A 140788-nucleotide genomic window follows, 5' to 3' on the forward strand; every position below is an offset into this window, starting at 1 on the left:
CCTTTGCATTTTTCTCCCAAACGAAGGACACTAGAATGAAAATTTTAAAGCCTCCTGTTAGTGCTTCATCTACACGGTATAGCCCTGAATTTTCCAATGCCTAGCTCTTTGCAAAAGAAAGATATCGGCAAGGAAAAGCTGTATTGTACCTTTGTATTTTTCTCCCAAACGAAGGACACTAGAATAAAAATTGTAAAGCCTCCTGTTAGTGCTTCATCTACACGTTATAGCCCTGAATTTTCCAATGCCTATCTCTTTGCAAAAGAGAGATATAGGCAAGGAAAAGCTGTATTGTACCTTTGCATTTTTCTCCCAAACGAAGGACACTAGAATAAAAATTTTAAAGCCTCCTGTTAGTGCTTCATCTACACGTTATAGCCCTGAATTTTCCAATGCCTATCTCTTTGCAAAAGAGAGATATCGGCAAGGAAAAGCTATATTGTACCTTTGCATTTTTCTCCCAAACGAAGGACACTAGAATGAAAATTTTAAAGCCTCCTGTTAGTGCTTCATCTACACGGTATAGCCCTGAATTTTCCAATGCCTAGCTCTTTGCAAAAGAGAGATATTAACAAGGAAAAGCTGTATTGTACCTTTGCATTTTTCTCCCAAACGAAGGACACTAGAATGAAAATTTTAAAGCCTCCTGTTAGTGCTTCATCTACACGTTATAGCCCTGAATTTTCCAATGCCTATCTCTTTGCAAAAGAGAGATATCGGCAAGGAAAAGCTGTATTGTACCTTTGCATTTTTCTCCCAAACGAAAGACACTAGAATGAAAATTTTAAAGTCTCCTGTTAGTGCTTCATCTACACGTTATAGCCCTGAATTTTCCAATGCCTATCTCTTTGCAAAAGAGAGATATCGGCAAGGAAAAGCTGTCTTGTACCTTTGCATTTTTCTCCCAAACGAAGGACACTAGAATGAAAATTTTAAAGCCTCCTGTTAGTGCTTCATCTACACGTTATAGCCCTGAATTTTCCAATGCCTATCTCTTTGCAAAAGAGAGATATCGGCAAGGAAAAGCTATATTGTACCTTTGCATTTTTCTTCCAAACGAAGGACACTAGAATGAAAATTTTAAAGCCTCCTGTTAGTGCTTCATCTACACGTTATAGCCCTGAATTTTCCAATGCCTATCTCTTTGCAAAAGAGAGATATCGGCAAGGAAAAGCTGTATTGTACCTTTGCATTTTTCTCCCAAACGAAGGACACATGAATGAAAATTTTAAAGCCTCCTGTTAGTGCTTCATCTACACGTTATAGCCCTGAATTTTCCAATGCCTATCTCTTTGCAAAAGAGAGATATCGGCAAGGAAAAGCTGCATTGTACCTTTGCATTTTTCTCCCAAACGAAGGACACTAGAATGAAAATTTTAAAGCCTCCTGTTAGTGCTTCATCTACACGTTATAGCCCTGAATTTTCCAATGCCTATCTCTTTGCAAAAGAGAGATATCGGCAAGGAAAAGCTGCATTGTACCTTTGCATTTTTCTCCCAAACGAAGGACACTAGAATGAAAATTTTAAAGCCTCCTGTTAGTGCTTCATCTACACGTTATAGCCCTGAATTTTCCAATGCCTATCTCTTTGCAAAAGAGAGATATCGGCAAGGAAAAGCTATATTGTACCTTTGCATTTTTCTTCCAAACGAAGGACACTAGAATGAAAATTTTAAAGCCTCCTGTTAGTGCTTCATCTACACGTTATAGCCCTGAATTTCCCAATGCCTATCTCTTTGCAAAAGAGAGATATCGGCAAGGAAAAGCTGTATTGTACCTTTGCATTTTTCTCCCAAACGAAAGACACTAGAATGAAAATTTTAAAGTCTCCTGTTAGTGCTTCATCTACACGTTATAGCCCTGAATTTTCCAATGCCCATCTCTTTGCAAAACAGAGATATCGGCAAGGAAAAGCTGCATTGTACCTTTGCATTTTTCTCCCAAACGAAGGACACTAGAATAAAAATTTTAAAGCCTCCTGTTAGTGCTTCATCTACACGTTATAGCCCTGAATTTTCCAATGCCTATCTCTTTGCAAAAGAGAGATATCGGCAAGGAAAAGCTATATTGTACCTTTGCATTTTTCTTCCAAACGAAGGACACTAGAATGAAAATTTTAAAGCCTCCTGTTAGTGCTTCATCTACACGTTATAGCCCTGAATTTTCCAATGCCTATCTCTTTGCAAAAGAGAGATATCGGCAAGGAAAAGCTGTATTGTACCTTTGCATTTTTCTCCCAAACGAAAGACACTAGAATGAAAATTTTAAAGCCTCCTGTTAGTGCGTCATCTACACGTTATAGCCCTGAATTTTCCAATGCCTATCTCTTTGCAAAAGAGAGATATCGGCAAGGAAAAGCTGTATTGTACCTTTGCATTTTTCTCCGAAACGAAGGACACTAGAATGAAAATTTTAAAGCCTCCTGTTAGTGCTTCATCTACACGTTATAGCCCTGAATTTTCCAATGCCTATCTCTTTGAAAAAAAGAGATATCGGCAAGGAAAAGCTATATTGTACCTTTGCATTTTTCTTCAAACGAAGGACACTAGAATGAAAATTTTAAAGCCTCCTGTTAGTGCTTCATCTACACGTTATAGCCCTGAATTTTCCAATGCCTATCTCTTTGCAAAAGAGAGATATCGGCAAGGAAAAGCTGTATTGTACCTTTGCATTTTTCTCCCAAACGAAAGACACTAGAATGAAAATTTTAAAGCCTCCTGTTAGTGCGTCATCTACACGTTATAGCCCTGAATTTTCCAATGCCTATCTCTTTGCAAAAGAGAGATATCGGCAAGGAAAAGCTGTATTGTACCTTTGCATTTTTCTACCAAACGAAGGACACTAGAATGAAAATTTTAAAGCCTCCTGATAGTGCTTCATCTACACGTTATAGCCCTGAATTTTCCAATGCCTATCTCTTTGCAAAAGAGAGATATCGGCAAGGAAAAGCTGTATTGTACCTTTGCATTTTTCTACCAAACGAAGGACACTAGAATGAAAATTTTAAAGCCTCCTGTTAGTGCTTCATCTACACGTTATAGCCCTGAATTTTCCAATGCCTATCTCTTTGCAAAAGAGAGATATCGGCAAGGAAAAGCTGTATTGTACCTTTGCATTTTTCTCCCAAACGAAGGACACTAGAATAAAAATTTTAAAGCCTCCTATTAGTGCTTCATCTACACGTTATAGCCCTGAATTTTCCAATGCCTATCTCTTTGCAAAAGAGAGATATCGGCAAGGAAAAGCTGTATTGTACCTTTGCATTTTTCTCCGAAACAAAGGACACTAGAATGAAAATTTTAAAGCCTCCTGTTAGTGCTTCATCTACACGTTATAGCCCTGAATTTTCCAATGCCTATCTCTTTGCAAAAGAGAGATATTAACAAGGAAAAGCTATATTGTACCTTTGCATTTTTCTTCCAAACGAAGGACACTAGAATGAAAATTTTAAAGCCTCCTGTTAGTGCTTCATCTACACGTTATAGCCCTGAATTTCCCAATGCCTATCTCTTTGCAAAAGAGAGATATCGGCAAGGAAAAGCTGTATTGTACCTTTGCATTTTTCTCCCAAACGAAGGACACTAGAATGAAAATTTTAAAGCCTCCTGTTAGTGCTTCATCTACACGGTATAGCCCTGAATTTTCCAATGCCTAGCTCTTTGCAAAAGAGAGATATCGGCAAGGAAAAGCTGTATTGTACCTTTGTATTTTTCTCCCAAACGAAGGACACTAGAATAAAAATTGTAAAGCCTCCTGTTAGTGCTTCATCTACACGTTATAGCCCTGAATTTTCCAATGCCTATCTCTTTGCAAAAGAGAGATATAGGCAAGGAAAAGCTGTATTGTACCTTTGCATTTTTCTCCCAAACGAAGGACACTAGAATAAAAATTTTAAAGCCTCCTGTTAGTGCTTCATCTACACGTTATAGCCCTGAATTTTCCAATGCCTATCTCTTTGCAAAAGAGAGATATCGGCAAGGAAAAGCTATATTGTACCTTTGCATTTTTCTCCCAAACGAAGGACACTAGAATGAAAATTTTAAAGCCTCCTGTTAGTGCTTCATCTACACGGTATAGCCCTGAATTTTCCAATGCCTAGCTCTTTGCAAAAGAGAGATATTAACAAGGAAAAGCTGTATTGTACCTTTGCATTTTTCTCCCAAACGAAGGACACTAGAATGAAAATTTTAAAGCCTCCTGTTAGTGCTTCATCTACACGTTATAGCCCTGAATTTTCCAATGCCTATCTCTTTGCAAAAGAGAGATATCGGCAAGGAAAAGCTGTATTGTACCTTTGCATTTTTCTCCCAAACGAAAGACACTAGAATGAAAATTTTAAAGTCTCCTGTTAGTGCTTCATCTACACGTTATAGCCCTGAATTTTCCAATGCCTATCTCTTTGCAAAAGAGAGATATCGGCAAGGAAAAGCTGTCTTGTACCTTTGCATTTTTCTCCCAAACGAAGGACACTAGAATGAAAATTTTAAAGCCTCCTGTTAGTGCTTCATCTACACGTTATAGCCCAGAATTTTCCAATGCCTATCTCTTTGCAAAAGAGAGATATCGGCAAGGAAAAGCTATATTGTACCTTTGCATTTTTCTTCCAAACGAAGGACACTAGAATGAAAATTTTAAAGCCTCCTGTTAGTGCTTCATCTACACGTTATAGCCCTGAATTTTCCAATGCCTATCTCTTTGCAAAAGAGAGATATCGGCAAGGAAAAGCTGTATTGTACCTTTGCATTTTTCTCCCAAACGAAGGACACATGAATGAAAATTTTAAAGCCTCCTGTTAGTGCTTCATCTACACGTTATAGCCCTGAATTTTCCAATGCCTATCTCTTTGCAAAAGAGAGATATCGGCAAGGAAAAGCTGCATTGTACCTTTGCATTTTTCTCCCAAACGAAGGACACTAGAATGAAAATTTTAAAGCCTCCTGTTAGTGCTTCATCTACACGTTATAGCCCTGAATTTTCCAATGCCTATCTCTTTGCAAAAGAGAGATATCGGCAAGGAAAAGCTGCATTGTACCTTTGCATTTTTCTCCCAAACGAAGGACACTAGAATGAAAATTTTAAAGCCTCCTGTTAGTGCTTCATCTACACGTTATAGCCCTGAATTTTCCAATGCCTATCTCTTTGCAAAAGAGAGATATCGGCAAGGAAAAGCTATATTGTACCTTTGCATTTTTCTTCCAAACGAAGGACACTAGAATGAAAATTTTAAAGCCTCCTGTTAGTGCTTCATCTACACGTTATAGCCCTGAATTTCCCAATGCCTATCTCTTTGCAAAAGAGAGATATCGGCAAGGAAAAGCTGTATTGTACCTTTGCATTTTTCTCCCAAACGAAAGACACTAGAATGAAAATTTTAAAGTCTCCTGTTAGTGCTTCATCTACACGTTATAGCCCTGAATTTTCCAATGCCCATCTCTTTGCAAAACAGAGATATCGGCAAGGAAAAGCTGCATTGTACCTTTGCATTTTTCTCCCAAACGAAGGACACTAGAATAAAAATTTTAAAGCCTCCTGTTAGTGCTTCATCTACACGTTATAGCCCTGAATTTTCCAATGCCTATCTCTTTGCAAAAGAGAGATATCGGCAAGGAAAAGCTGCATTGTACCTTTGCATTTTTCTCCCAAACGAAGGACACTAGAATGAAAATTTTAAAGCCTCCTGTTAGTGCTTCATCTACACGTTATAGCCCTGAATTTTCCAATGCCTATCTCTTTGCAAAAGAGAGATATCGGCAAGGAAAAGCTATATTGTACCTTTGCATTTTTCTTCCAAACGAAGGACACTAGAATGAAAATTTTAAAGCCTCCTGTTAGTGCTTCATCTACACGTTATAGCCCTGAATTTTCCAATGCCTATCTCTTTGCAAAAGAGAGATATCGGCAAGGAAAAGCTATATTGTACCTTTGCATTTTTCTTCCAAACGAAGGACATTAGAATGAAAATTTTAAAGCCTCCTGTTAGTGCTTCATCTACACGTTATAGCCCTGAATTTCCCAATGCCTATCTCTTTGCAAAAGAGAGATATCGGCAAGGAAAAGCTGTATTGTACCTTTGCATTTTTCTCCCAAACGAAAGACACTAGAATGAAAATTTTAAAGTCTCCTGTTAGTGCTTCATCTACACGTTATTGCCCTGAATTTTCCAATGCCCATCTCTTTGCAAAAGAGAGATATCGGCAAGGAAAAGCTGCATTGTACCTTTGCATTTTTCTCCCAAACGAAGGACACTAGAATGAAAATTTTAAAGCCTCCTGTTAGTGCTTCATCTACACGTTATAGCCCTGAATTTTCCAATGCCTATCTCTTTGCAAAAGAGAGATATCGGCAAGGAAAAGCTATATTGTACCTTTGCATTTTTCTTCCAAACGAAGGACACTAGAATGAAAATTTTAAAGCCTCCTGTTAGTGCTTCATCTACACGTTATAGCCCTGAATTTCCCAATGCCTATCTCTTTGCAAAAGAGAGATATCGGCAAGGAAAAGCTGTATTGTACCTTTGCATTTTTCTCCCAAACGAAAGACACTAGAATGAAAATTTTAAAGTCTCCTGTTAGTGCTTCATCTACACGTTATAGCCCTGAATTTTCCAATGCCCATCTCTTTGCAAAACAGAGATATCGGCAAGGAAAAGCTGCATTGTACCTTTGCATTTTTCTCCCAAACGAAGGACACTAGAATAAAAATTTTAAAGCCTCCTGTTAGTGCTTCATCTACACGTTATAGCCCTGAATTTTCCAATGCCTATCTCTTTGCAAAAGAGAGATATCGGCAAGGAAAAGCTGCATTGTACCTTTGCATTTTTCTCCCAAACGAAGGACACTAGAATGAAAATTTTAAAGCCTCCTGTTAGTGCTTCATCTACACGTTATAGCCCTGAATTTTCCAATGCCTATCTCTTTGCAAAAGAGAGATATCGGCAAGGAAAAGCTATATTGTACCTTTGCATTTTTCTTCCAAACGAAGGACACTAGAATGAAAATTTTAAAGCCTCCTGTTAGTGCTTCATCTACACGTTATAGCCCTGAATTTTCCAATGCCTATCTCTTTGCAAAAGAGAGATATCGGCAAGGAAAAGCTATATTGTACCTTTGCATTTTTCTTCCAAACGAAGGACATTAGAATGAAAATTTTAAAGCCTCCTGTTAGTGCTTCATCTACACGTTATAGCCCTGAATTTCCCAATGCCTATCTCTTTGCAAAAGAGAGATATCGGCAAGGAAAAGCTGTATTGTACCTTTGCATTTTTCTCCCAAACGAAAGACACTAGAATGAAAATTTTAAAGTCTCCTGTTAGTGCTTCATCTACACGTTATTGCCCTGAATTTTCCAATGCCCATCTCTTTGCAAAAGAGAGATATCGGCAAGGAAAAGCTGCATTGTACCTTTGCATTTTTCTCCCAAACGAAGGACACTAGAATGAAAATTTTAAAGCCTCCTGTTAGTGCTTCATCTACACGTTATAGCCCTGAATTTTCCAATGCCTATCTCTTTTCAAAAGAGAGATATCGGCAACGAAAAGCTGTCTTGTACCTTTGCATTTTTCTCCCAAACGAAGGACACTAGAATGAAAATTTTAAAGCCTCCTGTTAGTGCTTCATCTACACGTTATAGCCCTGAATATTCCAATGCCTATCTCTTTGCAAAAGAGAGATATCGGCAAGGAAAAGCTATATTGTACCTTTGCATTTTTCTTCCAAACGAAGGACACTAGAATGAAAATTTTAAAGCCTCCTGTTAGTGCTTCATCTACACGTTATAGCCCTGAATTTTCCAATGCCTATCTCTTTGCAAAAGAGAGATATCGGCAAGGAAAAGCTGTATTGTACCTTTGCATTTTTCTCCCAAACGAAGGACACATGAATGAAAATTTTAAAGCCTCCTGTTAGTGCTTCATCTACACGGTATAGCCCTGAATTTTCCAATGCCTAGCTCTTTGCAAAAGAAAGATATCGGCAAGGAAAAGCTGTATTGAACCTTTGTGTTTTTCTCCCAAACGAAGGACACTAGAATAAAATTTTTAAAGCCTCCTGTTAGTGCTTCATCTACACGTTATAGCCCTGAATTTTCCAATGCCTATCTCTTTGCAAAAGAGAGATATCGGCAAGGAAAAGCTGTATTGTACCTTTGCATTTTTCTCCCAAACGAAAGACACTAGAATGAAAATTTTAAAGCCTCCTGTTAGTGGTTCATCTACACGTTATAGCCCTGAATTTTCCAATGCCTATCTCTTTGCAAAAGAGAGATATCGGCAAGGAAAAGCTGTATTGTACCTTTGCATTTTTCTCCGAAACGAAGGACACTAGAATGAAAATTTTAAAGCCTCCTGTTAGTGCTTCATCTACACGTTATAGCCCTGAATTTTCCAATGCCTATCTCTTTGCAAAAGAGAGATATTAACAAGGAAAAGCTATATTGTACCTTTGCATTTTTCTTCCAAACGAAGGACACTAGAATGAAAATTTTAAAGCCTCCTGTTAGTGCTTCATCTACACGTTATAGCCCTTAATTTCCCAATGCCTATCTCTTTGCAAAAGAGAGATATCGGCAAGGAAAAGCTGTATTGTACCTTTGCATTTTTCTCCCAAACGAAGGACACTAGAATGAAAATTTTAAAGCCTCCTGTTAGTGCTTCATCTACACGGTATAGCCCTGAATTTTCCAATGCCTAGCTCTTTGCAAAAGAGAGATATCGGCAAGGAAAAGCTGTATTGTACCTTTGTATTTTTCTCCCAAACGAAGGACACTAGAATAAAAATTGTAAAGCCTCCTGTTAGTGCTTCATCTACACGTTATAGCCCTGAATTTTCCAATGCCTATCTCTTTGCAAAAGAGAGATATCGGCAAGGAAAAGCTGTATTGTACCTTTGCATTTTTCTCCGAAACGAAGGACACTAGAATGAAAATTTTAAAGCCTCCTGTTAGTGCTTCATCTACACGGTATAGCCCTGAATTTTCCAATGCCTAGCTCTTTGCAAAAGAGAGATATTAACAAGGAAAAGCTGTATTGTACCTTTGCATTTTTCTCCCAAACGAAGGACACTAGAATGAAAATTTTAAAGCCTCCTGTTAGTGCTTCATCTACACGTTATAGCCCTGAATTTTCCAATGCCTATCTCTTTGCAAAAGAGAGATATCGGCAAGGAAAAGCTGTATTGTACCTTTGCATTTTTCTCCCAAACGAAAGACACTAGAATGAAAATTTTAAAGTCTCCTGTTAGTGCTTCATCTACACGTTATAGCCCTGAATTTTCCAATGCCTATCTCTTTGCAAAAGAGAGATATCGGCAAGGAAAAGCTGTCTTGTACCTTTGCATTTTTCTCCCAAACGAAGGACACTAGAATAAAAATTTTAAAGCCTCCTGTTAGTGCTTCATCTACACGTTATAGCCCTGAATTTTCCAATGCCTATCTCTTTGCAAAAGAGAGATATCGGCAAGGAAAAGCTATATTGTACCTTTGCATTTTTCTTCCAAACGAAGGACACTAGAATGAAAATTTTAAAGCCTCCTGTTAGTGCTTCATCTACACGTTATAGCCCTGAATTTTCCAATGCCTATCTCTTTGCAAAAGAGAGATATTAACAAGGAAAAGCTATATTGTACCTTTGCATTTTTCTTCCAAACGAAGGACACTAGAATGAAAATTTTAAAGCCTCCTGTTAGTGCTTCATCTACACGTTATAGCCCTGAATTTCCCAATGCCTATCTCTTTGCAAAAGAGAGATATCGGCAAGGAAAAGCTGTATTGTACCTTTGCATTTTTCTCCCAAACGAAGGACACTAGAATGAAAATTTTAAAGCCTCCTGTTAGTGCTTCGTCTACACGGTATAGCCCTGAATTTTCCAATGCCTATCTCTTTGCAAAAGAGAGATATCGGCAAGGAAAAGCTATATTGTACCTTTGCATTTTTCTTCCAAACGAAGGACACTAGAATGAAAATTTTAAAGCCTCCTGTTAGTGCTTCATCTACACGTTATAGCCCTGAATTTCCCAATGCCTATCTCTTTGCAAAAGAGAGATATCGGCAAGGAAAAGCTGTATTGTACCTTTGCATTTTTCTCCCAAACGAAAGACACTAGAATGAAAATTTTAAAGTCTCCTGTTAGTGCTTCATCTACACGTTATAGCCCTGAATTTTCCAATGCCCATCTCTTTGCAAAACAGAGATATCGGCAAGGAAAAGCTGCATTGTACCTTTGCATTTTTCTCCCAAACGAAGGACACTAGAATAAAAATTTTAAAGCCTCCTGTTAGTGCTTCATCTACACGTTATAGCCCTGAATTTTCCAATGCCTATCTCTTTGCAAAAGAGAGATATCGGCAAGGAAAAGCTGCATTGTACCTTTGCATTTTTCTCCCAAACGAAGGACACTAGAATGAAAATTTTAAAGCCTCCTGTTAGTGCTTCATCTACACGTTATAGCCCTGAATTTTCCAATGCCTATCTCTTTGCAAAAGAGAGATATCGGCAAGGAAAAGCTATATTGTACCTTTGCATTTTTCTTCCAAACGAAGGACACTAGAATGAAAATTTTAAAGCCTCCTGTTAGTGCTTCATCTACACGTTATAGCCCTGAATTTTCCAATGCCTATCTCTTTGCAAAAGAGAGATATCGGCAAGGAAAAGCTATATTGTACCTTTGCATTTTTCTTCCAAACGAAGGACATTAGAATGAAAATTTTAAAGCCTCCTGTTAGTGCTTCATCTACACGTTATAGCCCTGAATTTCCCAATGCCTATCTCTTTGCAAAAGAGAGATATCGGCAAGGAAAAGCTGTATTGTACCTTTGCATTTTTCTCCCAAACGAAAGACACTAGAATGAAAATTTTAAAGTCTCCTGTTAGTGCTTCATCTACACGTTATTGCCCTGAATTTTCCAATGCCCATCTCTTTGCAAAAGAGAGATATCGGCAAGGAAAAGCTGCATTGTACCTTTGCATTTTTCTCCCAAACGAAGGACACTAGAATGAAAATTTTAAAGCCTCCTGTTAGTGCTTCATCTACACGTTATAGCCCTGAATTTTCCAATGCCTATCTCTTTGCAAAAGAGAGATATCGGCAAGGAAAAGCTGTCTTGTACCTTTGCATTTTTCTCCCAAACGAAGGACACTAGAATGAAAATTTTAAAGCCTCCTGTTAGTGCTTCATCTACACGTTATAGCCCTGAATTTTCCAATGCCTATCTCTTTGCAAAAGAGAGATATCGGCAAGGAAAAGCTATATTGTACCTTTGCATTTTTCTTCCAAACGAAGGACACTAGAATGAAAATTTTAAAGCCTCCTGTTAGTGCTTCATCTACACGTTATAGCCCTGAATTTTCCAATGCCTATCTCTTTGCAAAAGAGAGATATCGGCAAGGAAAAGCTGTATTGTACCTTTGCATTTTTCTCCCAAACGAAGGACACATGAATGAAAATTTTAAAGCCTCCTGTTAGTGCTTCATCTACACGGTATAGCCCTGAATTTTCCAATGCCTAGCTCTTTGCAAAAGAAAGATATCGGCAAGGAAAAGCTGTATTGAACCTTTGTGTTTTTCTCCCAAACGAAGGACACTAGAATAAAATTTTTAAAGCCTCCTGTTAGTGCTTCATCTACACGTTATAGCCCTGAATTTTCCAATGCCTATCTCTTTGCAAAAGAGAGATATCGGCAAGGAAAAGCTGTATTGTACCTTTGCATTTTTCTCCCAAACGAAAGACACTAGAATGAAAATTTTAAAGCCTCCTGTTAGTGGTTCATCTACACGTTATAGCCCTGAATTTTCCAATGCCTATCTCTTTGCAAAAGAGAGATATTGGCAAGGAAAAGCTGCATTGTACCTTAGCATTTTTCTCCCAAACGAAGGACACTAGAATAAAAATTTTAAAGCCTCCTGTTAGTGCTTCATCTACACGTTATAGCCCTGAATTTTCCAATGCCTATCTCTTTGCAAAAGAGAGATATCGGCAAGGAAAAGCTGTATTGTACCTTTGCATTTTTCTCCGAAACGAAGGACACTAGAATTAAAATTTTAAAGCCTCCTGTTAGTGCTTCATCTACACGTTATAGCCCTGAATTTTCCAATGCCTATCTCTTTGAAAAAAAGAGATATCGGCAAGGAAAAGCTATATTGTACCTTTGCATTTTTCTTCAAACGAAGGACACTAGAATGAAAATTTTAAAGCCTCCTGTTAGTGCTTCATCTACACGTTATAGCCCTGAATTTTCCAATGCCTATCTCTTTGCAAAAGAGAGATATCGGCAAGGAAAAGCTGTATTGTACCTTTGCATTTTTCTCCCAAACGAAAGACACTAGAATGAAAATTTTAAAGCCTCCTGTTAGTGCGTCATCTACACGTTATAGCCCTGAATTTTCCAATGCCTATCTCTTTGCAAAAGAGAGATATCGGCAAGGAAAAGCTGTATTGTACCTTTGCATTTTTCTCCGAAACGAAGGACACTAGAATGAAAATTTTAAAGCCTCCTGTTAGTGCTTCATCTACACGTTATAGCCCTGAATTTTCCAATGCCTATCTCTTTGAAAAAAAGAGATATCGGCAAGGAAAAGCTATATTGTACCTTTGCATTTTTCTTCAAACGAAGGACACTAGAATGAAAATTTTAAAGCCTCCTGTTAGTGCTTCATCTACACGTTATAGCCCTGAATTTTCCAATGCCTATCTCTTTGCAAAAGAGAGATATCGGCAAGGAAAAGCTGTATTGTACCTTTGCATTTTTCTCCCAAACGAAAGACACTAGAATGAAAATTTTAAAGCCTCCTGTTAGTGCGTCATCTACACGTTATAGCCCTGAATTTTCCAATGCCTATCTCTTTGCAAAAGAGAGATATCGGCAAGGAAAAGCTGTATTGTACCTTTGCATTTTTCTACCAAACGAAGGACACTAGAATGAAAATTTTAAAGCCTCCTGTTAGTGCTTCATCTACACGTTATAGCCCTGAATTTTCCAATGCCTATCTCTTTGCAAAAGAGAGATATCGGCAAGGAAAAGCTGTATTGTACCTTTGCATTTTTCTCCCAAACGAAGGACACTAGAATAAAATTTTTAAAGCCTCCTGTTAGTGCTTCATCTACACGTTATAGCCCTGAATTTTCCAATGCCTATCTCTTTGCAAAAGAGAGATATCGGCAAGGAAAAGCTGTATTGTACCTTTGCATTTGTCTCCCAAACGAAAGACACTAGAATGAAAATTTTAAAGCCTCCTGTTAGTGGTTCATCTACACGTTATAGCCCTGAATTTTCCAATGCCTATCTCTTTGCAAAAGAGAGATATCGGCAAGGAAAAGCTGCATTGTACCTTTGCATTTTTCTCCCAAACGAAGGACACTAGAATAAAAATTTTAAAGCCTCCTGTTAGTGCTTCATCTACACGTTATAGCCCTGAATTTTCCAATGCCTATCTCTTTGCAAAAGAGAGATATCGGCAAGGAAAAGCTGTATTGTACCTTTGCATTTTTCTCCAAAACGAAGGACACTAGAATGAAAATTTTAAAGCCTCCTGTTAGTGCTTCATCTACAAGTTATAGCCCTGAATTTTCCAATGCCTATCTCTTTGCAAAAGAGAGATATTGGCAAGGAAAAGCTGCATTGTACCTTAGCATTTTTCTCCCAAACGAAGGACACTAGAATAAAAATTTTAAAGCCTCCTGTTAGTGCTTCATCTACACGTTATAGCCCTGAATTTTCCAATGCCTATCTCTTTGCAAAAGAGAGATATCGGCAAGGAAAAGCTGTATTGTACCTTTGCATTTTTCTCCGAAACGAAGGACACTAGAATTAAAATTTTAAAGCCTCCTGTTAGTGCTTCATCTACACGTTATAGCCCTGAATTTTCCAATGCCTATCTCTTTGAAAAAAAGAGATATCGGCAAGGAAAAGCTATATTGTACCTTTGCATTTTTCTTCAAACGAAGGACACTAGAATGAAAATTTTAAAGCCTCCTGTTAGTGCTTCATCTACACGTTATAGCCCTGAATTTTCCAATGCCTATCTCTTTGCAAAAGAGAGATATCGGCAAGGAAAAGCTGTATTGTACCTTTGCATTTTTCTCCCAAACGAAAGACACTAGAATGAAAATTTTAAAGCCTCCTGTTAGTGCGTCATCTACACGTTATAGCCCTGAATTTTCCAATGCCTATCTCTTTGCAAAAGAGAGATATTGGCAAGGAAAAGCTGTATTGTACCTTTGCATTTTTCTCCGAAACGAAGGACACTAGAATGAAAATTTTAAAGCCTCCTGTTAGTGCTTCATCTACACGTTATAGCCCTGAATTTTCCAATGCCTATCTCTTTGAAAAAAAGAGATATCGGCAAGGAAAAGCTATATTGTACCTTTGCATTTTTCTTCAAACGAAGGACACTAGAATGAAAATTTTAAAGCCTCCTGTTAGTGCTTCATCTACACGTTATAGCCCTGAATTTTCCAATGCCTATCTCTTTGCAAAAGAGAGATATCGGCAAGGAAAAGCTGTATTGTACCTTTGCATTTTTCTCCCAAACGAAAGACACTAGAATGAAAATTTTAAAGCCTCCTGTTAGTGCGTCATCTACACGTTATAGCCCTGAATTTTCCAATGCCTATCTCTTTGCAAAAGAGAGATATCGGCAAGGAAAAGCTGTATTGTACCTTTGCATTTTTCTACCAAACGAAGGACACTAGAATGAAAATTTTAAAGCCTCCTGTTAGTGCTTCATCTACACGTTATAGCCCTGAATTTTCCAATGCCTATCTCTTTGCAAAAGAGAGATATCGGCAAGGAAAAGCTGTATTGTACCTTTGCATTTTTCTCCCAAACGAAGGACACTAGAATAAAATTTTTAAAGCCTCCTGTTAGTGCTTCATCTACACGTTATAGCCCTGAATTTTCCAATGCCTATCTCTTTGCAAAAGAGAGATATCGGCAAGGAAAAGCTGTATTGTACCTTTGCATTTGTCTCCCAAACGAAAGACACTAGAATGAAAATTTTAAAGCCTCCTGTTAGTGGTTCATCTACACGTTATAGCCCTGAATTTTCCAATGCCTATCTCTTTGCAAAAGAGAGATATCGGCAAGGAAAAGCTGCATTGTACCTTTGCATTTTTCTCCCAAACGAAGGACACTAGAATAAAAATTTTAAAGCCTCCTGTTAGTGCTTCATCTACACGTTATAGCCCTGAATTTTCCAATGCCTATCTCTTTGCAAAAGAGAGATATCGGCAAGGAAAAGCTGTATTGTACCTTTGCATTTTTCTCCAAAACGAAGGACACTAGAATGAAAATTTTAAAGCCTCCTGTTAGTGCTTCATCTACAAGTTATAGCCCTGAATTTTCCAATGCCTATCTCTTTGAAAAAAAGAGATATCGGCAAGGAAAAGCTATATTGTACCTTTGCATTTTTCTTCAAACGAAGGACACTAGAATGAAAATTTTAAAGCCTCCTGTTAGTGCTTCATCTACACGTTATAGCCCTGAATTTTCCAATGCCTATCTCTTTGCAAAAGAGAGATATCGGCAAGGAAAAGCTGTATTGTACCTTTGCATTTTTCTCCCAAACGAAAGACACTAGAATGAAAATTTTAAAGCCTCCTGTTAGTGCGTCATCTACACGTTATAGCCCTGAATTTTCCAATGCCTATCTCTTTGCAAAAGAGAGATATCGGCAAGGAAAAGCTGTATTGTACCTTTGCATTTTTCTACCAAACGAAGGACACTAGAATGAAAATTTTAAAGCCTCCTGTTAGTGCTTCATCTACACGTTATAGCCCTGAATTTTCCAATGCCTATCTCTTTGCAAAAGAGAGATATCGGCAAGGAAAAGCTGTATTGTACCTTTGCATTTTTCTCCCAAACGAAGGACACTAGAATAAAATTTTTAAAGCCTCCTGTTAGTGCTTCATCTACACGTTATAGCCCTGAATTTTCCAATGCCTATCTCTTTGCAAAAGAGAGATATCGGCAAGGAAAAGCTGCATTGTACCTTTGCATTTTTCTCCCAAACGAAGGACACATGAATGAAAATTTTAAAGCCTCCTGTTAGTGCTTCATCTACACGGTATTGCCCTGAATTTTCCAATGCCTAGCTCTTTGCAAAAGAGAGATATCAGCAAGGAAAAGCTGTATTGAACCTTTGTGTTTTTCTCCCAAACGAAGGACACTAGAATAACATTTTTAAAGCCTCCTGTTAGTGCTTCATCTACACGTTATAGCCCTGAATTTTCCAATGCCTATCTCTTTGCAAAAGAGAGATATCGGCAAGGAAAAGCTGTATTGTACCTTTGCATTTTTCTCCCAAACGAAAGACACTAGAATGAAAATTTTAAAGCCTCCTGTTAGTGCTTCATCTACACGTTATAGCCCTGAATTTTCCAATGCCTATCGCTTTGCAAAAGAGAGATATCGGCAAGGAAAAGCTGCATTGTAACTTTGCATTTTTCTCCCAAACGAAGGACACTAGAATGAAAATTTTAAAGCCTCCTGTTAGTGCTTCATCTACACGTTATAGCCCTGAATTTTCCAATGCCTATCTCTTTGCAAAAGAGAGATATCGGCAAGGAAAAGCTGTATTGTACTTTTGCATTTTTCTCCCAAACGAAGGACACTAGAATAAAAATTTTAAAGCCTCCTGTTAGTGCTTCATCTACACGTTATAGCCCTGAATTTTCCAATGCCTATCTCTTTGCAAAAGAGAGATATCGGCAAGGAAAAGCTGTATTGTACCTTTGCATTTTTCTCCGAAACGAAGGACACTAGAATGAAAATTTTAAAGCCTCCTGTTAGTGCTTCATCTACACGTTATAGCCCTGAATTTTCCAATGCCTATCTCTTTGCAAAAGAGAGATATAGGCAAGGAAAAGCTGTATTGTACCTTTGCATTTTTCTCCCAAACGAAGGACACTAGAATGAAAATTTTTAAGCCTCCTGTTAGTGCTTCATCTACACGTTATAGCCCTGAATTTTCCAATGCCTATCTCTTTGCAAAAGAGAGATATCAGCAAGGAAAAGCTGTATTGTACCTTTGCATTTTTCTCCCAAACGAAGGACACTAGAATGAAAATTTTAAAGCCTCCTGTTAGTGCTTCATCTACACGTTATAGCCCTGAATTTTCCAATGCCTATCTCTTTGCAAAAGAGAGATATCGGCAATGAAAAGCTGTATTGAACCTTTGCATTTTTCTCCCAAACGAAGGACACTAGAATGAAAATTTTAAAGCCTCCTGTTAGTGCTTCATCTACACGTTATAGCCCTAAATTTTCCAATGCCTATCTCTTTGCAAAAGAGAGATATCGGCAAGGAAAAGCTGTATTGTACCTTTGCATTTTTCTCCCAAATGAAGGAAACTAGAATGAAAATTTTAAAGCCTCCTGTTAGTGCTTCATCTACACGTTATAGCCCTGAATTTTCCTATGCCTATCTCTTTGCAAAAGAGAGATATCGGCAAGGAAAAGCTGTATTGTACCTTTGCATTTTTCTCCCAAACGAAGGACACTAGAATGAAAATTTTAAAGCCTCCTGTTAGTGCTTCATCTACACGTTATAGCCCTGAATTTTCCAATGCCTATCTCTTTGCAAAAGAGAGATATCGGCAAGGAAAAGCTGTATTGTACCTTTGCATTTTTCTCCCAAACGAAGGACACTAGAATTAAAATTTTAAAGCCTCCTGTTAGTGCTTCATCTCCCCTGCTTATACCACGGTAGAAAGAGGGTCTTAAAGAAGAGGGGGGCACATAATTAGGCGCATATATATGTGGAAATACAGCGCTACTGGGTAAACATAAAATTATTGTGCTTTTTTCCTGGGTCATATAGCGCTGGGGTGTGTGCTGGCATACTCTCTATCTCTGTCTCTCCTAAGGGCCTTGTTGGGGAACTGTCCTCAGATAAGAGGATTCCCTGAGTGTATGGTGTGTCGGTACACGTGTGTCGACATGTCTGAGGTAGAAGGCTCTCCTAGAGAGGAGCAGGAGCAAATTAATGTGGTGTCTCCATCGACAACGCTGACACCTGACTGGATGGATATGTGGAATGTTTTAAGTGCTAATGTAAACTTATTACACAAGAGATTAGACAAAGCTGAAGCTAGGGAACAGTCAGGGAGTCAACCCATGCCTGTCCCTATGTCGCAGGGACCTTCGGGGTCTCAAAAGCGCCCACTATCCCAAATAGTTGACACAGATACCGACACGGATTCTGACTCCAGTGTCGACTACGATGATGCAAAGTTACAGCCAAAATTGGCTAAATGTATTCGATATATGATTATTGCAATAAAAGATGTTTTGCACATCACAGAGTCCCCTGTCCCTGACACGAGGTACATGTATAAGGGAAAGAAACCTGAGATAACCTTTCCCCCCTCACATGAGTTGAACGAATTATGTGAAAAAGCTTGGGAATCTCCAGACAAAAAGCTGCAGATTCCCAAAAGGATTCTTATGGCGTATCCTTTCCCGCCAATGGACAGGATACGGTGGGAATCCTCCCCTAGGGTGGATAAAGCATTGACACGCTTATCCAAAAAGGTAGCGCTGCCATCCCAGGATACGGCTACCATCAGGGACCCTGCTGACCGCAAGCAGGAGGTTACCCTAAAGTCCATTTACACACATTCTGGTACCTTACTCAGACCGGCAATTGCGTCGGCCGGGGTTGTAGCGCGGTGGCAGCATGGACAGATACCTTATCAGCAGAGATTGAGACCCTAGATAAGGATGCTATGTTATTGACCATAGGGCATATAAAAGATGCTGTCCTATATATGAGAGATGCTCAAAGTGACATTAGTCTACTGGGTTCTAGAATAAACGCTATGTCGATTTCTGCTAGACGAGTCCTATGGACCCGGCAATAGACAGGTGATGCCGACTCAAAAAGGCATATGGAGGTTTTACCTTACAGGGGTGAGGAATTGTTTGGGGAAGGTCTCTCGGACCTAGTCTCCACAGCTACAGCTGGTAAATCAAATTTTTTGCCTTATATTCCCTCACAGCCTAAGAAAGCACCACATTATCAAATGCAGTCCTTTCGATCACAGAGAAACAAGAAAGTACGAGGTGCGTCCTTTCTTGCCAGAGGTAAGGGCAGAGGGAAGAAGCTGAACAACACAGCTAGTTCCCAGGAACAGAAGTCCTCCCCGGCCTCTACAAAATCCACCGCATGACGCTGGGGCTCCGCTAAAGGAGTCCGCCCAGTTGGGGGCACGTCTTCGAGTTTTCAGCCACATCTGGGTTCATTCGCAGGTGGATCCCTAGGCAATAGAAATTGTTTCTCAGGGTTACAAGCTGAAATTCGAAGAGGTGCCTCCTCGCCGGTTTTTCAAATCGGCCCTACCATCTTCTCCCCAGGAAAGGGAGATAGTGTTAAATGCAATTCACAAATTGTATCTTCAACAGGTGGTGGTCAAGGTTCCGCTGCTTCAACAAGGAAAGGGAAATTATTCGACCCTGTTTGTAGTCCCAAAACCGGACGGTTTGGTCAGACCCATATTAAATTTAAAATCCCTGAACCTATACTTGAAAAGGTTCAAGTTCAAGATGGAATCGCTAAGAGCGGTCATCGCCAGCCTAGAAGGGGGGGATTTTATGATATCTCTGGACATAAAGGATGCATACCTTCATGTACTCATTTATCCACCTCATCAGGCGTACCTAAGATTTGCGGTACAGTATTGTCATTACCAATTTCAGACGTTGCCGTTTGGTCTCTCCAGAATTTTCTCCGAGAATTTTCACCAAGGTAATGACGGAAATTATGGTGCTCCTGCGAAAGCAAGGTGTCACAATTATCCCGTACTTGAACGATCTCCTCATAAAAGCGAGATCAAGAGAGCAGTTGCTGAACAGCGTATAACTTTCACTGAAGGTGTTACAGCAACACGGCTGGATTCTCAATATCCCGGTGTCGCAGTTGGTTCCTACGACTCGTCTGACTTTGCTTGGGCATTATTCTGGATACGGACAAGAAAAGGGTTTATCTTCCGATAGAAAAGGCCCAGGAACTCATGACTCTGGTCAGGAACCTATTGAAACCAAAACAGGTGTCAGTGCATCACTGCACTCGAGTCCTGGGAATGATGGTGGCATCATACGAGGCCATTCCCTTCGGCAGGTTCTATGCGAGGATCTTGCAATGGGACCTACTGGACAAGTGGTCCGGGTCACATCTACAGATTCATCAGTTGATCACCCTGTCCCCCAGGGCCAGGGTATCTCTCCTGTGGTGGCTGCAGAGTGCTCACCTTCTAGAGGGCCGCAGGTTCGGCATTCAGGACTGGATCCTGGTGATCACGAACGCGAGCCTCCGAGGTTGGGGAGCAGCCACACAGGGAAGAAATTTCCAAGGTCTTTGGTCAAGTCAGGAGACTTGTCTTCACATCAACATCCTGGAGCTAAGGGCCATATACAACGCCCTATTTCAAGCAGAGACCTTACTTCGCGACCAACCAGTTCTGATCCAGTCAGACAACGTCACCGCAGTAGTTCATGTAAACCGCCAAGGCGGCACAAGGAGCAGAGTGGCGATGGCGGAAGCCACCAGAATTCTTCGTTGGGCGGAGAATCATGTAAGTGCACTGTCAGCAGTGTTCATTCCGGGAGTGGACAACTGGGAAGCAGACTTCCTCAGCAGACACGACCTACATCCAGGAGAGTGGGGACTCCATCAGGAAGTCTTCGCACAGATTGCAAGTCGGTGGGGACTGTTCCAGATAGACATGATGGCGTCCCGCCTCAACAAAAAGCTACAGAGGTATTGCACCAGGTCAAGAGACCCTCAGGCAGTAGCTGTAGACGCCCTAGTGACACCGTGGGTGTTCCGGTCGGTCTATGTATTTCCTCCTCTACCTCTCATACCCAAGGTGTTGATAATAGTAAGAAAAAGAGGAGTAAGAACAATTCTCATTGTTCCAGATTGGCCGCGAAGGACCTGGTATCCAGATCTGCAGGAAATGCTCACAGAAGATCCGTGGCCACTTCCTCTAAGACAGGACCTGTTGCAACAGGGGCCCTGTCTGTTCCAAGACTTACCGCGGCTGCGTTTGACGGCATGGCGGTTGAACGCCGGATCCTAGCGGAAAAGGGTATTCCAGATGAGGTCATTCCTACGCTAATAAAAGCTAGGAAGGACGTGACATCTAAACATTATCACTGTATATGGCGAAAATATGTTTCTTGGTGTGAGGCCAGGAATGCTCCTACGGAAGAATTCCACCTGGGCCACTTCCTTCACTTCCTACAAACTGGAGTGAATTTGGGCCTAAAATTAGGCTCTATTAAGGTTCAGATTTTGGCCTTATCCATTTTCTTTCAAAAGGAATTGGCCTCTCTTCCTGAAGTAAGTACAAACTTTTGTGAAGGGAGTACTGCATATTCAGCCTCCTTTTGTACCTCCGGTGGTCCCTTGGGACCTTAACGTGGTGTTAAGGTTATGGTTTGAACCACTTAAAATGGTGGAGTTTAAATATCTCACTTGGAAGGTGGTCATGTTATTAGCCTTGGCTTCCGCTAGGCGAGTGTCGGAATTAGCAGCTTTATCACATAAAATCCCCTATCTGGTTTTCCATATGGATAGAGCGGAATTGCAGACCCGTCCTCAATTCCTGCTAAAAGTGGACTCATCCTTTCATATGAACCAACCTATTGTGGTGCCTGTGGCTACGCGTGACTTGGAGGATTCCGAGTCCCTTGATGTGGTCAGGGCTTTGAAAATTTACGTGGCCAGAACGGCTAGAGTCAGAAAAACAGAAGCACTGTTTGTCCTGTATGCAGCCAACAAGATTGGCACCCCTGCTTCAAAGCAGACTATTGCTCTCTGGATCTGTAACACGATTCAGCAGGCGCTTTCTATGGCGGGATTGCCGTTCCCTAATTCAGTCAAGGCCCATTCCACTAGGAAGGTGGGCTCTTCTTGGGCAGCTGCCCGAGGGGTCTCGGCACTACAGCTGTGCCGAGCTGCTACTTGGTCGGGTTCAAACACCTTTGCAAAGTTCTATAAGTTTGATACCCTGGCTGAGGAGGACCTCCTGTTTGCTCAATCGGTGCTGCAGAGTCATCCGCACTCTCCTGCCCGTTTGGGAGCTTTTTTATAATCCCCATGGTCCTTACGGAGTCCCCAGCATCCTCTAGGACGTAAGAGAAAATAAGATTTTAAACCTACCGGTAAATCTTTTTCTCGTTGTCCGTAGAGGATGCTGGGTGCCCGTCCCAAGTGCGGACTACTTCTGCAAGACTTGTATATAGTTATTGCTTATATAAGGGTTATATGTTAGTTTTCATCGGTCTTGGACTGATGCTATGTTGTTTTCATACTGTTAACTGGGTAGTATATCACAAGTTATACGGTGTGATTGGTGTGGCTGGTATGAATCTTGACCTTGGATTAACAAAAATCCTTTCCTCGTACTGTCCGTCTCCTCTGGGCACAGTTTCTCTAACTGAGGTATGGAGGAGGGGCATAGAGGGAGGAGCCAGTGCACACCCAGATCTAAAGTCTTTCTTAAAGTGCCCATGTCTGCTGCGGAGCCCGTCTATCCCCCATGGTCCTTACGGAGTCCCCATCATCCTCTACGGACTACGAGAAAAAAAACTTACCGGTAGGTTTAAAATGTTATTTTTTTCTCTGCAACCCACTGCTAAATTGTGCTTCCTAGCTGTTTTTTATAAAATCACTTAACTAAATCTAACCCTGTATTACGTCAGAGAAGGCCAGGTACCCTACACCATAAGAGGGGGTTTAAAATTTTGACTTGTCTACTTAAAGATCACCAAAATCTGATCACAAGGTCAATTACATCCCTGGGTGGGATTGAACCACCAACCTTTTGGTTAATAGCCCATGTAAGTGAAAGAGATCCTGAAGCACTCGCTCATCATGGGAAAGTACCAATGTGTTTCTTACAAAAACTCTCCAGATTATTGACTTTTTAAAGTTTTTCTAGGAAACGTTTTAGATGAATGCTTATTAGCCTTTGTCAGTATGTACTTTTACGAGGTGTCTCTGTGGTGCAATCGGTTAGCATGTTTGGCTATTAACCAAAAGGTTGGTGGTTCAATCCCACCCATGGATGTAATTGACCTTGTGATTAGATGTTGGTGATCTTTAAGTAGACAAGTCAAAGTTTAAAACCCCCTCTTATGGTGTAGGGTACCTGGCCTTCTCTGATGTAATCAGAGTTAGATTTGATTAAGTGGTTTTATAAAAAACAGCTAGGAAGCACAATTTAGCAGTGTGTTGCAGAGAAAAAAAATTATGCTGGCAGAAAAGTCCAATTGAGTGATTAAACAGCTCTTCATTTTCTGATTTTATGTTTATGCTAACAAATTTGCTCTCTGAAAAGTGTCCACAAAGTCAAGTCTCTGATTAACACCTTTGTAGGAATGGTTTTTCACCTATTACTGAATTAAACTTGCTTCATTGGAAAGGCAGCAAGATGCATCCTCATTTCAATGTCTACTGAAATAATACAGGTTGACACCAGGAAACATAAACGTCACTGCATCCTTGCTTCTTCCTCATGGGGAAGTCTGTTTAATGTGAAAACAAGGTGATATCTAATCAGCACACAGGTAAGGAATTAAGAAAATCTTTCTTTATGGGTGAAGATGTTTCTCACAAAATTGTTGCACCAAAGCATCATTGAAATTCAAGCTGGAAAGATGATTTTAATATATCACTTGTACATTTTGTACTGCTCTTCTGGTGACAATGTAGTTTGTTTTTGTCAATTACCATTTTAATAATAGGGTAAAGAAAATTAAGTGGATTTTTGAAAGAAAACAATACTGTCAATATACTATTAAAACAAATTAAAATGGTAAAAGTTATTGTACTTTAAGTAAAAATAAAAGAGCCAAAATATCAATCCCAGTTTTGGATTACTTTAATTAACAAAAAACAATGCATATAGCAGAGGATAGTTTCAATCTGCCTACCTCTGGGTTATGGGCCCAGCATGCTTCCGTTGCAGTACTCTGCTGCTCATGTAAGTGCAAGAGATCCTGAAGCACTCACTCATCATGGGAAAGTAGCAATGTGTTTCTTACAAAAACTCTCCAGATTATTGACTTTTTAAAGTTTTTCTAGGAAACGTTCTAGATGAATGCTTATTAGCCTTTGTCAGAATGAATTTTACGAGGTGTCTCTGTGGTGCAATCGGTTAGCATGTTTGGCTATTAACCAAAAGGTTGGTGGTTCAATCCCACCCAGGGATGTAATTGACCTTGTGATCAGATTTTGGTGATCTTTAAGTAGACAAGTCAAAATTTCAAACCCCCTCTTATGGTGTAGGGTACCTGGCCTTCTCTGATGTAATCAGAGTTAGATTTGATTAAGTGATTTTATAAAAAACAGCTAGGAAGCACAATTTAGCAGTGGGTTGCTGAGAAAAAAAATTATGCTGTCAGAAAAGTCCAATTGAGTGATTAAACAGCTCTTCATTTTCTGTCTTTATTTTTATGCTAACAAATTTGCTCTCTGAAAAGTGTCCACAAAGCCAAGTCTCTGATTAACACCTTTGTAGGAATGTTTTTTCACCTATTACTGAATTAAACTTGCTACATTGGAAAGGCAGCAAGATGCATCCTCATTTCAATGTCTACTGAAATAATACAGGTTGACACCAGGAAACATAAACGTTACTGCATCCTTGCTGCTTTCTCATGTGGAAGTCTGTTTAATGTGAAAACAAGGTAATATCTAATCAGCACACAGGTAAGGAATTAAGAAAATCTTTCTTTATGGGTGAAGATGTTTCTCACAAAATTGTTGTCCCAATGCATCATTGAAATTCAAGATGGAAGATGATTTTAATATATCACTTGTACATTTTGCATTGCTCTTCTGGTGACAATGTAGTTTGTTTTTGTCAATTACCATTTCAGTAATAGGGTAAAGAAAATTAAGTGGATTTTTTAAAGAAAACAATGCTGTCAATATACTATTAAAACAAATTAAAATTATAAAAGTTATTGTACTTTAAGTAAAAATAAAAGAGCCAAAATATCAATCCCAGTTTTTGATTACTTTAATTATAAAAAAAAAAAATGCACATAGCAGAGGATAGTTTCGATCAATCGACCTCTGGGTTATGGGCCCAGCATTCTTCCATTGCACTACTCTGCTGCTCATGGAAGTCCGAGAGATCCTGAAGACTAAATTGATTAAAGGCCTAAAAGTACTGGACTATAAGGAAAGACTTACTAGGCTGAATATGTATACACTAGAAAAGAGGTGCCTAAGAGGAGATATTATTAATATCTTCAAATATGTAAAGATACATAACAAAGAGTTATCAGAGGAATTATTTATTAAAAGAACACGTGGTCACTCGCTGCGACTGGAGGAAAGTTCAGAACGCAATGGAGGAAAGGGTTCTTCACTGTTAGGGCAATCAGGATGTGGACTTCCCTGCCAGGGAAGGTGGTAATGGCGGACTCTGTAATTGGATTTAAAAAAGGAATGGATACATTTCTGAATGAAAAAGCTATCCAAGGTTATAATACTTAAAATATCAACATGGTTAATCCGGGGGTAACATGAGTTATAGTAGCTTACTAGTCATAAAACATTATTCAGCAAGTATGTAGAATCATCACAACTTAAAACAGGTTGAACACGATGGGCAATTTGCCTCTATTCAACCTCAAAAACTATGTTACTATATGTTACTATATTACTATGTTACTGTAGTATACAGAACACCACAATGCAATGAGCAGTGATAGTGAGCACTGATGAGGATTCTAGAACTGACACTGAGCAGCAAGATGCAGCACTGGACTATTAGTAATGTACTGTAGTATGCTGAGCACCACAATGCAGCACAAGACAATGAGCAGTGATACTGAGCACTGATGAGGATACTACTGAGAACTGACACTGAGCAGGAGAGACACACTACTAGTATTACTGAGCAGCAATAAGTAACCACTGATACTGAGCACTGATATTGAGATTTCCACTGAGAGAACATAGCCACGTCCTCTCCGCTCTCTCTTCAATGCACGAGTAAAAATGGCGGCAACGCGCAGCTCTTTATATGGAATCCGAATCTCGCGAGAATCCGACAGCGGGATGATGACATTTTCCCTTGTTCAGGTTTTCAGAGTCAGGCGGGAACAACCGAGCCTGCCTCAGACCAGTGTAAACCACGTGGAGTTCGTGGGGAATTCGGTTCTCGGAGAACTGAACCCGCTCCTCTCTACCTTATACCCATCAATTTTTTTATTTTAAATCTAAGCCCCTGCAGTTTTCTGTAAGCATCTGCTTCGCTATGATGATCAACAAGTCACAAGGGCAAACACTCAGGGCTTGAGGCATAGATCTCAGGACCAGCTGCTACAAGCATGGCAGAGGTGTCACTATCACTGGTGACACCCAGAGAGGTGGCGAGGGAGATTGTAATGCAGTGCGTGCAAATAAGCAGCGCAATGGTACAAAGGAGTCATGATTTCATAGGTAGGGGCGTGGCCTGGTGGCCTGAATCTACATTTTGTTGCTCCGGGTGTCCCGGGGGTTGGGGGCTGCACCCGGGGACTAGTGTGTAAGCGGTGCTGGCTCCTGCACAGTGACAGGGCATGGCCACCCAGTATGACACCTCCCTTCTTGACCATGCTGTAATTGCAGTCGCACTGCAGTTCAGCGTGATCATAAACAATGGTGTAGCCTCCTGCTGGTGCAGACTGTATGTGCGCGCAGGAAGCCGCCACCATTTTTGTGATCACAGCGGCTGAATGTGATGTCATACAGCCGCTGTGACCACGCCCCCTGTGTCTCCTCCATTGCAGACCCCATTTTGAAGCCTTGCCCCTGCACTGCTCCATCCCTGACTTGGAAAAGGAGTGTTGCAGACCCCACTCTCCCCCCCTGCCCCGATTGACAGGCAGAGGCGATCGCATGCAGGCACATGCGTATGCTCTTAGCAATTTTTGCAGTTGGATCGCTTATTGTGATTGCAATCCAACCTGAATCAGGCCCTATTACCTATCACAATGCGCTGCGGGCAGTACAAAATTGGGTTAATATAGGAGAAAAACCCCCAGACCTGTGCTCCTTAACTGTACCTGGTGGCTAGTGGAGCGGCTGCCCAGTAATCAGTGTCCACCCCAGTGCGCACACGGCCCACCCCCTACGGCCACGCTCCCCTTAATCAGCGGCCTCGTGATCCGGAAGGGCGGTGTGTGTGTGACTGACCTTAGGAAGAAACCGGAGCCTCCGCTGCAGTGACCCAGCAACCAGGGCACGGGAGTATAAAGCGCCGCTGGGAGTGATGAAGCTGCAGTAAAGATGTCTATTAGACCTAGCCTGCTGCAGCCCTTGTAGATTCTCGTAAAACAAGTTCTTCTTTTCTTGTCAAAATTAATAGCTAAGAATAGGCTGCCTGAGGCAGGCCCCTGTTAAGTGGCCTGCTACTGAAGGCACCAACTACAAACTGAGCTCCCTGTTCATGGAAGCGGGGTTATAGAGGAGGATGCGCTGAGCATCTTGGGAATAGTCAAAAGCTTTGAGCCAGTTGGTGCCTCAGATCAAGATCCTACTCTACACCCCAATGTGAATCCTTGTGGAGTCCAGTGTACCCCACAGAAGAAATTAATGTGTCACACCCATTGGCAGCAACCTTAGAATAGCTGCTGACGGGCACAATTGAGAAAGGAAGGGGGGGGGGCATTTGAATCCAGCACATAGATGCAATTCAAATATGTAATTTGTACCTTCCTATTTTAAAATATAATGGATGAACCTCACCCTGTTAGAACAATCTTCATGATCAAGAGATCTAATATGTAAAATAAGTATGAGTTGGGATAGGGCTGGGGAGGGTGGCAGCTCGGGCAGCCCCTCCCCCGTCAAGTTAAGGAGATTCAACTGAGGAAGCACAAGGGAACTCTCGTCTGGGGACAACAACTGCAGGGAGACCACATCTTTTCAGATGAACATGGGAGGGCGGAAGGCTGCCTAATACTGAAGCACCATCAAATATCAAACCATATCCAACAACTAGTGCAAGCATTCCTGGGGGAAGGTCTGCAGCAGACGGATTTGCATACGGTGATGTCATCCAAGCAGTGGGCCAAAGTTGTCTGGAACCCTCATCTGCATATAAAAAGAGAAAAGGGGCATGCAGGGCATGGCGGCCTTTTGCAGTGCTTGGATGACCCCTAGTTCGCATTAAACACCCCCACCCTCCTTTGGTGTAGGGCTCATGTTGGCCATGCCCCATCCCCTGAAGCATTCATGCTGATTTCTTGCAGCAGCTGGGCACTGTAACAGCTCCAGAGCTGTTCTGTAAGGCAAGTAAAAGGGTGTGGGCCCTGCAGCACCACCTGTAGTTCGCATTGTGCGTTGGAAGGCACAAAGTAAGCAGACGGGAGGAGAAATCAGGATAGTACACAAGGGCATCCTTTTCTCTTAGTCCGTAGAGGATGCTGGGGTCACATTAAGAACCATGGGGTATAGACGGGATCCGCAAGAGACATGGGCACTTTAAGACTTTCAAAGGGTGTGAACTGGCTCCTCCCTCTATGCCCCTCCTCCAGACTCCAGTTATAGGAACTGTGCCCAGGGAGACGGACATTTCGAGGAAAGGATTTATTGTTAAACTAAGGTGAGCATCTTACCAGCTCACACCTTAAGCATGCCGCAGAACGTGGCATTCAACAGAACACAAGCCAACGGCATGAACAATTGCAGCAAAAAGCTGACCAGAACCGTAACACAACATGTGTATAACCACAAGTAATAACTGCAGACACAGTATGGACTGGGACGGGTGCCCAGCATCCTCTACGGACTAAGAGAAAAGGATTTACCAGTAGGTATTAAAATCCTATTTTCTCATACGACCTAGAGGATGCTGGGGTCACATTAAGAACCATGGGGTTATACCAAAGCTCTTGAACGGGTGGGAGAGTGCGTACGACTCTGCAGCACCGAATGACCCAACTTGAGGTTATCATCAGCCAAGGTATCAAACTTGTAAAACTTAGCAAAAGTGTTTACTAAATAGCTGCTCGGCAAAGTTGCAATGCCGAGACTCCCCGACCAGCTGCCCAGGATGAACCCTCCTTTCTAGTAGAATGGGTCTTCACCTAATTCAGTAACGGCAATCCTGCCGTGGAATGAGCATGCTGAATCTTACCACAGATCCAGCGCATAATGGTCTGCATGGAAGCAGGATACCCAATCCTGTTGGGAGCATACAGGACAAACAGAGCCTCTGTTTTCCTAATCTGAACCGTTCTGGTGACATAAATTTTCAAAGTTCTGACCACAGCCAGAGACTTTGACTCAACGAAGGTGTCAGTGGCCAAAGGCACCATGTGGAAAGATGACCCACCTTTGGCAGAAATTGTTGACGTGTCCTCAATTCTGCTCTATCTTCATGAAAGATCAAATAAAGGCTCTTGTGATACTGCATGGTTTGTACTGTTTTCCATGTGCTCCCAGATCTTTCAAGCAATTAGCATGGTCAAGAAAGTTCTGTTTGAAAAGAAACAAACATTTACTGTCATTGTTATGCAAATAAACTTACATTAAAGCTAACAAGAAAGCACACTCGTTCTGTCTTTAAACTGATAAAAGAAACCCCAATAATATGGGGCATGCAAAAATTGAGATAAAACTCAGTTTTGCTCCTCTCCACGGAAATCTTTAATAAAAGGCGAAATATTTGTTAGTTCTGAAGAGAAACCAGAGCATGACCAAGATTCCACCTGTCGCCTGAGTGCCATGCCAGCAGTTCTCATTCAGCTCAAAGTGAGCACCCAATTTGAATGAAAGAAAGCAGATTTCTCACCAGGCTTCCCCTTGCTATAAACATGGTTTGTACTCTTTTTCCATGTGCTCCCAGATCTTTCAAACAATTAGTGTGGTCAAGAAAGTTCTGTTTGAAAAGAAACAAACATTTACTGTCAGTTCTATGCAAATGAGCTTACATTAAAGCACACTCGTTCTATCTTTAAACCGATAAAATAAAACCCCAATAAGATGGGGCATGCAAAAATTGAGATAAAACTCAGTTTTGCTCCTCTCCACGGAAATCTTTAGTAAAAGGCGAAAGATTTGTTAGTTCTGAAGAGAAACCAGAGCATGACCAAGATTCCACCTGTCGCCTGAGTGCCATGCCAGCAGTCCTCATTCAGCTCAAAGTGAGCACCCAATTTGAAAGAAAGAAAGCAGATTTCTCACCAGGCTTCCCCTTGCTATAAGCATGGTTTGTACTCTTTTCCATGTGCTCCCAGATCTTTCAAGCAATTAGTATGGTCAAGAAAGTTCTGCTTGAAAAGAAACAGACATTTATTGTCATTGTTATGCAAATAAACTTACATTAAAGCTAACAAGAAAGCACACTCGTTCTGTCTTTAAACTGATAAAAGAAACCCCAATAATATGGGGCATGCAAACATTGAGATAAAACTCAGTTTTGCTCCTCTCCGCGGAAATCTTTAATAAAAGGCAAAAGATTTGTTCATTCTGAAGAGAAACCAGAGCATGACCAAGATTCCACCTCTCGCCTGAGTGCCATGCCAGCAGTCCTCATTCAGCTCAAAGTGAGCACCCAATTTGAAAGAAATAAAGCAGATTTCTCACCAGGCTTCCCCTTGCTATAAACATGGGGGGTAATTCCAAGTTGATCGCAGCAGGAAATTTTTTAGCAGTTGGGCAAAACCATGTGCACTGCAGGGGGGGCAGATATAACATGTGCAGAGAGAGTTAGATTTGGGTGGGTTATTTTGTTTCTGTGCAGGGTTAATACTGGCTGCTTTATTTTTACACTGCAATTTAGATTGCAGATTGAACACACCCCACCCAAATCTAACTCTCTCTGCACATGTTATATCTGCCCCCCTGCAGTGCACATGGTTTTGGCCAACTGCTAAAAAAATTCCTGCTGCGATCAACTTGGAATTACCCCCATGGTTTGTACTCTTTTCCATGTGCTCCCAGATCTTTCAAGCAATTAGTGTGGTCAAGAAAGTTCTGTTTGAAAAGAAACAAACATTTACTGTCATTTCTATGCAAATGAGCTTACATTAAAGCACACTCGTTCTGTCTTTAATCTGATAAAAGAAACCCCAATAAGATGGGGCATGCAAAAATTGAGATAAAACTCAGTTTTGCTCCTCTCCACGGAAATCTTTAGTAAAAGGCGAAAGATTTGTTCGTTCTGAAGAGAAACCAGAGCATGACCAAGATTCCACCTGTCGCCTGAGTGCCGTGCCAGCAGTCCTCATTCAGATCAAAGTGGGCGCCCAATTTGAAAGAAAGCAGATTTCTCACCTGTCTTCTCCTTGCTATAAGCATGGTTTGTACTGTATTCCATGTGCTCCCAGATCTTTCAAGCAAGTAGCATGGTCAAGAAAGTTCTGTTTGAAAAGAAACAAACATTTACTGTCATTTCTATGCAAATGAGCTTACATTAAAGCACACTCATTCTATCTTTAAACCGATAAAAGAAACCCCAAAAAGAAGGGGCATGCAAAAATTGAGATAAAACTCAGTTTTGCTCCTCTCCACGGAAATCTTTAGTAAAAGGCGAAAGATTTGCTCGTTCTGAAGAGAAACCAGAGCATGACCAAGATTTTTATCTGAAAATATGTGTTCTCCCTGCAGTTGTTGTCCCCAGATGAGAGTTCCCATGTGCTGCCTCAGTTGAATCTCCTTTACTTGACAGGGGGGTGCTCGAGCAGCGACCCTCCCCAGCTCTAGCCCAACTCCTACTTACCTGCCAGGTGAGAAACTATGATCAGGAAGGTGCTTCTCCCAGGGCAAGGCTCACCCATTGCACTCTGGGTGTGCTGCTTCTGCGATTTCCCCAAATGTGGGAAACTTGACTGCATAATTTGTGTTTCCCCTGGTCGGCTCTCGTATAATTCAGATCTCTTTGTCTCAGGTCTCTCTCCAGCCTAGTTTGCTGTCTGTTTCCACTTCTCTTTTCTTGAGCCGCTCCCTTCTATGCCCTTGCGCACTATCCTGACTTCTCCCGTCTGCTTACTTCGTGCCTTCCAACGCACAATGCACACTACAGGTAGTGCTGCAGGGCCCACACCCTTTTACTTGCCTTACAGAGCATCTCTGGAGCAGTTACAGTGCCCAGCTGCTGCAAGAAATCAGCTTGAATGCTTCAGGGGCTGGGGCATAGCCAACATGAGCCCCACACCGAAGGAGGGTGGAGGTGTGTAATGCGAACTAGGGGTCATCCAAGCGCCGCAAAAGGCCGCCATGCCCTGCACGCCCCTTGTCTCTTTTCATATGCAGACGAGGGTTGAAGCCAACTTTGACCCACTGCTTGGATGACATCACCATATGCAAATCCATCTGCTGCAGGCCTTCCCCCAGGAATGCTTGCACTAGTTGTTGCATTTGGTTTGTTGTTTGGGGGTGCTTCAGTATTAGGCAGCCTTCTGCCCTCCCATGTTCATCTGAAAATATGTGTTCTCCCTGCAGTTGTTGTCCCCAGATGAGAGTTCCCTTGTGCTGCCTCAGTTGAATCTCCTTTACTTGACAGAGATGTGCCTGAGCAGCGGTCCTCCCCAGCCCTATCCCAAATCATACTTATTTTGCATAGGCGATACCATGGTCATGAAGATTGTTCTCCCAGGGTGAGGTTCATTCATTGCATTCTGGGTATGCTGACCCCTGTGATTTCCCCAAATGTGGGAAACTCGACTGCATTATTTGTGGTAGTGGGGGACTGTGTTTGTGCTTTCCTCTGGTCAGCTCTGGTAAAAGTCAGATTTCTTTATCTCAGATCTTCCTCTAGCCTTGTTCTTCTTTCGAGAGTTCACTTGTGCTGCCTCAGTTGGATCTTTTTCACTTGACAGGGGGGTGCCCGAGCAGTGACCCTCCCCAGCTCTAGCCCAACTCCTACTTACCTGCCAGGTGAGATACTATGATCATGAAGGTGCTTCTCCCAGGGCAAGGCTCACCCATTGCACTCTGGTTGTGCTGCCCCTGCGATTTCCCCAAATGTGGGAAACTTGACTGCATAATTTGTGTTTCCCTTGGTCGGCTCTCGTATAATTCAGATCTCTTTGTCTCAGGTCTCTCTCCAGCCTAGTTTGCTGTCTGTTTCCACTTCTCTTTTCTTAAGCCGCTCCATTCTATGGCCTTGCGCACTATCCTTCCTTCTCCCGTCTGCTTACTTTGTGCCTTCCAATGAACAATGCAAACTACAGGTAGTGCTGCAGGGCCCACACCCTTTTACTTGCCGTACAGAGCAGCTCTGGAGCTGTTACACTGCCCAGCTACTGCAAGAAATCTGCTTGAATGCTTCAGGGGCTGGGGCATAGCCAACCAGAGCCCCACACCGAAGGAGGGTGGAGGTGTTTAATGCGAACTAGGGGTCATCCAAGCGCCGCAAAAGGCCGCCATGCCCTGCACGCCCCTTTTCTCTTTTCATATGCAGACGAGGGTTGAAGCCAACTTTGACTCACTGCTTGGATGACATCACCATATGCAAATCCATCTGCTGCAGGCCTTCCCCCAGGAATGCTTGCACTAGTTGTTGCATTTGGTTTGTTGTTTGGGGGTGCTTCAGTATTAGGCAGCCTTCTGCCCTCCCATGTTCATCTGAAAATATGTGTTCTCCCTGCAGTTGTTGTCCCCAGATGAGAGTTCCCTTATGCTGCCTCAGTTGAATCTCCTTTACTTGACAGAGATGTGCCTGAGCAGCGGCCCTCCACAGCCCTATCCCAAATCATACTTATTTTGCATAGGAGATACCATGGTCATGAAGATTATTCTCCCAGTGTGAGGTTCATTCATTGCATTCTGGGTATGCTGACCCCTGTGATTTCCCCAAATGTGGGAAACTCGACAGCATTATTTGTGGTAGTGGGGGACTGTGTTTGTGTTTTCCTCTGGTCAGCTCTGGTAAAAGTCAGATTTCTTTGTCTCAGATCTTCCTCTAGCCTTGTTCTTCTTTCGAGAATTCCCTTGTGCTGCCTCAGTTGGATCTCATTCACTTGACAGGGGGTACCCGAGCAGCGACCCTCCCCAGCTCTAGCCCAACTCCTACTTACCTGCCAGGTGAGATACTATGATCATGTAGGTGCTTCTCCCAGGGCAAGGCTCACCCATTGCACTCTGGGTGTGCTGCTCCTGCGATTTCCCCAAATGTGGGAAACTTGACTGCATAATTTGTGTTTCCCCTGGTCGGCTCTCGTATAATTCAGATCTCTTTGTCTCAGGTCTCTCTCCAGCCTAGTTTGCTGTCTGTTTCCACTTCTCTTTTCTTAAGTGCCTTCCAATGCACAATGCAAACTACAGGTAGTGCTGCAGGGCCCACACCCTTTTACTTGCCATACAGAGCAGCTCTGGAGCTGTTACAGTGCCCAGCTGCTGCAAGAAATCAGCTTGAATGCTTCAGGGGCTGGGGCATAGCCAACATGAGCCCCACACCGATGGAGGGTGGGGGTGTTTAATGCGAACTAAGGGTCATCCAAGCGCCGCAAAAGGCCGCCATGCCCTGCATACCCCTTTTCTCTTTTCATATGCAGATGAGGGTTCCAGCCAACTTTGGCCCACTGCTTGGATGACATCACCGTATGCAAATCCGTCTTCTGCAGAACTTCCCCCAGGAATGCTTGTACTAGTTGTTGCATTTGGTTTGTTGTTTGGGGGTGCTTCAGTATTAGGCAGCCTTCTGCCCTCCCATGTAGATCTGAAAATATGTGTTCTCCCTGCAGTTGTTGTCCCGAGATGGGAGTTCCCTTGTGCTGCCTCAGTTGAATCTCCTTTACTTGACAGAGATGTGCCTGAGCAGCGGCCCTCCCCTGCCCTATCCCAAATCATACTTATTTTGCATAGGAGATACCATGGTCATGAAGATTGTTCTCCGAGGGTGAGGTTCATTCATTGCATTTTGGGTATGCTGACCCCTGTGATTTTCCCAAATGTGGGAAACTCGACTGCATTATTTGTGGTAGTGGGGGACTGTGTTTGTGCTTTCCTCTGGTCAGCTCTGGTAAAAGTCAGATTTCTTTGTCTCAGATCTTCCTCTAGCCTTGTTCTTCTTTCAAGAGTTCCCTTGTGCTGCCTCAGTTTGATCTCCTTCACTTGACAGGGGGGTACCCGAGCAGCGACCCTCCCCAGCTCTAGCCCAACTCCTACTTACCTGCCAGGTGAGATACTATGATCATGTAGGTGCTTCTCCCAGGGCAAGGCTCACCCATTGCACTCTGGGTGTGCTGCCCCTGCGATTTCCCCAAATGTGGGAAACTTGACTGCATAATTTGTGTTTCCCCTGGACGGCTCTCGTATAATTCAGATCTCTTTGTCTCAGGTCTCTCTCCAGCCTAGTTTGCTGTCTGTTTCCACTTCTCTTTTCTTGAGCCGCTCCCTTCTATGCCCTTGCGCACTATCCTGACTTCTCCCGTCTGCTTACTTTGTGCCTTCCAACACACAATGCGAACTACAGGTAGTGCTGCAGGGCCCACACCCTTTTACTTGCCTTACAGAGCAGCTCTGGAGCTGTTACAGTGCCCAGCTGCTGCAAGAAATCAGCTTGAATGCTTCAGGGGCTGGGGCATAGCCCACATCAGCCCCACAACGAAGGAGGGTGGAGGTATTTAATGCGAACTAGGGGTCATCCAAGCGCCGCAAAAGGCCGCCATGCACTGCATAACCCTTTTCTCTTTTCATATGCAGATGAGGGTTCCAGCCAACTTTGGCCCACTGCTTGGATGACATCACCGTATGCAAATCCGTCTTCTGCAGACCTTCTCCCAGGAATGCTTTTACTAGTTGTTACATTTGGTTTGTTGTTTGGGGGTGCTTCAGTATTAGGCAGCCTTCTGCCCTCCCATGTTCATCTGAAAATATGTGTTCTCCCTGCAGTTGTTGTCCCCAGATGAGAGTTCCCTTGTGCTGCCTTAGTTGAATCTCCTTTACTTGACAGAGATGTGCCTGAGCAGCGGCCCTCCCCAGCCCTATCCCAAATCATACTTATTTTGCATAGGAGATACCATGGTCATAAAGATTGTTCTCCCAGGGTGAGGTTCATTCATTGCATTCTGGGTATGCTGACCCCTGTGATTTCCCCAAATGTGGGAAACTCGACTGCATTATTTGTGGTAGTGGGGGACTGTGTTTGTGCTTTCCTATGGTCAGCTCTGGTAAAAGTCAGATTTCTTTGTCTCAGATCTTCCTCTAGCCTTGTTCTTTTTTCGAGAGTTTCCTTGTGCTGCCTCAGTTGGATCTCCTTCACTTGACAGGGGGGTGCCCGAGCAGCGACCGTCCCCAGCTAGCCCAACTCCTACTTACCTGCCAGGTGAGATACTATGATCGAGAAGGTGCTTCTCCCAGGGCAAGGCTCACCCATTGCACTCTGGGTGTGCTGCTCCTACGATTTCCCCAAATGTGGGACACTTGACTGCATAATTTGTGTTTCCCCTGGTCGGCTCTCATATAATTCAGATCTCTTTGTCTCAGGTCTCTCTCCAGCCTAGTTTGCTGTCTGTTTCCACTTTTCTTTTCTTGAGCCCCTGCCTTCTATGCCCTTGTGCACTCTCCTGACTTCTCCTGTCTGCTTACTTTGTGCCTTCCAACGCACAATGCAAACTACAGGTAGTGCTGCAGGGCCCACACCCTTTTACTTGCCTTACAGAGCAGCTCTGGAGCTGTTACAGTGCCCAGCTGCTGCAAGAAATCAGCTTGAATGCTTCAGGGGCTGGGGCATAGCCAACATGAGCCCCACACCGACGGAGGGTGGAGGTGTTTAATGCGAACTAAGGGTCATCCAAGCGCCGCAAAAGGCCGCCATGCCCTGCATACCCCTTTTCTCTTTTCATATGCAGATGAGGGTTCCAGCCAACTTTGGCCCACTGCTTGGATGACATCACCGTATGCAAATCCGTCTTCTGCAGACCTTTTCCCAGGAATGCTTGTACTAGTTGTTGCATTTGGTTTGTTGTTTGGGGGTGCTTCAGTATTAGGCAGCCTTCTGCTCTCCCATGTTCATCTGAAAATATGTGTTCTCCCTGCAGTTGTTGTCCCCAGATGAGAGGTCCCTTGTGCTGCCTCAGTTGAATCTCCTTTACTTGACAGAGATGTGCCTGAGCAGTGGCCCTCCCCAGCCCTATCCCAAATCATACTTATTTTGCATAGGAGATACCATGGTCATGAAGATTGTTCTCACAGGGTGAGGTTCATTCATTGCATTCTGGGTATGCTGACCCCTGTGATTTCCCCAAATGTGGGAAACTCGACTGCATTATTTGTGGTAGTGGGGGACTGTGTTTGTGCTTTCCTCTGGTCAGCTCTGGTAAAAGTCAGATTTCTTTGTCTCAGATCTTCCTCTAGCCTTGTTCTTTTTTTGAGAGTTTCCTTGTGCTGCCTCAGTTGGATCTCCTTCACTTGACAGGGGGGTGCCTGAGCAGCGACCCTCCCCAGCTCAAGCCCAACTCCTACTTACCTGCCAGGTGAGATACTATGATCAGGAAGGTGCTTCTCCAAGGGCAAGGCTCACCCATTGCACTCTGGGTGTGCTGCTCCTACGATTTCCCCAAATGTGGGACACTTGACTGCATAATTTGTGTTTCCTCTGGTCGGCTACCCGTATAATTCAGATCTCATAGGTCTCAGGTCTCTCTCCAGCCTAGTTTGCTGTCTGTTTCCACTTCTCTTTTCTTGAGCCGCTCCCTTCTATGCCCTTGTGCACTATCCTGACCTCCCCGTCTGCTTACTTTGTGCCTTCCAATGCACAATGCAAACTACAGGTAGTGCTGCAGGGCCCACACCCTTTTACTTGCTTTACAGAGCAGCTCTGGAGCTGTTACAGTGCCCAGCTGCTGCAAGAAATCAGCTTGAATGCTTCAGGGGCTGGGGCATAGCCAACATGAGCCCCACACCGAAGGAGGGTGGGGGTGTTTATTGCGAACTAGGGGTCATCCAAGCGCCGCAAAAGGCCGCCATGCCCTGCATACCCCTTTTCTCTTTTCATATGCAGATGAGGGTTCCAGCCAACTTTAGCCCACTGCTTGGATGACATCACCGTATGCAAATCCGTCTTCTGCAGACCTTCCCCCAGGAATGCTTGTACTAGTTGTTGCATTTGGTTTGTTGTTTGGGGGTGCTTCAGTATTAGGCAGCCTTCTGCCCTCCCATGTTCATCTGAAAATATGTGTTCTCCCTGCAGTTGTTGTCCCCAGATGAGAGTTCCCTTGTGCTGCCTCAGTTGAATCTCCTTTACTTGACAGAGATATGCCTGAGCAGCGGACCTCCCCAGCCCTATCCCAAATCATACTTATTTTGCATAGGAGATACCATGGTCATGAAGATTGTTCTCCCATGGTGAGGTTCATTCATTGCATTCTGGGTATGCTGAGCCCTGTGATTTCCCCAAATGTGGGAAACTCGACTGCATTATTTGTGGTAGTGGGGGACTGTGTTTGTGCTTTCCTCTGGTCAGCTCTGGTAAAAGTCAGATTTCTTTGTCTCAGATCTTCCTCTAGCCTTGTTCTTCTTTCGAGAGTTCCCTTGTGCTGCCTCAGTTGGATCTCCTTTACTTGACAGGGGGGTGTCCGAGCAGCGACCGTCCCCAGCGTAAGCCCAACTCCTACTTACCTGCCAGGTGAGATACTATGATCAGGAAGGTGCTTCTCCCAGGGCAAGGCTCACCCATTGCACTCTGGGTGTGCTGCTCCTGTGATTTCCCCAAATGTGGGACACTTGACTGCATAATTTGTGTTTCCTCTGGTCGGCTCTCGTATAATTCAGATCTCTTTGTCTCAGGTCTCTCTCCAGCCTAGTGTGCTGTCTGTTTCCACTTCTCTTTCCTTGAGCCGCTCCCTTCTATGCCCTTGCGCACTATCCTGACTTCTCCCGTCTGCTCACTTTGTGCCTTCCAACGCACAATGCGAACTACAGGTAGTGCTGCAGGGCCCACACCCTTTTACTTGCCTTACAGAGTAGCTCTGGAGCTGTTACAGTGCCCAGCTGCTGCAAGAAATCAGCTTGAATGCTTCAGGGGCTGGGGCATAGCCAACATTAGCCCCACAACGAAGGAGGGTGGAGGTGTTTAATGCGAACTAGGGGTCATCCAAGCGCCGCAAAAGGCCGCCATGCCCTGCACGCCCCTTTTCTCTTTTCATATGCAGACGAGGGTTGAAGCCAACTTTGACCCACTGCTTGGATGACATCACCATATGCAAATCCATCTGCTGCAGACCTTCCCCCAGAAATGCTTGCACTAGTTGTTGCATTTGGTTTGTTGTTTGGGGTTGCTTCAGTATTAGGTAGCCTTCTGCCCTCCCATGTTCATCTGAAAATATGTGTTCTCCCTGCAGTTGTTGTCACCAGATGAGAGTTCCCTTGTGCTGCCTCAGTTGAATCTCCTTTACTTGAGAGAGATGTGCCTGAGCAGCGGCCCTCCCCAGCCCTATCCCAAATCATACTTATTTTGCATAGGAGATACCATGGTCATGAAGATTGTTCTCCCAGGGTGAGGTTCATTCATTGCATTCTGGGTATGCTGACCCCTGTGATTTCCCCAAATGTGGGAAACTCGACTGCATTATTTGTGGTAGTGGGGGACTGTGTTTGTGCTTTCCTCTGGTCAGCTCTGGTAAAAGTCAGATTTCTTTGTCTCAGATCTTCCTCTGGCCTTGTTCTTCTTTCGAGAGTTCCCTTGTGCTGCCTCAGTTGGATCTCCTTCACTTGACAGGGGGGTGCCCGAGCAGCGACCCTCCCCAGCTCTAGCCCAACTCCTACTTACCTGCCAGGTGAGATACTATGATCATGAAGGTGCTTCTCCCAGGGCAAGGCTCACCCATTGCACTTTGGGTGTGCTGCTCCTGCGATTTCCCCAAATGTGGGAAACTTGACTGCATAATTTGTGTTTCCCCTGGTCGGCTCTCGTATAATTCAGATCTCTTTGTCTCAGGTCTCTCTCCAGCCTAGTTTGCTGTCTGTTTCCACTTCTCTTTTCTTGAGCCGCTCACTTCTATGCCCTTGCGCACTATCCTGACTTCTCCCGTCTGCTTACTTTGTGCCTTCCAACCCACAATGCAAACTACAGGTAGTGCTGCAGGGCCCACACCCTTTTACTTGCCTTACAGAGCAGCTCTGGAGCTGTTACAGTGCCCAGCTGCTGCAAGAAATCAGCTTGAATGCTTCAGGGGCTGGGGCATAGCCAACATTAGCCCCACACCGAAGGAGGGTGGAGGTGTTTAATGCGAACTAGGGGTCATCCAAGCGCCGCAAAAGGCCGCCATGCCCTGCACGCCCCTTTTCTCTTTTCATATGCAGACGAGGGTTGAAGCCAACTTTGACCCACTGCTTGGATGACATCACCATATGCAAATCCATCTGCTGCAGACCTTCCCCCAGGAATGCTTGCACTAGTTGTTGCATTTGGTTTGTTGTTTGGGGTTGCTTCAGTATTAGGTAGCCTTCTGCCCTCCCATGTTCATCTGAAAATATGTGTTCTCCCTGCAGTTGTTGTCACCAGATGAGAGTTCCCTTGTGCTGCCTCAGTTGAATCTCCTTTACTTGAGAGAGATGTGCCTGAGCAGCGGCCCTCCCCAGCCCTATCCCAAATCATACTTATTTTGCATAGGAGATACCATGGTCATGAAGATTGTTCTCCCAGGGTGAGGTTCATTCATTGCATTCTGGGTATGCTGACCCCTGTGATTTCCCCAAATGTGGGAAACTCGACTGCATTATTTGTGGTAGTGGGGGACTGTGTTTGTGCTTTCCTCTGGTCAGCTCTGGTAAAAGTCAGATTTCTTTGTCTCAGATCTTCCTCTGGCTTTGTTCTTCTTTCGAGAGTTCCCTTGTGCTGCCTCAGTTGGATCTCCTTCACTTGACAGGGGGGTGCCCGAGCAGCGACCCTCCCCAGCTCTAGCCCAACTCCTACTTACCTGCCAGGTGAGATACTATGATCATGAAGGTGCTTCTCCCAGGGCAAGGCTCACCCATTGCACTCTGGGTGTGCTGCTCCTGCGATTTCCCCAAATGTGGGAAACTTGACTGCATAATTTGTGTTTCCCCTGGTCGGCTCTCGTATAATTCAGATCTCTTTGTCTCAGGTCTCTCTCCAGCCTAGTTTGCTGTCTGTTTCCACTTCTCTTTTCTTGAGCCGCTCACTTCTATGCCCTTGCGCACTATCCTGACTTCTCCCGTCTGCTTACTTTGTGCCTTCCAACGCACAATGCAAACTACAGGTAGTGCTGCAGGGCCCACACCCTTTTACTTGCCTTACAGAGCAGCTCTGGAGCTGTTACAGTGCCCAGCTGCTGCAAGAAATCAGCTTGAATGCTTCAGGGGCTGGGGCATAGCCAACATTAGCCCCACACCGAAGGAGGGTGGAGGTGTTTAATGCGAACTAGGGGTCATCCAAGCGCCGCAAAAGGCCGCCATGCCCTGCACGCCCCTTTTCTCTTTTCATATGCAGACGAGGGTTGAAGCCAACTTTGACCCACTGCTTGGATGACATCACCATATGCAAATCCATCTGCTGCAGACCTTCCCCCAGGAATGCTTGCACTAGTTGTTGCATTTGGTTTGTTGTTTGGGGTTGCTTCAGTATTAGGTAGCCTTCTGCCCTCCCATGTTCATCTGAAAATATGTGTTCTCCCTGCAGTTGTTGTCCACAGATGAGAGTTCCCTTGTGCTGCCTCAGTTGAATCTCCTTTAATTGACAGAGATGTGCCTGAGCAGCGGCCCTCCCCAGCCCTATCCCAAATCATACTTATTTTGCATAGGAGATACCATGGTCATGAAGATTGTTCTTCCAGGGTGAGGTTCATTCATTGCATTCTGGGTATGCTGACCTCTGTGATTTCCCCAAATGTGGGAAACTCAACTGCATTATTTGTGGTAGTGGGGGACTGTGTTTGTGCTTTCCTCTGGTCAGCTCTGGTAAAAGTCAGATTTCTTTGTCTCAGATCTTCCTCTAGCTTTGTTCTTCTTTCGAGAGTTCCTTTACGCTGCCTCAGTTGAATCTCCTTAACTTGACGGGGGTGTGCCTGAGCAGCCGTCCTCCCCAGCTCCAACTCATACTTATCTTGCATATGAGATCTCTTGGTCATGAAGATAGTTCTCAAAGGGTGAGGTTCATCCATTACATTTTAAAATAGGAAGGTACAAATTACATATTCGAATTGCATCTATGTGCTGGATTCAAATGACCCCCCCCCCCTCTTCCTTTCTTAATTGTGCCTGTCAGCATCTATTCTAATGTTGCTGCCAATGGGTGTGACACATTAATTTCTTCTGTGGGGTACATTGGACTCCACAAGGATTCACATTGGGGTGTAGAGTAGGATCTTGATCTGAGGCACCAACAGGCTCAAAGCTTTTGACTGTTCCCAAGATGCTCAGCGCCCCTCCTCTATAACCCCGCTTCCATGAACAGGGAGCTCAGTTTGTAGTTGGTGCCTTCAGTAGCAGGCCTCAGGCAGGCCTCAGTTGGTGCCTTCAGTAGCAGGCCTCAGGCAGGCCTCAGGCAGCCTATTCTTAGCTATTAATTTTGACAAGAAAAGAAGAACTTTTTTTAATAAGAATCTACAAGGGCTGCAGCAGGCTAGGTCTAATAGACATCTTTACTTGACAGAGATGTGCCTGAGCAGCGGCCCTCCCCAGCCCTATCCCAAATCATACTTATTTTGCATAGGAGATACCATGGTCATGAAGATTGTTCTCCCAGGGTGAGGTTCATTCATTGCATTCTGGGTATGCTGACCCCTGTGATTTCCCAAATGTGGGAAACTCGACTGCATTATTTGTGGTAGTGGGGGACTGTGTTTGTGCTTTCCTCTGGTCAGCTCAGGTAAAAGTCAGATTTCTTTGTCTCAGATCTTCCTCTAGCCTTGTTCTTCTTTCGAGAGTTCCCTTGTGCTGCCTCAGTTGGATCTCCTTCACTTGACAGGGGGGTGCCCGAGCAGCGACCCTCCCCAGCTCTAGCTCAACTCCTACTTACCTGCCAGGTGAGATACTATGATCATGAAGGTGCTTCTCCCAGGGCAAGGCTCACCCATTGCACTCTGGGTTTGCTGCTTCTGCGATTTCCCCAAATGTGGGAAACTTGACTGCATAATTTGTGTTTCCCCTGGTCGGCTCTCGTATAATTCAGATCTCTTTGTCTCAGGTCTCTCTCCAGCCTAGTTTGCTGTCTGTTTCCACTTCTCTTTTCTTGAGCCGCTCCCTTCTATGCCCTTGCGCACTATCCTGACTTCTCCCGTCTGCTTACTTTGTGCCTTCCAATGCACAATGCGAACTACAGTTAGTGCTGCAGGGCCCACACCCTTTTACTTGCCTTACAGAGCAGCTCTGGAGTTGTTACAGTGCCCAGCTGCTGTAAGAAATCAGCTTGAATGCTTCAGGGGCTGGGACAGGGACTATAGTGCCCTGAGGAAGCTCAATAGCAGTGAAATGCGTATAGGCTCATGCTATGTGTTCCCTAATTATTATGGATAATTTAATGTTTTAATGTTGCACTGCACACTCTGAAATGTATACTATCACTGGGAGCTATTGTACTTAATTATAAAGAGAAAGTGTGCACGGCTGCCTGTTATACCCAGCAGAACGCCATCTCAGTGCTGTGGATTACGCTGTCATTCAGACACAACACGAGGGAGAGCAGGGGATTTATTTAATTTACAGTGTAGTTCATATATATATATGGACTCACTGTACTTGATCACATATTAGGTTACTGCCCCAATGGATTAATTACTGTGTATTAATATAATACAGAATATATATATTCTTGTATATTTACTTAGTATCTGCTTGTACTAAGAAGGATGCACCATCAGCATGAATAGCAGATATAAAGTATTATTGTGATTCCAATTTAATACAGTGCAGCAAGACAGCCTGTTATTAACCAATAATAGTATATAGGGGATATTAATTTATTCTCTTTATATACTTGTTGAATACCTTACTGCAGCATGTCATAAATGTGATCACTGTGCTGTAAATACCATCGTGAATCACGGAATAGACATAACACAGTATAAAAAGGAAATCTAATACTGCTAATTACCTTATCAATGGAAGATTAATTTATACATTTGTACACAATTTTATATACGGTACTACTTTAAGATATATCCCCAAATAGCTCTCTCTATGTGTGGATGGTAAGATATCACACTGCAAGGCTTCTGTACCGTGCAATATCTCAGGACTCAGCGTATGAGTCACATACTTGAGCAACAGTGTTTCATCTACTCTAACTTGCTACATTGAGAATTATCTCACCACACTTCTGGTATACATTAGGAGACCAGAGTCTCATTGTTGCAATATCTGAAACAAGTCTGTGACTCAATAGTAGGGAAATATATCTCCCTCTATAGTATATGATACAAGCTCCATGAAATATGGATATTATACATTTTGAATAAATTATGCACTGATATAGGCCCTCATTCCGAGTTGTTCGCTTGTTCTTTTTCATCGCATCGCAGTGAAAATCCGCTTAGTACGCATGCGCAATGTTCGCACTGCGACTGCGCCAAGTAACTTTACTATGAAGAAAGTATTTTTACTCACGGCTTTTTCTTCGCTCCGGCGATCGTAATGTGATTGACAGGAAATGGGTGTTACTGGGCGGAAACACGGCGTTTCAGGGGCGTGTGGCTGAAAACGCTACCGTTTCCGGAAAAAACGCAGGAGTGGCCGGAGAAACGGTGGGAGTGCCTGGGCGAACGCTGGGTGTGTTTGTGACGTCAACCAGGAACGACAAGCACTGAAATGATCGCACAGGCAGAGTAAGTCTGGAGCTACTCTGAAACTGCTAAGTAGTTAGTAATCGCATTATTGCGAATACATCGGTCGCAATTTTAAGAAGCTAAGATTCACTCCCAGTAGGCGGCGGCTTAGCGTGTGTAACTCTGCTAAATTCGCCTTGCGACCGATCAACTCGGAATGAGGGCCATAGTGCTGTACAAATATAATGGTCATGCACATTTGAAACAAATATAAGAAAGTACACACAGGGAAAAACACATCAGCTTTGTTTTTAAATCTTTATTCACATTTTTCTTTTTCTATCACACAAATAATTTTTCCTTTTCTTTGATTTTAATATTTCGCTCTATTAATAAAGGACAATTATAGTCCCATTAGAAAAATAATTTCAGGCAACCATTTTGGTTATGGATATTTAAACCAATACTTACTAATACTACTGAGGATATACATTTCTGGAAAATCTTATTTAAAAAATTTGTCAGTTGGGTAGTGTGCACCACAAAGTATACCTGGTTTCTTTTGTCTTTCCCCTCTCTTGGGGATCTGTATTTCCTATCCCAAATCATACTTATTTTGAATAGGAGATACCATGGTCATGAAGATTGTTCTCCCAGGGAGAGGTTCATTCATTGCATTCTGGGTATGCTGACCCCTGTGATTTCCCCAAATGTGGGAAACTCAACTGCATTATTTGTGGTAGTGGGGGACTGTGTTTGTGCTTTCCTCTGGTCAGCTCTGGTAAAAGTCAGATTTCTTTGTCTCAGATTTTGCTCTAGCCTTGTTCTTCTTTCGAGAGTTTCCTTGTGCTGCCTCAGTTGGATCTCCTTCACTTGACAGGGGGGTGCCCGAGCAGTGACCCTCCCCAGCTCTAGCCCAACTCCTACTTACCTGCCAGGTGAGACACTATGATCATGAAGTTGCTTCTCCCAGGGCAAGGCTCACCCATTGCACTCTGGGTGTGCTGCCCCTGCGATTTCCCCAAATGTGGGAAACTTGACTGCATAATTTGTGTTTCCCCTGGTCGGCTCTCATATAATTCAGATCTCTTTGTCTCAGGTCTCTCTCCAGCCTAGTTTGCTGTCTGTTTCCACTTCTTTTTTCTTGAGCCCCTCCCTTCTATACCCTTGTGCACTATCCTGACTTCTCCTCCCGTCTGCTTACTTTGTGCCTTCCAATGCACAATGCAAACTACAGGTAGTGCTGCAGGGCCCACACCCTTTTACTTGCCTTACAGAGCAGCTCTGTAGCTGTTACAGTGCCCAGCTGCTGCAAGAAATCAGATTGAATGCTTCAGGGGCTGGGGCATGGCCAACATGAGCCCAACACCGAAGGAGTGTGGGGGTGTTTAATGCGAACTAGGGGTCATCCTAGCGCCGCAAAAGGCCGCCATGCCCTGCATACCCCTTTTCTCTTTTCATATGCAGATGAGGGTTCCAGCCAACTTTGGCCCACTGCTTGGATGACATCACCGTATGCAAATCCGTCTTCTGCAGACCTTCCCCCAGGAATGCTTGCACTAGTTGTGGCATTTGGTTTGTTGTTTGGGGGTGCTTCAGTATTAGGCAGCCTTCTGCCCTCCCCTGTTCATCTGAAAATATGTGTTCTCCCTGCAGTTGTTGTCCCCAGATGAGAGTTCCCTTGTGCTGCCTCAGTTGAATCTTCTTTACTTGACAGAGATGTGCCTGAGCAGCGGCCCTCCCCAGCCCTATCCCAAATCATACTTATTTTGCATAGGAGATACCATGGTCATGAAGATGGTTCTCCCAGGGTGAGGTTCATTCATTGCATTCTGGGTATGCTGACCCCTGTTATTTTCCCAAATGTGGGAAACTCGACTGCATTATTTGTGGAAGATTCAACTGAGACAGCACAAGGGAACTCTCATCTGGGGACAACAACTGCAGGGAGAACACATATTTTCAGATGAACAGGGGAGGGCAGAAGGCTGCCTAATACTGAAGCACCCCCAAACAACAAACCAAATGCAACAACTAGTGCAAGCATTCCTGGGGGAAGGTCTGCAGAAGACGGATTTGCATACGGTGATGTCATCCAAGCAGTGGGCCAAAGTTGGCTGGAACCCTCATCTGCATATGAAAAGAGAAAAGGGGTATGCAGGGCATGGCGGCCTTTTGCGGCGCTTGGATGACCCCTAGTTCGCATAAAACACCTCCACCCTCCTTTGGTGTGGCGCTCATGTTGGCCATGCCCCAGACCCTGAAGCATTCAAGCTGATTTCTTGCAGCAGCTGGGCACTGTAACAGCTCCAGAGCTGCTCTGTAAGGCAAGTAAAAGGGTGTGGCCCATGCAGCACTACCTGTAGTTTGCATTGTGCATTGTAAGGCACAAAGTAAGCAGACGGGAGGAGAAGTCAGGATTGTGCACAAGGATATAGAAGGGAGGGGCTCAATAAAAAAGAAGTGGAAACAGACAGCAAACTAGGCTGGAGAGAGACCTGAGACAAAGAGATCTGAATTATATGAGAGCCGACCAGGGGAAACACAAATTATGCAGTCAAGTTTCCCACATTTGGGGAAATCGCAGGAGCAGCACACCCAGAGTGCAATGGGTGAGCCTTGCCCTGGGAGAAGCACCTTCATGATCATAGTATCTCAACTGGCAGGTAAGTAGGAGTTGGGCTAGAGCTGGGGAGGGTCACTGCTCGGGCACCCCCCTGTCAAGTGAAGGAGATCCAACTGAGGCAGCACAAGGAAACTCTCGAAAGAAGAACAAGGCTAGAGGAAGATCTGAGACAAAGAAATCTGACTTTTAATAGAGATGACCAGAGGAAAGAACAAACACAGTCCCCCACTACCACAAATAATGCAGTCGAGTTTCCCACATTTGGGGAAATCATAGGGGTCAGCATACCCAGAATGCAATGAATGAACCTCACCCTGGGAGAACAATCTTCATGACCATGGTATCTCCTATGCAAAATTAGTATGATTTGGGATAGGACTGGGGAGGGCCGATGCTCAGGCACATCTCTGTCAAGTAAGGAGATTCAACTGAGGCAGCACAAGGGAACTCTCATCTGGGGACAACAACTGCAGGGAGAACACATATTTTCAGATGAACATGGGAGGGCAGAAGGCTGCCTAATACTGAAGCACCCCCAAACAACAAACCAAATGCAACAACTAGTGCAAGCATTCCTGGGGGAAGGCCTGCAGCAGATGGATTTGCATATGGTGATGTCATCCAACCAGTGAGTCGAAGTTGGCTTCAACCCTCGTCTGCATATGTAAAGAGAAAAGGGGCGTGCAGGGCATGGCGGCCTTTTGCGGCGCTTGGATGACCCCTAGTTCGCATTAAACACCTCCACCCTCCTTCGGTGTGGGGCTATTTCCCTTCCCCTGAAGCATTCAAGCTGATTTCTTGCAGCAGCTGGGCACTGTAACAGCTCCAGAGCTGCTCTGTAAGGCAAGTAAAAGGGTGTGACCCATGCAGCACTACCTGTAGTTTGCATTGTGCATTGTAAGGCACAAAGTAAGCAGACGGGAGGAGAAGTCAGGATTGTGCACAAGAATATAGAAGGGAGGGGCTCAATAAAAAAGAAGTGGAAACAGACAGCAAACTAGGCTGGAGAGAGACCTGAGACAAAGAGATCTGAATTATATGAGAGCCGACCAGGGGAAACACAAATTATGCAGTCAAGTTTCCCACATTTGGGGAAATCGCAGGAGCAGCACACCCAGAGTGCAATGGGTGAGCCTTGCCCTGGGAGAAGCACCTTCATGATCATAGTATCTCAACTGGCAGGTAAGTAGGAGTTGGGCTAGAGCTGGGGAGGGTCACTGCTCGGGCACCCCCCTGTCAAGTGAAGGAGATCCAACTGAGGCAGCACAAGGAAACTCTCGAAAGAAGAACAAGGCTAGAGGAAGATCTGAGACAAAGAAATCTGACTTTTACCAGAGCTGACCAGAGGAAAGAACAAACACAGTCCCCCACTACCACAAATAATGCAGTCGAGTTTCCCACATTTGGGAAAATCATAGGGGTCAGCATACCCAGAATGCAATGAATGAACCTCACGCTGGGAGAACAATCTTCATGGCCATGGTATCTCCTATGCAAAATTAGTATGATTTGGGATAGGACTGGGGAGGGCCGATGCTCAGGTACATCTCTGTCAAGTAAGGAGATTCAACTGAGGCAGCACAAGGGAACTCTCATCTGGGGACAACAACTGCAGGGAGAACACATATTTTCAGATGAACATGGGAGGGCAGAAGGCTGCCTAATACTGAAGCACCCCCAAACAACAAACCAAATGCAACAACTAGTGCAAGCATTCCTGGGGGAAGGCCTGCAGCAGATGGATTTGCATATGGTGATGTCATCCAAGCAGTGAGTCGAAGTTGGCTTCAACCCTCATCTGCATATGTAAAGAGAAAAGGGGCGTGCAGGGCATGGCGGCCTTTTGCGGCGCTTGGATGACCCCTAGTTCGCATTAAACACCTCCACCCTCCTTCGGTGTGGGGCTATTTCCCATCCCCTGAAGCATTCAAGCTGATTTCTTGCAGCAGCTGGGCACTGTAACAGCTCCAGAGCTGCTCTGTAAGGCAAGTAAAAGGGTGTGGCCCATGCAGCACTACCTGTAGTTTGCATTGTGCATTGTAAGGCACAAAGTAAGCAGACGGGAGGAGAAGTCAGGATTGTGCACAAGGATATAGAAGGGAGGGGCTCAATAAAAAAGAAGTGGAAACAGACAGCAAACTAGGCTGGAGAGAGACCTGAGACAAAGAGATCTGAATTATATGAGAGCCGACCAGGGGAAACACAAATTATGCAGTCAAGTTTCCCACATTTGGGGAAATCGCAGGAGCAGCACACCCAGAGTGCAATGGGTGAGCCTTGCCCTGGGAGAAGCACCTTCATGATCATAGTATCTCAACTGGCAGGTAAGTAGGAGTTGGGCTAGAGCTGGGGAGGGTCACTGCTCGGGCACCCCCCTGTCAAGTGAAGGAGATCCAACTGAGGCAGCACAAGGAAACTCTCGAAAGAAGAACAAGGCTAGAGGAAGATCTGAGACAAAGAAATCTGACTTTTACCAGAGCTGACCAGAGGAAAGAACAAACACAGTCCCCCACTACCACAAATAATGCAGTCGAGTTTCCCACATTTGGGAAAATCATAGGGGTCAGCATACCCAGAATGCAATGAATGAACCTCACGCTGGGAGAACAATCTTCATGGCCATGGTATCTCCTATGCAAAATTAGTATGATTTGGGATAGGACTGGGGAGGGCTGATGCTCAGGCACATCTCTATCAAGTAAGGAGATACAACTGAGGCAGCACAAGGGAACTCTCATCTGGGGACAACAACTGCAGGGAGAACACATATTTTCAGATGAACATGGGAGGGCAGAAGGCTGCCTAATACTGAAGCACCCCCAAACAACAAACCAAATGCAACAACTAGTGCAAGCATTCCTGGGGGAAGGCCTGCAGCAGATGGATTTGCATATGGTGATGTCATCCAAGCAGTGAGTCGAAGTTGGCTTCAACCCTCGTTTGCATATGTAAAGAGAAAAGGGGCGTGCAGGGCATGGCGGCCTTTTGCGGCGCTTGGATGACCCCTAGTTCGCATTAAACACCTCCACCCTCCTTCGGTGTGGGGCTATTTCCCATCCCCTGAAGCATTCAAGCTGATTTCTTGCAGCAGCTGGGCACTGTAACAGCTCCAGAGCTGCTCTGTAAGGCAAGTAAAAGGGTGTGGCCCATGCAGCACTACCTGTAGTTTGCATTGTGCATTGTAAGGCACAAAGTAAGCAGACGGGAGGAGAAGTCAGGATAGTGCACAAGGATATAGAAGGGAGGGGCTCAATAAAAAAGAAGTGGAAACAGACAGCAAACTAGGCTGGAGAGAGACCTGAGACAAAGAGATCTGAATTATATGAGAGCCGACCAGGGGAAACACAAATTATGCAGTCAAGTGTCCCACATTTGGGGAAATCGCAGGAGCAGCACACCCAGAGTGCAATGGGTGAGCCTTGCCCTGGGAGAAGCACCTTCATGATCATAGTATCTCAACTGGCAGGTAAGTAGGAGTTGGGCTAGAGCTGGGGAGGGTCACTGCTCGGGCACCCCCCTGTCAAGTGAAGGAGATCCAACTGAGGCAGCACAAGGAAACTCTCGAAAGAAGAACAAGGCTAGAGGAAGATCTGAGACAAAGAAATCTGACTTTTACCAGAGCTGACCAGAGGAAAGAACAAACACAGTCCCCCACTACCACAAATAATGCAGTCGAGTTTCCCACATTTGGGGAAATCATAGGGGTCAGCATACCCAGAATGCAATGAATGAACCTCACCCTGGGAGAACAATCTTCATGACCATGGTATCTCCTATGCAAAATTAGTATGATTTGGGATAGGGCTGGGGAGGGCCGCAGCTCAGGCACATCTCTGTCAAGTAAGGAGATTCAACTGAGGCAGCACAAGGGAACTCTCATCTGGGGACAACAACTGCAGGGAGAACACATATTTTCAGATGAACATGGGAGGGCAGAAGGCTGCCTAATACTGAAGCACCCCCAAACAACAAACCAAATGCAACAACTAGTGCAAGCATTCCTGGGGGAAGGCCTGCAGCAGATGGATTTGCATATGGTGATGTCATCCAAGCAGTGAGTCGAAGTTGGCTTCAACCCTCGTCTACATATGTAAAGAGAAAAGGGGCGTGCAGGGCATGGCGGCCTTTTGCGGCGCTTGGATGACCCCTAGTTCGCATTAAACACCTCCACCCTCCTTCGGTGTGGGGCTATTTCCCATTCCCTGAAGCATTCAAGCTGATTTCTTGCAGCAGCTGGGCACTAAAACAGCTCCAGAGCTGCTCTGTAAGGCAAGTAAAAGGGTGTGGCCCATGCAGCACTACCTGTAGTTTGCATTGTGCATTGTAAGGCACAAAGTAAGAAGACGGGAGGAGAAGTCAGGATAGTGCACAAGGATATAGAAGGGATGGGCTCAATAAAAAAGAAGTGGAAACAGACAGCAAACTAGGCTGGAGAGAGACCTGAGACAAAGAGATCTGAATTATATGAGAGCCGACCAGGGGAAACACAAATTATGCAGTCAAGTTTCCCACATTTGGGGAAATCGCAGGAGCAGCACACCCAGAGTGCAATGGGTGAGCCTTGCCCTGGGAGACGCACCTTCATGATCATAGTATCTCAACTGGCAGGTAAGTAGGAGTTGGGCTAGAGCTGGGGAGGGTCACTGCTCGGGCACCCCCCTGTCAAGTGAAGGAGATCCAACTGAGGCAGCACAAGGGAACTCTCGAAAGAAGAACAAGGCTAGAGGAAGATCTGAGACAAAGAAATCTGACTTTTACCAGAGCTGACCAGAGGAAAGAACAAACACAGTCCCCCACTACCACAAATAATGCAGTCGAGTTTCCCACATTTGGGGAAATCATAGGGGTCAGCATACCCAGAATGCAATGAATGAACCTCACCCTGGGAGAACAATCTTCATGACCATGGTATCTCCTATGCAAAATTAGTATGATTTGGGATAGGACTGGGGAGGGCCGATGCTCAGGCACATCTCTGTCAAGTAAGGAGATTCAACTGAGGCAGCACAAGGGAACTCTCATCTGGGGACAACAACTGCAGGGAGAACACATATTTTCAGATGAACATGGGAGGGCAGAAGGCTGCCTAATACTGAAGCACCCCCAAACAACAAACCAAATGCAACAACTAGTGCAAGCATTCCTGGGGGAAGGCCTGCAGCAGATGGATTTGCATATGGTGATGTCATCCAAGCAGTGAGTCGAAGTTGGCTTCAACCCTCGTCTGCATATGTAAAGAGAAAAGGGGCGTGCAGGGCATGGCGGCCTTTTACGGCGCTTGGATGACCCCTAGTTCGCATTAAACACCTCCACCCTCCTTCGGTGTGGGGTTATTTCCCATCCCCTGAAGCATTCAAGCTGATTTCTTGCAGCAGCTGGGCACTAAAACAGCTCCAGAGCTGCTCTGTAAGGCAAGTAAAAGGGTGTGGCCCATGCAGCACTACCTGTAGTTTGCATTGTGCATTGTAAGGCACAAAGTAAGCAGACGGGAGGAGAAGTCAGGATAGTGCACAAGGATATAGAAGGGAGGGGCTCAATAAAAAAGAAGTGGAAACAGACAGCAAACTAGGCTGGAGAGAGACCTGAGACAAAGAGATCTGAATTATATGAGAGCCGACCAGGGGAAACACAAATTATGCAGTCAAGTTTCCCACATTTGGGGAAATCGCAGGAGCAGCACACCCAGAGTGCAATGGGTGAGCCTTGCCCTGGGAGAAGCACCTTCATGATCATAGTATCTCAACTGGCAGGTAAGTAGGAGTTGGGCTAGAGCTGGGGAGGGTCACTGCTCGGGCACCCCCCTGTCAAGTGAAGGAGATCCAACTGAGGCAGCACAAGGAAACTCTCGAAAGAAGAACAAGGCTAGAGGAAGATCTGAGACAAAGAAATCTGACTTTTACCAGAGCTGACCAGAGGAAAGAACAAACACAGTCCCCCACTACCACAAATAATGCAGTCGAGTTTCCCACATTTGGGGAAATCATAGGGGTCAGCATACCCAGAATGCAATGAATGAACCTCACCCTGGGAGAACAATCTTCATGACCATGGTATCTCCTATGCAAAATTAGTATGATTTGGGATAGGACTGGGGAGGGCCGATGCTCAGGCACATCTCTGTCAAGTAAGGAGATTCAACTGAGGCAGCACAAGGGAACTCTCATCTGGGGACAACAACTGCAGGGAGAACACATATTTTCAGATGAACATGGGAGGGCAGAAGGCTGCCTAATACTGAAGCACCCCCAAACAACAAACCAAATGCAACAACTAGTGCAAGCATTCCTGGGGGAAGGCCTGCAGCAGATGGATTTGCATATGGTGATGTCATCCAAGCAGTGAGTCGAAGTTGGATTCAACCCTCGTCTGCATATGTAAAGAGAAAAGGGGCGTGCAGGGCATGGCGGCCTTTTGCGGCGCTTGGATGACCCCTAGTTCGCATTAAACACCTCCACCCTCCTTCGGTGTGGGGCTATTTCCCATCCCCTGAAGCATTCAAGCTGATTTCTTGCAGCAGCTGGGCACTGTAACAGCTCCAGAGCTGCTCTGTAAGGCAAGTAAAAGGGTGTGGCCCATGCAGCACTACCTGTAGTTTGCATTGTGCATTGTAAGGCACAAAGTAAGCAGACGGGAGGAGAAGTCAGGATAGTGCACAAGGATATAGAAGGGAGGGGCTCAATAAAAAAGAAGTGGAAACAGACAGCAAACTAGGCTGGAGAGAGACCTGAGACAAAGAGATCTGAATTATATGAGAGCCGACCAGGGGAAACACAAATTATGCAGTCAAGTGTCCCACATTTGGGGAAATCGCAGGAGCAGCACACCCAGAGTGCAATGGGTGAGCCTTGCCCTGGGAGAAGCACCTTCCTGATCATAGTATCTCAACTGGCAGGTAAGTAGGAGTTGGGCTAGAGCTGGGGAGGGTCACTGCTCGGGCACCCCCCTGTCAAGTGAAGGAGATCCAACTGAGGCAGCACAAGGAAACTCTCGAAAGAAGAACAAGGCTAGAGGAAGATCTGAGACAAAGAAATCTGACTTTTACCAGAGCTGACCAGAGGAAAGAACAAACACAGTCCCCCACTACCACAAATAATGCAGTCGAGTTTCCCACATTTGGGGAAATCATAGGGGTCAGCATACCCAGAATGCAATGAATGAACCTCACCCTGGGAGAACAATCTTCATGACCATGGTATCTCCTATGCAAAATTAGTATGATTTGGGATAGGGCTGGGGAGGGCCGCAGCTCAGGCACATCTCTGTCAAGTAAGGAGATTCAACTGAGGCAGCACAAGGGAACTCTCATCTGGGGACAACAACTGCAGGGAGAACACATATTTTCAGATGAACATGGGAGGGCAGAAGGCTGCCTAATACTGAAGCACCCCCAAACAACAAACCAAATGCAACAACTAGTGCAAGCATTCCTGGGGGAAGGCCTGCAGCAGATGGATTTGCATATGGTGATGTCATCCAAGCAGTGAGTCGAAGTTGGCTTCAACCCTCGTCTGCATATGTAAAGAGAAAAGGGGCGTGCAGGGCATGGCGGCCTTTTGCGGCGCTTGGATGACCCCTAGTTCGCATTAAACACCTCCACCCTCCTTCGGTGTGGGGCTATTTCCCATCCCCTGAAGCATTCAAGCTGATTTCTTGCAGCAGCTGGGCACTGTAACAGCTCCAGAGCTGCTCTGTAAGGCAAGTAAAAGGGTGTGGCCCATGCAGCACTACCTGTAGTTTGCATTGTGCATTGTAAGGCACAAAGTAAGAAGACGGGAGGAGAAGTCAGGATAGTGCACAAGGATATAGAAGGGATGGGCTCAATAAAAAAAAAGTGGAAACAGACAGCAAACTAGGCTGGAGAGAGACCTGAGACAAAGAGATCTGAATTATATGAGAGCCGACCAGGGGAAACACAAATTATGCAGTCAAGTTTCCCACATTTGGGGAAATCGCAGGAGCAGCACACCCAGAATGCAATGGGTGAGCCTTGCCCTGGGAGACGCACCTTCATGATCATAGTATCTCAACTGGCAGGTAAGTAGGAGTTGGGCTAGAGCTGGGGAGGGTCACTGCTCGGGCACCCCCCTGTCAAGTGAAGGAGATCCAACTGAGGCAGCACAAGGGAACTCTCGAAAGAAGAACAAGGCTAGAGGAAGATCTGAGACAAAGAAATCTGACTTTTACCAGAGCTGACCAGAGGAAAGAACAAACACAGTCCCCCACTACCACAAATAATGCAGTCGAGTTTCCCACATTTGGGGAAATCATAGGGGTCAGCATACCCAGAATGCAATGAATGAACCTCACCCTGGGAGAACAATCTTCATGACCATGGTATCTCCTATGCAAAATTAGTATGATTTGGGATAGGACTGGGGAGGGCCGATGCTCAGGCACATCTCTGTCAAGTAAGGAGATTCAACTGAGGCAGCACAAGGGAACTCTCATCTGGGGACAACAACTGCAGGGAGAACACATATTTTCAGATGAACATGGGAGGGCAGAAGGCTGCCTAATACTGAAGCACCCCCAAACAACAAACCAAATGCAACAACTAGTGCAAGCATTCCTGGGGGAAGGCCTGCAGCAGATGGATTTGCATATGGTGATGTCATCCAAGCAGTGAGTCGAAGTTGGCTTCAACCCTCGTCTGCATATGTAAAGAGAAAAGGGGCGTGCAGGGCATGGCGGCCTTTTGCGGCGCTTGGATGACCCCTAGTTCGCATTAAACACCTCCACCCTCCTTCGGTGTGGGGCTATTTCCCATCCCCTGAAGCATTCAAGCTGATTTCTTGCAGCAGCTGGGCACTGTAACAGCTCCAGAGCTGCTCTGTAAAGCAAGTAAAAGGGTGTGGCCCATGCAGCACTACCTGTAGTTTGCATTGTGCATTGTAAGGCACAAAGTAAGCAGACGGGAGGAGAAGTCAGGATATTGCACAAGGATATAGAAGGGAGGGGCGCAATAAAAAAGAAGTGGAAACAGACAGCAAACTAGGCTGGAGAGAGACCTGAGACAAAGAGATCTGAATTATATGAGAGCCGACCAGGGGAAACACAAATTATGCAGTCAAGTTTCCCACATTTGGGGAAATCGCAGGAGCAGCACACCCAGAGTGCAATGGGTGAGCCTTGCCCTGGGAGAAGCACCTTCATGATCATAGTATCTCAACTGGCAGGTAAGTAGGAGTTGGGCTAGAGCTGGGGAGGGTCACTGCTCGGGCACCCCCCTGTCAAGTGAAGGAGATCCAACTGAGGCAGCACAAGGAAACTCTCGAAAGAAGAACAAGGCTAGAGGAAGATCTGAGACAAAGAAATCTGACTTTTACCAGAGCTGACCAGAGGAAAGAACAAACACAGTCCCCCACTACCACAAATAATGCAGTCGAGTTTCCCACATTTGGGGAAATCATAGGGGTCAACATACCCACAATGCAATGAATGAACCTCACCCTGGGAGAACAATCTTCATGACCATGGTATCTCCTATGCAAAATTAGTATGATTTGGGATAGGACTGGGGAGGGCCGATGCTCAGGCACATCTCTGTCAAGTAAGGAGATTCAACTGAGGCAGCACAAGGGAACTCTCATCTGGGGACAACAACTGCAGGGAGAACACATATTTTCAGATGAACATGGGAGGGCAGAAGGCTGCCTAATACTGAAGCACCCCCAAACAACAAACCAAATGCAACAACTAGTGCAAGCATTCCTGGGGGAAGGCCTGCAGCAGATGGATTTGCATATGGTGATGTCATCCAAGCAGTGAGTCGAAGTTGGCTTCAACCCTCGTCTGCATATGTAAAGAGAAAAGGGGCGTGCAGGGTATGGCGGCCTTTTGCGGCGCTTGGATGACCCCTAGTTCGCATTAAACACCTCCACCCTCCTTCGGTGTGGGGCTATTTCCCATCCCCTGAAGCATTCAAGCTGATTTCTTGCAGCAGCTGGGCACTGTAACAGCTCCAGAGCTGCTCTGTAAGGCAAGTAAAAGGGTGTGGCCCATGCAGCACTACCTGTAGTTTGCATTGTGCATTGTAAGGCACAAAGTAAGAAGACGGGAGGAGAAGTCAGGATAGTGCACAAGGATATAGAAGGGATGGGCTCAATAAAAAAGAAGTGGAAACAGACAGCAAACTAGGCTGGAGAGAGACCTGAGACAAAGAGATCTGAATTATATGAGAGCCGACCAGGGGAAACACAAATTATGCAGTCAAGTTTCCCACATTTGGGGAAATCGCAGGAGCAGCACACCCAGAGTGCAATGGGTGAGCCTTGCCCTGGGAGAAGCACCTTCATGATCATAATATCTCAACTGGCAGGTAAGTAGGAGTTGGGCTAGAGCTGGGGAGGGTCACTGCTCGGGCACCCCCCTGTCAAGTGAAGGAGATCCAACTGAGGCAGCACAAGGGAACTCTCGAAAGAAGAACAAGGCTAGAGGAAGATCTGAGACAAAGAAATCTGACTTTTACCAGAGCTGACCAGAGGAAAGAACAAACACAGTCCCCCACTACCACAAATAATGCAGTCGAGTTTCCCACATTTGGGGAAATCACAGGGGTCAGCATACCCAGAATGCAATGAATGAACCTCTCCCTGGGAGAACAATCTTCATGACCATGGTATCTCCTATGCAAAATAAGTATGATTTGGGATAGGGCTGGGGAGGGCCGCTGCTCAGGCACATCTCTGTCAAGTAAAGGAGATTCAACTGAGGCAGCACAAGGGAACTCTCATCTGGGGACAAAAACTGCAGGGAGAACACATATTTTCAGATGAACATGGGAGGGCAGAAGGCTGCCTAATACTGAAGCACCCCCACACAACAAACCAAATGCAACAACTAGTGCAAGCATTCCTGGGGGAAGGCCTGCAGCAGATGGATTTGCATATGGTGATGTCATCCAAGCAGTGTGTCAAAGTTGGCTTCAACCCTCGTCTGCATATGAAAAGAGACAAGGGGCGTGCTTGGCATGGCGGCCTTTTGCGGCGCTTGGATGACCCCTAGTTCGCATTAATCACCTCCACCCTCCTTCGGTGTGGGGCTCATGTTGGCTATGCCCCAGCCCCTGAAGCATTCAAGCTGATTTCTTGCAGCAGCTGGGCACTGTAACAGCTCCAGCTGTAGGGTATTTTGAGGGTAACATTTCGGTGTTAGTTAGGAAAGGATCGCTCGCTCCTGCGTATAGTTATGTACAGAAGTAGATTATGAACATTAACTATATTTGCTATAAATTACACATGCGGCGGGAATCCAGAGGATACACCCACAAGTGCAGTTGGGGAAAGACACAGCCCACCTGTTCAAATCCACCTATGACCTTTCTTGTTATGGAGAGACACATCCCTGTGTCCAATGAACAATGAGATTATAGTGACCATTGTATTGTGAATGTATGTTGTGTATATAAAGACCACTGTTGCCTGACCAGACACATGACTCTGAAGGCTTTCTACCTGAATAGCTGAGGACTGTATTCAGGTCGCGCTTGCGAAACATCCTCACATATGTATGTTCTCTGTAGCCACCATTATTCTCTGTTATTCTATTAGATTTATGTGTTAGTTTGTAGTGTATGACTTGTACTGTTTAACCTTTTATTAGACTCAGTCCACGGAGGCCTTAGAGCCCTGTGGTTTCAAATATAAACCGGTGTTGTGTTTTCACTTTTCTGCAAAGGGCTTTTTTAGCGTCTCAATCGCTATAACAGCATAAGCATTGTTAAGGTTTTTAATAGAGATGAGCGGGTTCGGTTCCTCGGAATCCGAACCCGCCCGAACTTCAGTTTTTTTTACACGGGTCCGAGCGACTCGGATCTTCCCGCCTTGCTCGGTTAACCCGAGCGCGCCCGAACGTCATCATCACGCTGTCGGATTCTCGCGAGGCTCGGATTCTATCGCGAGACTCGGATTCTATATAAGGAGCCGCGCGTCGCCGCCATTTTTCACACGTGCATTGAGATTCATAGGGAGAGGACGTGGCTGGCGTCCTCTCCGTTTATAGAGATTCGAGAAGAGAGAGAGACACAGTAGTAATTTGGGGAGCATTAGGAGGAGTACTACTACTACTAGTACTTGCTGAAGTGATAGAGAGAGATAGTGTGACTGTATTATCTGACTTGTGGGGGAGACACTGACAGTGGGGAGCAGTTAGAGTCTGAGAGCAGGACTCAGGACTCAGGAGTACATATAACGTACAGTGCACACTTTTGCTGCCAGAGTGCCAGCCACACTGCCATTGTTTGTGACCACACTGACCACCAGTATAATATATATTGTGATTGTCTGCTTAGGACTCAGGAGTACTACTTGCAAGTTGCTGATAGTGTGACCAGTGACCTGACCACCAGTTTAATAATCACCACCAGTTTATGAGTTTAATATATATTATATATATATATATAATTGTATATAATATATATATAATATTGTATACCACCTAGCACCTACCCGTGTTTTTTTTTTTTTTTTCTACTTTATACATACTACTATAGTAGCTTACTGTAGCAGTCTGCGGTGCTGCTGAGCTGACAGTGTCCAGCAGGTCCGTCATCAGTCATTACATAATAAATATATAATATATACCTGTCCGGCTGCAGTACTAGTGATATTATATATACATATATATTGATTTCATCTCATTATCATCCAGTCTATATTATCAGCAGACACAGTACGTTAGTCCACGGCTGTAGCTACCTCTGTGTCGGCACTCGGCAGTCCATCCATAATTGTATACCACCTACCTGTGGTTGTTTTTTTTTTCTTTCTTCTTTATACATACTACTATAGTAGCTTACTGTAGCAGTCTGCGGTGCTGCTGAGCTGACAGTGTCCAGCAGGTCCGTCATCAGTCATTACATAATAAATATATAATATATACCTGTCCGGCTGCAGTACTAGTGATATTATATATACATATATATTGATTTCATCTCATTATCATCCAGTCTATATTAGCAGCAGACACAGTACGGTAGTCCACGGCTGTAGCTACCTCTGTGTCGGCACTCGGCAGTCCATCCATAATTGTATACCACCTACCCGTGGTTGTTTTTTTTTTCTTTCTTCTTTATACATACTACTATAGTAGCTTACTGTAGCAGTCTGCGGTGCTGCTGAGCTGACAGTGTCCAGCAGGTCCGTCATCAGTCATTACATAATAAATATATAATATATACCTGTCCGGCTGCAGTACTAGTGATATTATATATACATATATATTGATTTCATCTCATTATCATCCAGTCTATATTAGCAGCAGACACAGTATGGTAGTCCACGGCTGTAGCTACCTCTGTGTCGGCACTCGGCAGTCCATCCATAAGTATACTAGTATCCATCCATCTCCATTGTTTACCTGAGGTGCCTTTTAGTTGTGCCTATTAAAATATGGAGAACAAAAATGTTGAGGTTCCAAAATTAGGGAAAGATCAAGATCCACTTCCACCTCGTGCTGAAGCTGCTGCCACTAGTCATGGCCGAGACGATGAAATGCCAGCAACGTCGTCTGCCAAGGCCGATGCCCAATGTCATAGTACAGAGCATGTAAAATCCAAAACACCAAATATCAGTAAAAAAAGGACTCCAAAATCTAAAATAAAATTGTCGGAGGAGAAGCGTAAACTTGCCAATATGCCATTTACCACACGGAGTGGCAAGGAACGGCTGAGGCCCTGGCCTATGTTCATGGCTAGTGGTTCAGCTTCACATGAGGATGGAAGCACTCAGCCTCTCGCTAGAAAAATGAAAAGACTCAAGCTGGCAAAAGCACCGCAAAGAACTGTGCGTTCTTCGAAATCCCAAATCCACAAGGAGAGTCCAATTGTGTTGGTTGCGATGCCTGACCTTCCCAACACTGGACGTGAAGAGCATGCGCCTTCCACCATTTGCACGCCCCCTGCAAGTGCTGGAAGGAGCACCCGCAGTCCAGTTCCTGATAGTCAGATTGAAGATGTCAGTGTTGAAGTACACCAGGATGAGGAGGATATGGGTGTTGCTGGCGCTGGGGAGGAAATTGACCAGGAGGATTCTGATGGTGAGGTGGTTTGTTTAAGTCAGGCACCCGGGGAGACACCTGTTGTCCGTGGGAGGAATATGGCCATTGACATGCCTGGTGAAAATACCAAAAAAATCAGCTCTTCGGTGTGGAAGTATTTCAACAGAAATGCGGACAACAGGTGTCAAGCCGTGTGTTGCCTTTGTCAAGCTGTAATAAGTAGGGGTAAGGACGTTAACCACCTCGGAACATCCTCCCTTATACGTCACCTGCAGCGCATTCATAATAAGTCAGTGACAAGTTCAAAAACTTTGGGTGACAGCGGAAGCAGTCCACTGACCAGTAAATCCCTTCCTCTTGTAACCAAGCTCACGCAAACCACCCCACCAACTCCCTCAGTGTCAATTTCCTCCTTACCCAGGAATGCCAATAGTCCTGCAGGCCATGTCACTGGCAATTCTGACGAGTCCTCTCCTGCCTGGGATTCCTCCGATGCATCCTTGAGTATAATGCCTACTGCTGCTGGCACTGCTGTTGTTGCTGCTGGGAGTCGATCGTCATCCCAGAGAGGAAGTCGTAAGCCCACTTGTACTACTTCCAGTAAGCAATTGACTGTCCAACAGTCCTTTGCGAGGAAGATGAAATATCACAGCAGTCATCCTGTGCAAAGCGGATAACTGAGGCCTTGACAACTATGTTGGTGTTAGACGTGCGTCCGGTATCCGCCGTTAGTTCACAGGGAACTAGACAATTTATTGAGGCAGTGTGCCCCCGTTACCAAATACCATCTAGGTTCCACTTCTCTAGGCAGGCGATACCGAGAATGTACACGGACGTCAGAAAAAGACTCACCAGTGTCCTAAAAAATGCAGTTGTACCCAATGTCCACTTAACCACGGACATGTGGACAAGTGGAGCAGGGCAGGGTCAGGACTATATGACTATGACAGCCCACTGGGTAGATGTATGGACTCCCGCCGCAAGAACAGCAGCGGCGGCACCAGTAGCAGCATCTCGCAAACGCCAACTCTTTCCTAGGCAGGCTACGCTTTGTATCACCGCTTTCCAGAATACGCACACAGCTGAAAACCTCTTACGGCAACTGAGGAAGATCATCGCGGAATGGCTTACCCCAATTGGACTCTCCTGTGGATTTGTGGCATCGGACAACGCCAGCAATATTGTGTGTGCATTAAATATGGGCAAATTCCAGCACGTCCCATGTTTTGCACATACCTTGAATTTGGTGGTGCAGAATTTTTTTAAAAACGACAGGGGTGTGCAAGAGATGCTGTCGGTGGCCAGGAGAATTGCGGGACACTTTCGGCGTACAGGCACCACGTACAGAAGACTGGAGCACCACCAAAAACAACTGAACCTGCCCTGCCATCATCTGAAGCAAGAAGTGGTAACGAGGTGGAATTCAACCCTCTATATGCTTCAGAGGTTGGAGGAGCAGCAAAAGGCCATTCAAGCCTATACAATTCAGCACGATATAGGAGGTGGAATGCACCTGTCTCAAGCGCAGTGGAGAATGATTTCAACATTGTGCAAGGTTCTGATGCCCTTTGAACTTGCCACACGTGAAGTCAGTTCAGACACTGCCAGCCTGAGTCAGGTCATTCCCCTCATCAGGCTTTTGCAGAAGAAGCTGGAGACATTGAAGGAGGAGCTAACACAGAGCGATTCCGCTAGGCATGTGGGACTTGTGGATGGAGCCCTTAATTCGCTTAACAAGGATTCACGGGTGGTCAATCTGTTGAAATCAGAGCACTACATTTTGGCCACCATGCTCGATCCTAGATTTAAAGCCTACCTTGGATCTCTCTTTCCGGCAGACACAAGTCTGCTGGGGTTCAAAGACCTGCTGGTGAGAAAATTGTCAAGTCAAGCGGAACGCGACCTGTCAACATCTCCTCCTTCACATTCTCCCGCAACTGGGGGTGCGAGGAAAAGGCTCAGAATTCCGAGCCCACCCGCTGGCGGTGATGCAGGGCAGTCTGGAGCGACTGCTGATGCTGACATCTGGTCCGGACTGAAGGACCTGACAACGATTACGGACATGTCGTCTACTGTCACTGCATATGATTCTCTCACCATTGAAAGAATGGTGGAGGATTATATGAGTGACCGCATCCAAGTAGGCACGTCACACAGTCCGTACTTATACTGGCAGGAAAAAGAGGCAATTTGGAGGCCCTTGCACAAACTGGCTTTATTCTACCTAAGTTGCCCTCCCACAAGTGTGTACTCCGAAAGAGTGTTTAGTGCCGTCGCTCACCTTGTCAGCAATCGGCGTACGAGGTTACATCCAGAAAATGTGGAGAAGATGATGTTCATTAAAATGAATTATAATCAATTCCTCCGTGGAGACATTGACCAGCAGCAATTGCCTCCACAAAGTACACAGGGAGCTGAGATGGTGGATTCCAGTGGGGACGAATTGATAATCTGTGAGGAGGGGGATGTACACGGTGATATATCGGAGGATGATGATGAGGTGGACATCTTGCCTCTGTAGAGCCAGTTTGTGCAAGGAGAGATTAATTGCTTCTTTTTAGGTGGGGGTCCAAACCAACCCGTCATTTCAGTCACAGTCGTGTGGCAGACCCTGTCACTGAAATGATGGGTTGGTTAAAGTGTGCATGTCCTGTTTATACAACATAAGGGTGGGTGGGAGGGCCCAAGGACAATTCCATCTTGCACCTCTTTTTTCTTTAATTTTTCTTTGCGTCATGTGCTGTTTGGGGAGTATTTTTTGGAAGGGCCATCCTGCGTGACACTGCAGTGCCACTCCTAGATGGGCCCGGTGTTTGTGTCGGCCACTAGGGTCGCTTATCTTACTCACACAGCTACCTCATTGCGCCTCTTTTTTTCTTTGCGTCATGTGCTGTTTGGGGAGGGTTTTTTGGAAGGGCCATCCTGCGTGACACTGCAGTGCCACTCCTAGATGGGCCCGGTGTTTGTGTCGGCCACTAGGGTCGCTTATATTACTCACACAGCTACCTCATTGCGCCTCTTCTTTTCTTTGCGTCATGTGCTGTTTGGGGAGGGTTTTTTGGAAGGGCCATCCTGCGTGACACTGCAGTGCCACTCCTAGATGGGCCAGGTGTTTGTGTCGGCCACTAGGGTCGCTTATCTTACTCACACAGCTACCTCATTGCGCCTCTTTTTTTCTTTGCGTCATGTGCTGTTTGGGGAGGGTTTTTTGGAAGGGACATCCTGCGTGACACTGCAGTGCCACTCCTAGATGGGCCCGGTGTTTGTGTCGGCCACTAGGGTCGCTTATCTTACTCACACAGCTACCTCATTGCGCCTCTTTTTTTCTTTGCGTCATGTGCTGTTTGGGGAGGGTTTTTTGGAAGGGCCATCCTGCGTGACACTGCAGTGCCACTCCTAGATGGGCCAGGTGTTTGTGTCGGCCACTAGGGTCGCTTATCTTACTCACACAGCTACCTCATTGCGCCTCTTTTTTTCTTTGCGTCATGTGCTGTTTGGGGAGGGTTTTTTGGAAGGGACATCCTGCGTGACACTGCAGTGCCACTCCTAGATGGGCCAGGTGTTTGTGTCGGCCACTAGGGTCGCTTAGCTTAGTCATCCAGCGACCTCGGTGCAAATTTTAGGACTAAAAATAATATTGTGAGGTGTGAGGTATTCAGAATAGACTGAAAATGAGTGGAAATTATGGTTTTTGAGGTTAATAATACTTTGGGATCAAAATGACCCCCAAATTCTATGATTTAAGCTGTTTTTTAGTGTTTTTTGAAAAAAACACCCGAATCCAAAACACACCCGAATCCGACAAAAAAAATTCGGTGAGGTTTTGCCAAAACGCGGTCGAACCCAAAACACGGCCGCGGAACCGAACCCAAAACCAAAACACAAAACCCGAAAAATTTCAAGTGCACATCTCTAGTTTTTAAGCGTTACATCGTTACATTATTTGACTACTAAGGTTTAGAGTATAAGCATATTCTTACTGTGTTTTATTTAACAAGGTTTACTGTATATCATTCTGTGAGCGTCCGTGCCACTCGTGTTTCACGTCCGCGGCACATCGTCTCATACGCTATTAGCATATCAATACGGTACGCCAATAGCGTGCTAGGTACAAAGCGTGAGAACGTGAGCGTACGAGCCGCTCGTGCGTCGCGCCCACGGTGTAGCATCTGTTACGCTAAGTGCGTACCCATACGGTACTCAGTACGCAAATAGCGTACTTAGTCCGTAGTGTGTGTAATAAGTCTAGCGGCCATAGCGGCTCCACGGTAATAGTGTATAGCTTTATGTTTTAAGATAATTATTGTCATTATCAGCATGCATTGCAGGCATACACTGTACTCTTTAGGCCACAGCAAACCATGCTACAGAACTGCCCTCCAGGTGTTTATATGATGTGTTTTATCCGATTGCTTTTAAAAAAAAAACTGATTGAATCCGCCAAGTGTCGGAAAAGCAATGGAGACCATCTGGGAGTCATATTGATGAGATAGGGATCCAGTGGCAGTGTGCAATAAATATTTCTGGCCATTTGAAGCAACAGAACCGGAAAGACTGTCCAAAATATTAATGCTCTTTATGCTAATGCTATCCGGGATTTTGTACACAACGTAACAACAAAATGAATTGAGTGAAGAGGGTGGCAGCATGGGCAGCGTGGCATTGCATTTTGTGGAAAGGGATTTTTTATAAAGGGAAGAATGTGATTGGCCAGACTCTCACAGATCACTGCCTACTGCCACAGCATTGTATTCTGCATTGTAGACTTAACATGGAGCATTCGCCACCCAGCGGTTAAACTGTGTATTACATGGCATGGGACACAATGCACGCCATAACGTTATTTCCAACTCGCGACACAGGACCCTAAATAGTGTGCTATGAGCAACGATGTATGAGTATACATCTGTAGCTGCATCACACTAGATATGTCCAATGTCATCTGATCTTGGAAGCTAAGCAGTGTTGGCCCTGGTTAGTACCTGGATGAGAGACCACCTGGGAAAACCAGGCACTGTATGTAGTTTTACACTACCAACACTGTTCTCTTGATGCATTCCATTTTGAAACATATTCATTAATGTACCAGTAGTTAGAAGTAGAAGAGCTCTAACAGAAACCACAAAGCTTATCTAAAGCCACACCACACTGGATATGCCCAATCTCATTTGATCTTGGAAGCAAAGCAGTATTGGACTTTGTTAATACATGGATGGGAGACTGCTTGGTAGTATCAGATTCTTTAGGTGTTCTTAAACTACCAACACCCTTTTCTTGTTACATTTAATTTTTACACCAGCTCATCTACAGCCACAACACACTGGATTTGCCCAATCTCTCCTGATCATGGAAGCTGAGCAGTGTTGGTCCTGGTTTTAGTACTTGGATGGGAGACCACCAGGAAATACCAGGAGCTGTGTGTATTTTTACAATACCAACACCGTTCTCTTGATGCATTCCATTTTGAAACATTGGGGCAGATCTATTAAGCCTGGTGAACTGATAAAGTGCAAAGTGATAAAGTACCAGCCAGTCAGCTCCTAACTGTCATTTTTCAAACCCAGCCTGTGACATGGCAATTAGGAGCTGATTGGCTGGTACTTTATCACGATGCAAATGATCATTTCACCAGGTTTAAGAAATTGTCCCCTTATTCATTTATGTACGAGTAGTTAGACGTAGAAGAACTCTAACAGAATCTAAGCTTATCTACAGCCACACCACACTGTATATGCCCAATATCACTTGATCTTAGGCCTGGTTTGTTCTTGGATGTGAGACCACCTGGGAATACCAGGTGCTGTAGGAAGTTTTATACTACCAACACCGTTCTCTTGATGCATTCTATTTTGAAACTTATTCATTTATGTACCAGTAGTTAGAAGTTAGAAACAGCAAAAATCATCTACAGCCGCATCACACTGGATATGTCCAATCTCATCTGATGTTGGAAGCTAAGCAGTGTTGTGCCTGGTTAGTTTTTGGATTTCAGGCCCTGCCTTCCGGTTTGGCCACGGCACCTCGGATATTCACCAAGGTATGGCCGTGATGATGACCCTTCACCATCAGAGAATCAGGATCCTGCCAAATCTGGACGACTTGCTGATCCTGGTGAACTCCCAAGAGGTTCTCCACAGTTATCTGAAACTGGCGGTCCAATTCCTACAAGTCCACGGGTGGCTCATCAAATGAAAAAAAGTCCTCGCTGGTCCCTGCTCGGAGCATGGTGCAACTGGGGGCACTGCTGGACACACACAGCCAACGATTGTTTCTGTCTCCAGAGAAAGTCCTGTAAATTCAGGAAAGTATCAGATACTTCCTCTCTAGCCCAAGAGTGTTGATACACATGGAGATGCAAGTACTAGGCCTCATGGTGTCGGCTTTCAATATGGTAGAGCACAATCAATTTCATTACCGCCCTCTGCAGAGGTTAATCCTTTCCAAGTGGGACGGCCTGCCTCATCGGATAAGGTCTCAAATGATCTCTTTGACTCCGGAGGTTCGTCTGTCACAGAGCTGGTGGCTACAGGACCAACAGTTGAGCAGGGGCCGTCCCTTCTGGATCTCCAACTGTGTCCTCCTGACAATGGATGCCAGTCTGCTGGGCTGGGGCGCGGTGTTGGAGCAACACTTTCTCCAGGGTCGGTGGACCAGGGAGGAATCTCTCCTCCCGATAAACATTCTGGAAATTGGGCAGTGTTCAATGCATTGACACTGGCCCTGCCTCTAGTACAGAACAGGTCTGTTCAAGTACAATCGGACAACGCCACCACTGTAGTGTACACAAATCATCAAGGCAGCACTCGAAACTGCATGGCAAAGCTGGAAGTATCAAAAATCCTCAGTTGGGTAGAACGTCATCTGCCAGCAATATCGGCAGTGTTCATTCCCGGAGTCCTCAACTGGGAAGCGGATTTCCTCAGTCGTCAGGACGTTCACGCTGGAGAGTGAAGAGGCCGCAGCAGAAATGTCTGCACTGGTGTCAGTAGGTGACTGAGGCAGGGATGACTGGGAGATAGTGGGTGATGAAGCATGTATGAGTGGGAGATAGTGGGTGACTGAGGCCGGGGTGACTGGGAGATAGTCAGTGACTGAGGCAGGGGTTACTGGGAGATAGTCAGTGACTGAGGCAGGGGTTACTGGGAGATAGTGGGTGACTGAGGCAGGGGTGACAGCGATAGTGTGTGACTGAGGCAGGGGGTGACAGGGAGATAGTGGGTTACTGAGGGAGGGGTGATAGGAAGGGGTTGGGTAAGTATGGGAAGAAAGTGGGTGACAGGGATAATAAATGACTGAGGCAGGGGTGATAGGGAGATAGTGGATGAGTGTGGCAGGGGTGACAGGGATAGTGGGAGACTGAGGTAGGGGTGACAGGGATAGTGGCTGACTGAGGAAGGGGTGACTGGGAGGTAGTGGGTGACTGAGTCAGGGGTGACAGAGATAATGGGTGACTGAGGCAGGGGTGACAGGGAGATGGTTGGTGACTCAGGCAGGGATGACAGGGATACTGGGTGACTGAGGCAGGGGTGATAGGGTGACAGTGGGTGACTGAGGCAGGGGTGACAGGGATAGTGGGTGACTGAGGCAGGGGTGACAGGGATAGTGGGTGACTGAGGCAGGGGCAATTTCTTGTTTCTTTGTGACCGAAAGGACTGCATTTGATAATGTGTTGCTTTCTTATGCTGTGAGGGAACATAAGGTAAAAAATTAGATTTCCCAGCTGTAGCTGTGGAGACTAGGTCCAAGAGACCTTCCCCAAACAATTCCTCACCCCTGTAAGGTAAAACCTCCATATGCATTTTTGAGTCGGCATCACCTGTCCATTGCCGTGTCCATAGGACTCTTCTGGCAGAAATCGACATAGCGTTTATTCAAGAACCCAGTAGACTGTCTCTTTGAGCATCTCTCATATATAGGACAGCATCTCTTATATGCCCCAGGGTCAATAAAATAGTATCCTTATCTAGGGTATCCATCCCCTCAGATAAGGTATCCGTCCATGCCGCTACAGCACTACACATACCAGGCCGACGCAATTGCCGGTCTGAGTAAAGTACCTGAATGTGTATAAATGGACTTCAGGGAAATCTCCTGTTTGCGGTCAGCAAAATCTTTGAGGGTAGCCGTATCCTGGGACGGGAGGGCTACGTTCTTGGATAAGCGTGTTAATGCTTTGTCCATCCTAGGGGAGGATTCCAATCGTAACCTATTTGTTGATGGGAAAGGATACGCCATAAGAATCCTTTTGTAAATCTGCAGTCTTTTATCTGGAGATTCCCAAGCTTTTTCACATAACTCGTTCAGCTCATGTGAAGGGGGAAAGGTTACCTCAGGCTTCTTTCCCTTGTAAATATGTACCCTCTTGTCAGGGACAGGGGGTTCTTCTGTGATGTGCAAAACATCTTTTATTGCCATAATCATATATCGAATGGATTTTGCTAATTTTGGCTGTAACTTTGCATCATCGTAATCGACACTGGAGTCAGAATCCATGTCGGTATCTGTGTCAACAATCTGGAATAGTGTGCGCTTATGAGACCCTGACGGTCCCTGCGACATAGGATCAGGCATGGGTTGAGACCCTGACTGTCCCAAAGCTTCAGCCTTGTCTAATCTTATGTGCAATGAGTTTACACTAGCATTTAAAACATTCCACATATCCATCCAGTCAGGTGTCGGCGGAGACACCACATTCATTTGCTCCCACTCCTCTCTAATATAGCCTTCTTCCTCAGACATGTCGACACACGCGTACCGACACACCACACACACAGGGAATGCTCTTTCTGAAGACAGTTCCCCCACAAGGCCCTTTGGAGAGACAGAGAGAGAGTATGCCAGCACACACCCCAGCGCTATATAACACAGGAAAAACACAGTAACTTAATGTTTGCCCAGTAGCGCTGCTGTATGTAATTTGCGCCGAATTATGTGCCCCCCATCTCTTTTCAACCCTCTTTTCTACCGTGGTATAAGCAGGGGAGCTTCCTCTCAGCGGTGCTGTGGAGAAAAAATGGCGCTGGTGAGTGCTGAGGGAGAAGCCCCACCCCCTCGGCGGCGGGCTTCTGTCCCGCTTAAACTGTAAAATTGGCGGGGGCTCATACATATATACAGTGCCCAGCTGTATATATGTTATATTTTTGCCAAAAAGAGGTTTATATTGCTTCCCAGGGCGCCCCCCCCCCCCGCGATCTGCACCCTTACAGTGACCGGAGTATGTGAGGTTTATGGGAGCAATGGCGCACAGCTGCAGTGCTGTGCGTTACCTCAGTGAAGATCATGAAGTCTTCTGCCGCCTCTGAAGTCTTCTTTTCTTCTCATACTCACCCAGCTTCTATCTTCCGGCTCTGCGAGGGGGGCGGCGGCGTGGCTCTGGGACGGACGGCGAGGGTGAGATCCTGCGTACCAATCCCTCTGGAGCTAATGGTGTCCAGTAGCCTAAGAAGCAGGACCTTGCAACTCAGAGAGAAGGGCTGCTTCTCTCCCCTCAGTCCCTCGATGCAGTGAGTCTGTTGCCAGCAGTGCTCCCTGAAAATTAAAAACCTAACAAAATACTTTCTGTCAGAAAGCTCAGGAGAGCTCCTGAAAAGCACCCAGTCTCCACTGGGCACAGTATCAAACTGAGGTCTGGAGGAGGGGCATAGAGTGAGGAGCCAGTGCACACCCAGAACTAAAGTCTTTCTTAAAGTGCCCATGTCTCCTGCGGAGCCCGTCTATCCCCATGGTCCTTACGGAGTCCCCAGCATCCTCTAGGACGTTAGAGAAAATAGGATTTTAATACCTACCGGTAAATCCTTTTCTCTTAGTCCGTAGAGGATGCTGGGCACCCGTCCCAGTGCGTACTGTGTCTGCAGTTATTAAATGGCCCTTAACTCCAGAACATTTTTGTGGAGACAACTTTCCTGACTTGACCATCTTCCTTGGAAGTTTTCTCCCTGTGTGACTGCTCCCCAGCCTCGGAGGATTGCATCCGTGGTCCCTAGGATCCAGTCCTGGATCCTGAACCATCATCCCTCTAGGAGGTGAGAACTGTGCAGCCACCACTGGAGTGAGATTATGGTCTTGGAAGACAGGATTATCCTCCGGTGCATGTGTTGGTGGGATCCGGACCACTTGTCCAACAGGTCCCACTGGAACACTCTGGCATGGAACCTGCCAAACTGAATGGCCTTGTAGGCCGCAACCGTCTTCCCCAGCAACCGAATGCATTGATGGATTAACACTCTTGCTGGTTTCAGAATTTGTTTGACCAGACTCTGGATCTCCATAGCCTTTCCACTGGAAGAAAACCTCTTCTGTGTCCAGTATCACTCCCAAAAACAACAACCGCGTCATTGGGACCAACTGCGATTTTGGCAAGTTTAGGAGCCAACCATGTTGTTGAAGAACTGTCAGGGAGAGTGCAATGTTTTGCACCAAATGGTCCCTGGATCTCTCCTTTATCAGGAGATCGTCCAAGTACGGGATAATTGTGACTCCTTGCTTGCGAAAGAGAACCATCATTTCCGCCATCACCCTGGTGAAAATCCTCGGAGCCGTGGACAGACCAAACGGCAACGTCTGAAATTGGTAATGACAATCCTGAATTGCAAACCTCAGGTAGCTTGATGCAGAGGCTAAATGGGAACATGTAAGTAGGCATCCTTTATGTCTACCAAAACCATGAAATCTCCTTCCTCCGGACTGGAGATCACTGCCCTGAGAGATTCCATCTTGAAATTGAATTTCTTTAGGTAGAAATTAAGGGATTTCAGATTTAAGATTGGTCTGACTGAGCCGTCCGGCTTCGGGACCACGAAGAGGCTTGAATAAAAACCTTCTCCCTGCTGACTAAGGCCGATTTGAACAATCGGTGAGGGGGAACGTCTTGAAACCCCAGTTTGTACCCTTGGGACACTATTTGTAAAACCCAAGAGTCCAGGTCCGAACGAATTCAGAACTGACTGAAGAGTTTTAGACGTGCCCCCACTGGTGCGGGCTCCTGCAAGAGAGCCCCAGCGTCATGCAGATGATTTGGCAGAAGCAGAGGATGATCTCTGCTCCTGCGTTCTTGAAGAGGCTGCAGACCTCATCACTCTTCTCCTTTCTCTACCTGCAAAGAAAGGGGAATCTTAACCTCTTGCATATCTATTGGGCCGAAATGACTGCGTCAGATAATGATGCGTCTTCATCCGTTGGGAGGGAACATAGGGCAAGAAGGTTGACTTACCTGCGGGAGCTGCCGAGATCAAATTAACTAGGCCGTCACCAAACAAGGCTTCACCTTCATAGGGAAGAGACTCCCTTTCTTCTTGGAGTCAGCATCAGCATTCCCTTGGTGAATCCACAATGCCCTCCTATCCGACACTGCCATGAAATTGGCCCGTGAACTCAAGAGTCCTATATCCCTTGCAGTCTCACGTAAGTATGCTGCAGTGTCCTTGATACGATCCAACGTAAGGAGTATCCCATCTCTCCAGGGTATCTATATCGGATGACAAGGTATTCGACCAATTCTTGAATACTACTATTCAACCATGCACATGTAATTGCAGGTCTAAGTAATGTACCAGTGGTTACATAACTAAATGATGTGAAGTTCCAGGGCGCAATCTCAGTTATAAAGAAAAGTATCTGGAAATTGTCCCTAGTTTAAAAAAAATTGATCAACTCCATTTATTTAGTATGATATCCCAGGTGATAGGATTCCGGCAGTCAGAATAACATGCTTTATTAAATAACACATCTCAAACAACCATACCCAGGATTCAAACCTATAACCTGTTGAATTCTAATCAAACACCCTACCCATTGAGCTATTTGATCCTGCATAAAAATTGTGAACATTATATGAAGCTATTGGTACTTTGCAAAAAAAAAGTATCAGCATTGCAACGCAGCAGATCCATGCAGTTTGCAGCCACACACTACATGTATCTGCTCAGCCACAATGCTAATTATTTCTTCACAAAGTACAAGGTGAGCTCCAAATAGAATTCTCTAGCTTAGAATTATACCTTTCTATGCCAAACCTAGAAGTCGGGCCCCCCATCCTGGGATCCCCCAGTGGGAGACCCGCCCCGTCATGCGGCAGGTTTGTCCGTTTTGGAAGCAGGCTGACGGGCAGCCCAGGCTTGCTTCAGTCTGGGCTTGGCAGGTCTGGAAGCATGAGCTTGCTTTGGGTATGCCTGACCTTGGGTACGCTTTACCTGGAGGATGAAAGGGCCAAGGGAAAGTACTTTTAGCCTTCTGCGTGGTAGGAGTCATACTAGGGAGGCAAGCTGTTTTAGCAGTAGCCAGATCAGCTACAATCTTATTGAGGTCTTCTCCAAAGAGAGTGTCTTCCTTGAAAGGAAACACCTCCAGGGTTTTCTTGGAATCCATATCCACCGACCAGGATCTCAACCAGCTGTATAAAGTATTACCTTGGAACTGGCTCTCCACTCCCCATTATCTGGTTATCATGGCTTTCTCCGCCAGTGTCCAGACTCGCTTGTTGAAGCTCGGCCACTTCTTCCTAGCAGCAGGCTCCTGGATCACTGGGCAGCAGAGGTGCTTGGGAGCCGGAAGGGGGCGGAGCAATCAGGCAGGCAGCTGCAGTGCTGCCCCGCTATCTGTGGTGTGAGAAGAAGCAGGGGCACTGCACCGCTGGTAGTGCTGCAGCTAGCGGTGGTGGCAGCGGCGAGGCTGCTGGGCTGGGTTTTGAAAAAGGTGGAAAGAAGGGTGTTACGGCATGGAATGTACAAACTGCGAGACCCCGCTGGCAGCGCCTTTGTCTATTTAGTAGGAAGGGCACGGAACAACCTGGGGGCAATGGAGGAAGCCCCTTTAGGGCTGGAGCCCAGCGGCAACTGACTCCGTTGTCTCTGGCAGTTCCGCCCCTGGACTAGAGGAATGGTCAAGAACATGGCAACATTTTTTTTTTTAAAGTATAACATTTTTATTAAAACATTGCTTCATTGTTACAAAATCGGTTGCATTGACATTGAGCAAATACATATGAGTAGCGTCACAACATGGTAAAAGAACATTAAATGTTCATTAGTGAATCTTCTTTTATACATTACACAATCTCAAGAACATCATGTGAAAGAAATGCAGATTAAGAGTTTGCACTATAGACCTGCCATTCTAAATATAGTGGAGATATGAGGAGGCTGAGGCCCTGCGACACCCCCAACCCCTAATCCATCAGCAACATGGGAGGATCACCAACTGCCATTCTTGTTTCAAACCATTCAGTGTGTTTTAGTGAGGCTTGAATTCTAGTTTGGAAATCTATCGGAAGAGTAGCCACATAGCTTTCCCAGGATTCAAAAAATTGCTCTACTAGTTTGACTTTTTGCAAAGATGTTTCTATCCAGTGCATCTGAAATATGTGATGCAGCTTTCCTTTGAATAATGACAGAGTAGGAGGATTCTTGTCTATCCAAGATTGTAGGATTGCTTTACGTGCTGCTGCACTAATTGCCAACAATATTCGTCTACCCCCCTTCGTCACTCTCTGTCCAGCCGGAATTATTCCAAACAGTGCCCACTCTGCTGTAAAAGGGATAAAGTTTACCAGGTGCTCCATAGCATATTGGCGTACTAGGAGCCAAAAGCGACGAAGAAGTGGGCACGACCAGAAACAATGTAATAGGTCTGCTTTTGGGGCGCAACATTTCAGACAATTGTCCGAATCCGTCATTCCCGCCTTATGTTGTTTATAAGGGCAGAAGTAAGCTCTGTGGGTTATATTATAAAACATCTCTTGGTATTGTGCTGAAGGCAAAAGTTTGCAGGAGTGTAGCAAGTTTTTTAGTAGTATGTCACATGTCAGGTTAGGAAAGTCTGATATCCATTTGTACATTCCCGAGTTCGAGTGAGAATAATCTAGCTGAGTGCTTAAATGTTTATAGTGTAGTGAGAGGGCTCTCTTCGTTGCTGGAGGTGTGCGCAATAGGGCATCTAGTGTGTTATTCAAGTCCTCTTTTGACAGTGTCCTAAGAACCGAGCAGGTGTAATGTTGCAACTGGAGAAAGGCCAACGGATAATCCCGCAGGAATGGGAATTTTTCCAGCGCTTGGGTAGACGTGAGAGGTTTCCCTGTGTCCGTGTTGACTAATTGTCCTATGTCTTGCAGACCCTCATCGTGAAACATCTTAAAGGGGAACCCCGCCTCCCCATGCTGGAAATCAGGATTACCCAGAAACCGTAGAAACAAGGATTTGTGTCTCCCTAAATTTCCGGATCTTCTCAAGGAGTGCCATAGGCGATAAACCGACCATAGAAGGGGATTATCTTGTAGATCCCGATCACAATCCCCCTCCAGACAATGGAGGAAGTTTGTTAAGTTTTTAGATTTTAGGAATTGTGTCTCTAGCTATGTGTTTGCATACGTGTCTGTGTCGTTTAACCAATCTCTCAAAAACCTCAATAAAGATGCGTGGTTATACAATAAAATGTTGGGGAAGTTAATTCCGCCGTTAGATTTTGGTTGTTGTAACTTATGCATGGCAATACGAGCTCTTTTGCCTTTCCAAATAAACTGTCGGAACAATTTAGTTATGTGGGACAGGTCTGATCTACTAAGCAATATTGGGAGGGACTGTAAAACGTATAATAATCGTGGAAATGTACACATTTTTATCAAGGCTGCTCTCCCTAAATATGAAAGCATTAAATGGTTCCAACTTTCAAGTTCCTTCGTAATGAGAGTTATTGTCGTCTTAACATTCAGCCTATACAGTTCCGAGGGATATTTCGGAAGGTTAATGCCTAGATATGTTATGGAAGTGTTAGCCCATTTTATAGGGATCCGTTTCCCCCATCCCGGGCACCTTATCCCATGTTTCAAGTATAGCCCTATGGATTTTGAAAGATTAACCTGAAAGCCCGAAAATTGTCCAAAGTTGTCTAATAAAGCTAAAATATTCTGTAAAGAGTCTTTAGGGTTCCCAACATAAACCAACACATCATCCGCGAATGCCGACAGTTTAATTTCTTTATCCCCAATTGGAATACCTTTATAGGTCATCGAATTCTGTAGTATTCGGAATAGGGGGTCTATGGATAAGTTAAATAAAAGGGGTGACAGGGGACACCCCTGTCTTGTACCCCTCTGCATCGAGATCCGTGGGCCCCGTTTGCCGTTAACCAGCAAAGAGGTCATTGGAGCGGCATAGAGATATCTGATAATATTTACAAAATTCTCTGTAAACCCTCTGTAATGTAACACTGTAAACAGGTGGTGCCATGACACAGTGTCAAAGGCCTTGTGTGTGTCTAGGCTTAAGAGCATGTAGTCCGAATCAGGGGCATTTCTGGACGCCACCGTCGCCGCAATGGCCGTACGAATTGCCTTGACTGACTGGCGGCCTCGTACAAAACCGTATTGGTGTTCCGTCAGCAAATCCGGGAGGATTATTTGCAATCTATTTGCTATTATTTTTGTGAAAATTTTGAAATCAGAGTTCAGAAGAGAAATGGGTCTATAGGAATCCGCTAACATAGGATCTTTGTCTGGTTTAAGAATAAGGGTGGTGTATGCCTGAGAGAATGTCGGATACACTGGGTGTTCCCTATAGATTTTATTATAGAGTTCCAATAGTGTTGGTATGAGTTCTTGCAGCAGTAGTTTATAATAAGACCCAGTAAACCCATCGGGTCCCGGTGATTTGTTTGGTTGTAGTGTCTTTATAACCGTTTTAATTTCGTCTTCCCGAATGTCTCCCTCTAATGCTTCTTTCTGTTCTGAGCTAAGTGTCGGTAAATTTGCCTGTGCCAATAAAGCCCTCTGCAGTTCCTCCCGTGGGGCGATAGGATTATATAATTTAGTGTAAAATTCACTGAGGTGTGCCAAGATATCAGAAGTTTTAGTGTGGGTTATATTCCGAGTGTTATCTTTTAGGGCCGTAATAAAGGAACGTTTCCTCCTAGCTTTTGACATAGTGGCCAGCAACTTCCCAGTTCTATTTCCCCATTTATAATAGTGAAACTTAGTAAAGTCTAGACGCTGTTGTGCCTGGGCTGTTAAGAAGGCATCCGATAATTTTCTATCCCGTAGATATATCTCTAAGAGAGTCTCAGAGGGGTTAGTTTTGTAGGTGGTAAAGCTTTGGGACATAGCTGCATACAATGCATGATATTGCTTGGAACTTTCCGTTTTTTTGCCTCGTATCCGATTATATGACCTCGTAGCACCGCCTTTGACGTCTCCCAGAACAGCACAGAGTTGTCCCAGTGCTCTATATTGTCATCCACAAAATTATTCCAAGAATGCAAGAGAAATTTCCTGAATTCCTCCGAAGTGCACAAATAGTCAGGGAAACGCCAAAGGCAGTCCACATCTGCTCGAGAACCAGCATACATCTCCAATCTCACCGGCGCATGATCCGAGATGATTATGTCATCTAAAGCAGTGTCATTGATCTGATTTAAAAAATGGTCTGCCAGGAGGATATAGTCTATCCTTGACAGTGAACCGTGTACTCTGGATAAATGGCTATAGGATCTGTCTGTCTGATGTAATAGGCGCAACGGATCACTCAAATGTAGAGCCTCCCTCATCTCCTGTATGTATTGCCAGCATGGGGAGGATGGTCTCGAGATGGGAGATGATTTATCCAATACAGGATCATCCACTGCATTAAAATCCCCACCCACCACTAGGGTAAAGTTATCCCTGCTAGCCAAGACCTGAGTGAGATGTCGTAGAAATTCTCCAGTTGCAACATTGGGTGCGTATAGGTTTACTAGTGTAAATTTGTTGCCCTCGATCAGTGTGTCTAGTATTAAGTAGCGACCCTCAGGATTCCCCATGGAGTGTAGGATTTCATATCTTAGATGTTTGTGGAATAAAATCGCTACCCCTCTGGATTTAGTAGAATAAGAGGCCTGTACACACTCCGCTATCCACGGGGCACGTAGCGTACATCCATCCCCCATTCTCCAATGTGTCTACTGTAAGAAGGTTATAGAGGGGCGTTTCCTACGGAGGTGAGTAAGGATCTTTTTTCTTTTAATTGGGGTATTCAATCCCCCCACATTCCAGGATAATATGGAACAATGAGAGCTATCCCTAGTATTAGGGATGTCAGATGTGTTATCTGCCATTGGTATCAAATGGGGTAGAAAAATTGCTACTATCCAACCACCCTCCCGCAGTTGCGAGAAGAGAAAAAGAAAAATACCTCCCCACTCCCAAGGGGGGCATCGGGTAGCTCTGAAGTGTCAGGGGGCGTGGGCCCCAGCCCCCCCCCCCCCCCCACCTCAATGGCAACATTTAATGCCAAAAAATGCAAAATCATAAACGTCTCAAAAATGCAAAGGCTAACTATAATATTAAGGGCATTATAATGGTAAGAGGAAAGCGATCTAAGTATTACTATTTCAGGTAAGCAATGTAACAAAGCAATAGGAAAGGCAAGTCAGATGCTTGTTTGCATAGGTTAAAGAAACAGTAGCAGAAAAAAAATAATACAGGTTGAGTATCCCATATCCAAATATTCCGAAATACGGAATATTCCGAAATACGGACTTTTTTGAGTGAGACTGAGATAGTGAAACCTTTGTTTTTTGATGGCTCAGTGTACACAAACTTTGTTTAATACTCAAAGTTATTAAAAATATTGTATTAAATGAACTTCAGACTGTGTGTATAAGGTGTACAGGTTGAGTATCCCTTATCCAAAATGCTTGGGACCAGAGGTATTTTGGATATCGGATTTTTCTGTATTTTGGAATAATTGCATACCATAATGAGATATCATGGTGATGGGACCTAAATCTAAGCACAGAATGCATTTATGATTCATAAACCCCTTATACACACAGCCTGAAGGTCATTTTAGCCAATATTTTTTATAACTTTGTACATTAAACAAAGTGTGTGTACATTCACACAATTCATTTATGTTTCATATACACCTTATACACACAGCCTGAAGGCCATTTAATACAATATTTTTAATAACTTTGTGTATTAAACAAAGTTTGTGTACATTGAGCCATCAAAAAACAAAGGTTTCACTATCTCACTCTCACTCAGAAAAGTCCGTATTTCTGAATATTCCGTATTTCGGAATATTTGGATATGGGATACTCAACCTGTATATGAAACATAAATGAATTCTGTGAATGTACACACACTTTGTTTAATGCACAAAGTTATAAAAAATATTGGCTAAAATGACCTTCAGGCTGTGTGTATAGGGTGTATATGAAACATAAATGCATTCTGTGCTTAGATTTAGGTCCCATCACCATAATATCTTGTTATGGTATGCAATTATTCCAAAATACAGAAAAATCCGATATCCAAAATTCCTCTGGTCCCAAGCATTTTGGATAAGGGATACTCAACCTGTAATGCCACTGTATAGGTCCTTGGTACAGCCACATTTAGAATCCTGTGTTCAGTTCCAGAAGCCATATCTCCAGAAGGCTGTAAATACATTAGGGCAACTAAAATGGTGCATGGCCTACATCACAAAATTTACCTGGAAATACTAAAAGATGTTGATGTGTATAGTTTGGAGAAGGGAAGAGGGAACATACAGTAATAGAAACATTTAAATATATAGGGAGGAATGTAATAGGGTGTGAGAATCAGAAAGTGAGAGATTTTGTGTTTTTTCCTGTTTTTTTTTTTTTTTTTTTTATTGTTTGTTTTTTAAAGTGGCAATCCTTTACATGGCAAAACCAGGTTGATTTTTGCCATGTAAAGGATTGCCACCGTGGGCATGTGTAGAAGGGGCACTGCTACTGTTGGCATTATGTGTGTAAGCTGCACTGATATGGTGGTTATGTGTATAAAGGGCACTGCGACTGTGGGTATTATTATTATTATTATTATTATTATTATTTATTATTATTATTACATGCGGTGTAATGACAATACTGTGTGGCGTATTTTGATTTGGGGTGCTATTGTGTGGCCATGCCCCATCCTTGTGATACCATACCTTCTTTTTTTAAGGCGCGCACTGTCCCTTTATTAAGTATTGGAGAGAGGGCCCAAATTAAAAGTTTGAAGGGAGGCGCCAAACACCCTAGCACCGGTCCTTTTGTAGGGGACAGAATTTGCTTCTGCTTGTGCACATATGTTATGATTGCCAGCCAACAGCACTGGTTTTGCCTATAACGCTAACTATAAATATTTTGAATTGGTCCTGGACCACCAATCCAAGGCACCCCTGCAAGTGTCCTGAGGCACCCCAGGGTGCAGTTTGAGAACCACTGGTCTAGTGAGTACCCAGGATAATTATTGTAGCTGGTCTGCGGGTAACAGCTCTCAGATCCACTTCTAGAAAAAATGCAACAATGTAATTTGAGTGACAAACTGCAGAGATGAACCCTTTCTGTGACTGCTGCACAGGGATCACACAAACTCTATTCATAGGGCTGACTTCACTTAGGGGAGATGTTCTCGCCCCGCAAAGAAGTGCGAGTATATACCGCACTTACGGTACCATTGGATTCACAGATATTTTCTTGCAATACACTATGAAGGTCATTCTGAGTTGATTGCTCGCTAGCAGTTTTTAGCAGCCATGCAAACGCATTGTCGCTGCCCACTGGAGAGTGTATATTCGCTTTGGAGAAGTGCGAACACTTGTGCAGCAGAGCGCCTGCAAAATTGTTTCAAAATAAGACCAGCCCTGTAGTTACTCTTCGTGTGCATTGATTCTAATGACGGAGGGACGGCTTTTGATGTCACACACCCATCCAGCGAATGCCCAGCCACGTCTGCATTTTTTCTGCCATGCCTGCATTTTTCCAAGCACTCCCTGGAAACGGTCAGTTGACACCCAGAAACGCCCTTTTTCTGTCAATCTCCTTGTGGCCTGTTGTGTGATGGGAATAATCGCTAGAACTAGTGCAAAACCACAATGGACTTTGTACCTGTACGATGCGTGTGCACATTACGGAGCATACGCATGCACAGATTAGCCATTTTTTTCAACTGATTGCTACGCAGCGAACAACGGCAGCTAGCGATCAACTCGGAATGACCCCCTATATACATAGAAACATGGATTTTTACTGCAGGCATTATGGTTAGTTTAGGGGTATCGGTTAGGGTCAACAGAGGTGTAGCAAGGGGTCCAAGCGCCCTTGGCAAAGTAAGGGACTGGCGCCCCCCTGCAGAAAAAGCATTGCAGTCCATTGGCGGTTACCATGTTGGAGCCACAGCAACTGACCCCCTCCCCCACACGCTGCCCTACATCATCGGCTGGGATTCACTGTCAGTGTGAAGCCACTGGGAACATTCTGGTAGCATTAGCAGCAGTCTGTGTCATAGATAGGGAAGGCAGAAGGTTAGCTAGCTAATAGCAGTCTGTTGGCAGCAGAGGCTGGGCGGGGGGCTGAGAATGAGCCAAAGCAATATCAGCAGTGTTTATTCTCTGAGTCCTCAACTGGGAAGCGGATTTCCTCAGTCGTCAGGACGTTCACGCTGGAGAGTGGAGAGGCCGCAGCAGAAATGTCTGCACTGGTGTCAGTAGGAGACTGAGGCAGGGATGACTGGGAGATATTGGGTGACTGAAGCATGTATGAGTGGAAGATAGTGGGTTACTGAGGCCGGGGTGACTGGGAGATAGTGGGTGACTGAGGCAGGGGTGACAGTGATAGTGGGTGACTGAGGCAGGGGGTGACAGGGAGATAGTGGGTTACTGAGGGATGTGTGATAGGAAGGGGTTGGGTAAGTATGGGAAGAAAGTTGGTGACAGGGATAATAAATGACTATGGCAGGGGTGATAGGGAGATAGTGGATGACTGTGGCAGGGGTGACAGGGACAGTAAGAGACTGAGGCAGGGGTGACAGGGATAGTGGCTGACTGAGGCAGGGGTGACAGTGAGGTAGTGAATGACTGAGTCAGGGGTGACAGAGATAGTGGGTGACTGAGGCAGGGTTGACAGGGATAGTGGGTGACTGAAGCAGGGGTGATAGGGTGACAGTGGGTGACTGAGGCAGGGGTGACAGGGATAGTGGGTGACTGAGGCAGGGGTGATATGGAGATAGTGGGTGACTGAGGTAGGGGTGACAGAGATAGTGGGTGACTAAAGCAGGGGTGACTGGTATAGTGGGTGACTGAGGCAGGGGTCGCAGGTATAGTGGTTGACTGAGGCAGCGGTGACTGGGAGATAGTTGGTAACTGAGGCAGGGGTGACAGGGATAGTGTGTGACTCAGGCAGGGGTGATAGGGAGATAGTGGGCAGCATATCTCTGCCTCACTGCAGCAGCACATTCCTGCTTCACTGACAGCAGCACATCCCAACAACATTGACAGCAGCACATCCCTGCAACATTGACGGCAGCACATCCCTGCCTCATTGACGGCAGCACATCCCTGCCTCACTTATAGCAGCACATCCCTGCCTTGCTGACAGCAGCACATCCCTGCCTCGCTGACAGCAGCACATCACTGCCTCGCTGATAGCAGCACATCACTGCTTCACTGACAGCAGCACATCACTGCTTCACTACCAGCAGCACATCCCTGCCTCACTGGCAGCAGCACATCCCTGCCTTACTGACAGCTGTATATAGGGCCTAATTCAGACCTGATCCCTGCTGTGCATATTCACACAACAGGAGATCAGGTCTGAAGTGCGTGTGTGCTGGTGCCGCAGTGCACCGGCACATGCCAGAGATGCGATCAGCATCTCTGCCCAGTGAGCGCCTCTGCCTGATTGACAGGCAGAGGTGGTCACTGGGCAGGAGGAGTCGGGCCAGCAGTATTGTGCCGCCATTTTTGGGGCACAGTCAGGACAGCGCAGACATGACCGGACCGAATGGGGGCGGGCCGTGACGGCTGCGTGACCGGGACAGCAACGGGCCTTATTTACTAAAATCTCAGATACATTTTACGGCATTTATGTGCAGTCTAGTTTGCACAGTTGATAGAGTGTTGATCTTGCACTATCAATGTAAGCCTCACATAGGTTTGATACACATGTAAGTTTGTTTTTATTTTACTACATTGTGGTTTGTGACTCTATACCATGTAATGCATGTCTTTTAACAGTAGTCAAGTCTTCCAATGTGCTTGTTAGTGAAACCCAATAGATAGCTTTATTTTATTTTGTTTCTTCAAATATTGAATGCATATGTCTTAGAACTTTTTTTTTTAATATATAAACATTTTTATTATAAGATTTTCAATGACACAAGTACATCCAAGTTGCAGATTGTGGATTGTGAAGGACAAATCAACCATATAAACAATTTAAGCAATTTAAATTGCATGCAGGTAGTAGAATATCAAACTCCTTGGATGAGAGTTGGTCGTAATAAACTAGGATAGAAAAGAATAAAGTAGAAAATAAGATTTTAAACCTACCGGTAAATCTTTTTCTCGTAGTCCGTAGAGGATGCTGGGTACTCCGTAAGGACCATGGGGATAGACGGGCTCCGCAGGAGACATGGGCCCTTTAAGAAAGACTTTAGTTCTGGGTGTGCACTGGCTCCTCCCTCTATGCCCCTCTATGCCACAGTTAGAGAAACTGTGCCCAGAGGAGACGGACAGTATGAGGAAAGGATTTTGTTAATCCAGGGCAAGATTCATACCAGCCACACCAATCACACCGTATAACTTGTGATAAAATAGTATGAAAAAACAACATAGCATCAGTGCAGGACCAATGCAACTATAACATAACCCTTATTGAAGCAATAACTATATACAAGTATTGCAGAAGTAGTCCGCACTTGGGACGGGCGCCCAGCATCCTCTACGGACTACGAGAAAAAGATTTACCGGTACGTTTAAAATCTTATTTTCTCTAACGTCCTAGAGGATGCTGGGGACTCCGTAAGGACCATGGGGATTATACCAAAGCTCCAAAACGGGCGAGAGAGTGCGGATGACTCTGCAGCACCGATTGAGCAAACATGAGTTCCTCCTCAGCCAGGGTATCAAACTTATAGTAATTTGCAAAGGTGTTTGAACCCGACCAAGTAGCAGCTCGACACAGCTGTAGTGCCGAGACCCCTCGGGCAGCCGCCCAAGAAGAGCCCACTTTCCTCGTGAAATGGGCCTTGACCGATTTCGGTAACTGCAATCCAGCCATAGAATGCGCTTGCTGAATCGTGTTACAAATCCAGCGAGCAATTGCCTGCTTTGAAGCAGGGGCACCAATCTTGTTGGTTGCATACAGGACAAACAGCGCTTCAGTTTTCCTGACTCTAGCCGTCCTGGCCACGTAAATTTTCAAAGCCCTGACCACATCAAGTAACTCGGAATCCTCCAAGTCACGCATAGCCACAGGCACCACAATAGGTTGGTTCATATGAAAAGATATGAAGAGAATGATTAGAGGTAGGGAATTAAATGTAGACAAGAAGTAGACACAAAATAAGACTCCACAGAGCAGTTTTCAGGTGTCTTTATCAATTGTTGCATTTAAAAAATCAAGCAATTAGGGAACACAATGTTGCGACAATGTAACCCTATTTGCAAAATAGTATTAAATAAGTTTGTCGCAGTAAGACATTTGCAAAGGCGCATCCAAAACACGCTGGAAAATGCAACTGAATCTGTTTTTGGAGGCTAGAATAGGAAATGTGCATCGGTCCTACAAGTACTGAAAGCTCTTCTCCCATCTCCCTTTTCTGAAAAGCCATTTAATATATGGTTACCAGATAGGGGACATATCAGATATTGGCTTTCAAAAGCAGCAAATATCATACCACTTCTATTGCCATCAAATATAAACATTGATTGTTTTTCAGTTCATGATTTACAGCACAGGCCAGCCTACACTATAAATCATGAACTGCACTTTACATTTTAACTATACAATAATACAACAGTTAATAAGGCTATGGGTGTAGAGTGTAAGAGGGTGAGGGAATCACAATCCCGAAGCTTTATTGAAAGACAGACACATATATGGGGAGGATCAATAAATAGAAAGATATCCTTTACTATAGAATGTAGTCCAATCCAGTCTTTCTGCTCTTCCACAACTGAAAAACGGATAGTGTTCCCAAGCCTTCCATCCTGGAATATCTTCGGTCTTTCACCAATGAAGAAAACAATCCCTCCAGCAGACTCTTCAACCATGATACAAGATCACAGCCAAAAGGCCAAAAACCAACTACACTTGAGCTTAACCAAAATGGCTAAAACTTAGCTATGGGCTGAAATTGGGTGGAGGAAAGTGCAGTGCACCAAAACATAAGCTGACACAATCATGGAGAATGCGCCAGCATATATGCTCTTCTATCTATATTTTGCAAACCTGCTCTTGTCCCCTCTAGCTGCTCTATGTAGATTTGACGTCTGGCAAGGTGCATAACCCATTGACAAGCAGGCACACTCCAGCATGAGTTTTCTCTCTCACTAGCTGGATGATACACAATCATTTGCATGTGCTCCACCTCCGACACACCACCCACCTAACCACCCAGTCACCAGAGCCACCCACAAGCCAACTGGCTCCGTGATTTAATCTGCACAGTGTAGTCATCCAGGCAGCATGTCCTTCTCAATGGAAGGATCTCTGGTTCCATGGAATCTTCCGCATTGGAATGCTGCGGAACAAAAAGGATTTAAATATTCAGCTTGCTAGCATTCAATGTACCTGCGGCTTGGCTCTAGCACATGGGTCTTCATCCTGTGGCCCTCCAGCTGCTGTGAAACTACACATCCCAGCATGCCCTGCCACAGTTTTGCTATTAAGGTATGCTAAAACTGAGGCAGGGCATGCTGGGATGTGTAGTTCCACAGCAGCTGGAGGGTCGCAGGTTGAAGACCCATGTTCTAGCATGCCTGTTCTATGATGCATGTTCCGTGATGTAACAATCAGTTTGGAATGGGGTGTCTAGCAGGCATTTGCTGACAGCCACTTGAGGGAGACACACATCAGGAGATGCAGCATATCGGAGGTCTTCGATGCCTTTCTAGCAAATGCACACCACCTGCTGCTGGTCTGGACACAAAACAATGCCCACAATCGAAGGCCCAAAATGCCCAACTACAGGATTAATGTAAGTAGTGAATTTAGGAATGAATTTAGAAGTAGGAAATTAAGTTAGTTCACAAGTACATTCAAATTCAGATCTAAAGTCTAGGTAGGCCTCACGTCACATCCTGCCAGCCCCCAGCATTTAAAAATGCCTTGATTAGAGGTAGGGAATTAAATGTAGATAAGAAGTAGACACAAAATAAGACTCCACAGAGCAGTTATCAGGTGCATTTATCAATTGTTGCATTTAAAAAATCAAGCAATTAGGGAACACAATGTTGCGACAATGTAACCCTATTTGCAAAATAGTACTAAATAAGTTTGTCGATGTAAGACATTTGCAAAGGCGCAAACAAAACACGCTGGAAAATGCAACTGAATCTGTTTTTGGAGGCTAGAATAGGAAATGTGCATCGGTCCTACAAGTACTGAAAGCTCTTCTCCCATCTCCCTTTTCTGAAAAGCCATTTAATATATGGTTCCCAGATAGGGGACATATCAGATATTGCCTTTCAAAAGCAGCAAATATCATACCACTTCTATTGCCATCAAAGATAAACATTGATTGTTTTCAGATATTGGATTGAAAAAGCAGTCTTTATTGACATAAAGCAAAAAAACATACATAAACATTACACACATAAGTACCGTGTTGCAGCACAGCCAAAACACAATATAAATGCTGTCGGTATAGTACAGTTCAAGAACTACAGCACAGGCCAGCCTACACTATAAATCATGAACTGCACTATACATTTAAACAATACAATAATACAACAGTTAATAAGGCTATGGGTGTGGAGTGTAAGAGGGTGAGTGAATCACAAGCCCGAAGCTTTATTGAAAGACAGACACATATAAGGGGAGGATTAATAAATAGAAAGATATCCTTTACTATAGAATGTATTCCAATCCGGTCTTTCAACTCTTCCACAACTGAAAAACGGATAGTGTTCCCAAGCCTTCCATCCTGGAATATCTTCAGTCTCTCGCCAATGAAGAAAACAATCCCTCCAGCAGACTCTTCAACCACGATACAAGATCACAGTCAAAAGAGCGAGAAGCAACTACACTTGCGTTTAACCAAAATGGCTAAAACTTAGTGGAGGAAAGTGCAGTGCACCAAAACATAAGCTGACACAATCATGGAGAATGCGCCAGCATATATGCTCTTCTATCTATATTTTGCAAACCTGCTCTTGTCCCCTCCAGCTGCTCCATGTAGATTTGACGTCTGGCAAGGTGCATAACCCACTGACAAGCAGGCACACTCCTGCATGAGTTTTCTCTCTCACTAGCTGGATGATACACATTCATTTGCATGATCTCCACCTCCGACACACCGCCCACCCAACCACCCAGTCACCAGAGCCACCCACAAGCCATCTGGCTCCGTGATTTAATTTGCACAGTGCAGTCATCCAGGCAGCAAGTCCTTCTCAATGGAAGGATGTCTGGTTCCATGGAATTTTCCGCATTGGAATGCTGCGGAACAAAAAGGATTTAAACATTCAGCTTGCTAGCATTCAATGTACCTGCGGCTTGGCTCTAGCACATGGGTCTTCATCCTGTGGCCCTCCAGCTGCTGTGAAACTACACATCCCAGCATGCCCTGCCACAGTTTTGCTATTAAGGTATGCTAAAACTGAGGCAGGGCATGCTGGGATATGTAGTTCCACAGCAGCTGGAGGGTCGCAGGTTGAAGACCCATGTTCTAGCATGCCTGTTCTATGATGCATGTTCCGTGATGTAACAATCAGTTTGGAATGGGGTGTCTAGCAGGCATTTGCTGACAGCCACTTGAGGGAGACACACATCAGAAGATGCAGCATATCGGAGGTCTTCGATGCCTTTCCAGCAAATGCACACCACCTGCTGCTGGTCTGGACACAAAACAATGCCCACAATTGAAGGACCAAAATGCCCAACTACAGGATTAATGTAAGTAGTGAATTTAGGAATGAATTTAGAAGTAGGAAATTAAGTTAATTCACAAGTACATTCAAATTCAGATCTAAAGTCTAGGTAGGCCTCACGTCCTGGCAGCCCCCAGCATTTAAAAATGCCTTGATTAGAGGTAGGGAATTAAATGTAGATAAGAAGTAGACACAAAATAAGAGTCCACATAGCAGTTATCAGGTGTCTTTATCAATTGTTGCATTTAAAAAAATCAAGCAATTAGGGAACACAATGTTGCAACCTTGTAACCCTATTTGCAAAATAGTACTAAATAAGTTTGTCGATGTAAGACATTTGCAAAGGCGCAAACAAAACACGCTGGAAAATGCAACTGAATCTGTTTTTGGAGGTTAGAATAGATGCAGGATCAAGTAGCTCAATGGGTAGAGTGTTTGATTAGAATTCAACAGGTTATAGGTTTGAATCCTGGGTATGGTAGTTTGAGGTGTTATTTAATAAAGTATGTTTATGTATTAGTCACACATGGCTTACTTGTACAAATGGCATGTCACCAGTCAGTGCTGACTGCTGATATGCCATTTGCACAAACACGCCATGTGTGACTGTATATGCATTTAAGGAGGGCACCCCGGCAATACCACAAACCATTGAGTGTCAAGTATACTAGATATATCTTCATAATATCTTCATATCTCATGTGCTTTCTCTGAGACCAATCTTGTTGTGCCCCTTCCCCACGAGGCATGCGCCTTTTGTCCATATTGCAAAAATGGGGGGGGGGGGGGCATATCATTCGCTGTCACAGGGCACCAAAAAGTCTAGTTATGGCTCTGGTATGCATTATGTAATCTGGCAGACCATCTCTTCAACACTGGCTGGTTGGAATAGAAATCCGGTTATCTATGTGAGCAAATGACCATCAACGATTTACTCTCAAACACTAGAAAATGGACAAAAATGGTCCCCTAAACAAATTGGTTAAATTTTGGGTTTAACCAATTTGTGTAATGACCATTTTTGACCACTTTTCTAGTGTTTGGGAGCAAATGGTTAATTGACATTTGCTCCTATACATTACCAGATTTTCATTCCATCCATCCAGACTGGATAGATAGCCTGACAGATAATTGTGTAGTGTATGCCCAGGATAACTGTCAGTTGTGCTTTCTTTTATGACGGCACATAAATGGGTGGGCAGATCCAGGGCAAGAACTGCCCACTCATGCATAGTTGTCAACTGATGTGAAGTTCCAGGGGGCAATCTCAGTTCTAAAGAAAAGTATCTGGAAATTGTCCCTAGTTTAAAAAAAAAAAAAATTGATCAACTCCATTTATTTAGTATGATATCCCAGGTGATAGGATGCCGGCTGTCAGAATAACATACTTTATTAAATAACACATCTCAAACTACCATACCCAGGATTCAAACCTATAACCTGTTGAATTCTAATCAAACACCCTTCCCATTGAGCTATATGATCCTGCATAAAAATTGTGAACATTACATGAAGCTATTGGTACTTTGCAAAAAAAAATTATTAGCATTGCAACTCAGCAGATCAATGCAGTGTGCAGCCACACACTCCATATATCTGCTCAGCCACAATGCTGATTATTTCTTCACAAAGTACAAGGTGAGCTCCAAACAGAATTCTCTAGCTTAGAATTATACCTTTCTATGCCAACCCTAGAAGTCGGGGGCCCCCACCCTGGGATCCCCCAGAGGGAGGCCTGCACTGTCATGCGGCAGGCTTGTCCGTTTTGGAAGCAGGCTGATGGGCAGCACAGGCTTGCTTCAGTCTGGGCTTGGCAGGTTTGGAAGCATGAGCTTGCTTTGGGTATGCCTAACCTTGGGTACGCTTTACCTGGAGGATGACAGGGCCAAGGGAAAGTACTTTTAGCCTTCTGCGTGGTAGGAGTCATACTAGGTAGACAAGCTGTTTTAGCAGTAGCCAGATCAGCTACAATCTTATTGAGGTCTTCTCCAAAGAGAGTGTCTCCCTTGAAATGAAGCACCTCCAGGGTTTTCTTGGAATCCGTATCCACCAACCAGGATCTCAACCAGCTGTATAAAGTATTACCTTGGAACTGGCTCTCCACTCCCCATTATCTGGTTATCATGGCTTCCTCCGTCAGTGTCCAGACTCGCTAGCTGAAGCTCGGCCACTTCTTCCTAGCAGCAGGCTCCTGGATCACTGGGCAGCAGAGGTGCTTGGGAGCCGGAAGGGGGCGGAGCAATCAGGCAGGCAGTTGCAGTGCTGCCACGCTATCTGTGGTGTGAGAAGAAGCAGGGGCACCCCACCGCTGGTAGTGCTGCAGCTAGCGGTGGTGGCAGCGGCAAGGCTGCTGGACTGGGTCTTGAAAAAGGTAGAAAGAAGGGTGTTACGGCATGGAATGTACAAACAGCGAGACCCCGCTGGTAGCGCCTTTGTCTATTTAGTAGGAAGGGCACGTAACAGCCGGGGGGCAATGGAGGAAGCCCCTTTAGGGCTGGAGCCCGGCGGCAACTGACTCCGTTGTCTCTGGCAGTTCCGTCCCTGGACTAGAGGAACGGTCAAGAACATGGCAACATTTAATGCCAAAAAATGCAAAATCATACACGTCTCAAAAATGCAAAGGCTAACTATAATATTAAGGGCATTATAATGGCAAGAGGAAAGCGATCTAAGTATTACTATTTCAGGTAAGCAATGTAACAAAGCAATAGGAAAGGCAAGTCAGATGCTTGTTTGCATAGGTTAAAGAACCAGTAGCAGAAAAAAGTAATACAGGTTGAGTATCCCATATCCAAATATTCCGAAATACTGAATATTCCGAAATACGGACTTTTTTGAGTGAGACTGAGATAGTGAAACCTTTGTTTTTTGATGGCTCAGTGTACACAAACTTTGTTTAATACTCAAAGTTATTAAAAATATTGTATTAAATGAACTTCAGACTGTGTGTATAAGGTGTATATGAAACATAAATGAATTCTGTGAATGTACACACACTTTGTTTAATGCACAAAGTTATAAAAAATATTGGCTAAAATGACCTTCAGGCTGTGTGTATAAGGTGTATATGAAACATAAATGCATTCTGTGCTTAGATTTAGGTCCCATCACCATAATATCTCGTTATGGTATGCAATTATTCCAAAATACAGAAAAATCCGATATCCAAAATTCCTCTGGTCCCAAGCATTTTGGATAAGGGATACTCAACCTGTAATGCCACTGTATAGGTCCTTGGTACAGCCACATTTAGAATCCTGTGTTCAGTTCCAGAAGCCATATCTCCAGAAGGCTGTAAATACATTAGGGCAACTAAAATGGTGCATGGCCTACATCACAAAACTTACCTGGAAATACTAAAAGATGTTGATGTGTATAGTTTGGAGAAGGGAAGAGGGAACATACAGTAATAGAAACATTTAAATATATAGGGAGGAATGTAATAGGGTGTGAGAATCAGAAAGTGAGAGATTTTGTGTTTTTTTCCTGTTTTTTTGTTTGTTTGATTGTTTGTTTTTTAAAGTGGCAATCCTTTACATGGCAAAACCAGATTGATTTTTGCCATGTAAAGGATTGCCACTGTGGGCATGTTTAGAAGGGGCACTGCTACTGTTGGCATTATGTGTGTAAGCTGCACTGATATGGTGGTTATGTGTATAAAGGGCACTGCGACTGTGGGTATTATTATTATTATTATTATTATTATTATTACATGCAGTGTAATGACAAGACGATAGTGCTACTGTGTGGCGTATTTTGATTTGGGGTGCTATTGTGTGGCCATGCCCCTTCCTTGTGATACCACACCTTCTTTTTTTAAGGCGCCTTTATTAAGTATTGGAGAGAGGGCCCAAATTAATAGTTTGCAGGGAGGCGCCAAGCACCCTAGCACCGGTCCTTTGGTAGGGGACAGGATTTGCTTCTGCTTGTGCACATATGTTATGATTGCCAGCCAACAGCACTGGTTTTGCCTATAACACTAACTATAAATATTTTGAATTGGTCCTGGACCACCAATCCAAGGCACCCCTGCAAGTGTCCTGAGGCACCCCAGGGTGCAGTTTGAGAACCACTGGTCTAGCGAGTACCCAGGACAATTATTGTAGCTGGTCTGCGGTTAACAGCTCTCAGATCCACTTCTAGAAAAAATGCAACAATGTAATTTGAGTGACAAACTGCAGAGATGAACCCTTTCTGTGACTGCTGCACAGGGATCACACAAACTCTATTCATAGGGCTGACTTCACTTAGGGGAGATGTTCTCGCCCTGCAAAGAAGTGCGAGTATATACCGCACTTACGGTACCATTGGATTTACAGATATTTTCTTGCAATACACTATGGGGGTCATTCTGAGTTTATTGCTCGCTAGCAGTTTTTAGCAGCCATGCAAACGCATTGTCGCTGCCCACTGGAGAGTGTATATTCACTTTGGAGAAGTGCGAACACTTGAGCAGCAGAGCTCCTGCAAAATCGTTTCAAAATAAGACCAGCACTGTAGTTACACTTCGTGTGCGTTGATTCTAACGACCGAGGGACGGCTTTTGATGCCACACACCCATCCAGCGAATGCCCAGCCACGTCTGCATTTCTTCTGCCACGCCTGCATTTTTCCAAGCACTCCCTGAAAACGGTCAGTTGACACCCAGAAACGCCCTCTTTCTGACAATCTCCTTGTGGCCTGTTGTGTGATTGGAATAATCGCTAGAACTAGTGCAAAACCACAATGGACTTTGTACCCGTACGATGCGCGTGCACATTACGGAGCATACGCATGCACAGATTAGCCATTTTTTTTCAACTGATTGCTACGCAGCGAACAATGGCAGCAAGCGATCAACTCGGAATGACCCCTTATATACATAGAAACATGGATTTTTACTGCAGGAATTATGGTTAGTTTAGGGGTATTGGTTAGGGTCAACAGAGGTGTAGCTAGGGGTCCAAGCGCCCCTGGCAAAGTAAGGGACTGGCGCCCCCCCTTTCGATAAAGCATTGCAGTCCATTGGCGGTTACCATGTTGGAGCCACAGCAACTGATCCCCTCCCCCACACGCTGCCCTACATCATCGGCTGGGATTCACTGTTGGTGTGAAGCCACTGGTAGCATTAGCAGCAGTCTGTGTCATAGATAGGGAAGGCAGAAGGTTAGCTAGCTAATAGCAGCCTGTTGGCAGCAGAGGTTGGGCGGGGGGCTGAGAATGAGCCAACGCTGATCAGTGTCCAGTCTGCTCAGACAAAAGTATTTTGTGATCAGGGCTGGTTCTAGACCAAAGGAGCCTATGGCAAAAATTTCCTTTGGCACCCCCCCCCCCCCCCCCCCACACACACACACACACACACACACACACACACACAATCCAAAAAAGAACATATCCCAGTTCAACATAACGCTATGTGGTGCAAGGTATGGAGCTGGTCACTTGTATCAGACCTCTGACATTTGCCTTTTCACCCATATTGCATACTTTTTCTTGCAGGTTGTGTCTTAATTCAAGAAGTGTTCTAAGTACTTCAGCTTAGTATCTTTACTGACCCCTCTTTACCCCACACTACATAACTGACCCCTCTATACCCTACACTACATCACTGACCTTTCTATAACCATCACTGCATTACTAACCCCTCTATACAGTACACTGACCTCTATATACCTGCTAGTACATCCCTGACGCCTCTATTCCCTACGCTACATCCCTGACGCCTCTATTCCCTACGCTACATCCCTGACGCCTCTATACCCTACGCTACATCCCTGACGCCTCTATTCCCTACGCTACATCCCTGATGCCTCTATAACCTATGCTACATCCCTGACGCCTCTATACCCTACGCTACATCCCTGACGCCTCTACAGTACAATGCATTACTGATCCCTCTAGACGGGTGGTCTTCTGTTTGCCGGCGGTCGGGCTCCCGGCGCTCAGTATACCGGCGCCGGGAGCCCGACAGCCGGCATACCGACAATTATTTTCCCTCGTGGGGGTCCACGACCCCCATAGAGGGAGAATAAAATGGTGTGGCGCGCGTAGCGCGCCACCGTGCCCGTAGCGTGGCGAGCGCAGCGAGCCCGCAAGGGGCTCATTTGCGCTCGCCAAGCTGTCGGTAAGCCGGCGGTCGGGCTCCCGGCGCCGGGATGCTGGTCGCCGGGAGCCCGACCGCCGGCCAGCCGTAGTGAACCCCCTCTAGACCATACATCCTCATTACATCAGAGAGATAGTGAAACACTGGAAAAAATAAGGATAAAGTGGACTACAGAAACTGATGCTCTAAACCAGGCATTCCCAACCACGGTCCTCAAGGCACACCAACAGTGCAGGTTTTAGTGATATCCAGGCTGCAGCACAGATGGTTAAGTCAAAATAACTGAGCTACTAATTAAGTCACCTGCGCGGAAGCCTGGATATCACAAAAATCTGCACTGTTAGTGTGCCTTGAGGACCGTGGTTGGGAATGCCTGCTCTAAACAAAGGAGAGAGAGAGAGAGAGAAAAGCACCAGGGAAAGTGGGCAATCGGAACACCATAGAGAGAGGAGAGATAGAAATGCCTGAAAAAGTAAAGGGGGTTGGGTTTTGGCATCCGGCGCTCGGGATTCCAGCGGTCACATGATACCTAATCCTAATACTAACCCTCTGGGGGGGTGGCGGATAGGGCTAACCCTCAGGGGGTGGCAGCTAGGACTAATCCCCCTCCTAGTGCCTTCCCTAACACCCCCTCCCCCGGTCCTAACCCTCCCTCCAATACTCGCCTTCGGGATGTTGGCTGTCTGTGTGCCGGCACCAGTCTCCCAAGTGGTGTCAGGATTCCAACATCGGTCAAATGACCGCCGGTATACCGTCTGCTGGGATGGTAAATGTATCCTGAGGACAGGTAGTGAGTGTGGAGGGATAGGTGGTTCAGTAAAATGTAACAGCTCAAACTGCGATCATTCACTGATAAATTGATTTATAGCTCTCCCTTTTTAACCATTGCAGTCATAAAAGCAATGTTTTTTAAACTTTTAAATAAAGCTTGTTAGCATCCCCAGCACACTGTATATGCTGGGAGATGTAGTTCTCAATATGAAAAATTTAATTACTGTATGAACTCTAATCCCCCAACTGAAACCTCTCACAAACACACACTCCTAAATCTAGTACACACACACACACACACACACACACACACACACACACACACACACACACACACACACACACACATTTCCCCAGTACTGACAACTCTCATCACTTCCACACACTGACAACTCCCTCCTGCTCCTCTCCCCACTGACACTGACAGCTCCCTCACAGTCACACACATCTTCCACCCCCCCACCCAAACACTGATAGCACACATGCACAAATCCCCCCCTCCTCGACACTGTCACGGACTGCTTGGGTAGCAGGGGGCAGGCTCTGACTTGAAGTGCTGAAATTCAACAGCTCTCTCGAACTTGCAAGGTATGGCTGTGCAGCTGTCTCCAGCCATCTCCTTGCCCACTGTGTAATTTGTGGCATTCTCTGATGTTCCCCGCTCTGCCTCTACAACCGGCACATAATGTACAGCAGTGGTGACTCCTGAGTATGGGCCTCGAGAACTCCGCCTACCGGGGGGCAGGGATTAATAATTTCAAAGGGGCAGAGCTAGGAGTGAAGCAGTTGAGGGGCGTTTTAAACTGTAACAGGGTTGGGACAATTTCAGTATCCTTCCTTCACCGTCTAATTGGTCAGTCCCACGCTGATTGCCATAGCGCCCTTTCGAGACTGCAGAACTCTATCCCTTAGCCACGGTTGACACAGCTGGATGGTGCCCCTGGCAAGTGCCATCCTGGCCAAGGGGTAGATACGCCCCTGAGGGTCAGGGCCAGCAACAGAAATCTTGGGGCCCAGTACACTGATATCTCTGGGGCCCCCTCAACCCCCCCTTAACTTGGCAGAGGGATCTTTAAAAAAAAATGGAGCCTTTGACTCGGACCGTCAGTGATGCCGGCAGGTGGTTTTCATACTGGGCTATCCAGCTCTTCGGTGGCGGTGGCAGGGACATTCAGAAAAGGGCCAGCACAGCGACATGCATAATAATGGCAATACAGTATGGACCACAGGGACTGGACAAAGTGATTGGGGTAAAAGGAGGGGGGAGTGTTTAGTTGGCCTGTTAATTGTTTTCCTGCTTAAATTGAGCAGTTGGTGGATACACTTTAAAAAGCAATATTGGCACTGTGGCCCCATTATTTCTGTTCTTAATACTTGGAGCCCTGAACAAGTGTCCCCTTTGTCCCCCTGTCACCGGGCCTGTTCAGGCGTTACCTATGGAGAAGCTGCGACATGACATCCTAGGACACGATACTGCACCATGCATCACCATTATATTTCAGTGTGCCTTGTCAATATTTAAATCTTGTTCTGTGTGACGTGAGTTGTAAAAGGTTGAAAATCTCTGTGCTACAGTATCGTCACCATGTTGTTATAACAACACTACAAAACCACCAAAAGACGTGCTTTGGTAGAGGGACTGCTGGAGGGGCCCGTTGGGGGCCCCAGTTTGCTACCCCACCCCAGTATGCCTGTGCTGTAGCCAGTGGAAGGGGCACTATCTTCCCGGTGATCTCTTCGGGAAGATGGTGCCGCACATTGAAAGCAAAGACTCTGGCTGCACTCTCCTGCCCTCGCTCTAAGCAAGGTGAACGGGCCACAAAAGGATGCATTGGGGGCGGCATGCGGCCCACGGGTTTGACACCCCTGCCCTAGAGTATCAAATTTTGTTTCACGGCACCCCTAGGCCAAAGTTTTTTTTATTGAGAAATTCAGAAAAAAATATAAAATTAAGTAAATTGTGTTTATAGCATGTCCTCTTCAGGTTCAGTTATGTTGTGAGGGAATGGTTTTGCCAATTTAATAAAGTATAAATAATTTTAATTGGTCCTGGACCACCAAACTATGCTACCAGTGCAAGAACCCCAGTTTGGAAACTACTGCCATAAAATAAACCTTTTTTGTTTTTTTTAAACTACATGTAATACACCTTAGATCTCAGTTCCTAAAAGATTTTTAACCCTTGCATACAGTAAACTACACATATTTGAAAATCCTACACCGGGCACAAGTGCTCACGGGCCAATTTCATGGCAGTCTCGGATAGGAGGGCATTGTGGATTCACCAAGGGAATGCTGATGCTGACTCCAAGAAGAAAGGGAGTCTCTTCCCTATGAAGGTGAAGCCTTGTTTGGCGACGGCCTAGTTAATTTGATCTCGGCAGCTCCCGCAGGTAAGTAAGCCTTCTTGCCCTATGTTCCCTCTCAACGGATGAAGACGCATCATTATCTGACGCAGTCATTTCGGCCCAATTGGTATGCAAGAAGTTAAGATTCCCCTTTCTTTGCAGGTAGAGGAAGGAGAAGAGGGAAGAGGTCTGTAGCCTCTTCAAGATCGCAGGAGCAGAGATCATCCTCTACTTCTGCCAAATCCACTGCATGACGCTGGGGCTCTCTTGCAGGAGCCCGCACCAGTGGGGGGCACGACTAAAACTCTTCAGTTAGTTCTGGATTCATTCGGACCTGGACTCGTGGGTTTTACAAATAGTGTCCCAAGGGTACAAACTGAGGTTTCATGACGTTCCCCCTCACCGATTGTTCAAATCGGCCTTAGTCAGCAGGGAGAAGGTTTTTATTCAAGCCTCTTCGTGGTCCCGAAGCCGGACGGCTCAGTCAGACCAATCTGAAATCTGAAATCCCTCAATTTCTACCTAAAGAAATTCAATTTCAAGATGGAATCTCTCAGGGTAGTGATCTCCAGTCCGGGGGAAGGAGATTTCATGGTTTTGGTAGACATAACGGATGCCTACTTATATGTTCCCATTTAGCCACTGCATCAAGCTACCTGAGGTTTGCAATTCAGGATGGTCATTACCAATTTCAGACGTTGCCGTTTGGTCTGTCCACGGCTCCGAGGATTTTCACCAGGGTGATGGCGGAAATGATGGTTCTCCTTCGCAAGCAAGGAGTCACAATTATCCCGTACTTGGATGATCTCCTGATAAAGGCGAGATCCAGGGACCAGTTTGTGCAAAACATCTACTCTCCCTGACAGTTCTTCAACAACATGGTTGGCTCCTAAACTTGCCAAAATCGCAGTTGGTCCCAATGACGTGGTTGTTGTTTTTGGGAGTGATACTGGAGTTTTCTTCTAGTGGAAAGGCTCTGGAGATCCAGAGTCTGGTCAAACAAATTCTGAAACCAGCAAGAGTGTTAATCCATCGATGCATTCGGTTGCTGGGGAAGATGGTTGCGGCCTACAAGGCCATTCAGTTTGGCAGGCTCCATGCCAGAGTGTTCCAGTGGGACCTGTTGGACAAGTGGTCCGGATCCCACCTACACATGCATCGGAGGATAATCCTGTCTTCCAAGACCAGACTCTCACTCCATTGGTGGCTGCACAGTTCTCACCACCTAGAGGGGCGATGGTTAGGGATCCAGGACTGGATCCTAGGGACCATGGATGCAACCCTCCGAGGCTGGGGAGCAGTCACACAGGGGGAAAACATCCAAGGAAGATGGTCAAGTCAGGAAAGTTGTCTCCACATAAATGTTCTGGAGTTAAGGGCCATTTAATAACTGCAGACACAGTACGCACTGGGACGGGTGCCCAGCATCCTCTGCGGACTAAGAGAAAAGGATTTACCGGTAGGTATTAAAATCCTATTTTCTCTAACGTCCTAGAGGATGCTGGGGCTCCGTAAGGACCATGGGGATAGACGGGCTCCGCAGGAGACATGGGCACTTTAAGAAAGACTTTAGTTCTGGGTGTGCACTGGCTCCTCACTCTATGCCCCTCCTCCAGACCTCAGTTTGATACTGTGCCCAGTGGAGACTGGGTGCTTTTCAGGAGCTCTCCTGAGCTTTCTGACAGAAAGTATTTTGTTAGGTTTTTAATTTTCAGGGAGCACTGCTGGCAACAGAATCCCTGCATCGAGGGACTGAGGGGAGAAAAGCAGCCCTACTCTCTGAGTTGCAAGGTCCTGCTTCTTAGGCTACTGGACACCATTAGCTCCAGAGGGATTGGTACGCAGGATCTCACCCTCGCCGTCCGTCCCAGAGCCGCGCCGCCGCCCCCCTCGCAGAGCCGGAAGATAGAAGCCGGGTGAGTATGAGAAGAAAAGAAGACTTCAGAGGCGACAGAAGACTTCATGATCTTCACTGAGGTAACGCACAGCACTGCAGCTGTGCGCCATTGCTCCCATACACCTCACATACTCCGGTCACTGTAAGGGTGCAGGGCGCAGGGGGGGCGCCCTGGGCAGCAATATAAACCTCTTTTTCACAAAAATATAACATATATACAGCTGGGCACTGTATATATGTATGAGCCCCCACCAATTTTACAGTTTAAGCGGGACAGAAGCCCGCCGCCGAGGGGGCGTGGCTTCTCCCTCAGCACTCACCAGCACCATTTTTTCTCCACAGCACCGCTGAGAGGAAGCTCCCCGGACTCTCCCCTGCTTATACCACGTTAGACAAGAGGGTTGAAAAGAGGGGGGGGGGGGGGCACATAATTTGGCGCAAATTACATACAGCAGCACTACTGGGCAAACATTAAGTTACTGTGTTATTCCTGGGTTATATAGCGCTGGGGTGTGTGCTGGCATAATCTCTCACTGTCTCTCCAAAGGGCCTTGTGGGGAAACTGTCTTCAGAAAAAGCATTCCCTGTGTGTGTGGTGAGTCGGTACACGTGTGTCGACATGTCTGAGGAAGAAGGCTATATTAGAGAGGAGCGGGAGCAAATGAATGTGGTGTCTCCGCCGACAGCTGATTGGATGGATATGTGGAATGTTTTAAATGCTAGTGTAAACTCATTGCACAAAAGATTAGACAAGGCTGAAGCTTTGGGACAGTCAGGGTCTCAACCCATGCCTGATCCTATGTTGCAGGGACTGTCAGTGTCTCATAAGCGCCCACTATCCCAGATTGTTCACACAGATACCGACACGGATTCTGACTCCAGTGTCGATTACGATGATGCAAAGTTACAGCCAAAATTGGCAAAATCCATTCGATATATGATTATGGCAATAAAAGATGTTTTGCACATCACAGAGGAACCCCCTGTCCCTGACAAGAGGGTACATATGTACAAGGGAAAGAAGCCTGAGGTAACCTTTCCCCCCTCACACGAGCTGAACGAGTTATGTGAAGAAGCTTGGAAATCTCCAGATAAAAGACTGCAGATTTCCAAAAGGATTCTTATGGCGTATCCTTTCCCATCAACGGATAGGTTACAATGGGAATCCTCCCCTAGGGTGGACAAAGCATTAACACGCTTATCCAAGAAGGTAGCCCTCCCGTCCCAGGATACGGCTACCCTCAAAGAGTGTGCTGACCGCAAACAGGAGATTACCCTAAAGTCCATTTATACACATTCAGGTACCTTACTCAGACCGGCAATTGCGTTGGCCTGGGTGTGTAGTGCTGTAGCGGCATGGACGGATACCTTATCTGAGGGGATGGATAGCCTAGATAAGGATACTATTTTATTGACCCTGGGGCATATAAGAGATGCTGTCCTATATATGTGTGTATGCAAACTACAGGTGGTGCTGCAGGGCCCACACCCTTTTACTTGTCTTGTAGAGCAGCTCTGAAGCTGTTACAGTGCCCAGCTGCTGCAAGAAATCAGCTTGAATGCTTCAGGGGCTTGGGCATGGCCAACATGAGCCCCACACCGAAGGAGGGTGGGGGTATTTAATGCGAACTTGGGGTCATCCAAGCGCCGCAAAAGGCCGCCATGCCCTGCATACCCCTTTTCTCTTTTTATATACAGATGAGGGTTCCAGCCAACTTTGGCCCACTGCTTGGATGACATCACCGTATGCAAATCCGTCTGCTGCAGACCTACCCCCAGGAATGCTTGCAATAGTTGTTGCATATGGTTTGATGTTTGAGGGTGCTTCAGTATTAGGCAGCCTTCCGCCCTCCCATGTTCATCTGAAAAGATGTGGTCTCCCTGCAGTTGTTGTCCCCAGACGAGAGTTCCCTTGTGCTTCCTCAGTTAAATCTCCTTAACTTGATGGGGGTGTGCCCGAGCAGCCGCCCTCCCCAACCCTATCCCAACACATACTAATCTTGCATATGAGATTTCTTGATCATGAAGATAGTTCTCACAGGTTGAGGTTCATCCTGGCCCCGCTCCCCGCTGGAGAGCGCTGATGGGGACAGCAGCGGGGCTTCAGCAGCAGGGTGAGTATGTGTGGCCAGAGACCTCCCTTCCCATGTGCAGGCCTGCAGAGTGTGCCGCGCAGGATGGGGCATGTGGCACTCTCCCTCCCTGGGGCTCTTCCAGATGTAGCTCCTCAGCAGTATTTTTCCCGGGCTGCACGGCGCTCTCCCCGACTGGCATCCGCCCTGGAACACTGCCTTCCTCAACGCAACATCAGCAGGGGGCCCAGGCCTCATCACCATCCCAGGTCTTTCTCATGTATGTATCATGTATGTGTGTGTGATATATGTATGAATCATATATGTTTGTGATAGATACATATATATATATATATATATATATATATATATATATGTATCTATCTATCTATCTATCTATCTATCTATCTATCTATCGTATGTGTGTGTATTTATGTATCTATCATGTATGTATGTATGTATGTATGTATCTATCTATCTATCTATCTATCGTGTGTGTGATATATGTAGGTATCTATCATGCATGTGTTATATGTATGTATCACACCTTCCTCTATACATATACATACATACACACACACACACACACACACACACACCTATATCTGTACGTACACTGACATACACACACCAACATCTATACATAAACACGCTGACCCCTAAACGTACACCAACGTACCCACACCTGCATCTATACCTACACATGCTGACATGTGGATGTACACCGGCTTACCCACATGTGAATCTATACATACATGTGCTGACACCTGGACATACACTGATGTACCCACACCTAACATCTATACATACACATGCTAACACCTGGACGTATACAGACGTACCCACATTTGCATCCATGCATATATAGATGTAGGTGTGTGTACGTCAGTGTACGTCCAGGTGTCAACGCGTGTATGTATAGATGCAGGTGTGGGTACGTCTGTGTATGTCCAGGTGTCAGAATGTGTATGTATAGATGCAGGTGTGGGAACGTCAGTGTAGGTTCAGGTGTCAGCGCGTGTATGTATAGATGCAGGTGCTTGTATGTCCAGATGTCAGTGCATGTATGTATAGATGCAAGTGTGGGTACGTCGGTGTATGTCCATTTGTCAGCGCGTGTATGTATAGATGCAGGTGCTTGTATGTTGGTGTATGTCCAGGTGTCAGAATGTGTATGTATAGATGCAGGTGTGGGAACGTCAGTGTAGGTTCAGGTGTCAGCGCGTGTATGTATAGATGCAGGTGCTTGTATGTCCAGATGTCAGTGCATGTATGTATAGATGCAAGTGTGGGTACGTCGGTGTATGTCCATTTGTCAGCGCGTGTATGTATAGATGCAGGTGCTTGTATGTTGGTGTATGTCCAGGTGTCAGCATGTGTATGTATAGATGCAGGTGTGGGAATGTTGGTGTATGTCCAGGTGTCAGGGCGTGTATGTATGGATATTAGGTGTGGGTACATCAGTGTATGTCCAGGTGTTAGCGCATGTATGTATAGATGCAGGCTAATAATCACACAGCGTGCCCCCCACCAACCACAAACCTCCCCCACCCCCCTGTATGACATAAACACCGCTAATTCCACTTACACACAATAATTTCAGTTTGCGACCAGGAGCCGGCAATGTATGTGCACCCAAATGAAGCCACTGTACATGCCCTGCAGGCTGCTATGTACTGCACAGGTGCAACAAATTTAAATGCCCTATCTTTAAAATGGGGCATATTTGACTAAATTAAAAAAACCTGTAACTTTCTGTAAAACCTTAACCCCAAAAGGCACTACACTAACATCGGGGTGTAGAGTTGGATCTTGATCCAAGGCACCAACAGGCTAAAGCTTTGACTGTTCCCAGGATGCCTTGCACCGCCTCCTATATAACCCTGCCCAGTGGCGTAACTAGAACTTTGTGGGCCCCATAGCAAAATTCTGAATGGGCCCACCAGCACTCAACAAGAATGAGTGGCGTTTGGGGTCAGAAAAGTAGAGGGGAAGGGGTCTGACAGAGTAGGGGGCAGGACATGAATGAATAGAAACTGAGGTGTCCATTATATAAAGAAATACAGTATGTGTGTCTGTGTGTATATCACACACACACATATAAGGGAAATTCAAATGCCCCCAATTATTGCGCCCATTACACTCTGGTTAAGGTGCACAAAGCACCTAAACCTGAATAAAGTAATGGGCGCGATCGTGAAAAGACACTGTTTGGTTGCCCAAATGGGTCTCTTTACACGCATTTCAGCTTGTTTCCCCTGGGGGTAGCGAGCTGAAATAAACATGTCGCACCCGTTGGCAGCAACATTAGAATAGCTGCTGACGGGCACGATTGAGGGAGGAAAGGGACATTTGAATCCAGCCCATAGATGCAATGTGAATATGTAATTTGTACCTTCCTGTCTTAAAATGTATATACAGTGTATACACTAGAGGTCTTTCCGAACCCCCTAATCCTAACATTGTAATTTGCTTTAGGGCGCACCTCCAATTAGTCTAGTGTTTCGTATTTTCACATTAAATACTTTCTTGATTGGTTGGTTAAAGATTAGATCGTATATTTTTCTAGATATACCTGTGCATAGTCTACAAGGCTACATGCTTCTCACCTAACTAGAGATGTGCAGCGGGCATTTTTCGTGTTTCATGTTTTGGTTTTGGATTCGGATCCGCAGTTGTGTTTTGGATACGGACGCGTTTTGGCAAAACCACCCTTTCGGGTTTTGGATTCGGGTGATTTTTTTTTAAAACCTCAAACAGCTAAAATCATAGAATTTGGGGGTAATTTTGATCCTATAGTATTAAGCTCAATAACCATAATTTCTACTCCTTTCCAGTCTATTCTGAACACCTCACACCTCACAATATTATTTTTAGTCCTAAAATTTGCACCAAGGTCCCTGGATGACTAAGCCAAGCGACCCAAGTGGGCAGCACAAACACCTGGCCCATCTAGGAGTGGCACTGCAGTGTCAGACAGGATGGCACTTAAAAAAATAGTCCCCAAACAGCACATGATGCAAAGATAAATAAAAAAAGAGGCGCAAGATGAAATTGTAGTGTGTCTCTCCTGCTCAGTGTCAGTTCTCAGTAGTATCCTCATCAGTGCTCAGTATCACTGCTCATTGTCTTGTGCTGCATTGTGGTGCTCAGTATACTAGAGTACATTACTAATAGTCCAGTGCTGCATCTTGCTGCTCAGTGTCAGTTCTAGTAATCTCATCAGTGCTCCATATCACTGCTCATTGTCTTGTGGTGCTCAATATACTACAGTACATTACTAATACGCCAGTGTCTTGTGCCGCATATGGCTGCTGTAGGGTGCTGTGGTAGTGTCCTGTCACTGTGCATATGTCATCATTCCAGTCACAGTGATATCTGGTATCTATCTAGTGGTATCTAATTCCAGACATTACCACCGTCTAATTCCAGATATATTACTGGCATATAATTACACACATTAAAAAATGGAGAACAAAAAGGTGGAGGGTAAAATAGGGAAAGATCAAGATCCACTTCCACCTAGTGCTGAAGCTGCTGCCACTAGTCAAGGCAGAGACAATTCAATGCCATCAACATTGTGTAATGATTATACGATACATTATATATCATATCATTGTATGGTTGTAAAATACAACTTAAAAACTTTAATGAATAAATACATAAAGTAGCTTTTATGTAACCTTTTTTAACCTATTAGCATAGACCGAATCTCATCGTGTGTATAGACCTTTAGTTCAACAGCAGCATGGGACCAGTTAGTGTGTTTTGACCACTGCACAGCACCTGGTGTTATATAGTAAGCACCACTATGGCATAGTATACAGCATTATGGGCCTGATATGAGTGTGACCAGCGGTGATGTGGAATGCAGTAGGAGGTGCTGTTTAGTAAGCACCACTTCTATATTCACCATGCAGTATATTGTGTGAATATAGAAGTGTTGGCTGTGTTATGTATTAGAGTAATTATTGCAGCTCCCAGCTAAAATTGCAACAATGTAATTTAGTGACAAGCTGCAGAGATTAACCCTTTCTGTGGCTGCTGCACAACCTCTATTCATATCGCTGAATTCAATTAGGGAGATGTTCTCACCCCGCGAGCAAGCGCAGGTATATGCCACACTTATGATAACATTGGATTTGCAGATATTTTCTTGCAGGGCTGTTTCTAAACAATTTGGCTTCAAATGCGAGATTTAAAAATGCGTGCCCCCCGCCACCATTGGCATTAAAAATTGTGCCCCTCCCCCATATATATATAAAAAAAACTATATTTGCGTGAGTGCTCCGGACGGGATGGGGGGGCGTGACCTCGCAAAAATGGGTATGGTCTCCATAAAATGGGAGTAGCCTTGCAGGCAAAGACTACCTTACACCCCAGTTCTTGACCCTGTACCAACAGACCTCGGCCACCACAGGGAAAAAAGTACAGTAATTTCCACCATGTTAAGCCCCACACATTAATGCCCTTTGGAACATATTATGTCACTCACCACAATATCTGTGATACACTATGCCCTACAGTAAAGCTTCTAATTACTTTTACAAAAACTGCTCAATGCCAAGAGTTTCACGTGCTGGGTGTCATGCTCATTGCCAGGGGTTTCACTCTCTGGGTGTCATGCTCATTGCCAGGGGGAACGCAGTATGAGGTGTTATATAGTAAGCACCACTATGGCATAGTATATAGCATTATATATATTGTGAGCACTGGTGATGTTGAGTGCAGTAGAGGTTGTTTTCCATTTGAGTTGCGTGGCAGATACATCTCAATGGGGATCATACAGAGGCGCAGTACAGATTCTGCAAGTGGGTGCCTTAGTCCTTGGACATTAGGACGCACAGATGTACACCAGCGAAGGGCTGTGCAGTGCTGGATTTCCCATTAGGAACGTGAAGCACATCCTGGGGCGGCACATCAGGCCGTTGTCCGTACCACCTTACAAAAGCGGACTTCCCACCAAGCAGCACAAGTGGGTGCTTAGGGCCCAATGGGTCTTTGTAGGCACACAGAAAGGCTGCCGCTGAAATAGAGTCTCTGCACACCAAATATTGTTGCACCGCCAGTTAGTTCAGTACCTGATTTATGGGGACATCGGCTCTCCTCTCCAGCCTGCGCGTGCCGCTCTGTCTCACGAGTGCCGAGAGCTGCGTGTGACTTGCTATGTCAAATGCAGAGAGAGGAGCTGTGGAGAAAGGGGGATGCCAATGTGTGCACAGTGCTGCCATTGAAGGTAAGCAGAGCACACTGGAAGGGAGTGATCATTACTTGCATCCATGTCATGTGACCTCTGTACAGCACAGGGAGATCACAAGGCCCATGCAATCAGGAAAGTAGAAGTAAGAGGAATGTGTTGCAAAGGTCCTCAGAAGGTGCATGTAGGTGTGTGTGGGGGGAGGGAAGGGGGGGGGGGGGGGGGACGGCCAATATTGTTGTGCCTAGGGGCGGCAAGACCCATAACTCCACCACTGGGGCTGTGTGATGACATTAGCATGTTGTTACAGGCTCAACTGCAGCAAAATACCCTGGCCCATTAGGTTCCAGATATTTCTCGAGTTGGTTTTCCGTCCTAATCCACTCCTATATCTGTGACTAGGCCCTCCTTTACTCCCACATATAGAAAGAGTAAATATGTTTTAGGAAAGGCCAAAGAGTTGCCTCAGATGGCTTATATACTATTTACCAGCGGGTGGGATGCTGGCTGTCAAGATCCCGACAGCGGCATTCCACCCGCCAGAATGCCAGCAGTAAGGGCAAGTGCTAAGAGTTCCCTTGCGGGATCACTGCACCCGCTACAGGTTCTATTCTCACTCTATGGGTGTCATGGACACTCACGAGTGGGAGTAACCCCTGTACGCTAGGAATACAGCTGTCAGCATTGTTGGCAGTCGGGATTCCGGCATTGGTATCCTGAACGCTGGGATCCTGACAGACAACAAATTGATTGCATCCCCCTCAGATATATAACATGGGATTAAAATCTTAAAATCATTAACCATATAGATTTAAAAAGGTTACATAAAAGCTACTTTATGTATTTATTCATTAAAGTTTTAAGTTGTATTTTACATAATGTTGATGGCATTGAATTGTCTCTGCCTTGACTAGTGGCAGCAGCTTCAGCACTAGGTGGAAGTGGATCTTGATCTTTCCCTATTTTACCCTCCACCTTTTTGTTCTCCATTTTTTAATGTGTGGAATTATATGCCAGTAATATATCTGGAATTAGACTGTGGTAATGTCTGGAATTAGATACCACTAGATAGATACCAGATACCACTGTGACTGGAATGATGACATATGCACAGTGACAGGACACTACCACAGCACCCTACAGCAGCCATATGCGGCACAAGACACTGGAGTATTAGTAATGTACTGTAGTATACAGTGGTGTAAGTTCGTCACAGTGCCGGGAGGCAAGTTCATACCAGTTGCCCCCCCCTTATATTTATATATATATATATATATATATATGTATGTATGTATGTATGTATGTGTGCACATGTGTGTGTGTGTGTGTGTGTGTGTGTGTGTGTGTGTGTGTGTGTGTGTGTGTGTATGTGTGTGTGTGTGTGTGTGGAGTGTGTGTGTGGAGTGTTCTGAATTTTTTTTAGATACTGTATACATAGATTTCATTGTCTTTAATTTTAAGTCACACATTTCTTAGCAGTCCTACCCAGGATTAGAACCCACTGACAGCAGACACTTTTCTGATGGAGCTATTTGCTCCAGTACAGGAAGCATGAGAATTGTAACTATATGAAGTTATGTGTAATTGTCAGAGAAGTAATTCAGAGAAGTAACTTCATATAGTGAAAAGATAGCGGCAGCCATCAATGAACTTACTTCAATGGTGTCACAGAATGGGGGGATCAGAGCAGGAGCCCGGCGGCAGATGACTCCGTTGCCTCCCAGAGTTCTGCCTCTGGTAGTATACTGAGCACCACAAGACAATGAGCAGTGATACGGAGCACTGATGAGATTACTAGAACTGACACTGAGCAGCCAGATGCAGCACTGGACTATTAGTAATGTTCTGTAGTATACTGAGCACCACAATGCAGCACAAGACAATGAGCAGTGATACTGAGCACTGATGAGGATACTAGAACTGACAATGAGCAGCAAGATGCAGCACTGGACTATTAGTAATGTACTCTAGTATACTGAGCACCACAATGCAGCACAAGACAATGAGCAGTAATACTGAGCACTGATGAGGATACTACTGAGAACTGACGCTGAGCAGGAGAGACACACTACAATTTCATCTTGCACCTCTTTTTTTATTTATCTTTGCATCATGTGCTGTTTGGGGACTATTTTTTTAAGTGCCATCCTGTCTGACACTGCAGTGCCACTCCTAGATGGGCCAGGTGTTTGTGCCGCCCACTTGGGTCGCTTAGCTTAGTCATCCAGGGACCTTGGTGCAAATTTTAGGACTAAAAATAATATTGTGAGGTGTTCAGAATAGACTGGAAAGGAGTAGAAATTATGGTTATTGAGCTTAATACTATAAGATCAAAATTACCCCCAAATTCTATGATTTTAGCTGTTAGAGGTTTTTAAAAAAAAAAAAATCACCCGAATCCAAAACCCGAAAGGGTGGTTTTGCCAAAACGCGTCCGTATCCAAAACACAACTGCGGATCCGAATCCAAAACCAAAACCAAAACATGAAACACGAAAAATGCCCGCTGCACATCTCTAGTTAGGGGAGAAGCATGTAGCCTTGTAGACTATGCACAGGTGTATCTAGAAAAATATACGATCTAATCTTTAACCAACCAATGCAAGAAAGTATTTAATGTGAAAATACGAAACACTAGACTAATTGGAGGTGCGCCCTACAGCAAATTACAATGTTAGGATTAGGGGGTTCGGAAAGACCTCTAGTGTATACTGTCACGATCCGGGTATCTGGACGCCATTACTTACCTTTCAGATGCCTCCTAAGACTGGCTCAGCGCTCCAGGACCGGATCCCATCTGTTATTCTGATGTCCACATTCCTGCCTCCTCTCCTGTCACTCTGAGACGCTGTCACAGCGGCGCCATGTTACATCTTGAATGGCGTCGCCCGCAGCCTCCGCCGCCGTCCCTGAGTTTCTGCATGCAGGATGTCAGAGTGGCGCTTATGTCAGCCGCGGCCTCCGCTGTTGCCCGCGTGGTTCAAATGTGCACTCATCAGTCTGGCGTCTCCTGTTTACTGTAGCCGGTGCCGCCATTGCTGTTAAAGTTCCCACATGGATTATCAAACCAATCTTCCCTCCAAGTGTCTGCATGGGCGCAGCCATGTTGGATTCTGTCACCTGTTCATTTCCACCAATCCGCTGTTTCCATTGTAATCTGCATAATTGCCTAGCCAATCCCTTCCTTGCTGCAGGTATAAGTATTCTGTGCCTGAGCAAGGAAGGCGTCAGTGCTTTGGTTGTCAAACCTAGTTCCAGTTTGTCTCTCTCCTGTGGTTGTTTTCCAGGTTCCAGTAATTACCCCCCGTAATTGGCACTAGCAAAGTCAGAAAAATGCGCGCGCCGCAGGAGCGCGCCGGCAAAAAGGGTGTGTGGCTTTGTTGAAATGGGTGTGGCTTTGCGTGGAGGGCGTGGCATTGCAGGAAAAGACTACCTTATACCCCAGTTTTGCAACCTGCACGCCCAGACGTTAGCCATCACAGGAAAGAAAAATAATCCTGATTCATGCCCCTTACATTATTTGTCATTTTTCCTCCTTATAGTAATGCCCAGTATACATTATTCCACATACTGCAATGGCCCTTAGACATTATTCCACACACAATAATGCACATGACACAATATGCACACTAGAGATGAGCGGCCGCTCATCTCTAATGCACACACTGTAATGCCCCAGACACATTATGCCACACACCGTAATGCCTGTGACACATTATGACAGGAATCGCAATGCCCGTTATACATTATGGCCCTCATTCCGAGTTGTTCGCTCGCAAGGCGATTTTAGCAGAGTTACACACACTAAGCCGCCGCCTACTGGGAGTGAATCTTAGCTTCTTAAAATTGCGAACGATGTATTCGCAATATTGCGATTACAAACTACTTAGCAGTTTCAGAGTAGCTTCAGACTTACTCGGCATCTGCGATCAGTTCAGTGCTTGTCGTTCCTGGTTTGACGTCACAAACACACCCAGCATTCGCCCAGACACTCCTCCGTTTCTCCAGCCACTCCTGCGTTTTTTCCGGAAACGGTAGCGTTTTCATCCACACGCCCATAAAACGCCGTGTTTCCGCCCAGTAACACCCATTTCCTGTCAATCACATTACGTTCGCCGGAGCGAAGAAAAAGCCGTGAGTAAAAAAACTATCTTCATAGCAAAATTACTTGGCGCAGTCGCAGTGCGAACATTGCGCATGCGTACTAAGCAGAAAAACGCTGCGATGCGAAGAAAATTACCAAGCGAACGACTCGGAATGAGGGCCTATGCTACACACTGCAATGCCCCTGATACATTATAGCACATACAATGTCTGTGACACAGTATGACACACACCACAATGATCCTGAGACATTATACCACATACCACAATGCCCGTGATATAGTATACAACACACCGTAATGCCTGATACATTATGACACACACCGTAATGCCCATTACACATTAAGTTCTACAGTAAGGCTTCTAATTACTTTTAAATTACCTGCTCGCTGCCAGGGGTTTCATGCTCTTGGTTCCATGCACGGTGCCAGGGGTTTTCATGCTCAGGGTGTCATGCTCGTTGCCAGGGGTTTCATGCACTGGGTGTCATGCTCGTTGCTAGGGGGTAGTGCTTGTTGCTAGGGCCATGCTCCCAGTGCCACATATGCCCCCAGTGCCAGATATTCCCCCACAGTGCCAGGTATATGCCCCTAGTGCCAGATATTCCCCCACAGTGCCAGGTACATGCCCCCAGTGCCACATATACCCCTTCCCCCCCAGTGCCACATATGCCCCCTCAGTGCCTGCTCCCCCCAGTGCCAAATATTCCCCCACAGTGTCACATATGCCCCCTCAGTGCCTGCTCCCCCCAGTGCCAAATATTCCCCCACAGTGCCAGGTATATGCCCCCAGTGCCAGATATTCCCCCACAGTGCCAGGTATATGCCTCCAGTGCCAGATCTTCCCCCCACAGTGCCAGGTATATGCCCCCAGTGCCAGATCTGCCCCCACAGTGCCAGGTATATGCCCCCAGTGCCAGATCTGCCCCCACAGTGCCAGGTATATGCCCCCAGTGCCAGATCTGCCCCCACAGTGCCAGGTATATGCCCCCAGTGCCAGATCTGCCCCCACAGTGCCAGGTATATGCCCCCAGTGCCAGATCTTCCCCCCACAGTGCCAGGTATATGCCCCAAGTGCCAGATCTGCCCCCCACAGTGCCAGGTATATGCCCCAAGTGCCAGATCTTCCCCCCACAGTGCCAGGTATATGCCCACAGTGCCAGGTATATGCCCCAAGTGCCTGCTCCCCCCCCATGTGTTGGAGGGACACGGAGCGCATCGCGCGTCTCTCCTGCGTCCCCCCTGGCTCCCCCCCCCCCTCCCCGGCTGGTCTAATAAAGGAAGTGCCGGTTCGTGAGCCAATCAGAGCTCACGAACGGCACTTCCTTAGACCGGCCGGGGGAGAGCCAGGGAGGGACACAGGAGAGACGCGCGATGTGCGTTCCGTGTCCCTCCAACACAGCAGGGAGGGAGAGGAGACCGCAGATTGACATGCGGACGCTTGTCCGCATGTCAATCTGTTCTAAGTCAGTGGCGCCCCCGCAGCCCCTCGCCCCCAAGCCACCGCGAGGACTGCGGGGGCAGTAGTTACGCCACTGGCATGGAGTTTGTCAAAATAAACATCATTGACTTTTATCCTGGTTGTCGTGGGCACGCCTTCGGGCAATTCTTCTACATTTAACTTACATGTCATGGGGTCTGATACAACCTCCCAGGTTCCACTACACCTCAGCCCCTACAACTGAGGCTGCCTCCAGTCAGCTCAGGCCCTCAGTTGTGACATATACACTGTATATACATTTTAAGATAGGAAGGTACAAATTACATATTCACATTGCATCTATGGGCTGGATTCAAATGTCCCTTTCCTCCCTCAATCGTGCCCGTCAGCAGCTATTCTATTCTATATAAGGAGCCACGCGTCGCCGCCATTTTCACTTGTGCATTGGAGATGATAGGGAGAGGACGTGCAGCGTTTTCTCAGTTTCTGTGTTCAGTGTGCTGCAAATATCTGTGCTCAGTGTGCTTGCAAATATCTGTGTTCAGTGTGCTGAAAATATCTACGTTCTCTGCCTGAAAAATGCTCCATATCTGTGCTGCATTGTAGTATATAGTAGGAGGACAGTGCAGAATTTTGCCGACCAGTGACCACCAGTATTATATAGCAGTACACTGCTCTACCTACCTCTGTGTCATCAAGTATACTATCCATCCATACCTGTGGTGCATTTTAGTTGTGCACAGTATATATAGTAGGAGGACAGGGCAGAATTTTGCTGACCACCAGTATATAATATATAGCAGTACGGTACAGTAGGCCACTGCTCTACCTACCTCTGTGTCGTCAAGTATACTATCCATCCATACCTGTGGTGTATTTTAGTATATAGTAGGAGGACAGTGCAGAATTTTGCTGACCACCAGACTTCTACTTAAGTCCAATGGTGTAGGCTGTGCAAATCCGTTTGGCTGTGCATTTATTGAAATTGACACATAACAGCAGCGTTCAATCAGCGTTAATTTATCTTCAACTGATATCGATTGTGAATTGACGTTTCTTCTCTTCTTGTCACCTACAGGTAATTACAATTGACTACAACCACCAATATATTCTGCTGCACTATATCTATATATGCAAAGCTAATTCTGCTGGGTAATTACAACTGACTACAACCACCAATATATTCTGCTGCACTATATCTATATATGCAAAGCTAATTCTGCTTGTAATTACAATGGACTACAACCACCAATATATTCTGCTGCACTATATCTATATATGCAAAGCTAATTCTGCTGGGTAATTACAATTGACTACAACCACCAATATATTCTGCTGCACTATATCTATATATGCAAAGCTAATTCTGCTGGGTAATGCAAATTGAAACATTATTGCATAGTATGTGATTTTGAAGTACTTTTTAAAGTTTTGATTGATATAGACCCAGTTTAATCTTTGTGGAATGCCTGGTTGTTGTTTTTAAGGTAATTTATTGCCTGGCATATGAGGGGGTGGGGTGTGGTTACAGATTTCAATTATTGGTTTCACTTGTAATAGTCTTCTACTTAAGTCCAATGGTGTAGGCTGTGCAAAGCCATTTGGCTGTGCATTTATTGATCTAAGCGTGCATTTTTATCAAAGCGTGATAAAATTGACACATAACAGCAGTGTTCAATCAGCGTTCAATCGAAGTGAAAAAGAAGGAAAACAGAAGCACACCAATCTAACAAAACAAAGAAAACTGAAGAACTAATAACAAATGTGAGTCACTTACTCCTCAGATCACTCACCTCCTGATTGTTGCATCTGATTACATAGCACAGAACTACCTTACTTGGACATTTCATAAACCATCCATTTCACCTACAAATGCCTGTATCTGTATTATTGTAATTTTGTTTTTAAGCACAGCTGCACCAATGCAATTTTACCTGCAAACACTTAAAACATCTAACATAATTACCATTGCTTCTTAAACCTCTCACAATCCTTTCATTTCTTACACTCCAAATACATTTCTGCACCCACTTTATCTACGCTTTTGACTCATTTCATACTAAATCTACACCCCTTGAGCCTACACTGCTTTTCTCACCTGCATTTCTGCAATTCTTCTGCTCGGACTCCCTTACAGTCTCCTCTCCTACTTCCACTTTCCCTCAACCTATTTACCTACTTAACACTATGTCAATGCTTTCTTATACTCCCCACATCACTCAGTGTCTACCTAATAATGTATCTTTATCCTTCCCCCCTAGTCTCCTCCACCTTCTCCTCTCTCCCCTCCGCTGTCTCCCCTCCATCCCTCTGTTTCCTTCCCCCACCTTTCCTGTTACCCCACTTTCATTCACCTCTGCCCCATGGTCCTGCTACCCCACAACTCAGCCCTGCTCTATCTCTCCCTTCCCTGTCACCTCCCCACACCCCCATCCACATCACACTGACCTCCCTCCCTGCCCACCTCCTGCAGTTTCCCCTCCTAGCTCAGGCACCCGTACCATCTCTACTCTCTCATCATCCCTGCCCTCAAAGTTAATCCCACCTCATCGCTACAGCAACCCTGAAAATCTAATTCACATCTCTCCCACAAACTCATACCCCCTATCCTGTGCCCTCTGGAATGCCAGATCTGTTTGTAACAAACTGGTCCCCACTCATGACCTTTTCATTTCCAACTCCCTACACCTACTAGCCATTACTGAAACTTGGATTACGCCCTCTGACACTACTTCTGCTGCTGCTCTCTCTGCTGGGGGCCTTACATTCACACACACACCCCGACCTGGGGGTCGCCATGGGGGTGGTGTTGGGGTCCTTTTACCTTCTAGTTACTCCTACCAACTCATACCACCAGAACCATCCCTTATATTCTCTACATTTGAGGTCCACGCCATATGCCTCTTCCAACCAGTCCATCTTAGAGTAGTTAGAGTAGCTGTCATTTACCGCCCCCCTGGCACTGCTTCCAAATTTATCGACAACTTTGCTTCCTGACTTCCTCTCTTCTGACATTCCCACCATTATCCTAGGCGATTTCAACATCCCTATTGACATCCCCACACAATCCCCTGCCTCTAAACTCCTTAACCTCACCTCTTCACTTGGTCTCTCCCAGTGGACCTCCTCGCCCTCCCATGTGAATGGGAGCTCACTGGATCTGGTCTTCACTCACCGCTGTGATATTTCTGATTTTTCCAACTCCCCATTTCCCCTCTCTGACCACCACCTGCTCTCCTTCAACCTATCTCTCTCGACTTCCCCATGTCTACCTCCTAAGGCTACCATCACTAAGCGTAACATTGAAGCTATTGGCACCACATTCCTTTCCTCCCTGTTTGACTCACTTCTCTCTCCTATTCTCTCTCTCTCATGCCCTGAACAAGCCACTTCCACATACAATGCTTCCCTTACTTCTGCTCTTGAATCTGTTGCTCCACCAACCACTATTCATCCTCGCAAATTAACACCTCAACCCTGGCACACCAAATGCACCAGATATCTGCAAAAATGCTCACGTACTGCTGAGTGACACTGGAGGAAATCACGCTCTAAGGCAGACTTCCTCCATTTCAAACTTATGCTCTCATCCTTCAGTGCTGCCCTTTCTCTTGCTAAACAGTCATACTTCAAGAACCTCATCTCCTCCCAGTCTTCTAACCCCCGGCGCCTCTTTGCCACTCTCAACTCACTCCTCTGCCCACCTCCACCTCGTCTCCCTTCCTCACTCTCTGCTCTTGACTTTGCCACTTACTTCACATCCAAAATTGACTCCATACGTCAGGACATCACATCACACCAAACTATCAGTAACCAGCCTTCTCCCATCCCTTACCAACCCTCCCCATCCCTCGCACCAACTCTGTCATCTTTCTCCCATGCATCTGGAGAGGAAGTCATGGCCCTCATTCGTTCCTGTCCCCTCACCACCTCCCCACTTGACCCTATCCCCTCCCGCCTCCTCTGCCACATCTCTTCTTCTGCTTGTTCCCATCTTTCCCACCTTCTCAATCTCTCCCTCTCATCAGGCACTGTCCCATCTGCCTTCAAGCACGCTCTCATCTCTCCTATTCTTAAAAAACCTACCCTTGATCCAAACATTCTCTCCAACTACCGACCCATCTCTCTCCTCCCTTTTGCCTCCAAACTCCTTGAGCGTATTGTCTACAACCGCCTTACTTCCTTTCTTTCCTCACACTCACTGCTTGACCCATTCCAGTCTGGCTTCCGTCCTCTCCACTCCACTGAAACTGCCCTTACAAAAGTATGCAATGACCTCCATGCTGCTAAATCTAAGGGACACTACTCTCTACTTATTCTACTTGATCTCTCTGCTGCTTTTGACACTGTGGACCATCCTCTCCTACTGCAAATCCTTCACTCCATTGGTCTGCGTAACACTGCCCTCTCTTGGTTGTCGTCCTACCTTTCTGACCGTTCATTCTCTGTCTCCTCTCATGACTCCACCTCCCCCTCACTTCCACTAACTGTAGGGGTACCCCAAGGTTCTGTCCTTGGTCCTCTTCTCTCTCTATACGTCCTCACTAGGTAAGCTCATTAGTTCTTTTGGTTTCCAATATCATCTCTATGCTAATGACACTCAAATCTATCTTTCCTCTCCAGACCTCTCCCCTACTCTCCTCACTCGTATCTCCAACTGTCTCTCTGCTATCTCTTCCTGGATGTCCCAGCGCTTTCTTAAACTTAACATGTCTAAGACCGAGCTGATCATCTTCCCTCCCTCCCGCATAACCTCACCTCCTACAATCTCATTATCTATTGATGGCACTACTATCTCCTCTACCCCCCAAGTGCGCTGTCTTGGAGTAATCCTTGACTCCTCCCTCTCCTTCAAACCACACATTCAGCACCTCTCACAAACCTGCCGTTTTCATCTAAAAAATATTTCTAGGATCAGACCCTTTCTGACCCAGGATGCTACTAAGACTCTTATCCACTCACTGGTCATCTCCAGACTGGACTACTGTAATCTCCTCCTGACTGGCATTCCTGACAAATACCTCTCTCCACTCCAATCTATCCTCAATGCTGCTGCCCGGCTCATTTTCCTCACCAAACGCACTACGTCCACCTCTCCTCTCTTACTAGTCCTTCACTGGCTCCCCTTCCCTTTCAGAATCCATTTCAAGCTTCTCACACTTGCTTACAAAGCCCTCACCCACTCCTCTCCCATCTACATCTCTGATCTTATCTCGCTTTACACTCCCACCCGTCCTCTTCGCTCTGCTAATGCACGCCGACTCTCCTGCCTACGGATTACTTCCTCCCACTCCTACCTCCAAGATTTTTCACGTGCTGCACCACTTCTCTGGAATTCCCTACCTCTCCCCCTCAGACTCTCCACCTCTCTACAAAACTTCAAATGGGCTCTCAAGACCCACTTCTTTACCAAACCCAGCCAAATCTCATTCTAAACCTCTGTTCCACGCTCTCTATGTACCCCATCTGTCTCACCCCTGTCTGTCTACCCCTCCCCTTTAGAATGTAAGCTCTCACGAGCAGGGCCCTCTTCCCTCATGTGCTTACTCTTTTCTTACTTTAATAATCTTCAGCTGCACCAAATCCAGCAGTCTTCTGCCACCTGATACTTATTCCAGTGTCATCTGCTGATGTAGCTATGTTTATTTACCCTGTACTTGTCCTATATTGTCATCAACTGTAAGTTGCTGTTTTCCTGTTTGATTATTTGTTTATGTACTCTGTAATTGGGCGCTGCAGAACCCTTGTGGCACCATATAAATAAAGGATAATAATAATAATAAATAATATAATATATAGCAGTACGGTACAGTAGGCCACTGCTCTACCTACCTCTGTGTTGTCAAGTATACTATCCATCCATACCTGTGGTGCATTTTTGAAAAAAACATGTCTCAGCAGAGCAATCTATAAATCCATCATTTTTCAGACAGCAACAGTGGGTATTGTAATAGTCACCCAATCCATCACTTTTATAGGGTTACATGCACCCACATGCTACAGCCTGTCTCAATAATTTTACTGTCATGGTGTGTGTGTTTGTGTTTTTATTTGGGTATTTTTTGTTGTTGTAGAACTACAGGTACCAGCGAGCCTGTTATTTCCCCGCCTGCTGGTACTTGAGGTTCTCCAAGTACCAGCAAGCGGGGGAGGCTTGCTGGGCCTTGTAGTTCCACAACAAAAAAACAATATTCTTTTTTTACACATATGGCTATCAGCCCGGCACCCACCACCCAGGGGTGCTGGGGACAGCCTCAGGCTTCACCCTGGCCCTTGGGTGCCTCGAGGGGAGGAACTTCTTGATTTAAGGGGTCCCCACTCCTCCAGGGAACCCCGGCCAGGGGTGTCTAGTTGGAGGGGTAATGCCAGGGCCGCAGGGACCTACATAAAAGTGTCCCCGGCTGTGGCATTATCTCTCTGGCTAGTGGAGCCCGGTGCTGGTTTTAAAAATATGGGGGACCCCTACAACTTTTGTCCCACGTATTTTTGGAACCAGGACCGGTCTAAGAGCCCGGTGCTGGTTGTCTAAATACGGGGAATCCCTGTCCAATTTCCCCCCCAGTATTTAAATAACCAGGACCGGCTCAAAGAGCCCGAGGCTGGTTATACTAAGGAGGGGGGACCTCACGCATTTTTTTTTTAACCCATTCAGACCCTTCTCCTTTAAGTTAATGGAAGCCCTGGACAACAAAATTGCATTCATGTCCTCCTCCCTCACCCTTCCCAGTCCCAAACACTCATTTTTTTTTCTTTAAAAATTTATAATATATCACAAGAACAATGAGCAGGCAGGCAGCGGGCATTGGCGGCATCGGACTGAGATAGAAATTAGTGGTGGAGGGCAGGGTCAGTTGATTGTGGGAGAGTTTGTAAGCCATTGGCGGTGGCAGCGGGTATCGGCTCAGAGGCAGTAAAGGGGCATTGGCTAAGGGTCATCGGCAGGATTCGGCGGACATTATGGCTGTAGTGCCTCACTAGCCACTGACCTCACCGCACGCCACTGTGGGACAGATGTAGCATGCAGAGAGAGGTAGATTTGGGAGAGGGAATGTCCTAGCATAACTGTTAATTGCAGTGTAATACTGTAATTCAGCTGTGCAGCATTTGTGGCTAAATGTCAAAGAAGCCAGTATTTACCCTGCATGCAAAACAATAAATGTATTTGCACTAGTGATGTGCACCGGAAATTTTTCGGGTTTTGTGTTTTGGTTTTGGGTTCGGTTCCGCTGCCGTGTTTTGGGTTCGACCACGTTTTGGCAAAACCTCACCGAATTTTTTTTGTCGGATTCGGGTGTGTTTTGGATTCGGGTGTTTTTTTAAAAAAACACTAAAAAACAGCTTAAATCATAGAATTTGGGGGTCATTTTGATCCCAAAGTATTATTAATCTCAAAATCCATAATTTCCACTCATTTTCAGTCTATTCTGAATACCTCACACCTCACAATATTATTTTTAGTCCTAAAATTTGCACCGAGGTCGCTGGATGACTAAGCTAAGCGACCCTAGTGGCCGACACAAACACCGGGCCCATCTAGGAGTGGCACTGCAGTGTCACGCAGGATGGCCCTTCCAAAAAACACTCCCCAAACAGCACATGACGCAAAGAAAAAAAGAGGCGCAATGAGGTAGCTGTGTGAGTAAGCTAAGCGACCCTAGTGGCCGACACAAACACCTGGCCCATCTAGGAGTGGCACTGCAGTGTCACGCAGGATGGCCCTTCCAAAAAACACTCCCCAAACAGCACATGACGCAAAGAAAAAAAGAGGCGCAATGAGGTAGCTGTGTGAGTAAGCTAAGCGACCCTAGTGGCCGACACAAATACCTGGCCCATCTAGGAGTGGCACTGCAGTGTCACGCAGGATGGCCCTTCCAAAAAACACTCCCCAAACAGCACATGACGCAAAGAAGAAAAAAAGAGGCGCAATGAGGTAGCTGTGTGAGTAAGATAAGCGACCCTAGTGGCCGACACAAACACCGGGCCCATCTAGGAGTGGCACTGCAGTGTCACGCAGGATGGCCCTTCCAAAAAACACTCCCCAAACAGCACATGACGCAAATAAAAATTAAAGAAAAAAGAGGTGCAAGATGGAATTGTCCTTGGGCCCTCCCACCCACCCTTATGTTGTATAAACAGGACATGCACACTTTAACCAACCCATCATTTCAGTGACAGGGTCTGCCACACGACTGTGACTGAAATGACGGGTTGGTTTGGACCCCCACCGAAAAATAAGCAATTAATCTCTCCTTGCACAAACTGGCTCTACAGAGGCAAGATGTCCACCTCATCATCATCCTCCGATATATCACCGTGTACATCCCGCTCCTCACAGATTATCAATTCGTCCCCACTGGAATCCACCATCTCAGCTCCCTGTGTACTTTGTGGAGGCAATTGCTGCTGGTCAATGTCTCCACGGAGGAATTGATTATAATTCATTTTAATGAACATCATCTTCTCCACATTTTCTGGAAGTAACCTCGTGTGTCTGCCGGAAAGAGAGATCCAAGGTAGGTTTTAAATCTAGGATCGAGCACGGTGGCCAAAATGTAGTGCTCTGATTTCAACAGATTGACCACCCGTGAATCCTTGTTAAGCGAATTAAGGGCTGCATCCACAAGTCCCACATGCCTAGCGGAATCGCTCCCTTTTAGCTCCTCCTTCAATGCCTCCAGCTTCTTCTGCAAAAGCCTGATGAGGGGAATGACCTGACTCAGGCTGGCAGTGTCTGAACTGACTTCACGTGTGGCAAGTTCAAAAGGCAAGTTCAAAAGGTTGCAGAACCTTGCACAACGTTGAAATCATTCTCCACTGCGCTTGAGACAGGTACATTCCACCTCCTATATCGTGCTCAATTGTATAGGCTTGAATGGCCTTTTGCTGCTCCTCCAACCTCTGAAGCATATAGAGGGTTGAATTCCACCTCGTTACCACTTCTTGCTTCAGATGATGGCAGGGCAGGTTCAGGAGTTTTTGGTAGTGCCCCAGTTTTCTGTACGTGGTGCCTGTACGCCGAAAGTGTCCCGCAATTCTTCTGGCCACCGACAGCATCTCTTGCACGCCCCTCTCGTTTTTTTTAAAATTCTGCACCACCAAATTCAAGGTATGTGCAAAACATGGGACGTGCTGGAATTTGCCCATATTTAATGCACACACAATATTGCTGGCGTTGTCCGATGCCACAAATCCACAGGAGAGTCTAATTGGGGTAAGCCATTCCGCGATGATCTTCCTCAGTTGCCGTAAGAGGTTTTCAGCTGTGTGCGTATTCTGGAAACCGGTGATACAAAGCGTAGCCTGCCTAGGAAAGAGTTGGCGTTTGCGAGATGCTGCTACTGGTGCCGCCGCTGCTGTTCTTGCGGCGGGAGTCCATACATCTACCCAGTGGGCTGTCACAGTCATATAGTCCTGACCCTGCCCTGCTCCACTTGTCCACATGTCCGTGGTTAAGTGGACATTGGGTACAGCTGCATTTTTTAGGACACTGGTGACTCTTTTTCTGAGGTCTGTGTACATTTTCGGTATCGCCTGCCTAGAGAAATGGAACCTAGATGGTATTTGGTACCGGGGATACAGTACCTCCAACAAGTCTCTAGTTGGCTCTGCAGTAATGATGGATACCGGAACCACGTTTCTCACCACCCAGGATGCCAAGGCCTCAGTTATCCGCTTTGCAGCAGGATGACTGCTGTGATATTTCATCTTCCTCGCAAAGGACTGTTGGACAGTCAATTGCTTGGTGGAAGTAGTAAAAGTGGTCTTACGAGTACGACTTCCCCTCTGGGATGACCATCGACTCCCAGCAGCAACAACAGCAGCGCCAGCAGCAGTAGGCGTTACACGCAAGGATGCATCGGAGGAATCCCAGGCAGGAGAGGACTCGTCAGAATTGCCAGTGACATGGCCTGCAGGACTATTGGCATTCCTGGGGAAGGAGGAAATTGACACTGAGGGAGTTGGTGGGGTGGTTTGCGTGAGCTTGGTTACAAGAGGAAGGGATTTACTGGTCAGTGGACTGCTTCCGCTGTCGCCCAAAGTTTTTGAACTTGTCACTGACTTATTATGAATGCGCTGCAGGTGACGTATAAGGGAGGATGTTCCGAGGTGGTTAACGTCCTTACCCCTACTTATTACAGCTTGACAAAGGCAACACACGGCTTGACAAATGTTGTCCGCATTTCTGGTGAAATACTTCCACACCGAAGAGCTGATTTTTTTGGTATTTTCACCAGGCATGTCAACGGCCCTATTCCTCCCACGGACAACAGGTGTCTCCCCGGGTGCCTGACTTAAACAAACCACCTCACCATCAGAATCCTCCTTGTCAATTTCCTCCCCAGCGCCAGCAACACCCATATCCTCCTCATCCTGGTGTACTTCAACACTGACATCTTCAATCTGACTATCAGGAACTGGACTGCGGGTGCTCCTTCCAGCACTTGCAGGGGGCGTGCAAATGGTGGAAGGCGCATGCTCTTCACGTCCAGTGTTGGGAAGGTCAGGCATCGCAACCGACACAATTGGACTCTCCTTGTGGATTTGGGATTTCGAAGAACGCACAGTTCTTTGCGGTGCTTTTGCCAGCTTCAGTCTTTTCAGTTTTCTAGCGAGAGGCTGAGTGCTTCCATCCTCATGTGAAGCTGAACCACTAGCCATGAACATAGGCCAGGGCCTCAGCCGTTCCTTGCCATTCCGTGTGGTAAATGGCATATTGGCAAGTTTACGCTTCTCCTCCGACAATTTTATTTTAGATTTTGGAGTCCTTTTTTTACTGATATTTGGTGTTTTGGATTTTACATGCTCTGTACTATGACATTGGGCATCGGCCTTGGCAGACGACGTTGCTGGCATTTCATCGTCTCGGCCATGACTAATGGCAGCAGCTTCAGCACGAGGTGGAAGTGGATCTTGATCTTTCCCTAATTTTGGAACCTCAACATTTTTGTTCTCCATATTTTAATAGGCACAACTAAAAGACACAGAGGTAGCTACAGCCGTGGACTACCGTACTGTGTCTGCTGCTAATATAGACTGGATGATAATGAGATTAAATCAATATATATATATATAATATCACACTAGTACTGCAGCCGGACAGGTATATAATATATATTTATTATGTACTAATGACTGATGACGGACCTGCTGGACACTGTCAGCTCAGCAGCACCGCAGACTGCTACAGTAAGCTACTATAGTAGTATGTATCAAGAAGAAAGAAAAAAAAAACCACGGGTAGGTGGTATACAATTATGGATGGACGAGCGACTGCCGACACAGAGGTAGCTACAGCCGTGGACTACCGTACTGTGTCTGCTGCTAATATAGACTGGATGATAATGAGATGAAATCAATATATATATATATAATATCACACTAGTACTGCAGCCGGACAGGTATATAATATATATTTATTATGTACTAATGACTGATGACGGACCTGCTGGACACTATCAGCTCAGCAGCACCGCAGACTGCTACAGTAAGCTACTATAGTAGTATGTATCAAGAAGAAAGAAAAAAAAAAAAAACACGGGTAGGTGGTATACAATTATGGATGGACCAGCGACTGCCGACACAGAGGTAGCTACAGCCGTGGACTACTGTACTGTGTCTGCTGCTAATATAGACTGGATGATAATGAGATGAAATCAATATATATATATATAATATCACTAGTACTGCAGCCGGACAGGTATATATATTTATTATGTAATGACTGATGACGGACCTGCTGGACACTGTCAGCTCAGCAGCACCGCAGACTGCTACAGTAAGCTACTATAGTAGTATGTATCAAGAAGAAAGAAAAGAAAAAACCACGGGTAGGTGGTATACAATTATGGATGGACCAGCGACTGCCGACACAGAGGTAGCTACAGCCGTGGACTACTGTACTGTGTCTGCTGCTAATATAGACTGGATGATAATGAGATGAAATCAATATATATATATATATAATATAACTAGTACTGCAGCCGGACAGGTATATATATTTATTATGTAATGACTGATGACGGACCTGCTGGACACTGTCAGCTCAGCAGCATCGCAGACTGCTACAGTAAGCTACTATAGTAGTATGTATCAAGAAGAAAGAAAAAAAAAAACCACGGGTAGGTGCCTGGTATACAATATTATATATATATTATATACAATTATATATATATTATATATATTAAACTGGTGGTGATTATTATAAACTGGTGGTCAGGTCACTGGTCACACTATCAGCAACTTGCAAGTAGTACTCCTAAGCAGACAATCACAATATATATTATACTGGTGGTCAGTGTGGTCACAATGGCAGTGTGGCACTCTGGCAGCAAAAGTGTGCACTGTACGTTATATGTACTCCTGAGTCCTGCTCTCAGACTCTAACTGCTCCCCACTGTCAGTGTCTCCCCCACAAGTCAGATATACATTATACAGTCACACTATCTATCTATCACTTCAGCAAGTAGTAGTACTCCTCCTAAAGTACTCCTCCTAATGCTCCCCAAAATTACTACTGTGTCTCTCTCTACTCTAGTCTCACTCTCTATAAACGGAGAGGACGCCAGCCACGTCCTCTCCCTATCAATCTCAATGCACGTGTGAAAATGGCGGCGACGCGCGGCTCCTTATATAGAATCCGAGTCTCGCGATAGAATACGAGCCTCGCGAGAATCCGACAGCGGGATGATGACGTTCGGGCGCGCTCGGGTTAACCGAGCAAGGCGGGAAGATCCGAGTCGCTCGGACCCGTGTAAAAAAACATGAAGTTCGGGCGGGTTCGGATTCCGAGGAACCAAACCCGCTCATCTCTAATTTGCACATACCTCCCAACTATCCCAATTTTTGCATGACAGTCACTTTTTTTGGGAATGTCCAGCTAACCCAAACAACCCCTCCCTGTGGGGGCCGCAGTGTCCCATAGTCATGGGGAAGGGGAAGGGGGGGGGGGGGGTGGAAGGCTCCCTTTAGCTTGTTGCTCTGCAAATATGCACATTGTGGGTAATTCAGACCTGATCGCTAGGGTGTGTTTTTTGCATCCCTGTGATCAGGTAGTTGCCGCCTACAGCGGAAGGGAAAATGTGCTGTGCAGGTGTGTGATCACATGTGCACAAGAGCTGCACAGCTCAGCACTTACTCAGCCATTGAGGTGACGTCACAAATCCTCCCACAAAACGCCGGGTCCCTCCAGTGTTTTTCCGGACACTCCCTAGAAACATTCAGTTGCCACCCACACAAACACCCTCTTCTTGTCAATCTTCTTGTGATCTCCGGACCGTCGCACCTACGCATTGTGGCGCATACGCATGTGCAGTGCAGACCTGATTGCCCGCTGGGTGAAAATAAATTGAAGCGATCTGGTCTGAATAAAACCCAATGTCTATTCACGGGAGACAGAGGGGCTGGGGCATGGCCAGCAGCTCACAGAGCACCTATAATGACAAAAATGGGAGACATGGCTCATGATCGCGATATACCTGCGAAGGTACGCCCTCTACTGATTGACAGGCAGAGGCATTTACCCGTGGTTTTTTCTTTCTTTCTTCTTTGTACATACTACTATAGAGTATAGTAGCTTACTGTAGCAGTCTGCGGTGCTGCTGAGCTGACAGTGTCCAGCAGGTCCGTCATCAGTCATCATTACCTAATAAATATATTATCTACCTGTCCGGCTGCAGCACTAGTGATATTATATATACATACATATATATATTGATTTCATCTCATTATCAATCATCCAGTCTATATTAGCAGCAGACACAGTACGTTAGTCCACGGCTGTAGCTACCTCTGTGTCGGCACTCGGCAGTCCATCCATAATTGTATACCACCTACCCGTGGTTTTTTTTTTTTCTTTCTTCTTTGTACATACTACTATAGTATAGTAGCTTACTGTAGCAGTCTGCGGTGCTGCTGAGCTGACAGTGTCCAGCAGGTCCGTCATCAGTCATCATTACCTAATAAATATATTATCTACCTGTCCGGCTGCAGTACTAGTGATATTATATATACATACATATATATATATATTGATTTCATCTCATTATCAATCATCCAGTCTATATTAGCAGCAGACACAGTACGTTAGTCCACGGCTGTAGCTACCTCTGTGTCGGCACTCGGCAGTCCATCCATAATTGTATACCACCTACCCGTGGTTGTTTTTTTTTTCTTTCTTCTTTATACATACTACTATAGTAGCTTACTGTAGCAGTCTGCGGTGCTGCTGAGCTGACAGTGTCCAGCAGGTCCGTCATCAGTCATTACATAATAAATATATATACCTGTCCGGCTGCAGTACTAGTGTTATTATATATATATATATATATATATATATATATATATATATATTGATTTCATCTCATTATCATCCAGTCTATATTAGCAGCAGACACAGTACGGTAGTCCACGGCTGTAGCTACCTCTGTGTCGGCAGTCGCTCGTCCATCCATAAGTATACTAGTATCCATCCATCTCCATTGTTTACCTGAGGTGCCTTTTAGTTGTGCCTATTAAAATATGGAGAACAAAAATGTTGAGGTTCCAAAATTATGGAAAGATCAAGATCCACCTCCACCTCGTGCTGAAGCTGCTGCCACTAGTCATGGCCGAGACGATGAAATGCCAGCAACGTCGTCTGCCAAGGCCGATGCCCAATGTCATAGTACAGAGCATGTAAAATCCAAAACACCAAATATCAGTAAAAAAAGGACTCCAAAATCTAAAATAAAATTGTCGGAGGAGAAGCGTAAACTTGCCAATATGCCATTTACCACACGGAGTGGCAAGGAACGGCTGAGGCCCTGGCCTATGTTCATGGCTAGTGGTTCAGCTTCACATGAGGATGGAAGCACTCAGCCTCTCGCTAGAAAAATGAAAAGACTCAAGCTGGCAAAAGCACCGCAAAGAACTGTGCGTTCTTCGAAATCCCAAATCCACAAGGAGAGTCCAATTGTGTCGGTTGCGATGCCTGACCTTCCCAACACTGGACGTGAAGAGCATGCGCCTTCCACCATTTGCACGCCCCCTGCAAGTGCTGGAAGGAGCACCCGCAGTCCAGTTCCTGATAGTCAGATTGAAGATGTCAGTGTTGAAGTACACCAGGATGAGGAGGATATGGGTGTTGCTGGCGCTGGGGAGGAAATTGACAAGGAGGATTCTGATGGTGAGGTGGTTTGTTTAAGTCAGGCACCCGGGGAGACACCTGTTGTCCGTGGGAGGAATAGGGCCGTTGACATGCCTGGTGAAAATACCAAAAAAATCAGCTCTTCGGTGTGGAAGTATTTCAACAGAAATGCGGACAACATTTGTCAAGCCGTGTGTTGCCTTTGTCAAGCTGTAATAAGTAGGGGTAAGGACGTTAACCACCTCGGAACATCCTCCCTTATACGTCACCTGCAGCGCATTCATAATAAGTCAGTGACAAGTTCAAAAACTTTGGGCGACAGCGGAAGCAGTCCACTGACCAGTAAATCCCTTCCTCTTGTAACCAAGCTCACGCAAACCACCCCACCAACTCCCTCAGTGTCAATTTCCTCCTTCCCCAGGAATGCCAATAGTCCTGCAGGCCATGTCACTGGCAATTCTGACGATTCCTCTCCTGCCTGGGATTCCTCCGATGCATCCTTGCGTGTAACGCCTACTGCTGCTGGCGCTGCTGTTGTTGCTGCTGGGAGTTGATGGTCATCCCAGAGGGGAAATCGTAAGACCACTTTTACTACTTCCACCAAGCAATTGACTGTCCAACAGTCCTTTGCGAGGAAGATGAAATATCACAGCAGTCATCCTGCTGCAAAGCGGATAACTGAGGCCTTGGCATCCTGGGTGGTGAGAAACGTGGTTCCGGTATCCATCATTACTGCAGAGCCAACTAGAGACTTGTTGGAGGTACTGTGTCCCCGGTACCAAATGCCATCTAGGTTCCATTTCTCTAGGCAGGCGATACCGAAAATGTACACAGACCTCAGAAAAAGAGTCACCAGTGTCCTAAAAATTGCAGCTGTACCCAATGTCCACTTAACCACGGACATGTGGACAAGTGGAGCAGGGCAGGGTCAGGACTATATGACTGTGACAGCCCACTGGGTAGATGTATGGACTCCCGCCGCAAGAACAGCAGCGGCGGCACCAGTAGCAGCATCTCGCAAACGCCAACTCTTTCCTAGGCAGGCTACGCTTTGTATCACCGCTTTCCAGAATACGCACACAGCTGAAAACCTCTTACGGCAACTGAGGAAGATCATCGCGGAATGGCTTACCCCAATTGGACTCTCCTGTGGATTTGTGGCATCGGACAACGCCAGCAATATTGTGTGTGCATTAAATCTGGGCAAATTCCAGCACGTCCCATGTTTTGCACATACCTTGAATTTGGTGGTGCAGAATTTTTTAAAAAACGACAGGGGCGTGCAAGAGATGCTGTCGGTGGCCAGAAGAATTGCGGGACACTTTCGGCGTACAGGCACCACGTACAGAAGACTGGAGCAACACCAAAAACGCCTGAACCTGCCCTGCCATCATCTGAAGCAAGAAGTGGTAACGAGGTGGAATTCAACCCTATATATGCTTCAGAGGTTGGAGGAGCAGCAAAAGGCCATTCAAGCCTATACAATTCAGCACGATATAGGAGGTGGAATGCACCTGTCTCAAGCGCAGTGGAGAATGATTTCAACGTTGTGCAAGGTTCTGCTGCCCTTTGAACTTGCCACACGTGAAGTCAGTTCAGACACTGCCAGCCTGAGTCAGGTCATTCCCCTCATCAGGCTTTTGCAGAAGAAGCAGGAGACATTGAAGGAGGAGCTAACACGGAGCGATTCCGCTAGGCATGTGGGACTTGTGGATGGAGCCCTTAATTCGCTTAACAAGGATTCACGGGTGGTCAATCTGTTGAAATCAGAGCACTACATTTTGGCCACCGTGCTCGATCCTAGATTTAAAACCTACCTTGGATCTCTCTTTCCGGCAGACACAAGTCTGCTTGGGTTCAAAGACCTGCTGGTGAGAAAATTGTCAAGTCAAGCGGAACGCGACCTGTCAACATCTCCTCCTTCACATTCTCCCGCAACTGGGGGTGCGAGGAAAAGGCTCAGAATTCCGAGCCCACCCGCTGGCGGTGATGCAGGGCAGTCTGGAGCGACTGCTGATGCTGACATCTGGTCCGGACTGAAGGACCTGTCAACGATTACGGACATGTCGTCTACTGTCACTGCATATGATTCTCTCCCCATTGAAAGAATGGTGGAGGATTATATGAGTGACCGCATCCAAGTAGGCACGTTACACAGTCCGTACTTATACTGGCAGGAAAAAGAGGCAATTTGGAGGCCCTTGCACAAACTGGCTTTATTCTACCTAAGTTGCCCTCCCACAAGTGTGTACTCCGAAAGAGTGTTTAGTGCCGCCGCTCACCTTGTCAGCAATCGGCGTACGAGGTTACTTCCAGAAAATGTGGAGAAGATGATGTTCATTAAAATGAATTATAATCAATTCCTCCGTGGAGACATTGACCAGCAGCAATTGCCTCCACAAAGTACACAGGGAGCTGAGATGGTGGATTCCAGTGGGGACGAATTGATAATCTGTGAGGAGGGGGATGTACACGGTGATATATCGGAGGATGATGATGAGGTGGACATCTTGCCTCTGTAGAGCCAGTTTGTGCAAGGAGAGATTAATTGCTTCTTTTTTGGTGGGGGTCCAAACCAACCCGTCATTTCAGTCACAGTCGTGTGGCAGACCCTGTCACTGAAATGATGGGTTGGTTAAAGTGTGCATGTCCTGTTTATACAACATAAGGGTGGGTGGGAGGGCCCAAGGACAATTCCATCTTGCACCTCTTTTTTCTTTAATTTTTCTTTGCGTCATGTGCTGTTTGGGGAGTGTTTTTTGGAAGGGCCATCCTGCGTGACACTGCAGTGCCACTCCTAGATGGGCCCGGTGTATGTGTCGGCCACTAGGGTCGCTTATCTTACTCACACAGCTACCTCATTGTGCCTCTTTTTTTCTTTGCGTCATGTGCTGTTTGGGGAGGGTTTTTTGGAAGGGACATCCTGCGTGACACTGCAGTGCCACTCCTAGATGGGCCAGGTGTTTGTGTCGGCCACTAGGGTCGCTTAGCTTAGTCATCCAGCGACCTCGGTGCAAATTTTAGGACTAAAAATAATATTGTGAGGTGTGAGGTATTCAGAATAGACTGAAAATGAGTGGAAATTATGGTTTTTGAGGTTAATAATACTTTGGGATCAAAATGACCCCCAAATTCTATGATTTAAGCTGTTTTTTAGTGTTTTTTTAAAAAAACACCTGAATCCAAAACACACCCGAATCCGACAAAAAAAATTCGGTGAGGTTTTGCCAAAACGCGGTCGAACCCAAAACACGGCCGCGGAACCGAACCCAAAACCAAAACACAAAACCCGAAAAATTTCAAGTGCACATCTCTATTTTCTTGTCAAAATTAATAGCTAAGAATAGGCTGCCTGAGGCAGCCCCCTGTTAAGTGGCCTGCTACTGAAGGCACCAACTACAAACTGAGCTCCCTGTTCATGGAAGCGAGGTTATAGAGGAGGGGGCGCTGAGCATCTTTGGAACAGTCAAAAGCTTTGAGCTTGTTGGTGCCTCAGATCAAGATCCTACTCTACACCCCAATGTGAATCCTTGTGGAGTCCAGTGTACCCCACAGAAGAAAAAAATGTGTCACAACCATTGGCAGCAACATTAGAATAGCTGCTGATGGGCACAATTGAGAAAGGAAGGGGGAAAACATTTGAATCCAGCACATATATGTAATTCGAATATGTAATTTGTACCTTCCTACTTTAAAATGTAATGGATGAACCTCACCCTGTGAGAACTATCTTCATGATCAAGAGATCTCATATGCAAGATAAGTATGTGTTGGGATAGGGCTGTGGAGGGCGGCTGCTCGGGCACACCCCCGTCAAGTTAAGGAGATTCAACTGAGGAAGCACAAGGGAACTCTCATCTGGGGACAACAACTGCAGGGAGAACACATTTTCAGATGAATGTGGGAGGGCAGAAGGCTGCCTAATACTGAAGCACCCCCAAACAACAAACCAAATGCAACAACTAGTGCAAGCATTCCAGGGGGAAGGCCTGCAGCAGATGGATCCAGTAACAGCTCCAGAGTTGCTCTACAAGACAAGTAAAAGGGTGTAAACCCTGCAGCACCACCTGTAGATTGCATACACACATATATAGGACAGCATCTCTTATATGCCTCAGGGTCAATAAAATAGTATCCTTATCTAGGGTATCCATCCCCTCAGATAAGGTATCCGTCCATGCTGCTACAGCACTACACACCCAGGCCGACACAATTGCCGGTCTGAGTAAGGTACCCGAATGTGTATAAATGGACTTCAGGGTTATCTCCTGTTTGCGGTCAGCAGACTCTTTGAGGGTAGCCGTATCCTGGGACGGGAGGGCTACCTTATTGGATAAGCGTGTTAATGCTTTGTCCACCCTAGGGGAGGATTCCCATCGTAACCTATCCATTGATGGGAAAGGATACGCCATAAGAATCCTTTTGGAAATCTGCAGTCTTATCTGGAGATTCCCAAGCTTTTTCACATAACTCGTTCAGCTCGTGTGAGGGGGGAAAGGTTACCTCAGGCTTCTTTCCCTTGTACATATGTACCCTCTTGTCAGGGACAGGGGGTTCCTCTGTGATGTGCAAAACATCTTTTATTGCCATAATCCTATATCGAATGGATTTTGCCAATTTTGGCTGTAACTTTGCATCATCGTAATCGACACTGGAGTCAGAATCCGTGTCAGTATCTGTGTCAACAATCTGGGATAGTGGGAGCTTTTGAGACCCTGACAATCCCTGCGACATAGGATCAGGCATGGGTTGAGACCCTGACTGTCCCAAAGCTTCAGCCTTGTCTAATCTTTTGTGCAATGAGTTTACACTAGCATTTAAAACATTCCACATATCCATCCAATCAGCTGTCGGCGGAGACACCACATTAATTTGCTCCCGCTCCTCTCTAATATAGCCTTCTTCCTCAGACATTTCGACACACGTGTACCGACACACCACACACACAGGGAATGCTTTTTCTGAAGACAGTGTCCCCACAAGGCCCTTTGGAGAGACAGAGAGAGAGAGAGTATGCCAGCACACACCCCAGCGCTATATAACCCAGGAATAACACAGTAACTTAATGTTTGCCCAGTAGTGCTGCTGTATGTAATTTGCGCCGAATTATGTGCCCCCCCCCCCCTCTTTTCAACCCTCTTGTCTACCGTGGTATAAGCAGGGGAGAGTCCGGGAAGCTTCCTCTCAGCGGTGCTGTGGAGAAAAAATGGCGCTGGTGAGTGCTGAGGGTGAAGCCCTGCCCCCTCGGCGGCGGGCTTCTGTCCCGCTTAAACTGTAAAATTACATATATACTGTGCCCAGCTGTATATGTGTTATATTTTTGGCAAAAAGAGGTTTATATTGCTGCCCAGGGCGCCCCCCCCCCCTGCGCCCTGCACCCTGCACCCTTACAGTGACCAGAGTATGTGAGGTGTATGGGAGCAATGGCGCACAGCTGCAGTGCTGTGCGCTACTTCAGTGAAGATCATGAAGTCTTCTGCCACCGCTGAAGTCCTTTTCTTCTCATACTCACCCGGCTTCTATCTTCCGGCTCTGCGAGGGGGACGGCGGCGTGGCTCTGGGACGGACGGCGAGGGTGAGATCCTGCGTACCAATCCCTCTGGAGCTAATGGTGTCCAGTAGCCTAAGAAGCAGGACCTTGCAACTCAGAGAGTAGGGCTGCTTCTCTCCCCTCAGTCTCTCGATGCAGGGAGTCTGTTGCCAGCAGTGCTCCCTGAAAATTAAAAACCTAACAAAATACTTTCTGTCAGAAAGCTCAGGAGAGCTCCTGAAAAGCACCCAGTCTCCACTGGGAACAGTATCAAATGGAGGTCTGGAGGAGGGGCATAGAGGGAGGAGCCAGTGCACACCCAGAACTAAAGTCTTTCTTAAAGTGCCCATGTCTCCTGCGGAGCCCGTCTATCCCCATGGTCCTTACGGAGTCCCCATCATCCTCTTGGACGTTAGAGAAAATAGGATTTTAATACCTACCGGTAAATCCTTTTCTCTTAGTCCGTAGAGGATGCTGGGCACCCGTCCCAATGCGTACTGTGTCTGCAGTTATTAAATGGCCCTTAACTCCAGAACATTTATGTGGAGACAACTTTCTCGACTTGACCATCTTCCTTGGATGTTTTCCCCCTGTGTGACTGCTCCCCAGCCTCGGAGGGTTGCATCCGTGGTCCCTAGGATCCAGTCCTGGATCCCGAACCATCGCCCCTCTAGGAGGTGAGTACTGTGCAGCCGCCAATGGAGTGATATTCTGGTCTTGGAAGACAGGATTATCCTCCGGTGCATGTGTAGGTGGGATCCGGACCACTTGTCCAACAGGTCCCACTGGAACACTCAAGCATGGAACCTGCCAAACTGAATGGCCTCGTAGGCCGCAACCATCTTCCCCAGCAACCGAATGCATTGATGGATTAACACTCTTGCTGGTTTCAGAATTTGTTTGACCAGACTCGGGATCTCCATAGCCTTTCCACTGGAAGAAAACCTCTTCTGTGTCCAGTATCACTCCCAAAAACAACAACCGCGTCATTGGGACCAACTGCGATTTTGGCAAGTTTAGGAGCCAACCATGTTGTTGAAGAACTGTCTGTTATGATTCCAGTACTTCTGACCAGAGGAGATCTTATGACAAAGGCCAGAGTACTGGAAGGGAATGCTGGTTACGGGAGCAGGAAAGCCTAGTAACCCCTGGCGCCCTAACTCCGTTGTCTCGCCCGTGTTATCAGAAATCCCCTGCGAGACTATGGTTGCTTGAGCCCATGGCAGCCGCGTTTGAAGGGCGGATTATGTCTGCCCAACTCCGATGCCCCCTCAGGTCTTAATGGGAGACAAAGGGAAATCCGAGACAGGGTGATAACAAGGGGCCCTCTGACTAAGTAACCAGGCCAGGGGCTACAAGCTAACTAACTTAAACCAGAAGTATGTGCGGACAAACCGCCAGGGAAAAGGACAACCAAAAATCCACTAATCCGTTACTCCTATCCAGCACCGCTGGATACCAGAGTGGATTCGTGGGAGCGGAATCCTCCGCAAAAGCTCCGAAACACAATATAACCAAATAATAAATAGTAAGCGGTCAAGCCGCAACACACGGCTTCGCCGCGACTCACGAACACCACAGGATGTTAAAGGTGCTCGGTCTGGATTCCAGGAAAAGATGACAACTTCCGAGTACTGGATCACTGAGGACAGGAACGACCGGATAGAACAGGACTGGAAAACTCTCTGCAACTGACACAGCAAACAGGAAGCTATTACCGGCGTCTGTGAGAAGTCCTGAGAGTGCCTTTAAATGGGAGCCCTCCAATCAGGAGCCAGACAGGGCTAATTACAACATGCCGTGCAGCTGCATGCTGCACGGCCAGGAACCAGTGAGGTGATTAACTTAGACCCAGCAACGGGGAACGCGGTCCGACAGTGGTGTCCCCGTTGCTAGGGTCTGTGCGGCTCCGTGCGCCCGGCGTCTAGCGTTGCTAGGGAGCCGGCGGCTGTCTGCATGCGGCGTCCCTGGTTGCTAGGCGCCGGGCCGCACTGACGAGCGGACCCTCGGCGCCTAACAGTACCCCCCCCTTGAGGAGGGGTCAAGGAACCCCTAAGGCCAGGTTTCTGAGGAAATTCTCGAAAAAATGCCCTCTTGAGCCTCGGGGCATGGAGATCCTTATCCAGGACCCAAGACCTTTCTTCTGGACCATAACCTCTCCAATGTACCAGAAAATAAAGCCGACCCCGGGACAACTTGGAATCGAGAACCTTCTCCACCAAGAACTCCTGCTGACCCTGTACATCTACTGGTGATTTCCCCTGAGAGACCTTTCGAGGAAATCTACTGGAAGAAACGTATGGTTTCAACAAGGAGCAATGGAACGTATTTCCGATCCGGAGAGTTCTTGGTAAACGTAACCGGAAAGCAACTGGATTGATTTTTTTTATAATATGAAATGGTCCAATAAATTTGGGGCCCAATCTGGCTGAGGTTTGTCGAAGTTTAATGTTGCGAGTCGACAACCATACCCTACCTCCTACTTTAAAAGTGCAAGGCCGCCGGAGCCTGTCAGAAAAATTTTTCTCCCGAAATGCCGCTTTTCTGAGAGCAAGGTGCACTTTTCTCCAAATGAGTCTGAGATGAGAGGTCAAGGTCAGCGAGGAGACAGAGGAATGTTGAAAAAAGGAATTAGCCCTGGGGTGAAAACCTAAAACTGTAAAAAATGGAGACACATTGGTGGAGGAATGACAGGCATTGTTGTAAGCAAACTCCGCCAAAGGAAGAAACTCGGACCAATCATTTTGGAGTTTGGCCGAGTACAAACGCAAATACTGTTTTAATGATTGATTAACTCGCTCAGTCTGCCCGTTGGATTGGGGATGGTAGCCGGACGTTAAAGACAATTTCATCTTTAATGAGGCACAAAAAGACTTCCAAAATTGTGCAATGAATTGTGGACCCCGATCAGAAACAATATCAGTGGGTAATCCATGGAGTCTGAAAACATGGCGGAGGAACAAAACTGCCAATCCCTGGGCAGATGGCAGTCGGGGAAGAGCAATGAAATGGGCCATCTTGCTAAAACGGTCCACTACTACCCATATGACTCGGCATCCGGCTGACAGAGGGAGGTCTACCACAAAATCCATGGAAATATGAGACCATGGCCTGAGAGGAACATTTAAGGGCATAAGTTGACCGATAGGCAAGGAACGGGGAACTTTATGCTGTGCACAGACTTGACAAGAAAAAACAAACTCCTTAATGTCTTTGGAAAGACCAGGCCACCATACTGAGCGGGAGACTAATTCCAAAGTCTTAGAGATCCCCGGATGCCCGGCAACTTTGCTATCATGAAACTCAGTCAAAACAGTTGCTCTCAAAAACTCAGGGACATGAAGACGACCAGCAGGAGTATTTCCAGGAGCTTGATGTTGAAGCTGCTTTAACTGGGTGAATAAATCTTGTGTGAGACCTGCCCGAATGACTGAAGACGGAAGTATGGGAGTAACAGGACTGTTATCATGAACTGGAAGAAAACTGCGTGACAGGGCATCCGCCTTGGTATTCTTGGAACCTGGCCTGTAGGTGATAAAAAACTTGAAACGAGTAAAAAATAAAGCCCAACGAGCCTGCCGGGCATTCAGCCGTTTAGCTGATTCGATGTATTGAAGATTTTTGTGATCAGTCAAAACTGAAATGGTATGTGTTGCTCCCTCAAGCCAATGCCTCCACTCCTCGAAAGCCCATTTAATAGCCAGTAATTCCCGGTTACCAACATCGTAGTTGGATTCAGCAGAAGAGAATTTCCTGGACATAAAGGCACAAGGATGTAATTCTAGAGAGTCCGGATCCTTCTGAGACAGGATAGCCCCTACTCCAACCTCCGAGGCATCAACCTCAACAATGAAAGGCAATTCTGGGTTGGGATGTCTGAGGACTGGGGCTGAGATGAAGGCTTGTTTCAAGGCCTGAAAAGATACTTCAGCTTCACGTGACCAGTTGGTTGGATCCGCTCCCTTCTTAGTCAGTGCCACAATGGGAGCAACTAGGTCGGAGAAAGAATAAATAAATCTTCTATAATAATTCGCAAACCCTAAAAAGCGCTGAATTGCTTTTAAGTTGGTGGGTTGCGCCCAACTAAGGATGGCTTGGAGCTTCTTTGGTTCCATACAGAATCCCCGAGGGGAAATAATGTACCCTAAAAAGGATACCTCCGTGACATGAAATTCACACTTCTCCAGCTTGGCATATAGGTGATTTTCACGTAATTTTTGAAGAACCTGACGCACCTGGGTAACATGTTGTTCAATAGAGTCAGAATAGATCAAGATATCGTCTAAGTAGACGACTACGAATCTTCCAAGAAAATCACGGAGCACATCGTTAATGAGATCCTGGAAAACTGCCGGAGCGTTAGACAGGCCGAATGGCATAACCAGATACTCGTAGTGACCCGATTGAGTACTGAATGCCGTTTTCCACTCATCTCCTGACTTGATTCGGATGAGGTTATACGCTCCTCTCAGGTCAATCTTAGAAAAAATCACAGCCGAACGTAGCTGATCAAAGAGGACAGAAATCAGCGGCAAAGGGTAAGTATTTTTTACTGAGATCTTATTCAAGGCTCTAAAGTCAATGCAGGGTCTGAGTGATCCATCTTTCTTCTCCACAAAGAAGAAGCCTGCACTTAAAGGAGATTTAGATGGCCTGATAAATCCTTTCCCTAGGCTCTCTTTAACATACTCATTCATGGCCACAGTTTCTGGTCCGGACAATGCATATAACCTTCCCTTTGGTAATGTGGCACCAGGAATTAGCTCAATTTCACAATCATAAGGCCGATGGGGAGGCAGAATGTCCGCATTGCCCTTGGAAAATACATCAACAAAATCCTGATATTCCACAGGAATGGGTGCGGGAATGACAGCAGCAATTCTGAGGGGAAGCGTAATACATTCCTTATTACAGATGGTACCCCATTGTGAGATCTCCCCCGACTGCCAATCAATGATGGGATTATGAAAGGCCAGCCAAGGGTGACCCAGAACCACTGGAACTGCTGGGCAATGGGTAAGGAAAAATTCAATTTTTTCGGAATGAAGAGCTCCTACCGAAAGTAGAACAGGGGGTGTACAGAGAGAAATAACCCCATTGGATAAGGGACTCCCATCTAAACCATGCATGGTGATATGCCTACCCAAGGTTAACTGAGGAATACCTAAGGCCTTGGCCCATGTTAAGTCCATAAAGTTCCCTGCAGCTCCACTGTCAACGAAAGCCGACACCGAAGAACTGAGGCTGCCAAAGGAAACTTTAGCTGGGACTAACAGGGAATTATTCGAGGAGATAAGCTGCAGACCAAAGTGAACCCCCTCACAATTCACTTGGTCGAGGCGTTTCCCGACTTGCTCGGACAATTACGGGCAAAATGTCCTTTACCCCCACAGTACAAACAAAGACCAGAATTTTGCCTTCTGGTTCTTTCTTCAGGAGACAGCTTGGAGAGACCCATCTGCATGGGCTCCTCTATGTCCACAGGAATGGAAAAAACACAAGGGGTAGACCCGACAGGTGCTCCTTTTTCAGCCCTCCGCTCTCTGAGACGACGATCAATCTTAATAGAAAGCTCCATGAGTTTATCGAGAGTCTCAGGAGCGGGATACTGAAGGAGACTGTCTTTTATAGACTCAGATAAGCCGAGGCGAAACTGACTGCGCAGGGCTGGGTCATTCCATCCACAGTCGTTCGACCAACGGCGAAACTCCGTACAATAAATCTCTGCGGGATTCCTACCCTGTCTGAGAGCACGTAACTGACTCTCGGCGGATGCCTCTCTATCAGGGTCATCATACAATAGCCCTAAAGACCCCAGAAAGGCGTCTACAGACAACAATGCCGGATCCTCTGTTCTTAAACCAAAAGCCCAGGTCTGGGGATCCCCCTGAAGTAAAGAAATAATAATTCCGACCCGCTGAGATTCCGTACCTGAGGAGACTGGTCTTAAACGAAAATAAAGTTTACAAGACTCTTTAAAATTAAAAAACTGCTTCCTATCACCAGAAAAACGGTCAGGCAAATGCATTTTCGGTTCAGGAACGACCCTCGGGGAAGTCCGTAAAAGATCTTCCTGTGACCTCACCCGAAGGGAAAGATCCTGAACCATCTGAGTAAGTTCTTGAATCTGGCTAACTAGAAGCTGGCCAGGATTTGGCCCTAAACCAGTGGGATTCATGAGGCCGACAAATCTTCTAAACTGAATAAGGGAAAAAATCAAACCTTGTTTAATTTTAAGTTTTGGTGTGGCCGGTAATAATGTTATGATTCCAGTACTTCTGACCAGAGGAGATCTTATGACAAAGGCAAGAGTACTGGAAGGGAATGCTGGTTACGGGAGCAGGAAAGCCTAGTAACCCCTGGCGCCCTAACTCCGTTGTCTCGCCCGTGTTATCAGAAATCCCCTGCGAGACTATGGTTGCTTGAGCCCATGGCAGCCGCGTTTGAAGGGCGGATTATGTCTGCCCAACTCCGATGCCCCCTCAGGTCTTAATGGGAGACAAAGGGAAATCCGAGACAGGGTGATAACAAGGGGCCCTCTGACTAAGAAACCAGGCCAGGGGCTACAAGCTAACTAACTTAAACCAGAAGTATGTGCGGACAAACCGCCAGGGAAAAGGACAACCAAAAATCCACTAATCCGTTACTCCTATCCAGCACCGCTGGATACCAGAGTGGATTCGTGGGAGCGGAATCCTCCGCAAAAGCTCCGAAACACAATATAACCAAATAATAAATAGTAAGCGGTCAAGCCGCAACACACGGCTACGCCGCGACTCACGAACACCACAGGATGTTAAAGGTGCTCGGTCTGGACTCCAGGAAAAGATGACAACTTCCGAGTACTGGATCACTGAGGACAGGAACGACCGGATAGAACAGGACTGGAAAACTCTCTGCAACTGACACAGCAAACAGGAAGCTATTACCGGCGTCTGTGAGAAGTCCTGAGAGTGCCTTTAAATGGGAGCCCTCCAATCAGGAGCCAGACAGGGCTAATTACAACATGCCGTGCAGCTGCATGCTGCACGGCCAGGAACCAGTGAGGTGATTAACTTAGACCCAGCAACGGGGAACGCGGTCCGACAGTGGCGTCCCCGTTGCTAGGGTCTGTGCGGCTCCGTGCGCCCGGCGTCTAGCGTTGCTAGGGAGCCGGCGGCTGTCCGCATGCGGCGTCCCTGGTTGCTAGGCGCCGGGCCGCACTGACGAGCGGACCCTCGGCGCCTAACACTGTCAGGGAGAGTGCAATGTTTTGCAACAACTGGTCCCTGGATCTCGCCTTTATCAAGAGATCATCCAAGTACGGGATAATTGTGACTCCTTGCTTGCGAAGGAGAACCATCATTTCCGCCATCACCCTGGTGAAAATCCTCGGAGCCGTGGACAGACCAAACGGCAACGTCTGAAATTGGTAATGACAATCCTGAATTGCAAACCTCAGGTAGCTTGATGCAGTGGCTAAACGGGAACATGTAAGTATGCATCCTTATGTCTACCAAAACCATGAAATCTTCTTCCTCCGGACTGGAGATCCCTACCCTGAGAGATTCCATCTTGAAATTGAATTTCTTTAGGTAGAAATTGAGGGATTTCAGATTGGTCTGACTGAGCCGTCCGGCTTCGGGACCACGAAGAGGCTTGAATAAAAACCTTCTCCCTGCTGACTAAGGCCGATTTGAACAATCGGTGAGGGTGAACGTCTTGAATCCCCAGTTTGTACCCTTGGGACACTATTTGTAAAACCCACGAGTCCAGGTCCGAATGAATCCAGAATTGACTGAAGTGTTTTAGACGTGCCCCCACTGGTGCGGGCTCCTGCAAGAGAGCCCCAGCGTCATGCAGTGGATTTGGCAGAAGCAGAGGACGATCTCTGCTCCTGCGATCTTGAAGAGGCTACAGACCTCTTCCCTCTTCTCCTTCCTCTACCTGCAAAGAAAGGGGAATCTTAACTTCTTGCATATCTATTGGGCCGAAATGACTGCGTTAGATAATGATGCGTCTTCATCCGTTGAGAGGGAACATAGGGCAAGAAGGTTGACTTACCTGCGGGAGCTGCCGAGATCAAATTAACTAGGCCGTCGCCAAAC

At 45.7% G+C, this 140788-nt stretch overlaps 37 non-coding genes and 12 pseudogenes across 37 annotated transcripts; 24 read left to right on the forward strand and 25 right to left on the reverse strand.

Moving 5' to 3' along the window:
• The first annotated feature begins 24133 nt into the window (after positions 1-24133).
• TRNAN-AUU (transfer RNA asparagine (anticodon AUU)) lies at positions 24134-24207 on the forward strand. The gene has a single exon. It is a non-coding gene; the product is annotated as a tRNA-Asn (tRNA).
• A 5369-nt stretch (positions 24208-29576) lies between these two features.
• LOC134959491 (U5 spliceosomal RNA) lies at positions 29577-29692 on the reverse strand. The gene has a single exon (XR_010187523.1). It is a non-coding gene; the product is annotated as a U5 spliceosomal RNA (small nuclear RNA).
• Positions 29693-29968: 276 nt separating this feature from the next.
• Positions 29969-30084, reverse strand: LOC134959318 (U5 spliceosomal RNA). Its single transcript, XR_010187366.1, has one exon. It is a non-coding gene; the product is annotated as a U5 spliceosomal RNA (small nuclear RNA).
• Positions 30085-30370: 286 nt separating this feature from the next.
• LOC134959495 (U5 spliceosomal RNA) lies at positions 30371-30486 on the reverse strand. Its single transcript, XR_010187525.1, has one exon. It is a non-coding gene; the product is annotated as a U5 spliceosomal RNA (small nuclear RNA).
• Positions 30487-31064: 578 nt separating this feature from the next.
• LOC134959301 (U5 spliceosomal RNA) lies at positions 31065-31180 on the reverse strand. Its single transcript, XR_010187350.1, has one exon. It is a non-coding gene; the product is annotated as a U5 spliceosomal RNA (small nuclear RNA).
• Positions 31181-31450: 270 nt separating this feature from the next.
• Positions 31451-31566, reverse strand: LOC134959426 (U5 spliceosomal RNA). Its single transcript, XR_010187464.1, has one exon. It is a non-coding gene; the product is annotated as a U5 spliceosomal RNA (small nuclear RNA).
• A 144-nt stretch (positions 31567-31710) lies between these two features.
• On the forward strand, positions 31711-31873 carry LOC134959240 (U1 spliceosomal RNA). The gene has a single exon (XR_010187313.1). It is a non-coding gene; the product is annotated as a U1 spliceosomal RNA (small nuclear RNA).
• Positions 31874-32544: 671 nt separating this feature from the next.
• LOC134959211 (U1 spliceosomal RNA) lies at positions 32545-32708 on the forward strand. Its single transcript, XR_010187285.1, has one exon. It is a non-coding gene; the product is annotated as a U1 spliceosomal RNA (small nuclear RNA).
• Positions 32709-32860: 152 nt separating this feature from the next.
• Positions 32861-33023, forward strand: LOC134959241 (U1 spliceosomal RNA). Its single transcript, XR_010187314.1, has one exon. It is a non-coding gene; the product is annotated as a U1 spliceosomal RNA (small nuclear RNA).
• A 671-nt stretch (positions 33024-33694) lies between these two features.
• On the forward strand, positions 33695-33858 carry LOC134959228 (U1 spliceosomal RNA). Its single transcript, XR_010187301.1, has one exon. It is a non-coding gene; the product is annotated as a U1 spliceosomal RNA (small nuclear RNA).
• A 151-nt stretch (positions 33859-34009) lies between these two features.
• LOC134959239 (U1 spliceosomal RNA) lies at positions 34010-34172 on the forward strand. The gene has a single exon (XR_010187312.1). It is a non-coding gene; the product is annotated as a U1 spliceosomal RNA (small nuclear RNA).
• Positions 34173-34787: 615 nt separating this feature from the next.
• LOC134959203 (U1 spliceosomal RNA) lies at positions 34788-34951 on the forward strand. Its single transcript, XR_010187277.1, has one exon. It is a non-coding gene; the product is annotated as a U1 spliceosomal RNA (small nuclear RNA).
• Positions 34952-35103: 152 nt separating this feature from the next.
• On the forward strand, positions 35104-35266 carry LOC134959232 (U1 spliceosomal RNA). The gene has a single exon (XR_010187305.1). It is a non-coding gene; the product is annotated as a U1 spliceosomal RNA (small nuclear RNA).
• A 671-nt stretch (positions 35267-35937) lies between these two features.
• Positions 35938-36101, forward strand: LOC134959213 (U1 spliceosomal RNA). Its single transcript, XR_010187287.1, has one exon. It is a non-coding gene; the product is annotated as a U1 spliceosomal RNA (small nuclear RNA).
• Positions 36102-36251: 150 nt separating this feature from the next.
• LOC134959255 (U1 spliceosomal RNA) lies at positions 36252-36393 on the forward strand (annotated as a pseudogene).
• A 692-nt stretch (positions 36394-37085) lies between these two features.
• LOC134959214 (U1 spliceosomal RNA) lies at positions 37086-37249 on the forward strand. Its single transcript, XR_010187288.1, has one exon. It is a non-coding gene; the product is annotated as a U1 spliceosomal RNA (small nuclear RNA).
• Positions 37250-37401: 152 nt separating this feature from the next.
• On the forward strand, positions 37402-37565 carry LOC134959252 (U1 spliceosomal RNA). The gene has a single exon (XR_010187318.1). It is a non-coding gene; the product is annotated as a U1 spliceosomal RNA (small nuclear RNA).
• Positions 37566-38236: 671 nt separating this feature from the next.
• Positions 38237-38400, forward strand: LOC134959224 (U1 spliceosomal RNA). Its single transcript, XR_010187298.1, has one exon. It is a non-coding gene; the product is annotated as a U1 spliceosomal RNA (small nuclear RNA).
• Positions 38401-38552: 152 nt separating this feature from the next.
• On the forward strand, positions 38553-38715 carry LOC134959237 (U1 spliceosomal RNA). Its single transcript, XR_010187311.1, has one exon. It is a non-coding gene; the product is annotated as a U1 spliceosomal RNA (small nuclear RNA).
• Positions 38716-39386: 671 nt separating this feature from the next.
• Positions 39387-39550, forward strand: LOC134959201 (U1 spliceosomal RNA). The gene has a single exon (XR_010187275.1). It is a non-coding gene; the product is annotated as a U1 spliceosomal RNA (small nuclear RNA).
• Positions 39551-39702: 152 nt separating this feature from the next.
• On the forward strand, positions 39703-39865 carry LOC134959230 (U1 spliceosomal RNA). Its single transcript, XR_010187303.1, has one exon. It is a non-coding gene; the product is annotated as a U1 spliceosomal RNA (small nuclear RNA).
• Positions 39866-40536: 671 nt separating this feature from the next.
• Positions 40537-40700, forward strand: LOC134959202 (U1 spliceosomal RNA). The gene has a single exon (XR_010187276.1). It is a non-coding gene; the product is annotated as a U1 spliceosomal RNA (small nuclear RNA).
• Positions 40701-40852: 152 nt separating this feature from the next.
• Positions 40853-41015, forward strand: LOC134959231 (U1 spliceosomal RNA). Its single transcript, XR_010187304.1, has one exon. It is a non-coding gene; the product is annotated as a U1 spliceosomal RNA (small nuclear RNA).
• A 671-nt stretch (positions 41016-41686) lies between these two features.
• Positions 41687-41850, forward strand: LOC134959209 (U1 spliceosomal RNA). Its single transcript, XR_010187282.1, has one exon. It is a non-coding gene; the product is annotated as a U1 spliceosomal RNA (small nuclear RNA).
• Positions 41851-42597: 747 nt separating this feature from the next.
• On the forward strand, positions 42598-42760 carry LOC134959204 (U1 spliceosomal RNA). The gene has a single exon (XR_010187278.1). It is a non-coding gene; the product is annotated as a U1 spliceosomal RNA (small nuclear RNA).
• Positions 42761-42912: 152 nt separating this feature from the next.
• LOC134959254 (U1 spliceosomal RNA) lies at positions 42913-43075 on the forward strand. Its single transcript, XR_010187319.1, has one exon. It is a non-coding gene; the product is annotated as a U1 spliceosomal RNA (small nuclear RNA).
• A 2196-nt stretch (positions 43076-45271) lies between these two features.
• LOC134959212 (U1 spliceosomal RNA) lies at positions 45272-45435 on the forward strand. Its single transcript, XR_010187286.1, has one exon. It is a non-coding gene; the product is annotated as a U1 spliceosomal RNA (small nuclear RNA).
• A 152-nt stretch (positions 45436-45587) lies between these two features.
• Positions 45588-45729, forward strand: LOC134959250 (U1 spliceosomal RNA; annotated as a pseudogene).
• Positions 45730-46424: 695 nt separating this feature from the next.
• On the forward strand, positions 46425-46586 carry LOC134959236 (U1 spliceosomal RNA). Its single transcript, XR_010187310.1, has one exon. It is a non-coding gene; the product is annotated as a U1 spliceosomal RNA (small nuclear RNA).
• A 610-nt stretch (positions 46587-47196) lies between these two features.
• On the reverse strand, positions 47197-47338 carry LOC134959243 (U1 spliceosomal RNA; annotated as a pseudogene).
• A 152-nt stretch (positions 47339-47490) lies between these two features.
• LOC134959215 (U1 spliceosomal RNA) lies at positions 47491-47654 on the reverse strand. Its single transcript, XR_010187289.1, has one exon. It is a non-coding gene; the product is annotated as a U1 spliceosomal RNA (small nuclear RNA).
• A 684-nt stretch (positions 47655-48338) lies between these two features.
• Positions 48339-48480, reverse strand: LOC134959244 (U1 spliceosomal RNA; annotated as a pseudogene).
• Positions 48481-48632: 152 nt separating this feature from the next.
• On the reverse strand, positions 48633-48796 carry LOC134959225 (U1 spliceosomal RNA). Its single transcript, XR_010187299.1, has one exon. It is a non-coding gene; the product is annotated as a U1 spliceosomal RNA (small nuclear RNA).
• Positions 48797-49480: 684 nt separating this feature from the next.
• Positions 49481-49622, reverse strand: LOC134959245 (U1 spliceosomal RNA; annotated as a pseudogene).
• A 152-nt stretch (positions 49623-49774) lies between these two features.
• On the reverse strand, positions 49775-49938 carry LOC134959226 (U1 spliceosomal RNA). Its single transcript, XR_010187300.1, has one exon. It is a non-coding gene; the product is annotated as a U1 spliceosomal RNA (small nuclear RNA).
• A 684-nt stretch (positions 49939-50622) lies between these two features.
• Positions 50623-50764, reverse strand: LOC134959253 (U1 spliceosomal RNA; annotated as a pseudogene).
• Positions 50765-50916: 152 nt separating this feature from the next.
• LOC134959217 (U1 spliceosomal RNA) lies at positions 50917-51080 on the reverse strand. The gene has a single exon (XR_010187290.1). It is a non-coding gene; the product is annotated as a U1 spliceosomal RNA (small nuclear RNA).
• A 684-nt stretch (positions 51081-51764) lies between these two features.
• Positions 51765-51906, reverse strand: LOC134959257 (U1 spliceosomal RNA; annotated as a pseudogene).
• Positions 51907-52058: 152 nt separating this feature from the next.
• LOC134959218 (U1 spliceosomal RNA) lies at positions 52059-52222 on the reverse strand. Its single transcript, XR_010187291.1, has one exon. It is a non-coding gene; the product is annotated as a U1 spliceosomal RNA (small nuclear RNA).
• Positions 52223-52906: 684 nt separating this feature from the next.
• Positions 52907-53048, reverse strand: LOC134959246 (U1 spliceosomal RNA; annotated as a pseudogene).
• Positions 53049-53200: 152 nt separating this feature from the next.
• LOC134959219 (U1 spliceosomal RNA) lies at positions 53201-53364 on the reverse strand. The gene has a single exon (XR_010187292.1). It is a non-coding gene; the product is annotated as a U1 spliceosomal RNA (small nuclear RNA).
• Positions 53365-54048: 684 nt separating this feature from the next.
• Positions 54049-54190, reverse strand: LOC134959256 (U1 spliceosomal RNA; annotated as a pseudogene).
• A 152-nt stretch (positions 54191-54342) lies between these two features.
• Positions 54343-54506, reverse strand: LOC134959220 (U1 spliceosomal RNA). Its single transcript, XR_010187293.1, has one exon. It is a non-coding gene; the product is annotated as a U1 spliceosomal RNA (small nuclear RNA).
• A 684-nt stretch (positions 54507-55190) lies between these two features.
• On the reverse strand, positions 55191-55332 carry LOC134959261 (U1 spliceosomal RNA; annotated as a pseudogene).
• Positions 55333-55484: 152 nt separating this feature from the next.
• LOC134959221 (U1 spliceosomal RNA) lies at positions 55485-55648 on the reverse strand. Its single transcript, XR_010187294.1, has one exon. It is a non-coding gene; the product is annotated as a U1 spliceosomal RNA (small nuclear RNA).
• Positions 55649-56332: 684 nt separating this feature from the next.
• LOC134959248 (U1 spliceosomal RNA) lies at positions 56333-56474 on the reverse strand (annotated as a pseudogene).
• Positions 56475-56626: 152 nt separating this feature from the next.
• LOC134959223 (U1 spliceosomal RNA) lies at positions 56627-56790 on the reverse strand. The gene has a single exon (XR_010187297.1). It is a non-coding gene; the product is annotated as a U1 spliceosomal RNA (small nuclear RNA).
• Positions 56791-57474: 684 nt separating this feature from the next.
• On the reverse strand, positions 57475-57616 carry LOC134959242 (U1 spliceosomal RNA; annotated as a pseudogene).
• A 152-nt stretch (positions 57617-57768) lies between these two features.
• LOC134959207 (U1 spliceosomal RNA) lies at positions 57769-57932 on the reverse strand. The gene has a single exon (XR_010187280.1). It is a non-coding gene; the product is annotated as a U1 spliceosomal RNA (small nuclear RNA).
• Positions 57933-140788: the final 82856 nt, after the last annotated feature.

The sequence above is a fragment of the Pseudophryne corroboree genome, chromosome 9 (assembly GCF_028390025.1).
Source record: "Pseudophryne corroboree isolate aPseCor3 chromosome 9, aPseCor3.hap2, whole genome shotgun sequence".
Lineage (NCBI taxonomy): Eukaryota > Metazoa > Chordata > Amphibia > Anura > Myobatrachidae > Pseudophryne > Pseudophryne corroboree.